The sequence below is a fragment of the Phyllostomus hastatus genome, unplaced genomic scaffold (assembly GCF_019186645.2).
Source record: "Phyllostomus hastatus isolate PE091 unplaced genomic scaffold, TTU_PhHast_1.1 phas_scaffold_1224, whole genome shotgun sequence".
In the NCBI taxonomy this organism is placed as follows: domain Eukaryota; kingdom Metazoa; phylum Chordata; class Mammalia; order Chiroptera; family Phyllostomidae; genus Phyllostomus; species Phyllostomus hastatus.
This window is the reverse complement of record NW_025334008.1, coordinates 1,267,143-1,369,742: the sequence shown is the minus strand read 5'-3', so window position 1 is coordinate 1,369,742 and position 102,600 is coordinate 1,267,143. Positions and strand designations below refer to the sequence as shown.

At 49.4% G+C, this 102,600-nt stretch overlaps 5 protein-coding genes across 12 annotated transcripts; 3 read left to right on the top strand and 2 right to left on the bottom strand.

Moving 5' to 3' along the window:
* The first annotated feature begins 4,296 nt into the window (after window positions 1–4,296).
* Window positions 4,297–11,692, top strand: IZUMO2 (IZUMO family member 2). The gene is made up of 7 exons (XM_045856222.1): window positions 4,297–4,528; window positions 4,730–4,788; window positions 5,747–5,849; window positions 6,042–6,062; window positions 6,974–7,054; window positions 9,346–9,472; window positions 11,650–11,692. Exons 1-7 carry the CDS (start codon window positions 4,297–4,299, stop codon window positions 11,690–11,692), a joined length of 666 nt encoding a protein of 221 aa, XP_045712178.1.
* On the bottom strand, window positions 6,585–44,613 carry ZNF473 (zinc finger protein 473). 5 transcript variants are annotated; one of them, XR_006787737.1, is made up of 6 exons: window positions 44,138–44,613; window positions 40,310–40,515; window positions 37,904–38,030; window positions 35,535–35,621; window positions 31,856–34,329; window positions 6,585–6,663 (listed from the first exon to the last, which is right to left on the bottom strand). XR_006787737.1 is itself a non-coding variant. In XM_045856277.1 (6 exons), exons 3-6 carry the CDS (start codon window positions 38,001–38,003, stop codon window positions 23,279–23,281), a joined length of 327 nt encoding a protein of 108 aa, XP_045712233.1. In that variant the 5' UTR covers window positions 38,004–38,030; window positions 40,310–40,515; window positions 44,138–44,613; the 3' UTR covers window positions 22,929–23,278. The 5 variants fall into 5 exon arrangements, 4 of the variants coding, with proteins under 4 accessions (XP_045712233.1, XP_045712230.1, XP_045712231.1 ...); XM_045856277.1 differs by lacking the exon at window positions 6,585–6,663 and adding an exon at window positions 22,929–23,295 and having other exon boundaries at window positions 34,207–34,329; XM_045856274.1 differs by lacking the exon at window positions 6,585–6,663 and having other exon boundaries at window positions 31,413–34,329.
* Window positions 15,774–25,248, top strand: LOC123830248 (zinc finger protein 501-like). The gene is made up of 7 exons (XM_045856278.1): window positions 15,774–15,850; window positions 16,105–16,183; window positions 18,342–18,443; window positions 19,417–19,543; window positions 21,679–21,774; window positions 23,472–23,657; window positions 23,817–25,248. The coding sequence occupies exons 3-7, from the start codon at window positions 18,390–18,392 to the stop codon at window positions 24,818–24,820; spliced, it is 1,467 nt and encodes a 488-aa protein (XP_045712234.1). The 5' UTR covers window positions 15,774–15,850; window positions 16,105–16,183; window positions 18,342–18,389; the 3' UTR covers window positions 24,821–25,248.
* Window positions 44,614–44,775: 162 nt separating the features above from the next.
* On the top strand, window positions 44,776–85,049 carry VRK3 (VRK serine/threonine kinase 3). 4 transcript variants are annotated; one of them, XM_045856280.1, is made up of 15 exons: window positions 44,804–44,924; window positions 45,951–46,013; window positions 49,885–50,024; window positions 53,346–53,510; window positions 54,841–55,035; window positions 57,026–57,096; window positions 58,804–58,870; window positions 59,832–59,916; window positions 60,177–60,282; window positions 62,667–62,759; window positions 69,867–69,999; window positions 71,358–71,478; window positions 77,768–77,826; window positions 82,306–82,466; window positions 84,719–85,049. In XM_045856280.1, the coding sequence occupies exons 3-14, from the start codon at window positions 49,886–49,888 to the stop codon at window positions 82,464–82,466; spliced, it is 1,395 nt and encodes a 464-aa protein (XP_045712236.1). In that variant the 5' UTR covers window positions 44,804–44,924; window positions 45,951–46,013; window position 49,885; the 3' UTR covers window positions 84,719–85,049. The 4 variants fall into 4 exon arrangements, with proteins under 4 accessions (XP_045712238.1, XP_045712235.1, XP_045712237.1 ...); XM_045856282.1 differs by lacking the exon at window positions 45,951–46,013 and having other exon boundaries at window positions 44,776–44,924; window positions 53,457–53,510; XM_045856279.1 differs by lacking the exon at window positions 45,951–46,013 and having other exon boundaries at window positions 44,776–44,924.
* A 3,022-nt stretch (window positions 85,050–88,071) lies between these two features.
* Window positions 88,072–97,007, bottom strand: SIGLEC11 (sialic acid binding Ig like lectin 11). Its single transcript, XM_045856221.1, has 10 exons — window positions 97,002–97,007; window positions 96,524–96,716; window positions 96,057–96,434; window positions 95,656–95,931; window positions 95,455–95,502; window positions 92,438–92,695; window positions 92,058–92,348; window positions 91,741–91,837; window positions 91,362–91,443; window positions 88,072–89,857 (listed from the first exon to the last, which is right to left on the bottom strand). Exons 1-10 carry the CDS (start codon window positions 97,005–97,007, stop codon window positions 89,666–89,668), a joined length of 1,821 nt encoding a protein of 606 aa, XP_045712177.1. The 3' UTR covers window positions 88,072–89,665.
* Window positions 97,008–102,600: the final 5,593 nt, after the last annotated feature.

Here is a 102,600-nt window from a genome sequence, read left to right as displayed (position 1 = left end):
GCGCTGCAGGAGGCCTGCAGGCCACAGGTTGGACACCCCGGAATGGAACCCTCCAGTAGGTGACCTTTCGCGTCTGGCTTCTGTCACTGAACACGCCTTCAAGGCTCGTCCACACTGTAGCCCGGGTCGGGGCTTCATTCCCTTTCACGGCAGAGTAATCTCCCATTGCACGAACAGACCATGTGTTGTGCATTCATTCCTCAGTTTTCCCACCTTTTGGCGTTCGTGAATACTGCTGCTCCGAACGTCCCTGTACACGTTTTTCCGTGGGCATGTACTTTCGATTCTTTTGGAGTGGAATTCCCAGATGTGGAATCTCTGGGACACAGGTAACTCTACATTTAAATGTTGAGGAGTGTCCATGCTTTCCAGAGCAGCTGTGCCATTTTACATTCCCAGTTTTGATTAAACCATCCTCGTGGGGGTGAGGTGGCATCTCGTTGTGGTTTATCTTTGTGTTTCCCTGTGGCTAACGGCAGTGAACATCTATGTGGCCATTGGCCATTTGCTTGTCTTTGGGGAAACATATATTCCAGTTCTTCACACATTTCTTACTTTTTTCAAGTATTTTATTTATTTATTTTTAAACAGAGGGGAAAGGAGGGAGAAAGGGAGAGAAACATCAGTGTGTAGTTGCCTCTCACTTGCCCCCTACTGGGGACCTGGCCCGCAACCCAGGCATGTGCCCTGACTGGGAATCAAACTGGTGACCCTCTGGTTCGCAGGCTGGAGCTCAGTCCACTGAGCCACACCAGCCAGGGCTAATTTACTTAAATTTTAATTGTTGAATTGAAAACCAGGAAAAGGAGAGGCACGGATATATGGAGACCTCCAGAGAGGGGGATAAAGACCCAGAGAGAGAAGGAAAGACAGAAAGAGGGGGAAAGCAGAGTGAGGGACTGAGTTTGAGGATCGGGAAGGACACCAGGACAGAAGGAGGGCGGATAGCTCTCTGCTGGGAAAGAAGGTGGAGGGACAGCTGTTTGCAGCAGCACCCTGTCTCTGGGGGCAACCTGGAGCTGAGATCTGAGCTGAGGTGGTAGACTGCCCCTAGGGCAGGTGACAGAGTCCAGAGGAAGCTGACGGGTGGGTGTGATAGCACGAGGAGCCCCACCCTGCAGGTGTGAGTCACTAAACTAGAGGAAAAGCACCCCAGGAGACAGGTCGTGGGCCCTACTCTGCCTCAGAAAGACACCCAGGTCCTGGCCAGGTGTGTGTGTGTGTGCCTGTGTGCACTTGTGCTGTGCTTACTTAGCAATGGCACATTATTCATTTTTAAAGGTTTTGTACAGTGAACTGTAACACACACCCTGAAATGGATAAAACACGTTATGTGCAAGCAAGCAAAGTATCCATCGGAGGATAAACAGATAAACACGGTGTGATCCGTCCATCCAATGGAATAACATTACTCAGACTTAGGAAGGCAGGAGATGCTGGCTCAAGCTACCACACAGAAGGACATTATGCTGCAGGAAAGCAGATAGTCACAGAAACACAAACACTGCACTACTTCACTAGGGGAGGTTACTCGGCACAGGTAGAGTCAAAGGGACAGAAGGTAGAATGTTGAATGCTAGGGGCTGAGGGGAGGGGGAAGGGGGAGTTGGTGCTTGATGATGGGGACAGAGTCTCAGTTTTGCAAGAAGAAAAACGTTCTGGAGACGAACTCCACTGATAGATGCACAACAACGTGAATGTACTCAGAGCACTGCACTGTACTGTACACTTAAAAACGGTTAAAATGGCTCTGGCTGGTGTGGCTCAGTGGATTGGGCACTGGACTGCAAACAAAAGGGTTTGCACATGCCTGGGTTGTGGGCCAGGTCCCCAGTAGGGGGCGCGCGAGAGGCAACCAAACATTGATGTTTCTCTCCCTCTCTTTCTCCCTCCCTTCCCCTGTCTAAAAATAAATTAAAAAAAATATTTTTTAAAGATAAAATAAAATAACTGTTTAGTTTTTCAATTATAGTTGACATACAATATTACATCAGTTCCAGGTGCACGGCATAGTAATTAGACATTAACATGATTTACGAAGTGATTTCCCCAATATGCCCAGTACCCACCTGACACTGTACATAGTTATTACACTGTTACTGACTATGTTCCCTGTGCTGCACTTTACATCCCCGTGGCTATTGTGCAACCACCAAGTTACACTTTTTAATCCCTTCCTCTGTTTCACCCATTCCCCCAACCCTCCTCCCACCTGGCAACCATCAAAATGTTCCGTGTATCTACGAGTCTGTTTCTGTTTTATCTGCTTGTTTGTTTTGTTAGATTCCACAGCTAAGTGAGATCACATGGTATTTGTCTTTCTCTGTCTGGCATATTTCACTGAGCATAATGCCCTCCAGGTGCATTCACGTCATTGCAGATGACAAGACTTAATTCTTTCTTATGGCTGAGTAAATTCCATTTCTTCCTTATCCATTCATCAGATCCATTCTTCTTGTTTTGTGCACAGTTTAGCCTGTTGTTTCCAGGGCTGCAGAATGCCCGCCCTGCACACCACGGGCGCCTTCTCCCCTCCCCCAGTGATCATTGGCAGGCTTCCGTGGACACCACCGCCGCCATAAACAACAGCATGAAGAACATCCATGTCCCCGGGGGGGAGGGGTGACAACTTCTTCAGCCTCTTCATCAAAAACAGGGGGATTGCCAGGCCATGAAATCTGCAGATACTTCATTTAACTAAGTTTTACGAAATTGCACTTTAACGCAGCTGCTCATCAAAGACATAAAACCGGTTCTGCTTCATGATTCTCCCTGCCTCACACCTGGACCTGAGGCTTTGGAGCTTAGAAGTTGAGGAATTTACAGTCTTTGTTTTCCCTCCCATTCTGACAGCTCCCCCTTAGGTCGCTGCATTAGCTATTGTGAAGGGCTAATTCTGAGAAAGGTAGGCAGGAGAGCAGAAAGCTAAGGATGAAACTTCCGCAGGTGGGAGAGAGGGGAGAATTTCAGTCGGGTGCGCGCGCCCCTTTGTGGTCTAATCATCCATTACACTCCCCCACAACCATTAACTGCCTGCTAATTTACATCTAAATTCAAATGATATTTCTTGGACACCATCTGTGTGCTAAACCAGCGATGTCCAGTTGAAATACACACGTAATTTTAAACTGCTAGCCATGTTAAAAGCGTTTTTTAAAAAAGCCCTGGCCCGGTAGCTCAGTTAGTTAGAACATCATCCTGATACGCCTAGGTTCAGGATTTTATCCCTGCTCAGGGTGCATGTAAGAATCACTCAATGAATGCATCAATAAGTGGAATAACAAATCAATGTTTCACTCACATCGATGTTTCTCTTGTTTTTCTAAAAATAAATAAATAAAATCTTTTTTAAAATAAGAATTAAAAATTGTGATGAGTGAAAAGGATGAGTTAGAGTTGATGGCAAACTACAGCCCTCAAGCTAAACATGGCTTTTTATGCTTCTAAATGGTTGAAAAAAGTCCAAAGGATATTTTGGGACGTGTTAAAATTGTTTGAGCCTTGGCTGGCGTGGCTCAGTGGATTGAGCGCGGGCTGCGAACCAAAGCATCGCAGGTTCAATTCCCAGTCAGGACACATGCCTGGGTTGCAGGCCATGGCCCCCAGCAACCGCACATTGATGTTTCTCTCTCTCTCTCTCTCTCTCTCTCTCTCTTTCTCCCTCCCTTCCCTCTCTAAAAATAAATAAATAAAATCTTTTTAAAAACTTTAAAAAATTGTTTGAGATTCAAATGTCAGTACCATTCCCGCATTGCGTGTGGCTGCTTTCCCGTTCCTATCGTAGAGAAGTTGATATGGAAGCAAAAAAGAGCTAGGAGGTATTTGGGGAAATCAGAGCACTGTTCAATAGATTAAAGCAATTTTAAATATCCTGAGTGTAAACTTGACTCTTCTAGGTAGTCTAAATACTTCATGTGAGTGGAATCATACGGATTAGTCTTTTCTTGGCTGGCTTACTTCACTCAGCGTAATGGCCTTGAGGTCCATCCATTTAGTAGCACGTGTCAGAATTTCCTCCCTTTTGAAGACAGAACGATATCCCATTGCATAGATACACCACATATTGTTTGACCACTGGACTCCCTCAGTGCCTGGAACATAGTGGGTGCTCCATTGACATTTATTGTAAATACTGGGAGCAGAGGCTGTGTGCCTCACAATACATTGCAGTGGCTGAAACAGGGCCTGGCACAGAGTAGGCGCTCAGCAGAGACCCGCCTGCCCTCTACTCTCCGGCCTCCCTGACCCGGCCCGGGGCCGGCTGGGTCCTCTCTGTGACGTCACAAAGGCCCTGCCATGCCTCTGGTCTTGACCCTTGCGCTGCTCGTGGGCCTGAGCGCCCACGGGGGCTGGGGCTGCCTGCAGTGTGACACCTCCGTGAGTTTGGCCCTGAGGCAGCCGCGCTTGGCCATCATCCCCAGCCGCTTCCGTTGGGGGCAGCAGGGGGCCCGCGCTCAGGCCCTGCTGCTGGGCATAGAGGGGTCTTTCTTCCAGAACTACGCGGTGAAGGCGTTTGTGGGGCAAGTGGGTGCGTGCTGGGGAGGGGTGGATGCCTAGCACTGTGGAGAAAGGGACAGGGGGTCCAAGCCAGAGAAAGGTGGGGGTGAGAGACCCTTTGGAGACCACGCCCCCTAGAGGGGAGGGCGGGGCCTATGCTGGATAAAGGTCCGGGAGGAGTCGCTTGGCTCTCTGAGGGACCCAATGGCATTTCTTCCCCTCTTGTCCCCAGAGACACGTCACCTGAAACTGCTGGCATCCTTTATCAAGACTCAAGCAAAAAGCTTAAAGGTTAAGTCTCTGAGAGGTAGGAACTAAGAGGGAAAACCTTTTCCCAGCCCCCTCCTCCCTCCTTTTCCACCTGTCCACCATCCTTCCCCTTGATTTAAACCTTAAAGCAAACACGCGTGCATAGCCTTTTCTGTGAGTCTGGTACAGTTCTAAGTGCTTTATTTACAAATCTACCAGAGTTTAGGTGGGCACGGCCCTTTCCCGAGGGGGAGACTGAGGTTCAGACACCCCCAAAGCTAGGAAGAGAGATGAGGATTTGAATCTGGGACATCCCGCCCAAAAGGTCTGGTGACCTTTTGGTTCTCAGGCTGGGATTCAATCCACTGAGACACACCAAACAGGGTGAGTAGCCCCCTTTTTTAAAAAAGGTAGACAAAAGCAGGTGAAGTTAATTTTAATATATATTATTTAACCCCATACTTAAAATATGGGGTTGTCATTTCAACATGCATGCCACATGAAAACGATTTATTGTGATATTTTACAATTACTATTTTTCATACCATGGCTTTGAAATCCAGCATGTATTTCACACGAACTGCTTATCTCGATTCAGACTAGCCCCTCTTGAGGGCTCAGTAGCCATATGTGGCTAGTGGCTGACATACTGGACAGTGCAGGTCCAGGTAATTAACATATGAACCACAAGGCTGGATGAAATCATGGAGTGAGCGTAGACCCAAAAAGAGGACAGGAGAGCAAATCAGAGGAAAGGAAAGGGGAAGTGATGGAGCCCACCCCTCTGTCATTACCAAATGAAGAAACAGAGGCCAAGGGAAGGTGGTTTTTAACCTGGGGCCGCACTGTGAACCGGAAGCTGGGTGCAGTGCTTCCCAGGCCCATAGATCAGCCCAGTGGACCCTGAGTCATACCTGATCTTGGTTACTCCTGATGAGTGAAAAGGAGTTTCCTCATCCCTCCTCTCTGAAGCTGCTGACGGGTGCCGAGTGCCTCACAGGGCTCTTCCTTCTCGGATGAGCCTCTGCTGGAAGAGCTGGTGACTCTCAGGGAGAAGGTGACTATGAAACTCAAAAGAGCTTTAAGTGTGTATGAATTAAAAGGTGCGGCAATTCCCCACTGAGCCCCTCCTCTCACTTTTTCTCCCAAACTCACCTCCCCTTTTCTCTGCCCCTCCCCAATAGGCCTTTCATGTCTTTCCCAGACTCACTCCTCCCTCCCTCTCCGGGTCCCTTCCCAGTAAATTCTCAACTTGCTCTCCTGACTTAACTCACCTCAGCTCTCTTCTCTTGCAGCCTGCAACCACAGAATTTGCCGTGAGTCCTGGACTTACCATCTGTCCCTTCCTTCTCTACCCTTCCATTCCTCTTTACCCTGTCTCCCACAAATAAGGCCCACTATCACCCCTACTCCATCTAGTGGAACCCCCCATTCCAAAGCTCTGGTACCTAGGGATATCTGATTATTGGGGGGCTTATGAAAAGTGCAAGCTGCAAAAAAAGTACTTTAGGGAGAATGTTAGGCGGGATAGGAAAGCCTACATCCTAGTTAAACAAAACAACACAAAACAAAACAAAACATCACATGTCAGTGGTTTAACAAAAGAAAGGTTTATTTCTTTCACCCCAAATCCATTGAGAGTTGAGCTATTCTTCCATCTGATGAATCAAGGATCCAGGCTATGCCCATATTGTAGCTTCTAAACAAGCCTTGGAAGGGAGAAAGGATATGGAATTCTGCATGAAGTTTTATCGCCAAGCCTGAGAAGTAGCTTTGCATCCCTCTGTCCCCTTTGGACAGAACTAAGTCACATGCTTGCAACCTACTGCAAAGGAACCTGGGAAACATAGTCTTCCTGAGTAGCAGGTGGTGAAGGAGATGATCAGCGAGCATCCAGCTAGTCTATGCCACAGGTGGCTGCAAATAGGAATGGAGACGTGAAAGCATTCTTTTGTAGATATTTAATTAAACATGTGTTTGACTTTAATTAATTGTCTACAAACAATGTTGGGTTAACTGGACAGCTGCAACTTAATTCAACTCTTTAGTCAACTTATGTATTTTATTAATATATAAAATTATTTCTGATGTGAATCATCAGTGCATTTTGCTCAGCTTGCCCTGCTGCACGTGGGGCCTCCAAATTTGTCAGGGTGGAGGGACTCCAGATCCTCTTTCCCCTTCCTCCTCCCTACCTTCAGCCCACTTCTTCCCTTCCCTTGTCCAGACTCACCAAAAGAAGAGGTCTTAGACTGTTTACAATGCCTGAATGTCAGCCCCAAGTGCGTGAAAAGGGAGCACTGTTTTGGTAAGCTCTTGTTGAGGGGGGAGGACACAGGACAGGTGCACAAGAGATGCAGTCCGCCACGTCCCAACGGATGTGGGTCTGGAGGTCTCCCACGTGCAGCCCTGCAGCCTGCCCTGCACCCTTCCCCACCGTGTGGCCCAGCAGGTGCTGCCACTTTCTGAAACTCATTTTTCCCTGCCGCCGAATGGGAAGCCTCCTCTGTAACTTTACGATGCATTTAGTGCCAGAGTGGCAGGTGCTGCGAAAATGCTTTCTCTGTAGCCGTACCTGGGGAGTCAGGAAGGATGGGCTGAATTTGTTCATTCATTCAGAATTTTTTTAAAAATACATATCCTTTGAGCAGAGAAAATGGTACAGTGAAGCCCCGTATATACATCAAGATTGGATAGTCACGTTGGACCCTTTCATATGCTGTCCTCTCCCTCTGTCACGCTGCTCCTCCGACCCCGTCACTTCAACAAAGTCTCAGAGTTTCCCTCCTCAGAGAAGACTCTTCGATCACCTCTGTAAAGTAGTGCTTTCCATCAAATTATCTTGACAATGAATGTTCCTCCCATTTGATTCACTTATTTTATTTATTTATTTTTTGCCACAGTGTTTTTTAAAAAATCAGGCATCATGAGATTTCACCCATTCATAGTGTCTGCCTCTAAAAATGAGGACATTTTCTACATGACCACACTCAACAAACCTAACAACAATTCTTCAGTATCAATAATTGCAAGTCCTTTTTTCAACTTCCCTAACTGCCCCCAGAATACTTTCCTCTGTTCATTCATTGAAACAGAAGTCCAATGAAAGCTCATTTCATTCAATGGTTACATCTTTTCTCTCTCTCTCTCTCTCTCTCTCTCTCTCTCTCTCTCTCTCTCTCTCTCTTTTATGATCTCCACCCTGCCATGACATTGAGCAATTGAAAAGAAAGAATGTGTCTATTTGCTCTGTTAGGGTGGTGTTTACCTACAAAAAAAAAATTGGAGCACCCTCTAATGCCCCAAACTGAGGATCAGCAGAATGGGAGAGAAATGTCTCACTGAGCCCACATTTTGATGGAGTGAAGGGTCAGACCAGGCTTTCTCAGCCTTGTTGCTGCTAACACGTGGGGCTGGGTAATTCTTTACTCTAAGGCTGTCCTACTTATTGCGGCTCCACCAGCCTCCACTCACTACACCCCAGTAGTACCCGCCCACATACTCACACAAAAGGCATCACACTCATTTCCAGCCTCCAGACATTCCCAAATATCCCCTGGAGGACAAAAGAGTCCCCAGCTGAGAGCCACTCTTAGATGATAATTATACCTAAACAAATATAGGGACTAATTCCAGATGGCAGTAGGGCTCTTAATGAAAACAAAACAGAGAGAAAGTCCCTGGGTGTGGCGGGGGCCGGTGCTACTTTAGAGAGTGCAGGTGGGGAGGCCTCTCTAACGAAGGGGTGTCTGAGATCTAAAGGGATTGGGGGACCAGGTGAAAGATAGAGGGAACAGCAGGTGCAAAGATCCAACATAGTTGAGCAACGAGAAGGAAGCTAGTGTGGCCATTGCCAAATGAATCAAGAGGAGGGCAGTAGGGGAGCTAGCCACGTGGGGACCAGGCCGTGCCGGGTGATGGACCACCGTGAAGACTTGGGCTTTCATTCTGAATGAGAGAAGAGCCGTGGGAGGGGTCTGGGAGCCGAGGAGGGACAGGAGTGGACTTAGGTGTTAACCGGCGCCCCTGGCGGCCACGTGGGGAACTGTAGTGCGGAGAAGCCCGGAGAAGGAGGATGGGGCTGGACCAGGTCAGGAGCCGAGGAGGTGGTTCAAATTCTGGATACGTTTATGAAGGTGGAGCCAAGAGGCTTTGCGGACAGAAGGAAAGAGTTGGAGCGAGAGGGAGAGTGGAAGGTGCAGAATGGGACTCCCAAGGCCACTTTCAGAGCCAGCAAAGACGCAGGCGGACTTTCTTCTTACCATGAAATTGCCAGCATTTTGCATCCCCCCTCTCGTGTTCTTGGGTAGAGGGACGAACCAAGTTCTCCTCCCACCCTCACCCCCACCCAATGAGATGCATTTCGCACTGTGACGTGCTGAGGGTGGACAGAGGTGGGTTCACAGTGGTATCCCAAGCACCTAGAATGGTGCCTGGGACGCAGAATTTGAGGAATGGATGAAGGGAGAGTGAGAGCCGGGAGAAGGGAGAGGACCACGTAGAGTGCAGAGGGCCCAGGTAAATGAACGAGCGGTGGGTGTGGTCAAGGCCAGGGAAGGGTGGTAACAGAGGCCGCGCTGTGTCCGCCCACCCGCCCAGTGGACAGGCAGCCCCGCGTGGCCCTGCAGTACGACAAAGAGAGTATCCACCCGCAGAAGCAGGCCCTGCTTGGCATCATCCTTTCCTTGTTTCTGGCTGTCTTCGCCTTTGTGGTCATCGTGGCTTCGTGAGTCATCCCTGCTGCCTCCTGAGGCCCCCAAAGGTGGCCTCTAAGCCCCTCAAAAATGGCACTGCCCTGAATAGGTCACGTGTCTTTTGGGAGTCTCCTAGCCAGTCACTTTTTGTCTCTGTCTCTGTCTCCGTCTCTTTTTCTCTCCCTCTTTCTTCTCTGTCTCTCCTTCCCTCTCTCCATCTCTTCTCTCTTGCTTGTCTCTGTGTCTCTGTCTCTCATCATCTTCCCTCCTCCCCCCACCACTACATTATGTCTTTCCTCTGTCCTCAGCACTTTTGCCTTTGTGGGTCTCTTCTTCCATTAAAAACAAAACAAAACAAAACAAAAAAACTAAACTAAAAATTATATTTTGTGGATGTGCTGGTTTGAAGATAGATATAGTCCAAACTGGATTTATTATATTATTCTTATTATTATTCTTATAATTCATTGTTACATTATTTCCTTCTGCTTTGAAAAGCATTTAAAATGAAAACATTTCCATAGGCCCCAAGCATGGACCCCACAGTGCCAAGAGCAGAAGATGCCCTCACTGCACTTTCTCCCCCTCGTAGCATCTCCCTGCCTATCTGCTTACCCTCTCCAGCCTCTCTCCGCCTCTTCCACCTGCCTCTCGCCCTCCTTTCCCTGACACCTCAGCATCTTCATATTCAATTTTAGACAATCCCAGTGCTGCTCTCTCAGGGGCGGTGGCGAGCATTAAGTCAGTACTTAGCGCAAGGAACGTCAGCTCTAATGTGAGCTCGTTCTGGTGTCCCCTTCTTTCTCCCTCTCTGAAACTCTTCATCTCTCTGCCTCTTCCACTGGGCTTTCTCCTCCCCTCCTCTGTCCCAGTCCCAAATCTGCCACTCCCCCCGCTCTCCCCGCTGCCCCCAGGTTGAATCTGTGGCTCTCAGTTTCTCTCTGCTTCTCTGAATGCCCCTCCCGGTCTCTGGGTCTCTGCTCCTGACTCCCACCCCACATGGCCCACACACTGTCTGTCTGTCAGCCCCTCTGTGCTGCTTTATCTGTCTCACTGTTGTCACCTCCTTTGTCTCCCATCTTCCCTCTCTTTTTCCAGCGCCTTTCCCCTCTCCCCATGTTTGAACCTCTCTCCCTGTCTTCAACTGGTCTTCGTCTCTGCCCTCCCCTCTGCCATCTCCGGGACTCCCTTTCTGTCTTGAATTCTGTTTCTCTCTCTCTCTCAGCCTCTTGCCCAAGTTCTGCCTCACCTCTCAGTTTCTCTTTTACAGAACTCTCTCCTTGCTTTCTGCCATTGTCTCCCTGTGTATTAATTTCTTGTCACAAGTGGCTTAAGGCAACACATTTACTCTCATACAATTCTGGAGGCCAGAAGTCCCAAATCAAAAGGTTGGCAGGGTTGGTTCCTTCTGGGGGTTCTGAGAGAGAATCCATTCCATACCTGCCTCTACCTTCTGATGGCTGCTGGCATTCTTGGCATTCCTGGGTGTGTGGCTTCCCTCTAATCTCTGCCTGCCTCAGTCTTCATGTGGCTCCTCCCTCTCTCCCTTGGGCCCAGCCCAAATCCAGAATAATCCTTTTTTTTTAAGATTTTATTTATTTTTAGAGAGAGGAGGAAGGAAGGAGAAAGAGAGAAACATCAATGTGTGGTTGCCTCTCACACATCCAGGCACGTCCCCTGACTGGCAATCAAACCAGTGGCCCTTTGGTTCACAGGCCTGTGCTCAATCCACTGAGCTACACCAGCCAGGGCTAAATCAAGAATTATCTTATTTGATCTTAATTACATCTGCAAAGACCTTATTTCCAAGTAAGGCCATCTGCACAGGTACTGGCAGTTAGGGCTTGGATATATCTTTTGGAAAACACAGTTCCACCTACGACACCTGCTTCTCTCTTTTCCTTACTTATCTCTCTTTTTGCCTTTCCCTTCTGTCTGAGTCTCTTGCTGTGACCGTGTCTCTCAGTGACTTCTCCCACTCTATTTCCACACTTTACCCCTACTCCCCGTCCCAACTTTTAACTCCTCCCTCCTCGTGAGCCAACACTGATTGGCTGAGAACCCTGGAAATCTGCCCAGAGACCCATGATGTCACTAACTAAGCCAAATAAGACTGATGATTGGAGGGAAGTTTGGGGTGGCGGGTTGGTTGACCTAGAGGGGCCTGAAGATCTCTTTTCTAACCTCCAGGCTTTTTCTCTCTGACCAGGGCTATCACTTACAGGCAAAACCGGAAACTCCTGCTGCAGTAGGGTGGTGGTTTGGGGGTTGTGAGAGGGAATTGAAAAGACATTTAATAAAGTCTGTGACAAATTTCTCAATGTCTCCATCAGTTACTGGAGGACCCTCCCAGCAATGGTCCAGATCTAGACACCCGACTTCCAAGAGGGCTAAACCACTAGTGAGGGCTTGAAAGGGCATCCATTCCTATTTGGGGGGGAATGCATCCAAAATAAGATGACACCACAGTGGGACCATAAGGGACGGTCAGGCAGAGGAACAGCAGTGGTCAGTGTGGGAGGACAGGTGTCCCTCCCTATCTGAACTCTTAAATGGTCACCCTCTGTGGTCCTGAAAAGACTCAGATACATTTTCATGGACATCTTTTACTGTCTGGACTCTTACTACTCGCCAACCCAAAGCAGAAAGCAAATAGATTTGGGTCGCATGGTGTCCCGTTTCGGGTCCTGCCAGCAGAACTGTTGCTGTCTCGCTGTTATGTTTGGTGGGAGGGACGGGTTGATAAGAAAGGCAGAGTTTAGCTGGAGATTCGGTGCTTAGCATAATGCTTGGTGGAAAGCAGGCACTCAAATATTTGTTGAATAAATGAAGATTAATGAGGATAGTAGTGTTGGGGCGAGGGACGGGGGGTGGGGTACGCAGGAAGCCTACGAAGACGACATTGGCCCATACACCAAAATGCAATTAATGCCAGGGAAAGGAGCTTGGCAGTTTTTCCCAGGACCTGAAATTGAAACCTCAAATATCTTTTTGTTGTTGTTGTTTTGGTTTTGAAGATTTTATTTATTTTCAGAGAAAGGGGAAGGGAGGGAGAGAGGGAGAGAAACATCGATGCGTGGTTGCCTCTCGCACGCCCCCTACTGGGGACCTGGCCTGCAACCCAGACGTGCGCCCTGAGTGGGTACCGAACCTACAACCCTTTGGCTTGCAGGCCAGCACTCAGTCCACTGAGCCACACCAGCCAGGCAAAACCTCAAATATCTTAAGGGTGCAGGTAGGTGAAGAAATATCTTAAGGAGGATGGAAAATACTCAGCTCCATCCCACAGTGAGCAAATAAGATGAAGTAAGAGCCCCAGTGTTTTCAGCTCTTCATATTTTTCAATAGACCCAGAAATTCAGATTTTTGTAAAATGTGAAATCTCTCCATTAAAATAGTGTGGACAACTAACTTTTTCAAATACTGAAGACCAACTCAAGACATTTTTGCTACCATTCTAAGGTGACGGGGAAATATCTAAGGCTGGGCATTACTTATATAATTTAGGTATTAGCAAAGGACGTTCTAAGTGTTGATGGATCCCACTGAAGCCCCTAATTAACTACATTTCCCAGAAACCTCTGCCTTCCACCATGAGTCCTTTAAATACTATATCCTAGACTAGTTAAAGGTAGAAGGTGTGCACAGTAGAGTTGGACTTCTGATTGGTCAAACCCTTGACTTCCTTGTTCTAGCCACACAGTGCCGAGATAAGTTTCGTTACCTGCACGGTAAAGCGCTTTGAGTGGAGAGGTTTTCTTTTTCTTGTATTTTTATTTTTCAATTACAGTTTACATTCAATATGATCTCGTATTAGTTTCAGGTGTGCAGCACAGCATTTAGACACTCATGCACTTTACAAAGTGTTCCTCCCCCTCCCCCCAACATTTCTAGTACCTACCGGCCACCATACATAGTTATTACCATAGGAACTTAGAGGTTTGAAGAGGTAGTGAAGAGGCTCAAAGGTCTTAGTTACACTGGGCTCCAAACGAGAGGATTCTGGGAATGGTAGTTTCCGGCCTCTGGCCTCTCCACTGCTTCCCCCTCACCTCCCCGTCACCGCACACCCAACTTTCTTCCCCAAGCTAGACGGCCCATTTAGCGGGAGCTGATAGACGCTAGTCACCTTGGCAACGTCGCTCTGGGCGTGCATGACGTCACCATTACCAGCGACTGGCAAAGGGTGGAGCTACTGCAGACGAATCAGGGTTGCTTGGCTTCCAGTCACTTAAATTGGTGGCCACACCGAAGCTCACTCCCGCTTGGGTAGTAGTGTTGTTTGAATATTAAAATGTCTTCACACTACTGGTCCAGTCATTACCTTAACTGCTTGGGAATTTCCTAGGAACAATGCATAATGCAGTAAACGGATAATTAAATTGTGCATTAATTATAGTGTGATGAGAACTCCCAGAGTGCGCAGAGTATCAAGCGGGAGAGACAGACTGTCACCAAATAATTACAATACAACAATTATTATAATATCAGTGCTTGGATTCTGGGATGTTCCTGTGGGAACCCAGGGAGGGAGTAGCCAACTCTGGCTTGGCAGGGTGGGAAGAGGAGAAAGTTTAGTATAGGAATGGCTGTAAGAACGTGTTCTTGCTATACTAGGGGGACCACTTGGTAAAGTATATAATTGTCTAACCACTAGCCTGGACACCTGAAATGAATACAAAATATTGAATATGAACTGTAGTTGAAAAATATAATTTAAGGAAAAAGAGCTTGTTCCTGGCAGAAAAAAATAGTTTCCAAAAGTAGAGGAGAGCCCTGGCTGGTGTAGCTCAGTGGATTGAGTGCGGGCTGCGAACCAAACGGTTGGTGGTTCGATTCCCAGTCAGGGCACATGTATGGGTTGCGGGCCGATTCCCTGGTGGGGGTCACATGAGAGGCAACCACACATTGGTGTTTCCCTCCCTCTCTTTCTCCCTCCCTCTCCCTCTCTCTAAAAATAAATAGTCTTAAAAAAATAAAATATTTTTAAAAAGAAGTACAGGAGAAAGGACATCCCAGACAGAGGGAACCACAAATACGAATGTCAAGAGGTGAAACTTCATGGCTTGTTTTAATAATATTGATAGCAACCACGTAGATGGCGTTTTCTGCCACATGTTGTTCTAATGGCTTTATCTATATGGACCTATTCAAATCTCATAATCCAATGAAGAGGGTATTTATTTTCTCCCCATGTACAATGAGGAAGTGGGGGAACGGAGAGGTTAATGACTTGGCCCTCTGGGGCTACATGGGGAACAGACTGGAAGGGAGACCTGGAGGCCAGAAGGTTCGGAATGAGACTGGAGTAAGGTTCTGAGTGAGAGGACAAGGCCTGAACCAGGGCCAGGTTCATGGGCATGGAGAAGGCAGCAGGCACCAGGAGCCTGGCATTGACAGAAAGGGCTTCCCTCGACCTGCCGGCCCTGGCTGTGTCTTCAAGCCACCGAGATGCATAGATCTCCTTGGGGATGCCTGACGCACTTCTATAGGGTGCTCATACAAGTTAAATAAGCCAATAAGGCCCGCTGCGTGTTGTGACAGCTGTTATTTCATTCTGGCAATGAATGGCCCATCTAGGCTTTACTCAAGTACATATGTATATTTTACATCTTTATAAACATGAAAGCTATATAACTGCAATTCTTGTTCTTTTAACCTTCGTTCTCAAGCACTTCACCATGTCATCGTCTGGTTGCCATAAGTACTTCAGGATTCCATAACGTCTTAGAGGCGGAATGTACCGCTATTTATTTATTTAACTGAACCCCTGAGTCCATACAATTAAAAATAGCTTTTTGTTATTTTGTTTCTGATTGGAATTTGACTTCTTCCAAGTTGCACTTCAGGGACCTAGACTCCTTTCATCTGCAACATGTGACTCTCAAAGTCACACTCTTCATCTGAATAAACAGAAGGGAAAAGACTGTGCAAGTGACAAGTGGGAGGTTTTAACGGCTGGATCTGGGCGAGGCATGCATTACTTCTGCTCACATTTTATTGGCCAGAACTCAGTCTCACGGTGACCCCAAATTGCAAGTGAAAAGATTTAACTAAAAGGGAATATTCGCGATGCTAGTGCAGCCAAACACTTCCAAAATACTATATTTATTTGGGAAATGCAAAACCCTGTGTATTTAGAGCTTTTTTCCCTTCCTGACCCACATCCTATTTCCACACTGTTTCCTAGCATTCCCCTCAGAGACCTTAGGCCGTGGAGGAGCCGCAGAGGCTTCTGGGAAATGTAGTCCTGGTGAGAAACCCCGTTTAAAGCACCAGGACTTGTTTCGAGACAGAGACTGCGCAGGCGCATTCCGCGGCCAGCCAGTGGATGGGAAGGCCTGGTCACCCTTTGAAAACTGCGAAGGCGCACAGGTGAGTCTCGACCTGGAGGACCAGAGCTGAAGCAGGTAGGTGCGTGGCAGGCCCAGACGAGAAGCGGGCACTCAGGGGGCGGGGCCGGAGTGGGAGTGGGAGGGGCATTGTGGGCGGTGCCCCGCCACCTCCTGTCATTCGCGAGGCAGCCCCAGAACCCCCTGCCCTCTGCGCAACTAGGACGATCTCAGCGCTCTGCATTTGGGCGCCCGCTATTTGCCAGGAGACTGGTCAAGCGCGAATTGCTTCGATCCCTAAGAGGGAGGATTTACATTTCCTCAATTTGCAGGTGAAGAGATCAGCGCGGCTTCTCCCAAGTCACAATGCTAATAAGGGATAGACCTAGGATCCCATTGACCTGAGCGCCAGTGAGTATCCGCACAGTCACGCCCTTGATCTCTGACCTTATTGTGAGCATCTCTGGGTCTCTTGTGTCCTCTTTCTGATCCCACCCACCACCCCGATGCCGTTCTGTCTCCCTGTTCTTTCTCAGGTTTCCTGCTCTTCTGTCTCCATGTCTCTGTCGCCTGCTCTCTGGGTCTCTGCCACCTCCCTGAATCTCTGGCCCCCTTTCTCTGGGTCTCTGTGCAGCGCCCCCGCCCCACAAGAGTCTCTGTGTTTTTTTTTTCTAAAAACAAGGTTATTTTTCTTCCAAAACCACGGCACCATAATGACACCAGGAAATTAATCTGAATATATCACCATTAGCTAACCTAGAGGCCTTCTTCAAATTTTGCTAAATGTCTCAATATTATTTTTTAAAAATTGTTTACCTCTGCTCTTCTTTTTTTAATTTTAAATATTTTATTTATTTTTAGACAGAGGGGAGAGGGAGAGGAACATCACTGTGGGGCTGCCTCTCAAGCGCCCCCTACTGGGGACCTGGACCACAACCCAGGCATATGCCCTGACTGGGACTCGAACCAGCGACCCTTTGGTTCACAGGCCAGCACTCAATCCACTGAGCCACGCCTACCAGGGCCCCAATAATATTCTTTTTTAAGATTTTATTTATTTATTTTTAGAGAGGGGAAGGGAAGGAGAAAGGGAAAGAAAGATCAATGTGTGGTTGCCTCTTGCGTGCCCCCTACCGGGGACTTGGCCTGCACCCAGGCACATTCCCTGACTGGAATTGAACTGGTGACCATCTGGTTCTCAGGCCAGCATTCAATCCACTGAGCCACACCAGCCAGGGCCCCAATAATATTCCTAATGGCAGAAGAAAACCCCATATCACCCACTGCATTGGTTGTCAGCAGAGATACCTTAGGAGTGACGCTGTGTCCTTCTCATTAGATCAAGAGCCCTTGATGTCAGCTTGCCCATCATGGGTCACATCAGCCTTGACCACTTTTCCACTCCAAAGTTACCCTCTACTTTTTGTAAGTAATAAACGACTTGCAAGGAGACAGTTAAGTGACCTAGTGGTTTCAGCCTTCTGGTGCCTGAAGCCTGTGAAGCCAAGTGTGCCTGTAGCTGTTTGCCTTGGAGACACATGGGAGGCTCTACATCTTTTTATGTTTTATTTTAATTTTTTACATTTTATTCATATTTAGACAGAGAGGAAGAGAAAGAGAAAGAGAGGGAGAGAAATATCAGTGTGTGGTTGCCTCTTGAGCGCCCCCTGCTAGGGACGTGGCCTGCAACCCAGGCATGTGCCCTGACTGGGAATCAAACTGGTGACCCTTTGGTTTGCAGCTCATGCTCAATCCACTGAGCTACACCAATTAGGTCCTGAATCTTTCTATTTTATTTATTTTTATCAGTTTCCCCTTTGCAACTGTAACAAATGACCACAAACCTGGTGGCTTCAGACAACAAAATGTATTCTCTTACACTCCTAGAGGTCAGAAGTCTGACACAGGGATCACTGGGCTGAAACCAAGGTGTCAGTGGAGCCATGCTCTTTCTGGAGGTTCTAGGGAAGAATTCATTTCCTTGCCTTTTTGAGCTTCTGGAAGCCGCCGTGGGTGTGGCCCCTTCCTCCAGCTTCAAAGCCAGGGGCATAGGCCCATCCAGATCATCCAGGGCAGTCTTCCCATCCGAAGGTGTTGAACTTCACAACAACATTCACCCCAGAGATATCTTTTGGAGCCGCTCTTCAGCCCACCACCTGATCGATGTCCAGCACTGTCTCCCCCACCAGGCAGGGAGCCCCTTGAAGCCATAGCTGCATCTCACTCATTTCTGGGTCCTCGAATCGGAAGGGTTGACTTTGTGGGCTAGACTTCTGGGCTCTAATCCAACAATGATACTTGATACCTCTATGACCTTGAGCTAGGCCTGCACGGTGGTTTCCTTTTCCTCATCTGGGGCTAACCACTCCGAGAGCTGTGGTGTGAGTGCAGTGAGCCAAACCCACTGATGGCTTGTGGTTGTTTCAGAACAGGGACCTCAGGCCTCCTATCCTGAGCTTTTGCTCTGGCTCTTAGGACACCAGTGCCGACTCTGCCATGAGGCTCCTTTAGGAAAGCGTCTGTCTGTCAGTCTGTTTACGCCAGAACTGACTCCATTTCTGTTCTCCAGTCTCCTCTTCCAGCTCTGCAGACTCAGGCCTGGCCCTTTGTCCTGGATATGCGTCCCCAGGAGCCAGCAGTGACCACCAGGACCCTGACAGCTGAGGACCAGGTGAGTCTGGGTCCCCTCTTCCCCGAGATGATTTTGTGGACCCCAGAGGGCCATCCTCATCTCTGTCTGTGGCTTGGAGATCTTCTGCCCCTCCCATGCCGGGAGAAAGGCTGTGTTGGGAGGAGCTCTGGGGGTGTGAGGAGAGGGGAGGGTGGGGCGGGCTGCTCTGAGCTGGCACATTATGACATGGTCTGACAGTCAATAATGTTAACGCTCATCAGCCTTTTGGTTCCCAGGTGAAATGGGCAGTGGTTTAATGGTTTCCCCCCTGAGCCTTATCTGTGGAGTTGGGAGTGGGGGCTGGGTTCAGAGTTGGTGTCTGGGATGGAGTGTGACTTGGGAATGTGCGGCTCTCGTACACAGTGGCTTCATATCTTTTTAAATAACCTTCACCTAAGGATATATTTTAGATCCTTAGAGAGAGGGCCTTGATCTGAGAGAGGAAGAGGAAGGGAAAGATAGAGGGAAGGAAAGAGAGAGGAAGGGAGAGGGAGAGAGATACATTGATGTGAGAAACATCGATTGATTCCCTCCTGTACATGCCCCAGCAGGGATTGAACCTGCAACCTAGGTATGTGCTCTAACTGGGGATCCAACGCTCAACCTTTTGGTTTATGGGACAACACTCCAACCAAGTGAGTTACTTGGCCAGAACTCATTGACATATTTATTATGACAGTTTTCACCCATATGGCAAACTCTCATATACTAAAATAATTGCATATTACAATGATTTTCCAACAGATGGCAGTAAAGAGTCATGAGAAAGGTGGAGCTTGGTCTACTTTCTACCCAAGTGCCTGTGGGCTAACAGCTGCCTAGGCTTTTTATTTTAATACATTACTTCAACTGGTTTTATTCAGTTCTCTGAAACCTGTTCAAGCACAGGGAGCAAGTGGTAGGCTACTGACCTTTGACCTCTCCTGACCCAGAGTTCCAGAAGTCTGTGTCCCTCCACTTTTGACCCTGTTAGGTATCAGTGACTTTCAAGGATGTGGCTGTGGATTTCACTCTGGAGGAATGGGACCAGCTAGGGCCTGGCCAGAGGGAGCTGTACCGGGACGTGATGCTGGAGAACTACCAGAACCTTCTTTCATTAGGTGAGGCCCTACTCTCTGCCTTCCCAGAAGGAGGCACGATGCCTCCTCCTGCCCCCCTCTCCTAAGCAGTCACCCACTGCTTAACTGTGAGTGGTCCCTGGGGTCATGTGGTACCCTCTCTGCTCTGTCCCTGCTGGCTGGCCTCTGTCTGTCTCCGTCTCTCCCAGAGTCCCGCCTCTCTGAGGGCCTGAGTCCTCTGCCTGCCCCATCATATCTTCTCTGTGCCCCCACCCTCTTCTCTGGCTTCCCTCTCCACGTGTGTGTGCCTCAGGCTCCTGCTGGAAAGCCTGCTCCAGAGTCTCAGACTCCAAGTTCTCCCCAGATATCCTCCAGGCCACAGGCTCCATGTCGAATCCTCGCCCCAAAGCACATAAGTGCTGTTTCCCAAAGTGTCTCCTGAGTCCCACATTTGTCCACGCACCCCCTCCTGTCCCCCACCCCGGTGCAAGTCACTGCCACCTTCACCACACTCACCCTGAGCTCAGAGTCTCCATACTGACCTGCTCCTCCCTCCCCCTCCAGGTCCCCATCTGTGGTTGGCCCCACGTCCTCCAGATCCCTAGTTCCATCCTCCCTAGTTCCATCCTCACCTTCCTCTTCCTCTTTCTCTTTCTCAGAACATCAGGCCCCACCCACCCACCCACTGCCAACTCTTTGCATGTCCCCTCCTCTCTGTCCACACAGCCTGGCCCTGCTCTGGCCTTGTCCTCTCCCCACACCAGCCTCCTCTCTGCTGTCTTTCCTTCTCAATTCCTTCTTCTGGCTCCTCTGTCTCTCCTTTTCCCTGTAAGCTACCATGGTAGGAAGGCTCCGACCTCAGCCCTCCTCCCTCACACACTTCCTCTGAACAAACTCATTAAAAGCTCAGCTGAAGTGCCTGTGTGAGGTCCCCAGGACCGCTCCCAGGCTCAGTGACACACGAGGAGGACTCACAGGCCTCAGCATGGCTGTGTACCAGAAGCTCATCAGACTCCTGGTGCGGTTTTTCCTGGGTGCTGGTCCTACCAACCTCACCCCAGCCTCCACCTGCACCTTCACACACGGCCTTCTTCCCTCCATATGCATCTGTGTGTCTCTCCTCTTCTCACAAGGACACCAGTCGTCGGATTTCAGTCTCACCCTAATCCAGTACGACCTTGTGTTAACTAATTACATCCGCAAATCCTCTGTTTCCAAACAAGGCCACATTAGGAGGTTCCTATGGACATAATTTTGGGAGAGTGCTGCTCAGCCCACTAGAGGAAGAGAGAAGTTGGTGATCACAAAAGCAGCAGGCATAAAAAGAAACATGAAATGAATTTTACTAACATAGTTTGTTTCACCCCCTTTATCCAAAAATATGGTTGCCCTGACTAGTGTAACTCAGTTGTTTGGGCATTGTCCTGAAAACCGACAGGTCACTGGTTCAATTCCCAGTCAGGGCACATGCCTAGGCTGCAGGTTTGGTCCCCAGTCGGGGCGTGTACAAGAGGCAACCAATCAATGTTTCTCCCTCACATCCGTGTTTCTCTCCCTCCCTTCCTCCCTCCCTTCCCTGTTCTCTAAAAATACATAAATAAAATTTAAAAATAAACAAAAATAAGACCATTTCAGCACATGTCAAAATCATAGTCAATATGTAAACTGTTAATGAGATATTTTGTATTCTTCTCCACACGAAGTTCTATGGAACAAGGGTGCATCTCACTCTCAGCTTCAATAGCACAAAGCTAGGGCATTCAACGGTGACGCCAGGGCTAGGGCTTCCTCTGCGGCAGACAATCAGCCAGTGAATCTTTTTGGTTTTTTTTTTTAAGATTTTATTTATTTTTAGAGAGAGGGGAAGGGATGGAAAAAAAGAGAAACATCCATGTGTGGTTGTGTCTTGTGCTCCCCAAACTGGGGACCTGGCCCACAAATCAGGCATGTGCCCCAACTGGGAATTGTCCTTTTGGTTCACAGGCCCATGCTCAATCCACTGAGCTACACCAGCCAGAGCCAGCCAGTGAGTCTTGCGCTGACCATTAGAGTGTCTGACCACAAGGCATCAATGTGTGCATCTCCTCTGCAGACCCAGAGTCTGAGGCCCAGCCCTGAGGCCTGCCTGTGACCCCAGTGGCACCCATGGCCAGGTCTCATGTCTCTTCCAGGGTCAGGGCTTCTGGGGTCCAAACCTGACATGATCTCCTGTCTGGAGCGAGGGGAAGAGCCCAGGATGAAGAAGAGAGAAGCCCAGCAAGTTACCTGTCCAGGTATGTGAGGATGTCTAGCAGATGTGAGTCATCTTCCTGTCTCATCTGTCATGATCAGAGATGGTCATTCAAGAATGAGGCAGCATTGCCCTGGCCGGTGTGGCTCAGTGGATTGAGTGCCAGCCTACAAACCAAAGGGTGGCTGGTTTGATTCCCAGTCAGGGTATGTGCCTGGGTTGCAGGCCAGGTACCCAGTGGAGGGCATGCAAGAGGCAACCACAGATTAATGTTTCTCTCCCTCTCTTTCTCCCTCTCTTCCCCTCTCTCTAAAAATAAAAATAAAATAAAATAAAGTGTTTTAAAAAAAGAAAGAAAAAAATTTTAAAAAGAAACAGTGTAGGAACAAAGGAAGTAGGAATATTTATTTTTCATTGTGATCACCTCTTAAAGTTTACTTTTTAATAATTAAACTACATGATTTTAAATATGTCATGTGGAAAGTGAAATTCCCTTATAATCTCATGTCATGACATTTTGAGATGTAATTCAGTTATGCCATTCACCTGCCAAGATTGGGTATTTTTAATATTTTACAATCTAAACAGTTTCAAATGACATCAAGCAATTATATTTTTTAGAATGTTACTGATATCAAACATCTTTTTACAGCCTTATCGACCACTTGTTTTTCTTCTGCAAAATGTCCATTCATATTCTTGCTCCACTATTGGATTAGACTGTTTTTCTTATTTTTTTAAAGATTTTATTGATTTATTTTTAGAGAGAGTGGAAGGGAGGGAAAAAGAAGGGAGAGAAACATCAATGTACAAGGGATACATCGATCTGTTGCCTCTCACATACCCCTAAATGGGGACCCAGGCACGTGCCCTGACTGGGAGCAGAACAGGTGACTTTTTGGTTCACAGGCCAGCATTCAATCCACTGGGCCACACCAGCCAGAGTTGTATTTTTTTAATTTGTAAAAATGTATTATCTTATGGCTAATAAACAACTGCACACAGACATACACTGTCTTCCAACTCAGTTCTTTTCATTTTAGAACATACTGAGGCCATCCTTCCATGTCAGAACATGAATCTATCTACCTTATGCTTTTTGAAATAGCAACATAAACTTCGAAACTTTCCTTTTTATGTTTACAATACCAGTTCTACATAATCAGCTTCCCATGTCCTGGAACAGACCATTTTCATACTTCCCACTTCTTTCAGACCTGGAGACAAGCTTGGCCATGACTCAGGAGAAACTTCCAGAAAAGAGTATTTCCGAAGAGGCAGCTTCCCCAATGGGAAAGATGGAGGGGATTTTAAAGGCAGTGCTTGGAGATGCCAAGTTGGGGGAATCCTGGACATACACTTGCCACTTGGAGAACCAGGGAAAGCAGGAGAGGCATTTGAAGTGTTTGTTTGCTTCTTCCAAGGAAAACGCCTGTGGGGAGAGAGGCCTGGGCTGTAAGGAGCTTGGGAGAAGCTTCAGGAAGACCTCAGCTTTCATCAGGAAGCACAGAGTGCCTGGGGTAGAGAGGCCTCAGAAATGGGATGCGTCAAAATGCCAAAGGGCCTGTGTAGAGAAGAAACTGTTTCACTGCACAGAATGTGGGAGAGCCTTTGTCTACCATTCAGACTATGCCCTGCACCAGAGAACTCACACGGGAGAGAAACCCTGCAAGTGCAATGACTGCGGGAAGGCATTCAGCAACAGCTCATATTTCATTCAGCATCACATTATTCACACAGGAGAGAAACCCTACATGTGCAACGATTGTGGCAAGACCTTTACTCAGAGCTCATCACTGACCGAGCATCAGAGGATCCACACTGGGGAGAAACCATACCAATGCCGGGAATGCGGGAAGGCCTTCACCCAGAGCTCCTCCCTCATTAAGCACCAGCGGTGCCACACTGGGGAGAAGCCCTATAAATGTGGCCAGTGTGGGAAGTTCTACTCTCAGGTGTCCCACCTCACCCGCCACCAGAAAATCCACATGGGCGTGAAGCCCTACAAATGTGGTGAGTGTGGCAAGACGTTCTGTCACACCTCCTCCCTGAGCCAGCACCAGACAATCCACACGGGGGAGAAAGCCTACAGATGTAACGAGTGTGGGAAAAGCTTCAGCCACAGCTCGTCCCTGACCCAGCATCAGCGGGTTCACACAGGAGAAAAACCCTACGAGTGTTCCAAGTGTGGCAAAGCCTTCAGCCACAGTTCGTCCCTGACTCAGCACCAGAGGATTCACACTGGTGAGAAGCCCTATGAGTGTCACGAGTGCGGGAAGGCTTACACACAGATTTCCCACCTCATGAGGCACCAGAGCATTCACATGGGGGAAAAACCATATACCTGTAATGAGTGTGGCAAGGCTTTCAGTCACAACTCCTCCTTTACTCAACACCAGACGACTCACACTGGTGAGAAGCCCTACAAATGTAATGAGTGTGGGAAAACCTTCAGCCAGAACTCTTCCCTGACGCGCCACCAGAGGATTCACACCGGGGAGAAGCCCTACAAGTGTAACATTTGCGGGAAAGCCTATACCCAGATTTCCCACCTCATTCAACACCAGAGGGTTCACACTGGGGAGAAACCTTACGAGTGCAGTGACTGTGGGAAAGCTTTCAGTCGGAGCACCCACCTTATGGAGCATCAGAAAATCCACACAGGAGAGAAACCGTATAAGTGTAAGGAGTGTGGGAAGACATTCAGTCACAACTCATCCCTTACACAGCATCAGAGGATTCACACCGGTGAGAAACCCTACGCCTGTAAGGAATGTGGGAAAGCCTTCAACCAGAGCATTCACCTTATTCAGCATCAGAGGATTCATACTGGAGAGAAGCCCTACAAATGTAGCAACTGTGGGAAAACCTATACCCAGATCTCACACCTTATTCAACACCAGAAAGTTCACACAGGTGACAGGCACTATGCGTGTAAAGAATATGGAGAGGATTTCAGCTGGAGCTCACACCTGGCCCAACATCAGAGACTTCACACTATGCACAGCACCTATGTCTGTGATGATTTTGAGAAAACCTTTGTTTGGAGGACACAGCTTGCTGATAATCAGAGAACTCATGCTGATTAGAAAACCTGAGAATGAAACAAACTGGCATTTCCACTGCCAGATTCAGTTCAGCCCTCATCAGCATTGGTAATTTCTTCCCAAAGAGGAACTCAAACACTACACATTGTGACAATTGGTCTCTTTTTTTCCTAAAGGAGGAAAGAGTTTATCTCCAGCTCGGACAGCTTCTCATCATTTTAGCTCTCAAATCTCAATATCCTCCCTATTTCTCAGTCCTGCCATGTCACTAGGGGGTGATCTAACTGGGTTGCAGATACACCTGGGATCTTCAATAAGGTCTCTCTGAGCTTTTAAATGTTTTGATTGTTCATTAAATTGGAACTGAAAATTCAAGAAAAAAAGACAGCTGGAAAGAATAACCCTATAGAATAAAACTCTCAACTATGTCACTGAATTTAAATACTAGACCATTTTAGTTTCCTTTAAAACTTTACGATACAAATTTCACTGCAAAATCTGCAGCTTGCTCAAACACTGAATGTGTGTCACATGTTTACAGCCATTTTTTATGTTCTGTTGTTTTTGTCTTTTCCATTTTCAGAATTTGTACTTTACAAAGCAGTTACCCTATTAACATAATTTTCTGATTTTATTCATGCCAAAAGGGATGTATTTCTTTCCTTTTAAAAAAATATTTTATTTATTTATTTTAGACATAAGAGAAAGGAGGGAGAAAAAGGGAGAGAAACACCAATGTTTGGTTGCCTCTGGCCTGCCCCCTCCTGGGGACCTGGCCTGGCCGGCAACCCAGGCATGTTCTCTGACTGGGAATCGAAACAGTGACGGTTTGGTTCACAGGCTGGCACTCAACCCACTGAGCCACACCAGCCAAGGCTCAATCAATAAATGTTTTAAAAACTTTAAATTTTAGCTAGATAGGTACAATAGTATTTTTTTTTCTTCCTTTTTCTCTTCTGGACTGAAGTAGGAACTCTTCTCTCCTGTGAGAAACCTTCCTTACATCAATTCCTCCAGTCCTGCCAAACTCCATTTTCCTCCCTTCCTTGTGCTCTAACATATTCCATTAAGTTTTATGAGCAAAGCACGCTCTTTTGTTGCGCATCCGTTCGACTCAAATGAACGGACTCTCGCCTAGAGCCAGCGCTTAGACAGTTGGCATGGAGACAGACTCGCCTTTTCCACAGTTGACGGTTGCCATGGAGACGGACGCTGGCGACACTTAGTTTTGGGAACGTAGCCTGGAGAAACGAACTGTGTAGACTTCTTTCTCCATTCCGCCTCCGAAAGCCAGAAAAAGTGTCTGACATTCGTGTACCCCAAGCGGAAGCCACCCGAGACTTCAGGGTACCTTCCGCCTTTGCCATCGACTGAAGACCCGTAGGCCTCTGGGAAATGTAGAGCATCTGCGAATCTGCGCGTGCGCAGAGGCATACAAGGGAAAGGGGCTGCACACGCAGCCGCTCCGCAGTAGTGGGGAGATAACTCTGGGAGGCCCACCGGAGGTTCAAGACCGGAGGTTTACCCACCGGAGGTTTACCAGGTACTAGAGGACCTCATCTTTGGCCGGAAGAGCGGCCTCAGGCGTTCTGGGGGGTCTTAGGCCATTTACGAGGATAGAGAGGCTAGAGAAGAGGGCGCTGGCTGGGTGACGCCGGGGCGGGCAGGGGCAAGATTAGAAACTGCCTCGAGGTCTAGGGGCGTGGCTATGAGCAGGGCTAGCCCGGGGATTGGCTGATACGGGAGCGGACTTTGGATAGGATTGAGCCAATGAAGCCGGAGTGAGCTGAACGCGCTGATGATTGTTCTGAGAATCCTTATACTCAGGATGGATTGATTGCGAATTCGTCCAGAGTTGTTCACGGATCTCCTCTTGGTCTGGGGACTCATTGACTGAATTGAATGCTGTGGCACCATTTTTTTGCTCAGTTTGTTTCTAAGCTCAATTTTTAAGAAAGTAAATGTTTAGTATAAGTATTATTGTTTTATTTTCCAATCACTTATTGCTAGGTGTTGCTCTAAGTTTGAGGTTAAGTGCTAGGATTCCAAGTTTATAAATGATACTCTTACGAAATACGTAATTAAAATTTATAGTATTAAAATGTATTGAGTGCTTATTATGAACCAAGGGTAGTGTTGGAAAATAGGGGGTTGTTTTTAATGCCAGTAATCACTAAAAAGTATTATCCTGAAACAACTAATATGTACGCATACTGGGTGCCAGGCACAGCTCTAAACATTTATCCTCACCACCTCCCAGTGGAGTCCCTGCTATTGTTATTGTTGTGTTATGTATGAGGAAACAGGAGCAGAGGTGATGGCGCAGGGTCACCAGCTGGTAAAGGACAGAAACGCGAGTCTTTGTTTTAAGCATAATGGCTAGGGATTCAGGGTTGGAACCTGACTGCATAGGTTCAAATCCTGGCTCTAGCACTTTCACACTGAACAGCAGGTCAACAGAGGTAAGTTTCCTTAACCTTTGGTCAGAGTGTGTCCACTTTGTTTTTATACAGTGAGTTCTTAGGTACGATTTCTTCAAACAGTATCTTCTCAGTGTTAGGCATGTACATGATACCTTGGTTTTTGTATCCTCCTGAGATGCCAGCTGCTTCCACCAAGATTCTATTTATTTCAGTCAATGCCCTTGAACACTTGTGATCATAACTCTGAATAGAAAACTAGTGTCGCTTGCCATGAATGGAAATTGGTGGTAAGTGTAAAGGTGATAAAAGCTGCAGGTTTCATATTTTCAGTGGATAGCACTGTCCACCCAAAGTGCTGAGTTTGAGTCCTCCTCTGCCCATCCGAAGACATGAGATGTCAGGTGTTAAAGCCATTGAGGTAACTCAGAAGCATCAAGACTTGAAAAGAGCCCTGACTGGTGTGGCTCAGTGGAGTGAGTGCTGACCTGTGAACCAAAGGGTCACCGATTTGATTCCCAGTCAGGGCACATGCCTGGGTTGCAGGCCTGATCTCCAGTAGGGGGCACGTGAGAAGCAACCATGCATTGATGTTTCTCTCCCTCTTTCTCCCTGCCTTTGTCTCTGTCTACAAATAAATAAAATCTTAAAAAATTTGGGGGGGGGAGACTTGAAAAGGGACTTTCTCAGTGTCATCTTCCAAAATATTGGTGTTTCCTACCCTTCAGAAAACACTAGTAAAAGAAAGAGTTCTGTGAGCAGGAAACTTGAAAACCATTATTGTAGGTCACAGTAATCTCAAATTATGAGGGGAAAAACAGGCTGGGACTGGCATTTTTGAAAGGCTTTAGAAAGGCATTTAAAGAAACCTCTTCTATAGCATCCCAATACTTAAAATCTTCCAGAATCTGCACACGAGAGGACAGGAAGCTAATACATACTAGATGCAAGGGGTTACCTTCAAAGTGGTGCTGCAGATGGGGAAAAGGGACTTTTGTTTTGCTCTGAACATTTTTATATTGTTGGAATTTTTTTAAAGATTTTATTTATTTATTTTTAGAGAGGGAAGGGAAGGAGATAGAGAAACATCAATGTGCGGTTGCTGGGGGTCATGGCCTGCAACCCAGGCATGTACCCTGACTGGGAATCGAACCTGCGACACTTTGGTTCGCAGCCCACGCTCGATCCACTGAGCTACATCAGCCAGGGCTGGAATTTTTTTTAAAGAATGTAATTGTGCATTATATCTGTAATTAAATAGTACTGGCCATTGTGAAAAACCTGGGAAATACCACAAAGTATAAGGAAGAAACTTATTTAACTCAGAAACAAATACTTAAGATTTTCTTCACCTTTTTTTTTCTGTAATCACCATTTCTTGGGAATATCCTAAAGGCTGGACTCCTGCTTATATCCTATCACGAGCCCTTCCCAATATTATCAGGAAGTCTTCAAGAAAGTGCTGATGGGGCTAGACATTACTGAGACCATCTGGTTCTCTTCTTTTTTCAGGAAATCTTTATTTTTAGAGAGAGGAGGGGAGAGAGGGAGAGAAACATTGATGTGTGAGAAATACATTGATTGGTTGCCTCTTGCATGCCCCCAGCTGGGGACCTGGCCTGAAACCCAGGCATGTGCCCTGACTGGGAATCCAACTGGCCACTTTTTGGTTCACAGACTGGCACTCAATCCACCGAGCCACACCAGCCAGGGCTCGGTTCTCATCTGTTGGGGACAGAGGAGATGGCACTACCCAGCCCTTTTGTAGTGGAGCCAAAGTGACTAGTTCTGACTAAGGGAACATGAATGAAAGTGACCAGTAGCACTTTCAGGCTGAGGCAGTGATAAACTCCTGCAGAAGCTTCCAGATCCCTCCTTTTCCTGCCGTGGTAACCAAGGTCACATGTTCCAGCTGGTCGGGCTATACCCTGGTCTCTCAGGTGGATAGACCAGACCTAGCCACCCACTGTCCCCAACCCCTGCCAACCCACAGAGGACATGTAGTGTGAGTGACCAGAATAAACCATTGTTCTGTTCAGCCACTGAGATCTGACACTTAACTGTGTTGCCACAGCATAACCTAGTTCTTCCTGACATAGCAGTCTATTGACAGGGGTGCATGCTAGGCTTTAGTTAACTCAGTGTTCCCCAACCCTCTTTCAGCTATACACCATCGTCAGTTTTTGCTGTGTGTATACCATGTATTTTTCCCTTTAAATCAATTTACTTTTTTCCCCTTAAATCAATTTATTTTTAAAGAGGACTTTCTACCACTACCATGAGCAGGAAACCAGTGTCTTTTGTTAGTAAAGGAAAAAGGGGGGAAATGAAAATAAATGGCAACAGAGCCAAATATTAAATTCTAGCTAAAACTATTGCCAGAGCCTAAGGCCTGCTGTGTCTTTGTAGAGATATGTAAATACCATGCTGTCCGTGCTTTCTCCTTGACTAATTAGGATTGCACCAGAATGGAAAAGTGTGGTTTGATGATGCATCTGAGGATGGGCTGAAATTGTGTAGTTTCCCTCCCAGTCTTTGGGCAAACATATTTAACTGCCCTCTTAATATGGGATGGTTTTCACCACTGCACGCCCTCCCCCACTGGGACAGGAAAACTGGCAGGCAGGGACTCTATACACCCAGTAACCTGGCCAGGCATGTGGCATCAGGCTGAGAGAAGGAACCAGCACCTTTAGATTCAAAACTTTAATCAAAGAACCAACATACACACAAGGGCATTTCTACCCTGTCCCTCAATACCGGTCATTAGTTACAGAAACTGCTTCCCCTGCCCCTCCCATGGCTGCTGATTTTCCAAAGGGTCTCTGACTTGTGTGTGTGCTGTCAAAACTTAAGTGAACACACTTCTTGATTTGAGTTCCCACCTCTGGCCTACCTGTACACTTTGTAGTCCCCTTTGGCATGTAGCAGGCCTGTTGCCCAGACCAGACCATGCACGGGGAGTTGTACATTTTGGCCAACAGAAAACCAGTGTGCTCCTCCCTGTGCAGTGGGCCGAATGATCCACCATTAAATTCCCAGTTTCAACAACAGAACCAATCAGCAGAACTCAAGGCACAAGGTTTTAAAAGCTCAGGAGCACAAGGCACCTACTCCTAAACTTTTTTAGCACCAAGAATATGAAAGATATTAAGAGTCCAATGTCTTAATAAGATTCTGTTTGTGCTTCAGCAAACGCATGACTTGTTCACTTAGTGGGTAGGGCACAAAAGCCCAGAAATGAGGCACCATCAAGAGGGAGAAGGCTGTGTAGTTCCATGAGGTGAGTCTCTGCTGTAGAACAGGACTGGCCAAGGTGATCTGTTGACTTGACAGCTCCAAGAGGAAGGTTCATTTCCTTAATGGGCTCTCCAGCAATCCTCAGTGGCCCCAGAACTTACTGTGGCATGAGGGAATGTGGCATTTTAAGATGTCACTTGTCAATAACAGCACTCCCTATGAAAATGGTACCATCCATTTCCCTTGGATTCCAGAAGCTTCAAGGCAAGGGCAGGGTTTGCCATATTGACATTCCCTACCCTGGTGCCTAGCAAAGCGCCTGGTGAGTGGTCAGCTTAGAAAAATGGTGTATGAAGAACATTCTGGCAATCCATCACAGTTTTCACAAGCCTATCCTTTGTATAGTGTTAACTGTGACAACATCTAGTGCAGCTTTCCTGACTGAATCCAGCTGTTTCCAGTATCATTAACTCCCATGACAAATTGGGTATTGTTTTAAATTTAACCAACAACTTGAAATGCAGGAAGATTATGGGAAAAGGTGGCATGTGAATGTAGAAAGGGTCCTTTTGAATGAGGGGTATGGAAGGTTAAGAGTGGAATGTTTTGGCCATTTGATGTTAGTTTAAATGTTCTTACTGGCTTTCTGTGGACTAGTTAATACTAGGACAGAGCAGAGATGGAGGGGAAGGCAAGGTTAGACTTAAAAAAGATTCATGTGCTGAGTTTGGGGAACCAAATTAAGTCAAAGGCATTTTGGAGAAAAACTTAAAAAAAAAAAAAGACATTAGCTGTGGCTGGTGTGGCTCAGTGGATTGAGTGCCAGCCTGCAAACCAAAGAGTCACTGGTTCGATTCCCAGTCAGGGCACATGCCTGAGGTGCGGGCCAAGTCCCCAGTAGGGGACGCATGAGAGGCAACCAGACATTGATGTTTCTCTCCCTCTCTTTCTCCTTCTCTTCCCTTCTCTCTCAAAATAAATAAATAAAATCTTAAAAAAATATTATGACATTAACTGCAGTAAAGAGAAGGTTGCTAAGTCTTCTCTTCCTTTTAACATAAAAGAGTATATTTATATGTGATGCACACATATAGCTCTTGCTTGGTGAGTACTATGTGCAGGGCATTCAGTTCTAAGTGCTTTGCACCTATTTGTCCTCACAACAGCCCTCTGAGGTAGGTCACTATTATATACTGAGGTCCTGAGAGATAATAAGAGTCTGCAGGTCACTTAGGTGGCAGAGGTGAGATTTAATCCAGCAGACTGTCCCCAGAGTCTATCTCTGAATTTGGATGCTACACAGCTTCTTTTGTGTTTTCATTGTTTTAATGAAACTTGTGTGCAAATTTTCCTAGTCAATCTTTATTAATAAAGAGACTTATCTATTTTGCAGGGGGTGGAGGGAGGATGGACTTACCATGCGATGGTTTCAACTTTAGGTCTCAGATGTTGGGCCCTGCTGCAGCCTGGCAGCCACAAGAAGTATTGCTACTTGTTACTTTTGAGTGTGGACTTTCTGATGTCGGTGGAGACCTACATAGAAGCGAAAGGCTTTCTGACAGTGTTGACACTGATATGGTTTCTCTTGGGTGTGAATTCTCTGGTGCTCACTGAGATGCGCTCTGAAGCCAAAGGCTTTCCCACACACATCACAGATGTAAGGCTTCTCCCCAGTGTGAATTCTCTCATGCTGCCTCAGATTTGTTTTCTGGGAAAAGGATTTCCCACATGCGACACACAGGAAGGGCTTTTCCCCAGTGTGAACTCTGAGGTGAACAGAAAGGCATGAGCTCTGACTGAAGGCTTTCCCACATTCCTGACAAAAGTAAGGCTTTTCCCCAGTGTGAACTCTCTGGTGTCGAATAAGTAGAGCATTCAGGCTGAAGGTTTTCTCACAATCGCCACATTTATAGGGTTTCTCACGTGTGTGAACCCTCTGATGCTTAGAAAGGCGCCAGCGGTGTATGAATGTCTTTCCACATTTATTACACTCAAAAGATGTCTTTCTAGTATGACTTCTCTGATGCTGAATAAGGTACTTACTGTGCACAAAGACTCTGGCACACTGGTTACATTTAAAGGGTTTCTCCACAGTGTGAATTAACTGATGTTCTGAGAGATGTGCACTGTGGTTGAAAGTCTTTCCACATTCTTTACACTTAAAGGGGCACTTGCTCTCATGTAGGCACTGATGTTTGGTGAGGGGGGTGCTGTGGATGAAGGCCTTCCCACAGTCCCCACATTTATATGGCCTCACCCCAGAGTGGCTCATCTGGTGGCGAATGAGTTGTGTACTTTGGCCAAAGGCTTTCTCACACTGGTTACACTCAAAGGGCTTCTCCCTGGTGTGAAGCCTCTCATGCTGAGTCAGGTATTTGCTGCAGTCGAAGGTTTTCTCGCATTTGTTACACTTAAAGGGCTTCTCACCAGTCCCTAGATGCTCTTTTTGTTGTAGGTTCTGATTCAAGATCTTTCCACTCTCGCCAAGTCCTTGTTCTTGGGTGTGAACACTTTGGTGGCTCATTAGGGTCGACCTGCAAACGAAGTGCTCACCACACTCCTGACATTCATGGCGGACTTCCACAGCATGGATTTTCTGGTGTTGAACAAGGTGTTCATTATGGCTAAAGGTCTGCTTGCATTCGGCACAGCTGTAGGGCCTTTCTGTGGCATGAACAGACTGGTGTCGCATCAGGTGGGAAGGCCGGCTGAAACCCTTGGTGCATTTGTCACATTTGTGGGGCCTGTACCCCGTGTGAATCCTCTGATGTTCACTCAGGTGAGTGTTTTGGTAGAAGGCTTTCCCACATTCATTGCATTTGTAAGGCTTTTCTTTACTGTGAACCCTTTGGTGGCTCCTTAGGGTCAAGATATAGCTGAAAGCTTTCCCACACTCATCACACTTATAAGGCTTTTCTCCAGTGTGAACAGACTGATGCTTGATAAGGGCTGACCTCTGCCTGAAGGCCTTCCCGCATTCCTGACACTCAGAGGTAGTTTTCACAGAATGAACTTTCTGATGTTGCAGGAGGTGTTTGTTAAAGTTGAAGGCGGCCTTGCATTTGGCACATTCATAGCGTTTCCGCATGTGGGTCTTCTGATGCCTAGTAAGATGAATGATTTGGCCGAAACTCTTGCCACACTCATTGCACTTATAGGATTTACCACCTTTGTGGGTTTTATGCTGCTCAACAGGCTGTGAGCCAGGACCTGATGGGTGGTCACTGTCCTGACTCTTACATGTTTCTTCTTCAGTGTGAATTTTCTGATGTAACAGAAGGTGTGTGTTGTGACTGAAAGTTTCCCCGCACTTTTCGCACACATAGGATGCGTAGCCTGTTTGAGTCGTTGGATACTCAAAAAGGCAAGGACTCTGGTCGGAACCATTCTCGTCCTCTTCGTTCCCAGGTGGTTTCTCCCTCATATGAATAATCCAGTGCTGGAGGAGACTGCAACTCCGGCTGAAGTTCTTCCCACATTCACTACACTTATATGGTTGCACTACTTCCTGGACAGTAGTATATTGCTGACTCTGGCCTGAGTGGGAATCGAAGTCATTCCTACACTCCTGAGACCTAGCTGGCATCAGGCTCTTCTCGGAAACATCAGAGATCAGGGAATCCTCTCTGGTGAAAAGGAGGGACTCACGACTGAGGCTGCTCTTGAGTTTATGACCCGTGTACTCTGTGGAACTATCCTTGTTGGTGACAGTGTCAGAGCTCAGAAGACTTTCTGGATCTCCTAGCAAACTATCCAACCAGCTCTCACCCATGCAGGCTTCTCCCAAGTTAGGGTTCCAGAGGCCGTCCTTGGAAAATGTCTCCGTAATCTCCTGAGAGAGTCCTTCTTCTGAGAATTCTTGCAGCAGGGAGATCTTGGCCTCAGCTGTGTCTGAAAGAGAGAAAGTGCAAATGCCTTAGTTCTCCTGGGTGGAAAGACAGGAGCTGCAGGGTGAGGACACTGACAAGAGAGAGAACAGGGGATGGGTCCTGAGTCAGGCCTGTCCATCAGGGGCTGAAGAAGAGGTCAAAATGGTGATCCAGTTGGAACTGGCATCACAGGAAACAGGGAAACCATGTCCAAGGGGATTTAAGATAGGAGCTGGGCAACTGCAGGGCCTCCACGGGGTTGGGGGTGTCCTCTCAGCAGACACTCTCCACCATCATCCTCATCAGCTGAGACCTACTTCCTAGAGAACATTGATCAAGGGACAAGAAATGATAACAATGCCATACAACTGTTAACACAAAGGCTATATCTGCTCATTGATAAAGTCGTGGCTCCACGTGCTTGGAAACGGCCTTATGTTAAAGTGGCAGAAAGAGAAATCCGAGAGAGCAGGAATCTGTGCCTGGGTTAGTCACCTACGTGAAAACACTGCAGGAGGCTGCAGAGGACTCGTGCTCACGAGCTCCTGGGTGAGCCAAGAATGGAGCTGCACATTGACCAAGCTGTGCAGCCACCACTCCATGGTTTCTGGTTCAGGGACTGTTCTCTTATTAACAATCAAACCATGAGAAAAGTCTGTCATGCTCTAGATAAGGCCTCTGCCTCTTCTTTATCCCAGTGGGGACATCTTGACCAGCGTCACACCAGGGAATCTTTACTATTTAAACTGATCCCCCTGGGGGAACTGTGGCCTGGGAGAGAGCAGAGCAAATGCCCAGGCTTGAGTTGTAGCCATCTGCTGTGTTCCATGGGCCAGGAAGGAGGGCTGGGCCTGCATGAAGGGGTCAAAACATTTAGACCAGGGTGTCCACAGTATCAGGGGGCATGAAGCAGGAAGATGGAGACCAACTTAGGGAATGGAAGGCTGCCCCCTGCTGAGTCTGGAAGGACCAAGGAGAGGACAGGAAAGGTACCTGGACAGCCATGTGCTGAACGCTGAGGTAGACAGAGAGACAGCAGGCATGCAGAATGAGGGTCCCATCTCTGTCAGGACAAAGGGACAGAAGCCAGCATGTGGAAGACTAAAATCCCAGAAGCTGGGGGTCCTGATAGTTGGGTAGACATACTCCATGAGAGTACAGAGGGCCATGCCCCAGGATCCCACCACCCTCCCACCAGGGGCTGGTGGCCCCTCCTCTCCCACTTACCAGGGCCTGTCACTTCTGGACTTCCTCTCACCAGGGTCTTTAGCTCTTCCCCACCATCTGGATTGGTCAGGCTGGGTCTCAGGGGGTCTGCAGGGAGAGAACAGCATTGTTGTCAACCAGGATGTGGAGGACATTCACCTGCTCAATAGGAACCTTCTGGATCTCAACTATGCAATGCTTTATCCAGCATGCTTTATCTAGCTGCAGCGTTAGCCGATTTTGGGGACACCCACCCTGCAGGGTTCCTGGTCCAGTGGAAGAGGGCCTGAAACAGTCATAATCCAGGATGTTCAGAGATATGACAGCTGGGGCTGTGGGCACAAAACTTGCAACACCTCAAGGGATTAGCAGAGCTTGCAAGATGAAGAGGCCCATACTTAATCATTCATGGTTCACTCATTTGCCTATGGACCACACATCGCCCGAGGCCTCTGGGGGTTGGGCCCTGTGATAGAGGATGTCGGGGTTCTAGAACTCAAGCAGTCCTGTACTGCCCTCCCCCAACTTCCTCAAGGAAGGGAGCCGAGTCACAATCCAGGGGAAAGGCCACTGCTGGCTTCGAAGATGAAGGAAGGCGCCATGACGCAAGCAGAGCAGGAAGCTTCTGGAAGCTGAAAAGGGGCAAGGAAACAGATCTCCCCTGGAGCCAGCCCTGCCAACACCTTGGTTTTAGCCCAGTCAGGTCCATTTTAAGCTTCTGACCCACAGAACTGTAAGAATGTGTTATTTTAAGCCACTACACTTGTGGCATTTGTAGGAGCAGCCATAGGAAACCCATACATATACACAGATGAGCAAGGGCATCAAAGGGAATGCATTTCTCCTGCAGGCTGGAGTTGAAAAACTGAAAAGAAGCTGAGACTGGATCTCCCAAAAGCTGCTTCGATAGCAGATATTGGGTACAGTTTGGAGAAAACCTGTCCCAATGTGATAAAATTACATATAGTTTCCAGTATAGAATCTTTTCTTTTTCTCATCTTTTGGAATAAATTCCTGTTTTGGGAAAAGAAAGAACTGAGACACTGGGAAAAAGGAATGAGCTGATCCAACTGAGGTGAGTGAGTATTATGGACCTGGGACGCTGGGACCCTGGAGCTGCACAGGTAGGTCCCAAGCGGAGTCTCAGTCAAGCCACTTGCTTACTGTGCGATGCTGGTGGTCACAGCCTGTGAAAAGGGCTAACAGAGCAGGCTGGCTGCTCTCCACAGAAAAGCCTGCTCTCAAGGCTGCCCTGGGCTGGTGTCTGGGAACCTGGATTTCAGGAGGGTTCCAGCATTCTCTGACCAAACAGAGGGGCTCTGCATGCCCAAACTGTTCTGCTGAACACCTGCTTTCCTTCTGAGTGTCTGGAACGTTGGTGTGTTCCAGGCAGAGAGTGCCTCCGTGACCAGCCCTGGGTGTGGAATCTCTAAGGAGCATCCCTGGTCAACATTTCACACATGCTGTCACACTCGTAGCTGGGGGAATTAAACGTGTCCTGTATGACTCCACGGGGAGAGGGCTCTGGAAGTTGTCTCTAGTCTCCCGTGCACTTGACCACACGTGCCTTTCCCCTTACTAACTGTGCTGTCTGTCCTTTCACTGTCACGGATCATGGCATAAGGACAACTATACGGTAAGTCCTGCACATCCTAGTAAATCACCAAACCTGGGGGTAGTCCTGGGAACCTAAATGCGGCTACAAAAATGACTCCCCCTCTTTCAATAGGTTTAAAAAGCTCAGCAAAATACGGACAGTCAAACTTCCTCATGGGGTGACTGGAAGATTGAAGGAGTTCTGAGGATTGACTCAGCGCAGGACCTGGCTCCTGACACAGCACCTCTCACTATTCATTCATTTACTAAGGAGCCATTTACTGAGTCCCCATGGCAGGTACTGCTTGCTGCAAGTGCCAGCATCCACCAGTGAGCAACACAGGTGCCCTCAGGAAGCTCCCATCTGGCAGGAGGAGACAGACCATAAAAGCAGCAGCCAGAAAATGAAGGAGGGGGGCAAGCTAAGCAGGAGAGAGAGGAGGGAGTGTTAATGGGGTTGCAATTCTAGGCAGAGGAGAGAGCAAATGTGAAGACCCCAAAGTGTCAGGATGAGGAATAAAGAGCAAAGTGCTGCTGAAGCTGTGGTAGCAGATGGGCTAGAGCCGGGCTTGTCAACCTTGCCACCACTGACACTGGGGTCAGGTAACCCTTAGTCGTGGGGGTTTTCCTTGCCTGCTAGGCATTGCCAATATCCCCTGGGGGGCAGGCTCAGCCAACTGAGCACTGCTGAGCTAGATCATGCTGGTTCTGATGTGTTTAGGAGCTAGGAGTTCATCCTGGGGGTGACAGGGAACCACAGGGGATCACCAAGCAGGGCTGGGGTGCACACTCACTCAGCAAGAAGAGATTCTGGTAGTTGTCCAGTGCCTTGTCCCAGAACAGGTCCTCCTGATCCAGCCCCAGCTGCTCCCAGTCCTCCAAAGTGAAGTCCATGGCCCCGTCCTTGAGGGTCACAAATTACTGAAACACAACACACTATCAGTGACTCCAGGGCTGGGGAAGGGCCCAGTGGCTCACTCAATGTACCCCACCCCCACCCTCCGTGTGCCAGGCCTTTGGAAAAATGGTCTTGTGAGGACCTTCCAACCTAAGAGACTGGGCATTCCCATATATTGTAGGCAAGGACACAAAGTCTTGGTGAAGGGACACAGGCAGGACTTAAACTCAGGTCTGCTCGATCCTAAAATCTATTGATTTCTGGCTTTCGCTTTTTCAGTGTTTGTTCAAGATTTGAAGCTTTTATTATGGAAATTTTCAAATGTATACCCAAATAGAGACATGCACGCAATAAACGGCCACATATCTGTCACCCAGCTTCAATCCCCATCCTATTAACATGTTTGTTTTGTTCATTAAGCCTCTTTCCCCACTTTTATTTTATTTTTTGGTCGAGGAAAAAAGACTTCAAAGTTAATCCCAGGTGGCATCAGATCTCACCTGTGAAAACTTCAGTATTCACAGGAGAACCCCTTACTACTGCACACATATGTACGCCACATCCAGAGTCAGTATTCGGATTTGTCCTGCATGGCAATGGTGGTTTTTTCCTCCCATTTTTTTTCTTGTGGTAAAAGCCATACAAAATCTCCCATCTCAACCAATTTTTAGTGTACAGTCCAGTGGCATTAAGCACATCCACACTGTTGCACAACTATCCCCACCATCCATCTCCAGAAATCTCTTCATCTTGCAAAACTAAAACTGTGTCCCCATTAAACACTGACTTTCCATTTCCCTACCCCCAGTCTGTCACCTGCCATTCTGCCTTCTGTCTCTGATTTTGACTGGGTTCAATGCTATGTTTTTATAGTTGGCTTGTTTGAATCAGAAACCAAGGAGGCCTATGCTCTGTACTGAATGGGCTGATATGCTTCGGAAGGGTTTTTATCTACACCTGCACCTTTCCGCCTTTTGAATCCCATGTTCCAGATTCAGCAAGTCCCAGTCTGGATACAGTGCTTCTCGGTATCATTTAGCTACTCCTCTGCCTGATGCACTTCCTGGAAACTAGTCAGTGGAGCAGCAGCCTGATTAGATTCAGTACAACACGGAGCGGGCAAGAGCCCTCATACATGATGCTCGATCCACTTCTGGCTGCATGACAGCTGGAAGCACCTTTCTGCCAATTTTAGTGATGCCATTTCATTTAACTTTAAAAGTTCCCAGGGAACAGAATAGAAATTCAAAGCTAGAGAAGTACTGACAACAAAAAGTGGCAGCCTTCCCCAGCACCCTATTTCCAGGTGAACCTGTGGCTATCTGGTGTGTTCCTTCCAGACCTCCACCATCACACACACACATACACATTTCAAATAAGAATGAAACCTGTCTATAGTTTGGGTCTCATGTATGGCCCCACTACTTTCCTCTGTGGGTAACTGTTGGCAATTAAGTCACATGCCCCCTCAGAGCCCTGCTTTCTACCCCATCTCAAGGGCTTTTCTGGGAAGTGACTGATGCTGCTGGGAAGCTCCGGCATTGTTCCTAGCAGACAGGAAGGACTCAACCAAAAGGCAGTTGTGTCTAACCTGACGGGGCTGATGGACATAGACAGGGACAGTCACATCCGGGGCGATTCATTCCACAGTGGGGGCAGCAGGCTCCTCTGTGGGAGGAGACCAGAGCTGGGTCTCAAAGGCTGTGCAAGACTTACCAGCCACGGATGGGAGGTAGGGTATTCTAGCCTGAGGGAAGAGCCTGAGAAAAGGCTGGGGGGCTGGAAAGTATAGTGGAACATTTTACTACAAGTCCAACAAGGGAGTATGGCTTATGTGAGTACAAGGGAAGGTAAGATGCCATGGAGGAGCGCAGGACCCAGATCATGCAGGAAAAAGCTGAGAAACCTGGATTTTATCCTGTAAGCAATGAGGTGCCTGGAAGGGTAGTGAGCAGGAGAGTAAGAACGTGAGAGTTTTACTTAAATATTGCTCAAGACTTCCAGGATGGATGGTTCAGTTAGTTGGAGTGTCATCCCATACTTCAAAAGGTTGCAGGTTCGGTCCCTACAGGAGGCAACTGATCAATGTTTGTCTCTCACATTTCCCTCACATTTCTCTCTCTTTCTCTGTTCTTCTGTCTCCCTCCCCCTTCCTCTCTCTAAAATCAATAAACATATCCTCAGGTAAGGATTAAAAAGAAAAAGATCACGACCACGAGAAGACAGTGAGCCCAGAACAAAGGCAGGCCAACTGTGCAGCTTTTGGGGATGATCTGTTAGGGTGGAGGGACCCTCAACTCACCTCAGTAGTAGCCAACTAGGCCCAGCAGTCTGGTTTAAGCTCCCCCTCCTTCCCCTCCTTCCCCTCCACATTCCCAGCTGGCAGCACTGCAGGAAGGACAAGGAAACTGGGAGAAAGTCTTCCTTCCTTCTAGGACTGATTTCTTGGCCATGTTGAATGAGTCCCCAAAATGTCCAGAAGTAGGATCAGTCAGAACATCAGTTTCCCTGCAGGAATCACAATTGTTATTTATTGAAACTACCCCAGCCCCAAGTTTCCACTGTGTTTCAGAGCTGACACAGCAACTTCACAACCATTCTCAGCACTTAATCACAATAAGTACATATTTGGGACCTGTCTCACGCACTTCTCTGTTGTAGCACAGCACAGAATATCTGCTAACAGAACACGTATTTCTCATTGAACCCTTGGGACAATGCTTCTGAGAGCCTGGATTATCTGTCGTCTCTAGAATTTGTGTCCAAGTCAGTTGGCCTCCAAACTGTTGCTATTTCAACAGCAGCAGAATTCTTCAACTTTCTTTTTTTTTAACCTTGACCCATAGTAACATGGACAATCTATATCATGACTGCTCATTCACATGCATAACTAAACAAAAGTTTCATGAGATAACACTTAATCTCACAAAGCAGAATGTCTGGCATGGTTTTTATTCTAGTCACTTTTTTCCATGGAAAAAAAAATTATAGTCACTGCTCAACTGAGTTCTTTTCATGACCCATAATATGCAAAACACTGATGGCTTTTTACACATTTATAGCTCCTGTGAATTTCCTAAGGAGCAGGTGTCAACAGAGCACTGAAAACACTCCATATCATGAAGCAGCAGGATGACTTAATGACCAAGGCCCACAAACTCTCAGATTTTATAAAGGTGACACACATTTATACAATATATTTCATTAGAATCCCAGTGCAATGTAGGACTGTAACAGGGTGCAGCCAAGAGGGGGGCCCCAAACAGGGATATGTAATAGGGTCCAGAACTCAAGGTGTCCAGGAAATATTAGAAAAATATATATAGGATGACCCCACCATCCCCCAAGTCTGAGCCGGAGGAATGGGGCACATGGAGCAGGGCCATTCAGAGCTGTGTTGTTTTGCATTTTTTTTTAACAAATTTTTAAAAAGACTTATTTATTTATTTTTAGAGAGGGAAGGGAGGGAGAAAGAGAGAGAGAGAAACATCAATGTGTTGTTGCTGGGGGCCATGGCCTGCAACCCAGGCATGTGCCCTAGCTGGGAATCGAACCTGTGATGCTTTGGTTCGCAGCCCACGCTCAATCCTGAGCTATGCCAGGCAGGGCCGTTTTGCTTTTTTTTTTTTTTTTTAAGAGCTTATTTATCTAGTTTTAGAGAGAGGAGAAGGGAAGGGAAGGAGAGAGAGGGAGAGAAACATCAGTGTGTGGTTGCCTTTCACATGCCCCCTTCTGGGGACCTGGCCTGCAACCCAGGTATGTGCCCTGACTGGGAATCGAACCACTACCCTTTGGTTCGCAGGCCCGCACTCAATCCACTGAGCCACACCAGCCAGGGCCAGAGCTGTGTTGTACAGCAACAGCTTTGCAGCTAACCTCTGGCATGGGCATTTAACATACATATAACTTTTAACTGGTTTCATGGATATGTTAAATAGCTGTGGCTGTGCTTTGAGCCAGGGGGATAGAAGTGACTTCCACCCAAGATGTAACTGGGAGCAACTCCCCCTGGTTACAGCGCCTGCGTGAAAGATTAGCTCCATGCCATGGAGCCATATCTGCCCAGGCTCACTATGGCAGTCCAGGAAAGCTGGAAGAATACAGGAATGCTGGCAGGTGTAACTGATTGTAGGAGGAATCGGAAATGGGGCTGCAGAGGAAGACTGGTGCAGGGATTTAAACCCAGATATGGCAGCCATACAAGGGAGAACCTCACGGCTTTGGGGTGCTCCCTTTTGCCACGTGGCTTAGGAAATAGGACAGACTTTGCCTGGAAGAAAAGGGGTGAAAGGACTCTTGCTGGTGGGCCATGAGAAGGTGCCACATGGCTTTGTATTCACTGGAGATCGTGGCAGCAACACAGCTGATGGTGCCAGGAACTCGAATCATGGACTGCTACTTCTTTTCCTGAGATACGGTACCCCAGACTAGGGCAGAGGGAGAAGGAAGGACTGTGTGCATCTGTGGGTATTCTAAAGGACTTTAGTATTTTAATGAAGACATTAAGTCACTACTCTAAGTCTGTATAACTTTTAAATAATTCCTTTTGTTTTCACAAATCTCTGGCATTGAGAAACGTCTTTCCTCTGGCAGTAGGCATAGCGAACCTCGTTGGGGGGGATCCCCAGAGAAAAAAGGGGAGGTCCTTTTTGGTAATAGTATATCATTCACCCCCACCCCCGGACTGTTCTGTAACAGGACAGGCAGTATTTTGCTATTGAACATTTCAATATTTCTAGAGCGAAGGGTATAAATACTCACACTAGGTAGGATAATTAAAGTTTAATTAAAGGTTATAAATTACAGCAGTTCTGGTCAGGTTTGGGCACCAAATTTATGAAAAACAAAAAACATCTTCCAGGCTTTCCAGATATTGTGATAACAGATAAGGCAATGCAGTATGGCAGTAAGTGCTAACATTCACTCTCAATGATTTTCTTCACATGACAGATGTAAGCCTCAACTTGTGAGTATACTTCAGTCCATAGATACTATATTTGGCCCACACGGTGCTGGCAAATGGGAGGTCTTGAAAGAAAATTACCTAAAGAAGCCCCAAACTGGGATATTCCACCTATAAATTCGCTCTCCAGCTTCTGAAAAATCTTAGGACTTGGCCATGCTGGGTCTGCATTCCCACGAAGCTAGCTAGATGGGGCTCATTTAAATCTACCTCCACCCCACCCCTAGGAGGTAAATACTCCCTAATGTCCCACAGTCCTCACCAGCAGATTCTCTCCTTTAGCTGAGCTTGCAATATCTGCCTAGTTTCCAAATTACGATCTGTCCACATCTCATGCACCCTCAACCCTGGGAGAAAAGAAACGGGAACCCTCAAGGTCACCACCCAGGCTGTCAGAGTTACTTAAACTAAACCATAGGCCCTGAGGTCTTCCTGCTTCTTAGTGTGGGACGACGGCCAGATCATTCACCTTCTCTTGTGCCTCAGTTGCCACATGTACAAAATGGGGCAAGCACAACAGATCCGCAGGCACTCATCCGTAATTCTAAAAACCAAAAAAGCTCTGAAAACCAGAACTTTATTCATAAATTAGCAGCAAAACTTAATCCGAATTGCCATAGGCAACGTACAGTCCTTTCAGCGTGTATTCAAGCCTTTCCTGGCAGAAATACTCGATTTCCCGGGTCTGATTCCCAAGATGATCCTGGCGCCAAGGACATCCGAGAAAACCGGGGAGCTACACTAATCTCTCAGCGTTGATGAGGAGGTTAGAGGAGAAAATGCGAGGGCAGCACGCAGAAAGCGCTCAATTAAATGTTCAGTCCTTTGACCTCCCGAAAGAACTCCCATTCATGCATCCCTCAAGATCCTGCTCAACTCTACCAACAACTTCAAGCAAACCACCCTCTCGTGCCTGGGTCTCCTCACCCCAAAATAAAGTGAAATGGAACGCTGCCGACGAGGACTGGAAACGACTTAAGCGACAGCCTGGCCCGTAACATGCTCTGAACCAGGGTTCAAGAGTCCACCTAGAGCTACCGCCCAAGGCAACGCGCCCTTTGCCGCGGACGCCGAGAGAAGTTTTCATTAACACTCAGGGAAAACCGGAGCGCCCCGCCGCCCAAACCTTCAGAGTTCTCAGTAATCCCAATCCCGGCGTCTCCTCACCTCGATATTGCAGTGCGCAGTTAACAGCCGCGACCCCAGCCCAGGGAGAGCCAGAGACCGGATTCCTCTCACAGGTTCCGCGTCACAGGTGCTGCGTCACAGCCACTATCAGTGCCTCCTGAACTTACTCGGAATTTCTCCACGCGGGATAGTCTGCGCCAGCGCAAAGACTACGTTTCCCAGAGTGCTGTGCGGACGCTTTCATTGTCTCCCTAATTTCCTCCACATCCCGGTCTTTAGAGGTCCCGCCGAGCACTTCGGTGAGGAGAAACAGAATACGCGTCAGGTGGCAACTGGTATTGAAGTCCAGCTTTTATTCTGCTGAAGAACAACCTAATTAGCGTTCAGTCTTTTCTAGAAGAAGAGGAGGCTTTTGATTTCTCAAGGGAACAGCGGGAGGGTTGCCATAGAAACACGTTCAGACAATTGGATTCCCAAGAAAACGCGCGGAAGGGGCGAAGTAGAGGCGGGAGAAATAATGTGACCTCTGTTGATTGGCGGAGAGACGCCCCGCAGTTTATTCCTCCTTACCATTGACACCACCTTGGCACATGCGCAGTGGAACCAGGCAGCGTTCCAAAAGGGAAAAGAGTTGAGCCGTCGGGGACTGACCCCACTACCAGCCGCGAAGGCGTCTGGGAAAGGGAGTTCCGTGGTAGGCAGGCACGGGACAGCCGGGGGCAGGAGGGTCAGCGGTGCCTGCGCGGGCGCAGTCCTGCATCCGGGCTGAGAATGCGTGCGCAGATCCTTCCTCTCAAGCGGAAGTTTGCAGGGGGTCACTGAGAAGGTGAGTCCAGTCCCCCAGGTGTCCGAGGATCTACCCCATAGGTATTTGGTCTCCACTCCGCTCAAGTCCAGAAGTGAGGTGACGTCGAGGTGTAGCAGGGGGAAGTCTCTTGGTACCCTACGCACAATTCGGTCGAGTTGCCGTGACGTCAGCACGACCCTTTGTGAGAGGCGAAGCCCCTGGGAGATTTTGGGATGTAAGAAGTTTCTGGTCGCTGGGGTAATTGGCCTGTCTTAACTAACGATCCCCAGCCTCTTTCGGCTCTTCGTGGTGGGCGTGGCTACGACTGAGACTGGCGGAGCGAATCGAGAGTTTGACAGATGCCCCCGTTGGGCAAGTCATTTCTTGTTTCTGCTTAGGGCCGGCCTGAGGCGAGTCACGGTTTCCTTAACAACGATCCCTCCTACGCTACAGTGGAGTCTAGATTCTAGTTCTTTTACTGTGCTGGGTCTCATAACCTTTAAGAAGGGGCACAATGTTTAACACGTATATGTTCAGTAAATACTTGTTGAATAAATAAAATAAATGGGTGAATGAGTGATAAAGACTAGCCTGAATGTTGGAGTCGGGTTTTAGTCCCGAACTAGCTGTGTGACCATGGACAGGCGACTTCTGTACTCTTGAAGTAATCTAGCAAAGTGTCAGTGTATTAGTCAGACAAGGCTAGAGTGTGCTGTAGTAACAACCCCAAATCTCACTCCTTTCTTCCATCCGTATTTATTGAGCTGTTGCCATAACACTATCTCTCTCTGACCTAATAAATAGATACTTGCTCACAGTTTATCTTGGTTCCCCCCCGACCCCCAGAATGTGAGCTTTGTTAGGTGAAGAGCCATGTTTGTTTCCTTTGCTGCTATACACCCAGTGATTGACAAATATTAGGAGTTCAGTGAATAATTATTGAGTGAATGAATGAAATTAGCACAGGCTGGCTACAGTAGCCAATGCTCACTAAATATTAACCATTATCTTTCTCTTACATGTGAAGTGACCTGAGTCAGCCTCTCCACCTTTATTCACTTACAGGACTCGGTTTAGATGCAGATTGCAGCCCAGTGAATCTGAGGGCCAGACCTCGACCCAGTAAAGGTACCATGCCTGCAGGCACATGCCCCTTAAGCCCTGTTCACCACCAATAGCCTGCTACTGCTCCATCTCTTCTGTGTCACTGCTCTGATACTCTAGTCCCAAGAGGACCATTGTCATGGACATGACATGGTCCCTGGGCAGGTGTTTGCCCCATCCTAGAGGCCATCTTTATGCAAGGACACTCAGCAAATTCTGCTTAAAGCCACTTAAAACCCCCACAGATTTTCAAATGTTTGTTTCCATGAGTAATCTAGCAAAGTGTCAGTGTATTAGTCAGACAAGGCTAGAGTGTGCTGTAGTAACAACCCCAAACCTCAGTGGCTTAGTCCAAACACATTTCTCACTAATACAAAGTCTGGAACAACTCCCCAGGGCCACCATCCTCCAGGCAGTTTGACCTAGAGCAGGGGTGTCAAACTCATTTCCATCCGGGACCACATCAGCCTTGAGGGTGCCTTCAAAGCTCGGAATGTAATGTTAGGACTGTATAAATGTAACTACTCCTTAACCAGGGGCAAGGAGCTCTACACTCTGCCCTTTGAAGGCACCCACGAGGCTGATGTGGCCCCCAGTGAAAATGAGTTTGACAGTTGTGATCTAGAGGATATCCATTTCAGCGCTGTTGCCAGGACAACAAATTATGAAGTTACACAACCAGTCAGAATTACAGACTTCCTAGAAGCTGCAGGATGCCTGGCAGCAGTCTTTGCAGGCAGCTGTCTGACGCCCTCCTGTGTGGCAAATAACAAGAGGGCAGTTCTATTCCACAGCGGGGTTTCTGCTCTTCTGCAGACCTAGGGGAGGAGGAACCCTTTTCTCCAGCTGAGATGCCTTTCATTAGCTGTTTGGGCTGCCTGTGTTTTTTCAAGGGTGGGCCCCTGAATTCCACGAGGCAGCACCAGTGGGAACTGAGAGGCCTGAGAAGCTCAGAACTTACAGTATGGAAAGAGAAAAGGGGAAAATAGAAATAGTAACAAGTAGAATCTATTAAATGAGATACAGGGCATGACATGGTAATAGCAGCCACTACCATAAAAGGCTTTCCATGAGCCAGGCCCTGTTCTCAGCACTTGCTGTACCATATTTTTTGGACTATTTTGGGAGGAATAATGGTTGTTAATGCCGCTGTTCTGTTTACATTTACATTGGTGAAATATTGTTATTTATGTTATTAAATATTTTACCACATTTTTTGCTTCAAATTTTTTTTTCCTATTTTCTTCTTCTAAAACCTAGATGCATCTTATGATCCCAAAAATATGGGTAAATGTATTCAGTTAGGCCTCAACACCCACTCTATCACACAGAAGCCCCATCTCATGGCTGGGCAGCATGAAGCACAGATGGGTTAGGTTAGGTGCCTAGCACATAACAGATCTTGAACTCAAATCCAGGTAGCCTGGGACAAGAGCCTGTGATTTTAAAGAACTCTTCTGTTCTGCAGTTCCAACAGAGCCCAACCTTTGCTGTGAAGAAAGGACAAGGGTTTAGTTAGACTGAGCTAGACACAGAAATACTCTATGATCTCACTTATATGTGGAATCTAAAAAAAGTTTGATTCCTAGTGCTAGAGAGTAGAATAGTGGGTACCAGTGGCTGTGGGGGGAAGGGGGAGATATGGGTCAAAGGGTACATACTTTCAGTTATGAAATGAGTAAGTTCTGGTGCCCTCTAATGTATAGCATAGTGACTATAGTAAATAATAGTGTACTATACACTTGAAATTTGCTAAGAGTATCTCAAATGTTCTTACCACACACCCAAAAATAATAACCATGGAAGGTGATGGATATGTTAATTAGTTTGATTGTGGTAATCATTTCACTATGCATACATATATCAAAACATCACAGGTACCTTAAATATACGAAAATTTTATTTGCCAAGCGTAAAAAGGAAAGAACTTTCTCTTGCAAGATGAAATGAAGCTACAAGCCCAAGTTTATTTTGACTTCTATTTCGATAGTCCAGCTTATAATTCGTACTGTACACTAAGTCTGACAGGGGTGTCAAACCCATAGCCCGAGGGCCACATGCAGCCCAGGATAGCTATGGATGTGGCCCAACACAAAATCATAAATTTACTTAAAACCTTTTTTTTGCTCATCAGTTTTTGTTAGTGTTTGTGTATTTAACATGTGGCTCAAGATAACTCTTCTTCTTCCAGTATGGCCCAGAGACACCAAAAGTTTGGATACCCCGTCTTACAATAAAGAAAAAATAAGATAATTTTTTCCTTTTGCTATTTAAAACATATTCGTTTAAAGTATCTATTGCACTGTCATCCTTCCTGATGTTCTCTTCACTTATTAACTAGTCTAATCCTGCTTTTATGGACTGAACAGTATCCTGTAAAAATTTGTATGTGGAATCCCTAAATCCGAGTACCTCAGAGTGAGACCATATTTGGAGACAGGGCCTTTAAGGGAGTACTAACATTTAAATAAGTTTGTTAGAGTGCACCTGCTGTGGTCTGAATGTTTGGGTTCCTCTGAAGTTTCTAGATGGAAATCCTTATGCTCATTGTGTTTATAGTAGGAGGTGGGGCCTTGGGCAGGGGGCATTAAATCATGAAGGTAGAACCTCTTGTAATTGAGATTCCAGAGAATGCCCTGCCCTCTTCGACTGTGTGAGGACACAGGACTGGTCAGTCTGCAGCTCAGAACAGGGCCTTCACCAGAACCCAGCCATGGATTGTGAGGTACAAGTTTCTGTTGTTTATGAGCCTCCCAGTCTGTGACATATTACTGTAGCAGCCCAAACAGATGATGACAGGGCCCTAGTCCAATGTGACTGGTGTCCTTATAAGAAGAGGAGATTAGGGCACAGAGGGATGACCACACGAGGACACAGTGAGAAGGTAGCCATCTGCCAGCCCAAGGAGGGAGGCCTCAGAAGAAACCAGGCTTGTCAATGCCTTGACCTGAGAATTCTGGCCTCCAAAACTATGAGAAAATAAATTCATGTTATTTGAGCCATTTTATCTGTGGCTTTTAGTTATGGCAGCCTTAGTAAATGAATACACCTGCCCTATCTTCATTTGTGTGATTTTGGTTTTGGTTTTCAAAGTACTGGGAAATATTCCAGATATACACAAGGCTTAGAGGGTAATGCAGCGAATACCCATTGTCTCACTAAGTCAGGATAGGATAGGCTGTGCTGCAGTAACAAAGAAACCCTGAAATCTTGGCGGCTCAATACAACATAAGTTTATTTGCTGATCATGAGATTCCAGCATGGGCCAGGCAGCCTTCTTTCATCTCATAGCTGTGGTGTTTGGAGTATGTAGCCTCCAGGGCCACCCCTGCAGGGGAGGGGAAGACAGAGGAGGTACTCTGGCTCTTAATGGCTTCAGCGGGAAAGTAACTTCCACTCACACCCCATTGTCCAAAACTAGTCATGTGGCCCCAATCTAACTGCAAGGAACCCTGGGAAGTGTAGGGGAGTATGTGGGTAATTCGTGAGCATTAGCTCTCTGCCTCTCCCATCCCCATCCTGTGCTTCAAGAAATGAACATCACAAATGCAGTTGAAGACCCTCAGTGCTTCTGTGATTGGAGCAGCGCTCCTGCAGAATTTTCATTGACCTTGAGGTATTCCCGGATCTTTTGTGAGATCTGCGGTTCTGCTTTGTACCTTTGCTCTGCTTTATAACTGCCTTGGGCCATTAGAGAGAGACTGGTAGCTACAGGCTGGACACAGCAGGCAGAACTCACTTTAGGAGTGGCCACATCCTGTGTGGATCCTGTGGGCGTACACTTTTCATTCCTTTGTAGTCTTGTTACCATGAGGAACTTGGCTGACTGTTCTTTGGCAGCGGATTAAGTTTCTCTTTCAGTTTCTTATTCCCTCTGACAACTTTTGTCTTCTAGCATGAACACCTCCTGTTCAGACTGTGGCAACAGTATCAAAACAGTATTCAAATTCTGCCCGTACTGTGGAAAGCCTTTGTCTAAAGAGGAGCCGGAGGGTTCCCAGACCTCTGTCAAACCGCTCGTGTCATCCTTCAGAGGTAAGGACCATGACTCTGACCTTTTCCCTGGAAGCGGGTGAGGTGTGCAGGTGTTCAGGGAGGGAACACAGCCACCCAGGCCTCCTCCCTCTTCCTCCACGCTCCGGCATACCTGGGCCTCTAAGCCATTGCATTTGCTGTTCCCTCTGTCGAGGTGGTTCGTCCCACATCTGGTTCGTGACCCCCTCTCTCACTCACTTCCTTCGGGTCTTTACTCGGTTGTTGCCTTCTCAGGAAGGCCTTCCCTGACATCACTAATTAAAATCCCATCTTTCCTACCTATGACACTCCTTATCCCCTGCCCCTGCTTTGTATTGCCTTTGGTTCTTGGAAGTGTCAACTCTATTTAAATCACTCTCATCTCTAGGCCCCATAAGGGCAGGGGTTTGTTATGGTTTGCAGGCTGTTGGTTGTGGTTTGTAACTCAGCTCTGAGTCCTGGCCAATGGAAGGCCCAGACACGGGTCCTGCGTTGGTAAACAGAAGTGGGTTTACTCTACGTGGCAGAAAGTTCAGCAGCATTCATTTTATCATTCGGGTTTGTGTCTGGCTGCCAGCAACAGAAAATGCTGCCTGAAGAGTGGAAACCAAAAAAAAGAGAGAGAGAGAGAGAGAGTGGAAACCAATGACTGGGTTTATTTTTTCTTACTAAAAAAGTCTGACGGGGCCGGTTCAGTGTGGGGTGTGCCCCCGTGATGCAGTGAGGGCCGAGGCTCCGGCTGTCTTTCCGTTCAGCCTTCCTCAGCATGCGGAGTTTCTTTCCATGCATACGGCCTCGATTTTCAAGGCAACTCCTTCATCTCCCGCACTGTTTACATTCCAGGCACATGCTACCAGAATTTGCCTTGGTCTGACCTCAGAGCCTGAGTTCTTAGCCCCAGCCTTCTCTTACACCAACCTAAAGCCAGCTCACCATTCATTCGCCCAGTCATCACACGGCAGATACACACAGACCACCTACTGTGTGCTTAGGTGCAGTGTTTGTCCCCAAGGCCGAGGTAACAGACAGGATGGACCTGGCTTCTGGTCTCTCGGACCTTTTGGAGGCCAGGAGACCAAATAGACATTAACTACACCATTACCAGTAGAGTGCGTGGTAACTGAAGGGAAATGGATGGGCCACAGAACAGGAGGATCAGGGAAGACTTCTCTAGGTGGGTAACATTTGAGCCGAGACCTAGGGATGAGAAGAATTTGCTAATGAAGCTCTGGCTGGTGTGGCTCAGTGGATTGAACACCGGCCTGTGAACCAAAGGGTTGCTGGTTCAATTCCCAGTCAGGGTGCATGCCTGGGTTGCTGGCCAAGTCCTGAGTAGGGGACATGTGCAAGGCAACCACACATGGATGTTTCTCTCCCTCTCTTTCTCCTTCCCTTCCCCTCTCTAAAAATAAATAAAATCTTAAAAAAATTTTTTTTAAGATTTTGCTAATGAAGAGTAGGGACAAGGTGAGGAGTTTGGAACCAGAGTTCTAGGCATTGGGGTGTGTGGCAGGAAGAGCCATGCAAAGCAGAGGAATAAAGGAGGACAGCCTACCTGGGGGCAGACACGCAGGGCCTTGCAGACCTTGGGTAAGGAATTTAGTAATCACTGAGATAGCGGGGAGCTGTGGGAGGGTCTCAGCCATGTGGGGGGCCCAATATGATTTGTATTTTGGAATGACTTCTCTGGCTGCTCTGTAAAGAAATGGACTGGTGGCATGGAAGCCACTTAAGGGGCCATTTGAGTAGTCCAGGGACCAAATGTGCCGGCTGAGGTGGTGTCAATTGAAAGATGACCTCTGTTTTCAGCAATCGGGCAGACCAGATGGCAAGCTGCAGCCCCTGTGGTTTAGCATGCCACAAAATTCTGCATGAAATGGAAAGAATACCTTTTTTTTTAAGATTTAATTTATTTATTTTTAGATAAATAATACCTAAATAAAATTTAGACATAATTTTAATAAAAATAAAATTTTAAACTCAGAGCCCCAGCAGCATGGAAAGTGAGATTGGAAACCTCTAAAATCTGGGACTCCTCAACAGGTAAACTAAAACAAAAAACTTTTCACAGAGAAGATTGTTGGAGGCATGTATCTGTCTCAGCCTGGGTTGTGGGTGAAGAAAAGGAAGAATGTTCTAAGAATTCCAAACCAAAATTATACATCCTTACCAGTTTGGGGCAAGAATTTATACTGCACTGTGCAGCCCCCCAAAACCTCAAGCGGAAAAGTTAGTGTAAAAGGATGAAATGTTGGTGCTTCTCCCCAACTGAGGCAAATCTTTTGTGGAAACACCCTTTATTTATTTTGTAAAGGTTTTATTTATTTTTAAAAAGATTTTATTCATTTTTAGAGAGAGGGGAAGGGAAAGAAAAAGAGAAGAGAAATATCAGTGTGGGGTTGCCTCTCCAGCACCCCATACTGGGGACCTGGCCCACCACCCAGCTATGTGTCCTGACTGGGAATCGAACCAGTGACCCTTTGGTTCGCAGCCTGAGCTCAATCCACTGAGCCACACCAGTCAGGGTGGAACACTCTTTAAAAACTGGTGTCAGAATTCCCGTGGGCACTTGTGGATTCTCAGTGGATCAACAAAGACACCGGGAAACAAGCCACTGTCAGGAGAAACAACAGGCTGCACACTCACCAGACGCCTGAGGATTAACATTTGAGACTGTGTGCAAAACACCTTTCATGTGTTTGAGGAAATCAAGGAAGAAATTTATAATGAAGGATTGGAGCCTCATCCCTCACACCAAAGGGTTGTGGGCTGGATCCCCGGTGAGGGTATGTCTGGGAGGCAACCAGCCAATGTTTCTTTCTCTTTCTCTCCCTTTCTCTCTAAAATTAGACAATATATCCAAAATCTAAAAATCCCTTTTAAAATCTAAAAAAAATATCCTCTGGTGAGGGTTTTTTATATATTCATATATAAAATATGTATCTATGTTATACATTTTATATTTATATCTACATATATGTAAAAAATTAAGGAACAAAAGTTAGTAAGAATTGACCTTTCAGGCTTGAAAAAGAACCAAATAACTCCTATGATGATAAAAACAAATATCATGGCAATCAGAAACTCATTGGATTGTTGAAACTGCAGGCTAGACAAAGCTGAAAAGAGAATAGTGAACTAGAAAATAGATCTGAAAAATTAACTGGAAGGTAGAACAGAGTGACAAAGTGACAGAAGATACAATACAGAGGCTAAGACTCCCGGAGGAGAAGCAGCAAGACTTGGGCGAAAAGGCCGGAGAGAAGAGGGTGGGCGGGTGCGAACCGGGGGTTTCTGGGTTTGCGGTTCCGGAAAGGGCCTTTGTAACCCATCTGCATTCAGTGTTCCCTTCACTAGGCTCAAGGAGAGGGGGGAACAGCAGTTCCGAACTCTCTGCCAAGAAAGTGAAATGGTCCGGCTGTGTCTCTTCTTCTCCATCGTCCCTCTCCTCAGACCGTGACAGTTCTGGGTCTGAACATACCTTGAGTCCCCCTGAGAAACCCAAAGGTAAGAACCAGGGTCAGTCTGATCTGACTGTAGATGGTTAAAAGGCGGGTCACCTGACAGTGTGTGGGGGCATCATCCCCTGCACAGCGTCTCTCACACCTACCTGGCCCCTTGTCCCCGGCCCCATCCTCCCCCTGCAGTCCGGCTCTGACCCCACCCTCCCTGCTCACAGTCACCCACTGCTCCCCTCGCCCCACAGCCTGGCGTCTGCAACTCTGTGGGGTCTGCTTCCCGTTGGAGCTCTCACCAGACCCTCCACACAGGACACTTGCTTTCTGGAAATTCTTGTTAGGGTCTGTGGCTTCCCTTCTTTGCTAGGCCTGACCCCTCGGCCCAGGGCACTCTCGCCTCCCTCCCAGGCCCGGCTTGCTGCCGCCTTTCCAGCGCTGAGAGGCCTAGATCTCTCAGAAGCCCCTTCTGAGTACCCTAGGCTAGGTCAAGGCCGTCTCGTCTCCCCGCAGAGCCTCTCTCCTTCGTCCTTTGTCTGGGCGCCCCCAGTGCCAGTGCCGCTCACTTGCGCACATGTCCCCTCCAGGCTCCTTGTCCCTTCCTGCCTCACTTGCTGGACTGAGAGCTCTTTGTGGACAGGGACCAGGTAGAGTCATCTGTGTGTGGCCCACGCCAGCCAGAGAACAAGGGAGGCTTGAGGACCATATGCTGGTCCCCTTCCTGCCAGGCCCTCAGATCGGAAGCCGCAGCCCTCGGTGTCTCCTCTTTGTCCCTTGTTCTCCTCCAGGCCCCACTGCCTCTTGCCATCCTGTGCCTTGGTGGATGGTAGGTGGGGGAGTGACGTAGTTAATATTTCCTATGTCCATGGCCAGTTGCCAATATCTGTCCTCTTCTCCACACCACCCCATTCTCTTGCGCATCTGGGAGCCACTCTAACAGATTTCTTTATACTTAGCACAAGGTCAGGTGCTGTCTCAGGGTGTTTTCAGTCGAATATCTGGAATGTTTGGTTTTTTGCCCTGGCACATTCTATCCATTCAACAAGACTGAACTCAGATGTCCCCTCCTCCTGGAAGCCTTCCCTGACTTCTCCAGGCACAATTAGTCTCTTTCTCATATCTCCCTGAAGTGCCTTGTTTGACCAGCTGTGCCCATGTCAGACTCCCCCACCTAGTTAGGGGTTCCTGAGGGATGGGCTCAGGTCTGACTCGTGTCTGGGTCCCCAGCTTTGTCCCACAAAGAGCTGACCCGTGAAAGGTGGCAGGAAGCATTTGCTCATTAAACAAATGAATAAATGAACAGTACTATGAGTATTGTCTCCTTACCTGTTCAACTTTTCTCTCCTGGATGCCCGTTCTTTATTCTGGCCATCCTGCTGCAGGGTCCCCGAAAACACCTCCCACCCGCAAAAGGAACCTGCAGACAACAAAAAGAAGCCCTCAGACAGTGAAGCGGAGCTGGGTGACCACCTTGCTTAAGGCTTTGCCCACAGGGACAGTGCTGACAGACAAGTGTGGACGACACTGGAAGCTGGGAGCCATTCAGAGCAGAGACGACCAGGGCATTCTCTATGAAGGTACACTCTATTTACAGGCGGGGGTGGGGAGGTAAGGTGCTGGGCTGGGTCAGGCCATCTTGCAACCAGGGCATGGGGAGGGAAACCCCTTTCTGAGAATGAAAATGGAAGTCATATCCCAGCTGCAGACCTGCCTCTAGGCAGCATCTTCTTAAACTTGGGATTGCAGACTACCCACCTACAGCGGCTAGGTAGTTAGAGTAAATGAGTGCAGGAGGCTGGGAGTAAGGCAATTGGGAGCAGTGGCTACTGTGGCCAACTGGAAAGCACTCTTCTTCAGCTCCACCTACTGTTGTCATGTGGGAATGCAAGCCCAGTGTGACTGAATGATAAGGATGACAACTCTGCCCTGCAGAAATAGGATGGCCCCCTACCCTGCACACATTTGGTTTCAATGTTGAGCCTGATGATGTCACACACCAAGAGGACATGAAAGGTTTATTTCCTTCAGAGTTATCTCTTGGGGGGGGGGACAGGTCTGTAATGTCCTGAGATGACAAGGAAAGGCACCTGGGACAGGTTTTTATTGTGGTTAGGAAGTGGGGCCAGGGTGAGCGTCCCACACAGGGCCAGGGCCTCATGTGGTTTGACTCTCCCACCAGCACCCGAGGAGAGAACCCCAGGCTTTCCCACCAGCTCATGCAGCTGTGGGATGGAAAGGGAAGGGGCAGGGCCAGACCTAAAATCTGTCAGCAGTCAAACATCAAAAACTGGACACTTTATTACAGTGAAGAAAATAAGCGTGCTAGAAGTGTTAGTAATAATCAGCCTAACATTCACTGAGTTCTTACTCAAGGCCAGGCCCTGTTCTTAGCCCTTTAGGTGGTTTTGGGGACTTTTAGGTCGTCTTTTAAGATAAAGCTTATGCAACATAAAATTCACCATGTTCAAGTCCACAGTTCACTGGGGTTTAGTATAGTCAGACAGCGTACCAACTGGACATCGGGTATGGGCCACCCCGGATCTGCAGCTGAGGGACCCCTGAGGGGCTAACAGCTGCCTGAGGCAGTCGGGGTGGGGCTGGACTAAGGCAGCAAGTCCTCCCTGGAGGGGGTCTGCATCCATCATGTGGCACTCACCCATATATATGGACAAAGGCCGACAGGGTGGGTCAGGGTCCCCCAGGCCACCCCAACGTCAGGGATGCACTAGGGGACCACGGGCCTCTCATGCCAAGATCCATCACAGCAAAAGGACATGGCAGAGTTGGCAAAGAAGAGAGGCACACGGGGTGAAGTGTCAGGGGAGACCAGCCAGCGCAGCTTCCAGAGACTTCTCCCTGTGTAGTCACACAGGACACACTGCGAGATGGGACAGCACGTGTGCATTGTTAGAGACTCCACACCCGGGGTTTTTATTGGGGGCTGGTCATGTGGGCACCCTCTGCTTGGAACATAGCAGCATGCCCGCCTCCAGAAGGAAAGTAGACGTTTAGCAGAACAGTTTGGACACAGGGAGCCCCTCTGATTGGTCACAGCAGCGGTCCCCAGCCTTCTCAGCACCCGGGGCTGGGTATACAGAAGACAGTTTTCCCACAGACTGGGGTGGGGAAGGGTGGTTCCGGAATGACTCAAGCACATTACATTCAAGCTCACCCCCTGCCGTGTGGCCCAGTGCCTAACAGGCCCTTACCGTACCAGTCTGCAGCCTAGAGGTTGGGGGCCCCTGGGTTAGAAAAGCTGGAACCCTCCGGAAATCCAGGTTCCCAGATACAGCCAAGGGCAGCCTTGAGAGCAGGCTGTTCCATGGACAGTGGTCTCTGGCCAGCTGTGTTAACCCTTTTGCATAGCCGGCTATTAACAAAGAGTGAAAGAGGGAGAAAAAAAGGAACCTGTTTGAAAATGAGGAGGAACAGGTCTTACAAGCCAAGAACACCCCGGACCCTGTGGGAACCAGGCAACTGAAACCCCTGCTCATTCCTGGGAAGTGTGGGGGCCATGCGCTCACTTTCCCTGTAGGTTATGACCTCCCTGCTGTTGTCCGTCCACAGCTGAGTCTTTCTCCACCTGTGAGTCCACCGGTGAGTCAAGTGCCCAGAAACAAAGATTCTCCCTGAAACTGGTGAGTGGCCCTGTGGGGGTGCCTGGGGTGGGGGAGGGCTGCGCTGAGGGGCGGGCCTGGGGCTTTGGCCAGTGCACCAGATCTCCACTCCTCTCTGCGGGCTGGGGCAGGCAGGAGAGCAAGGAGCAGTGGTACCCTGGGCAGGGCCCGTCTGCCTCGAGGCCTCAGGTTCTTCCTCTCACAGGGCCCCTCCGAAGCTGCAGCCAGGTCTACGCCCAAGCCTGCCTCTGATGCCTCCCGCTGTTCCATCGGGCAGGCGCCTCCCCTCTCCGAGCTGGCTTGCCTCATCTGTGAGATGGAGCCAAGAATACCCTCGTTGGGTGGCCCATTCACCCACAGCCCACCTTGCAGGCGGGGTGTACCAAGCCCTGCTCTAATGTTTAACTGTGCCAGGTGTTCAGGTTCAACAGAGAACCAATCAGATGGCCTCCCTGGGCTGAGGAGTCAGTGAATCATGCTTGACCTTAGAATACAGGAAACATGCACTCAGGCGGGGCCCAGAGGGAAAATAAACCGAGAAAGTGAGAGCAACCCGGCGGGCAAGTCCCGTCCTTCAGTGCAGAGGAAGTGCCTACCAGGGGGCATGGGCATGGTCAACGGTCTCACCATCATCCCTGGGTGCAGGAATTATGGGTGACCTTTATTTATTCAGATTTTCTTACTCACCCCTGGAAAACCGGGGCAGCTGGATTGGGCCCCTCCCTTGGCCCAAGACAGGCCATGTGAGTGGCGTGAACGGTTTGAGTGAAGGCTCCAGGGCCAGGCTCCACCTGCTGTGGGGAGCTCTTTCCAGCCCCACTCTGGGCCCAGAGCCTCACAAGCAAGCCTGTAGGGAGGTTACTGCGTTTCCCCTTTTTCCAGACGAGGAAATGGGGACTGGGTGCCTTGCCCAGGGACACTCAGCATGCAAGTTTCTTTGTTCACAGCTTTAGCTCCAATGCCAGAAATAATACTCAGCACATAGTAGGTGCTTTGTAGAAAGAATGACAAATCTGGGATTGGAACCTGCTTCTCTTTGACCCTATGCTTTTAAGAACTCAGCTGTGCTAGTTGTATTTAATTAAAATATTTGGCTTTACTGCTAGAAAAAGATGACCCAATGTTAACGGATGGTCCTAGGAAAGATAATATTCTATTGCCCTTTCACTTAAAAGTTGGGGACAGTGGTCCGGGGCTGACATGATGGTTCCATAACCAAGGGGCCCAGTTTCCTTCTCTCATTGCTTCGACATCCTGAACCCATAACCTTCATCTTGTGGGTGGAAATGGCTGCTCCAGCTCCCACCGTCACACGTGCATTCCAGCCAACAGGAGCAGGAGAAGAGGAAGGAGAAGGCTGTCCCCAGCCCAGTAAGGGCATGGCCGAGGAACTTGCCCACATCACACCCCCATTGTCCAGAACCTACCATGTGGTCATTCCTCACTTCAGAGGTAGCTCAGAAATCTAGCTTTTAGCTGAAGGCCACACATGTAGGGAAAATACGTCAGTCTCATCATAAGAAAATGAAAAAGAGCCCGGGCAGTGGGAGATAACATGAGCCTCCGACACGTGTTCATGGGTAGCATGCACCCTGAGGAATTCGGTTCTGTTGTGCAGGATGTGGTGGGGAACCTGGCTTGTGGCTGGCATTGCCCTGGGGTGATGAGCTGGGGTCCCTTGGCCCAGAGACTCCAGTGGGACAGCTTTCTCCCCCCATCCCACGCTAGGATGCCAAGGACGGGCGCTTGTTCAACGAGCAGCACTTCTTCCTGCGGGCTGCCAAGCCTTTGCAAGGTACTCCTTGGGGAGGCGGGCGAGGGCGAGGGACTCAGGGGTGCCAGCTTAGTCCAGGCAACTAGCTTCTCCCTGAAGGTGTGGGAAGCGTGGGGGTCAGAGAAGACCCAGCTTTGCTCCTGTCACCCCTCGGGCCTCAGGCCCCACAGGACAGACAACGTGCGCTGAGGCCAGCTCACACCAGCTCTTGAGAGCCAAGGATTAAGTTCAAAATTAGCTCAAGCCAGTTGTTAAACATAGCCATTATTTAAATTAATACATCAATGAACCATCAAATAAATTAGATTCAGAGCAAGGGTGATAAATACTCAAAACTTGTCACTTCCCAATTATTCGTCTATGTTTTTGTTATCCGTACCCTGTTGGCGTCTGCTGTGCCCGGGTGATAGACACACCATGTGACTGAGCACTGCGGGGCATCTCTCCCATCTCCACATTCTGCAGTGTCATAGCAGTAGCTTGAAAGCAGCCACAGTGGGAGTATTTACACCACGGAGACTGGCCAGCACTACAAACCAGGGCTGTTCCCCCTGGACAGCTGTTTATTCAGCTTCTGTCCGCACAGCTCTGGGTCCGTGCCATCCCACTGAGGCCCCGGACCACAGGCTGACGTCTGGTGACACCGTGACCGGTTCAGACGTTTCCCGATCTCATCCACTCTGTGTGTGTATCTAGAAGTTCTGCCGTTCTTATCCCTGGCGCTCATTCCAGATCTGTATATTCTTTCTCCCATGTTCACCCCTCTTCACCCGCACACAGAGATGACTGACACTCGGGTCAACCAGGCTGACCCTGTCAGCACACCCATTGTCAACTCGCCCACAGAGGTGGTCTCTCCAACCAGGAGACCAGGGTCTGGCCTGGGCTTGGGCGCACTCTGCTTCTGGTCTGGGAACGGGCTGTTGTCCCCATGGGCCTGGGGCCAGGGGGCTCTAACCTCTCGGGTCCCTGCCTCCCACAGTGGACAAGTGGAAGAAGCTACAATCGACCCCCCTACTAGCCATCCCCACCTGTGTCGGTTTTGGCATTCATGAGGACGGGTACAGGTGAGTCACCACCTTACTGGGCCCTTTTTTTCTCTCCCTGTCATGTGTTCAGGGTCCAAGACCCTGGGGCCTTTGGCCAGATAGCTGCTTCCTTCCTTTCTGCCGCTTTGAGCCAGGCTGACCCCCCTCAGTCAGAACCCTTCATCTTGCTCAGGACCAGGGCCTCATAGCCACCCAGCCACAGTCCATCCTTGGTGGCCTTCATTCTGCCCCCTCCCCTGGTTATCTCTCCCACCTCATGGGACACGCATGTCTTCCAGGTTCTTGGTGTTCCCCATGCTGGGGAGGAGCCTGCAGTCGGCCCTGGATGGCAGCCTGCAGCACACAATACCCGTGCTGTCTGTGTTCCAGCTGGCCTACCGGCTGGTAGGTACCCAAGCAGACTAGCTCCCGGCGGGGGGATGGCTGCCGGGCTCCGGCTTACCGGACTGCCCACTGACACATGCAGTCCACACTTGCCCCTGCCAGACCCTGAGGACCTGCACACTAACTGACTGACGCAGGAGAATGCCAGGCTGTCAGAACCAGGGGATAAGCAGGAGGGGCGTTCCAGGGCCATGGGAGGTGAGGATGGGGCCCCAGCCTCAAATTTAGGGCTGCAACTGGGCTTCCTGGCAGAGACCCTTTCTGAGGCAGGAGTGGGACGGAACAAGGCCCTGGGGGTGGGGATACGTGAGGAGAATGTTCAGGCCAAGGACACAGCTTGAGCAAAGGCTTATAAGGGGCAGAGAGCATAAGGCATTGGTTCATTCACTCATTCCTTTATCCATCCTTTCTTTTATTTTTTTATTTTTTAGATTTTATTTATTTTTAGAGAGAGGGGAATAGAGGGAAAAAAGAGAGAGATGTCATTTTATGGTTGCAGCTCATGTGCTCCCAACTGGAGACCTGGCCCACAACCCAGGTGTGTGCCCTGACTGGGAATCAAACCGGCGACCCTTTGGTTCACAGGCTGACACTCAGTCCACTGAGCCACACCAGCCAGGGCCATCCTTTCATTAAATATTTGCCAGGTCCCTGCTGGGTGTCAGGCACTGTCCCAGGGGCTGGGAGCGTGGTAGGGAATAGCACAGATGTGGGTTTTATGTCTAGTCAAAGAGGATGAAGTTAAACAGTTGCACAAATTAAGAAAAGTTCTTAACTAGAAGTGTCCCCCTGCTATGATGGTGAATAAGAGGACCAAATTTAAATTGGGGAAGGCATGAATGCGGCAAGAGGGTGACACATTAGGTGAGTCCCAAAGGTTTTTATGCTCAGAGTGTCTGCACTGTGGCATGTGGACGGACGAAGGGTAAGAGATTATGTGGAGAGATCAGCAGGCACCGGCTCACGTAGGGCCTTGAGTACCAGGCTGAGGAGCTGTAACTCTGCCCTGAGGCACTGGGGAGCCATGGGAGGATTGGGAGCAGCAGAGGAGCACTATCAGCTCTGCATGCAGAAGAGGTCCCTCCCCTGTGGGCCTTGAGGGGAGGACCAGGAGAGAGTGAGGCCTGAGGAGAGGCGTCAAGCTGTGAGGATGGAGAGTTTGTAGGACAAGCAGAACTTGGTACACAGTTAACCCTAGGGGTCAAGGGGGCCTCGGGGATGTTGTCACAATGTAGCTAACACTGAAGCAGTTCAGTGTATGAGTCTGGAGCTCAGTGGAGAAGTCGGGAGTGAGACATAAAAATATAAATTGCTTAACTAAACTTATTTCTATTCTCTAGGAGAAAAGAGAAGAACTCTTTGATATATGCAGACTTTGGGGGGGCGGGGTTGGCAGGAGGCAATAAGTAACCAACTTCTCCCCTTCCTGGGTTTGCAGTCAACTAAGAATAGATCTAAGAGATGGAAAACCAAATGTTGGCTTCACTGCTGAATTTTTTTTAAAGATTTTATTTATTTATTTTTAGAGATATGGGAAGAGAAGGAGAAAGAAAGGGAGAGAAACATCTATGTGTGGTTGCCTCTGATACATTCCCAATTGGGGATCTGGCCCACAACCCAGGCATATGCTCTGACTGGGAATTGAACTGGCAACACTTTGGTTCTCAGGCCTGCGCTCAATCCACTGAGCTATACCAGCCAGGTCTACTACTGAAATTTTTTTTAATACTACATTTTTTTAAAAGAGTTTGTTTGTTAAGTCCTGGCTTGCATAGCTCAGTGGATTGAGCGCGGGCTGCGAACCAAAGTGTTGCAGGTTTGATTCCCAGTCAGGGCACATGCCTGGGTTGCAGGCCAGATCCCCAGCAACCACACATTGATGTTTCTCTCCCTTTCTCTGTTTCTCCTTCTCTTCCCCTCTCTTTAAAAAATCAATAAATAAACTCTTTTTTTTTAAAGACTTTATTTATTTATTTTTAGAGAGGGAAGGGAGGGAGAAACAGAGAAAGGGAGAGAAACATCAATATGTAGTTGCCTTTTGCACACCCCCTACTGGGGACCCGGCCTGCAACCCAGGTATGTGTCCTGACTGGGAATTGAACTGGCAACCCTTTGGTTTATAGGCCCGCATCCAATCCACTGAGCCACACCAGCCAGGGCTTGACTTTTTTAAAGCCTTATTAGAAGACCTGCTTTGGTGTGCTGTCAGAGTGGACTTCCTAATGCTCCCCTCAGAATGAGCCAGGCCTAACCCCCACCACCACCCTAGTCATAAGCAGGCCATATGACCACAGGCCCAACAGCAGGGACTCAGTCACCAGGCTTTGAATCAGAGCCGCTTAGTGTGAGTCATGCTGCTCACGGAGATCCTTTTTCCTCCCCAGCTGGATGCCCTGGAGTTCCTCCACGAGAACGAGTATGTTCACGGAAATGTGACAGCTGACAATATCTTTGTGAACCCAGAGGACCTGAGCCAGGTAATAATCAGGCCCTCCCCACCTTGGGGCTCCCTGGGCTCAGGATCTCACCTATCTTAAGACTTCCATTTATTACAGCTTTTTTAATTGATTTTGGAGAGACAGGAATGGAGAGAGAGAGACATCGATTTGTTGTTCCACTTATGGATGCATTCACTGCTTGATTCTTATATGTGCCCTGACTGGGGATTGAACCTGCAACCTTGGTGTGTCAGGAAGACACTCTGATGAACTGAGCTACATGGCTGGGGCAAAACTAGAGATGAGTAGCAACTTAATTGAAAAATGGGTAAAGGATAGGAAAAACAGTTTATTGACAAAGAAATCCACAGGCTAGTTAAATATATGAAAAGGTGCTCAACCTCCCTAATAATCATTGAAATCAAAATTAAAACATACCATTTTTTTAACACTTTGAGCAAAGTTATTTAAAAATGGTAACATCTATGATGATAAAGAAATAAAAGTTCAGATCTGAACTTCTGATCCAGATGTAGGTAGACACACTTCACCTCCTGGCACAGCTGTGTGAAGGGCCACACTAACCTCAGAACAGAAACCACCCAGAACTGCCAGAAAATCGAACTGTATGGAAGTTCAGCAGCCAAGGATCTAATGAAGCATCCAGATGGCCAGGAGGGGCAGAGATAGAGAGCCAGGGTGCAGGGCACGCAGTGTGATGGCAGTCGTGGCAGCCATCGGAACAGGTGGTCCCACATTCACGTGCAGTTGGTAGAAATTGGCAGGGGGGATACCTGGGGATCAAGCGATCACAGCCTTGGGGCAGACTACGCAGCCCAGGGTTCCAGTGCTGGGAAAATAAAGCCTCATAACTTCTGGCTGTAAAAACCAGTGGGGGGTTAGGATGGTGGAAGAAATGGCCAGTCTCTCAGGAGAGTCCATTTCAAGGGCCCACACGGTCCTAAAACATATGCACCCCACCCGCTCTGGAACCACTACCAGGCCAACAGCTAGAGGGCACCAGTTGCATACGGGAAGTGGTCCAGGTGACTGGAAATGGGGCAAGTGCCGAGCGAGCCTCCAGCAACCAGACAGCAGCACTGTCCCCTATCCGACCCCTCCCCACATACAGCGCTACAAAACAATGAAGCAGGTTGCTCTGCCCTGGAAATTACCTAAAGCTCTGCCCCACACAACATAACAGGTGCACCAAGTCAGGGAGTCACACCAGCTCTAATAGAAACAAACACAGGGAGGCTGCCAAACTGAGGAGACAAATATGGCTCAAATAAAAGAACAAAACCCCAGAAAAAGAACTAAACAAAATGGAGATACCCAACCTGTTAGATGCAGAGTTCAAAACACTGGTGATTAGGATTCTCAAAGAACTCTAAAAGTATGGCAAAAGCATAAGGAAGAAATGAAGACCCAACTAAATTAAATAAAGAAAAATCCACAGGGAACCAACAGTGAAGGGAGGGAAGCCAGGGTTCAAAGCATCGATTTGGAACGTAAGGAATAAACCATCAACCAGAACAAAATGAAGAAACAAGAATTTTTTTTTTAATGAGAGATTAAGAAGACTCTGGGACATCTCCAAAAGTGCCAACATCTAAATCATAGGGATGCCAGAAGGAGAAAAGGAAGAGGAAGAAATTGAAAACTTACTTGAAAAAATAATGAAAGATAACTTCCCTAATTTGGTGAAGGAAATACACATGCAAGTCCAGGATATACAGAGAATCCCAAGCAAGTTGGACCCAAAGAGGACCACACCAAGACACATCATAATTGAAATGTCAAAGCTTAAAGATAAAGAGGGAAAGCAAGAGAAAAGCGGAGTTACAAAGGAGTTCCTATAAGACTATCAGATGATTTCTCAAAAGAAACTTTGCAGGCAAGAAGGGACTGGCAAAAAGTGTTCAACATGATGAAAAGCAAGGACCTACAACCTAGATTACTCTGTCCAGCAAAGCTATCATTTAGAATGGAAGGGCAGAGAAAGCTCTTCCCAGACAAGGTCAAGCTAAAGAGTTCATCATTACCAAGCCCTCGTTATATGAAAATGTTAAGGGGACTTATTTTTTTTTTTTAGATTTTATTCATTTATTTTTAGAGAGAAGGAAGGGAGGGAGAAAGAGGGAGAGAAACGTCAATGTGTGGTTGCCTCTCACATGTCCCAACACTGGGGACCTGGCCAGCAACCCAGCCATGTGCCCTGACTGGGAAATGAACCAGTGACCCTTTGCTTTGCAGGTCGGCTCTCAATCCACTGAGCCACATCAGCCAGGGCTAAGGGGACTTATTTAAAGAAGATCAAAACTATGAGCATTAAAATGACAACAAATACAACTGTCAACAACTGAGTCTAAAAAACTAAAGCAAACAGGAACAGAATCCTAAATATGGAGATCATTTGGAGGGTTAAAAGCAGGGAGGGGAAAGGGGGAGAGTGAGGGGAAAAGTACAGGGATTAAGAAGCATAAATGGGCCCTGGTTGGTGTGGCTCAGTGTACTGAGCCCCAGCCTGCAAACCAAAGGGCTGCTGGTTTGATTCTCAGTCAGGGCACATGCCTGGGTTTCGGGCTAGGTTCCCAGTAGGGGGCTCACAAGAGGCAACCATACACTGATGTTTCTCCTTCCCTCCCTTTCCCTTTCTAAAAATAAATAAATAAAATCTTTTTTTCTTTTTTTTATATATTTTATTGATTATGCTATTACAGTTGTCCCATTTTCCCCCCTTCACTCCCCTCTACCCTGTGCACCCTCTCCCACCCATATCCCCCCCCTTTAGTCATGTCCATGTGTCATACTTATAAGTTCTTTAGCTTCTACATTTCCCATACTATTCTTACCCTCCCCCTATCTATTTTCAACCTACACTCTATGCTACTTATTCTCTGTACCTTTTTCCCCTCTCTCCTCCTCCCACTCCCCTGTTGCTAACCCTCCATGTGATCTCCATTTCTGTGGTTTTGTTCCTGTTCTAGTTGTTTGCTTAGTTTCTTTTGGTTTTGCTTTAGGTGTGGTTGTTAATAATTGTGAGTTTGCTGTCCTTTTACTATACATGTTTTTTTCTTTATCTTCTTTTCTTAGATAAGTCCCTTTAACATTTCATAAAATAAGGGCTTGGTGATGATGAACTCCTTTAACTTGACCTTATCTGAGAAGCACTTTATCTGCCCTTCCATTCTAAATGAAAGCTTTGCTGGATAGAGTAATCTAGGATATAGGTCCTTGTCTTTCATGACTTGGAATACTTCTTTCCAGCCCCTTCTTGCCTGTAAGGTCTCTTTTGAGAAATTAGCTGACAGTCTGATGGGAACTCCTTTGTAAGTTACTGTCCCCTTATCTCTTGCTGCTTCTAGGATTCTCTCCTTGATTTTTACCTTGGCTAATGTAATTATGATGTGCCTTGGTGTGTTTCTTCTTGGGTCCAACTTCTTTGGGGCTCTCTGAGCTTCCTGGATTTCCTGGAAGTCTATTTCCTTTACCAGAATGGGGAAGTTCTCCTTTATTATTCAAATACATGTTCAATCTGTTGCTTTTCCTCTTCCCCTTCTGGTACCCCTATAATTCGGATGTTGGAACATTTAAAGATGTCCTGGAGGTTCCTAAGCTTCTCCTCGTTTTTTTGAATTCTTATTTCTCCATTCTTTCCTGTTTGGTTGTTGTTTTCTTCCTTCTGGTCCACTCTATTGTTTTGAGTCACAGTTTCCTTCCCATCACTATTGGTTCTCCATGCATCTTCCTTCATCTCTTTTATGGTAACCTGCATTTTTTCATTTAATTTGCCCCCAAAATCAACCAGTTCTGTGAGCTTCCTGATCACCAGTGTTTTGAACTGTGCATCTGATAGATTGGCTATCTCTTGGTCGCTCAAAAGGATAAATCCTGGGGCATTGATCTGTCCTTCTGTTTGAGACATGTCTCTCTCTCTCTTTCTCTCTCTTTTTTTGGTCTGGTCACTCCTGTTACAGTGAGGGGTGGAGCCTTAGGTGTTCACCAGGGCTGGGCACCCCAGTCACTAGATTGCGACGTTGTATGTGGGGGCGGGGGTGGGGGCGGGAGGGAACAATGGCGGTAACTCTGTCCTCCTGGGACCCCAGTCCCTTCCCTGGGATCCTGGGCTGCGCACTCTGCCCTGGTCCACAATCGCCACCTCACTGGGTCCACCTCCTGCCACTTGCGTACTCAGGGTCCAACCGCTTCGGTCTTGTGCGCCCCAGATGCCTTACACGCTCCCGGTTGCCCTATGCACCCACTGCTCTCTGCTCTCTGCACTGCAACCCGCGCCCGACTGCTCCTCTCTGCCCCTCCTACTGGTCTGGATGAATGGGTCTACTTCAACTTCTTGGCTGTCCGACTTCCATTCAGATAAATTCTCTGTCAGTTGTGGGTGTTATTCTGCCTCTAAATTGTTGTTGTTCTAATCTTGGTTGTGTGTGGAGGTACGGTGTGTCCACCTATGCCTCCATCTTGCCAGAAGTCAAATAAATAAAATCTTTAAAAAAGAAAAATATCTTTAGAAAAAGAAGCATAAGTGGTAGGTACAAAATAGACAGGGGGAGGTTAAGAATAGTATAGGAAATGGAGAAGCCAAGGAACTTACATGCACTACCAATGGACCTGAACTAAGGGGGGATTGCTGGAGGGAAGGCAGGTACCAGGCAGAGGGGGACAAAGGAAAAATTGGGATGACTTAATAGCATAATCAATAACGTAATAGCATAGTCAATAAAATATACTTTAAAAAAAGAAAAGTGCTTTATATTCTGTTAGAAGTATGAATTGGGCAACCTCTTTGGAAGGTAATTTGCATATAGCAGTCAAAATTTTAAATACATATGTTGTTTGACCCACCAGCTCCTCTCAGGAATATATCCTGCCCACATACTCAGGGGGCTGTTCAGAGATGTATGTTTAAATATGCAGCATTCCTCACAACACTGATTGTAACAGTAAAGTGGGAAAACCTTCAATACATGCTCCCAGTAGGGTGCTGATTAAATGGTGGGGGTTTTTTTTTCACATTTTTTATTGTTATTCAAGTACAATTGTCTCCATTTTCCCCCCACCCCAGCCATCCCCACTTTCCGCCCTTGATCCTTCCCCTCTTTGGTTTCGTCCATGTGTCCTTTATACATGTTCCAAGTAGATTCCAATTATTTTTTCAAATGACATGACTTAAGCAAAGGTTTAAAAAGGGAGGAGTGCAATATATTGATTGGTCCAGGGAATGGAAAAATGGAGGACTTCACTGGTTTGGGGCATGGCTGAATCTAGGACCAATTGGTCATTGCCAGGCAAGACTCTCTTCCCTCAGCTGACAAAATCACCACTGGCAAATCAGGCCTAAATCCCTGAGCTTAGCAGCCCTGTAGAAATAGATCAGGTGAGCCTCACCTCAGTCACGTGGGCTGAGTTGGAGAGAGGAGATCCCAGGGAAAACCCTCAGGCTGTGTTAGTCAGAGCTCTCCAGAGAAGCAGAACCAACAGAATGCACACAGAGAGACTGAGTATAAGGCATTGGCTCACACAATGATGTACAGCAGCAATTTTCCACCAGTGTGCCGCAAGAATTTTTAAAGCATGCAATATCTGACTAGTCAGGGGCACTGACCTCTTTTCCCTTAGATTATCAAATTTTTTTGAAAATGACAACACACCAGTAGCTGTCCAGGGAGAATGAATCAAAATTATACCTATTTTTTTTGTGTCAGAACAACAAAAAATACATTTTTGGTGTGCTGTAGAATTTTAGTAATTTGTTTATGTGTGCCATGAGATGAAAAAGGCTGAAACTCACCAGTGTACAGAATTGTACAGAAGAAGACCTGTTATAGGGAATTGGCTCACAATTATGGGGACTGAGAACCTCGAGATATGCCGCTGGCAAGCTGAAGGCCAGGAAGAGATGATGGTGTGTTTCTGGTCAGTCCAGAGGCCTGCAAAACCAGGTAAACTGACTGTGTGAGGCTGGCAGCCTCAAGGCCTGAGAAGGGTCAATGTTTCAGTTCAAGTCCAAGGCCGGAAAAGGCCAATGTCCCAGATCTTGCAGTCAGCCAGGAGTTGTCCCCACTCACGCAGCCTTTTGCGTTCTATTCAGGCCCTCAACTGCTGGCTGAGGCCCACCCACATTAGACAGAGTGATCTACTTTACTTAGACTATGATTTAAATGTTCATCTGATCCAGCCCTGGCTGGTGTGGCTCAGTTGGGTAGGCATCATCCTGCAAACTGAAAGGTCACAGGTTCAATTCCCACTCGGGGCACATTCCTGGGTTGTGGGTTCAGTCCCCAGTCAGGGTGAATGCAAGAGGCAACCAATGAATGTTTCTCCCTTTCTCCCTCCCTTTCCCTCTCTCTAGAACCAATAAAAGGGAGAAAATGTTTCATGTTAATCTTCCTGAGAGACACCCTCATAGACACAGCTAGAATGTTTGGTCAAATATTTGAGCACCCAGGGAGGTTATATTTAAAATTAAATACCACAAACTTTGACCAGAAGAAAAGGCTATAGATCTGTCTTGGACAAAACCAATAGTTGTCCTTTGTCCAACTGGCAGAATGCAGTGAGCCATTAAAATGCAGGTGGGGCCGACTGTGTGCCTGGCCGAAAAACACTTTACTTTTGGTTTTCAACTCAGTTAAGCCTCATAGCCAGCCTGCAAGGTGGGGACTATCGTCTTCATTTTACAATCGGAGAAATCAAAGCACAGAAAAGTTAACATAACTTGCCCAAGGTTGCACAGCCCCTAAGGGCCATGCCTACACTTGAATCTGATCTCTCTGGCTCGGAATTAATGCCCTGAACCGCACTTGAAGCGCAAAATCTGGACGCCCAACAGGAGGTGCGGTGAGATCCCTTTGTGGGAAACTAGATCCCCTGCCCCATCCACACGTGTTTGCCAGTTATTTAAAGGAAACTGTTTGAAGCAATAAGGTGCTATTATCAGTGGTTACTTCTGGGTGATAGGTTTAGGGGGCTGGGTTGCAGTAGGGATGAGCAGTTTAGGTTCTTTTCACTTTCCACTCTTTGGTGCTGTTGGGCATTTATTTGTTTCTGGTTATACCCCCAATTGAACTATCTGATTTCAGGGGTCCTAACTTCCAAACTGCATGGCTTCTCCCCACGCCCACACAGGTGACCCTGGCAGGCTACGGCTTCGCCTTCCGCTACTCCCCAGGTGGCAGACACGTGGCCTGTGTGGAAGGCAGCAGGAGCCCCCACGAGGGGGACCTGGAGCTCATGAGCATGGACGTGCACAAGGGATGCGGTAAGAGGCCAGAGAAAGGGGGTCAGGACCCTGGAGACACGCTTCTCATACAAGGGCAGCTCTAGGTTTTCACAGCCACGGACAGCAGAGGACCATACACTGGAGTCACCTCAAGGAGCCGTGACAGGGATTTAAAATTAAGAATAGAGCCCTGGCTGGTGTGGCTCAGTGGACTGAGCGCCAGTCTGTGAACCAAGGGGTCAGCTGTTTGATTCCCAGTCAGGACACATGCCTGGCTTGCAGGCCAGGTCCCCAGGAGGGGTACGTGAGAGGCAACCACACATTGATGTTTCTCTCCCCCTCTCTCTCCACCCATTCCCCTCTCTCTAAAAGAATAAATAAATAAAATCTTTAGAATGAAGAATAGTGTCCCCAAGCATTGGGGAGTTGTGGGTAGTGGTTCAGCACCAAGGACAGAGGTCAGCTGGGCACAAGGAAACCCTGCAGATCCAGAGGCCCAGATTCAGGATCTGTTGGAGACTTGGAACATGACAGTTGCCCACCAGTCTCCCAGGAGAGGCCGCTGAGGAAGCAGTTGGCTCCCTGTGTCTGCAGCTCAGGAGTAAACTGCAGATGGAGACTCAGAGGTCGACAGGATCTCAAGAGTTGTCAGCCGAAACCCAGGGAGAGGGTGAGACTATCCAAGCAAAGTGTGCAGTGAGCAGAGAGCCCAGGGCAGGTTCCCCGAGGAGGTCACAGGCCCTCTTTCCCAAATCCCTTGAGACCTTGGCCATCCGTGTGCCTTCATCCTCCCCACAGACTGAGCTCTGAGCCCACCTGGGGGAGAGGCAGTGCCTGTGACTCTGGCATCAGGTGGCAGAAGGCCAGGTGCAGTGGGCTCTCGGTGTCGGGCGAATGCTTACTCGAGTTGTCGTCCAAATCATGACATCTGGCCAGCGTAACAAAAATAAAACCCAGTGGTCGTCTTCGCTCCCCTGCTGAGGCTGTGTGTGTCCTGTTCTGTGTCCTCTGCGGCTCTGGTAACCCCACAATACAGCCATCTCCCCACTAGACTGAAAGACTGGGACCCAGCCACACTCTTGTCGACAATTTGAGAAATTGGATGGGCTGGTGCACAGGGCTCTGAGGGCTCATCGAATGGATGAAAGACAAGGAGATGAGGGAGTGAGCTAGTGCGAGCAGAGATGGAGGGAGGGCTGAGACAGTGAATGAGTAACTGAGAGACGCGTGAGAGTGGGGAGAGTGGGCAAAGAGTGAATGAGCAGCCAAGAGCCCGTGTGTTTGGGTGGTGGAATGTGTGAGTGTTTGGTTGAGTCAATGAGATAGAGAGGGAGGGGCTGGGCGTGGCAGTGAGTGGAGCATCCAGACCAAACCGCCACCTCTTTCCCCCTCCCCAGGGCCCTTCCGCCGCAGTGACCTCCAGTCCCTGGGCTACTGTTTGCTGAAGTGGATCTACGGGACCCTGCCATGGACGAAATGCCTGCCCGACATCGAGGCCATCATGAAGCTGAAACAGAAGTGAGTCTGGGGGTCATCGGAGCCCAGCACTGGCCCGGCACCCCTGCAGCAGGGGCAGAAGCTCAGAACCCCACGGGGGGCAGAAAGGACGGGGAGGCAGCGTCCAGCAGAGCCAGGGCCTCTGCAGTGCTCAGGCGTTTGCTCTACATCCTTTTCCAGCAGACCAGAGTGTGGGCTCTGGAGCCCCACTGCCTGGGGTCCAACTCCGGCCACACAGCTGCGGGGGCAGCGGGGACACCTTAACCTCCGAAAGCCTCAGTGTCCTCAGTGAGATGGGATCCTATTAACACCCACTGTGGGGGCGATGGAAGGGTTCGGGGGAGGCAGGGACACAACACTCCATTGAGAGCCCAGCCTGCAAAAAACGCTCACCACGCACTGGACCGCGTGACTCATTCATTCTTTCACGAGCATGTGGGCAACTGAGCAGTAGGTCTGGGCCCTCCTCCGCACAGCAGCAGCAGCCACTGGTGCTCACACTCCCCCCCCTCACCTCTGCGTGTAAAACCTCCAGAGCCGGCTAGTTCTGTTTACACATTCAGCACCAAGGACAGCGCCCCGTCCGGCCCCTGGAGGCTGGGAAGGGAAGTGCTGAGGTGTAAGGTTCAGCACCAAGGACAAAGGTGCCTGTTTGCAAAGAAAAGTGCTGCCGCTGCGGTTCAGCACCACAGGCAGAGGGACATAAGCGTGGGGCCTTGGTCCTGGGCACCAAGGGCAGTCAGTGGACAGCTGGAGGGACACAGGGAAGCACTGTGGGCCCAGAGGACGGGATTCAAAATTTGGTGCAGACTTGAGGCTGAGAGTTGCCCAGGAGTCCCCCCGGGAGGGCCATCTGGAGGGTAGTTGGCTGTCAGTGTCTGAAGTGCAGAAACGAAGTCTGCACAGAGATTCAGACCTCAGCGGTATCTCGGGAGTTGTCAGCAGCGGCGCTGGGAGGGGTGAGCGTTTCCAGGGAGGCCATGAAGAGTGGGAAGCAGGAAAACTCTCCAGTGAACAGCATTGTGTCTGCAGCTTCTAAGTTCTTAGCGTGCTGTGTTCCTTCTAAGCCTCGCTTGCTTTATCCTTCCCCTTCAATGTGCCCCATCTGCCCCCTCTCACCCATGGATACCCACCCACGCCAATATGCCACACCCATGTTCTACTGACACGTTGGCTTTAACATATTTGTACCCTTAATCTTTCATGATGGTGGTGGCACTGTGTGGTCTGACTTGCACAAATGGTGTTCGCTAAATCAAACCTGTTCCTGTCCTTTTTCCTGCGCCACTGTGTTCGCCAGCTCTCACCCCAGTGTTCCACATGCCTCAGGTTTCCTGCTTCTGACCACTGCTTTTAAAGAAGTTTGTACGGACGTGTCTGCGTCCTTGAACACTGTACAATGAGTGTACTTACTCTGCATAAATAGTGCTCTGCTCGAAATTCCATTGTTTCTGGCCTTCTTTCAGTGCTGTGTTTCTGAACCATCATCTACGTCGCTGGTTCACCACCTCTGAATACTTCTCCTGACTTTGCTTGTTTAAATGCACCTCTGTCCTCGAAACACTTTGAAGCCCGTGTGTCCCCAGGGCGGGAGGCTGGACACAGCCTCCCTCCACTGAGCCCTCAGCTGTGCGGTACCTGCTGTGCTCATGAGTCGTTCTAGGCCCTGGGGCACAGGATCCAGTAAGACACGCACCCCTGCCCTCGGGAAACTCCCACACCTGCTGGGGGAGAGGGGAGATACCAAGAGTGGAGCACAGTGCAGGTCAGGGGTCAGACCGGTGGGGCAGTCAGAGCCCTGGGGAGATCCAGCAGGGTGCTGGGGACAGGCAGGGTGAGAGCACCTGCCACTCTTGTAGACTTAATGGTCAGTGTGGGTGTCACAGCAAGGGTGACAGGCCAGTCACCTCCAGAGGGGCGGTGAGGCAAGGAGGAGGCCTCACTTTGGTTGATGTGCCCCTAACATCCCTGCAGAAGGAAGGACAGACAGACAGACAGAGACAGACAGAGGCCTTCAGCTCCCAGGCTTCCGCAGGCTGCCTCTGCCACAGAGCCTGGCAGACATGCCTACTGTCTTGTTTCCTTGGGACTCACTGCTGCTGGAACTTACTCTCCAGCTCTCCCATAGCTTTCCACCTGTGAAGTGCAGCCGGGTGAGAACACGAGTCATAGGACGGGGGCACAGGTGGCAGGAGTGTGCCGCCCGTCCACTGACGCATTGAGTGGGCCTGAAGCGTGTGGCCCACTCCTTTACATGTTCTGTTGGCTTAGTTAGGGCCAAGGCGGAGTTGCCCTTGCGAGCAGACCCCACAACAACGCTGTGGCCCAGATGAGGCAGCCGTTTGCTTCCCTCTGTGGACACCCCCAGGGTGGGAGGTGGAGGGTGGCGGGTGCCTCCGCCTCCTTCCACGGGCACATGTCCTTCTCCGGGTGCCAGCCCTGCTGCCACCATCGACCTTCACTTTGAAAGGGCAGGACCGGAAACGATGTGTGTCTCCTGGTCATGTGGCCACCCTGAGCTGCGGTGGGCTTGGGAAACGTCTGCAGCCTTTGGCTGCCGACCCTGGGGATCCTGCCATCCAAGGGGAGAGGTGACACTGGGGGGGGAGGGGTTGGCAGGGAGCAGGTCCTCCACAGTGCCACCTGGCGTCATGTTTCTGAGGGCAAGGGCCACACTGGCTCTCTTCGTCACCGTCACCGTCACTGTGTCATTCACAGCACAGTGCTGGGTGTTGGTGAGTGCCCACGAGATCGCTGTGAAATGAACACGTGAGCCTTTGCTCTCAGGCCTGGGCTTCCGTGTAGACACGCAGGTCAGCCAGACAGGCCCCAGCCTTGGGGATTCCCAGGCTGGAGGCAGACATTTGGACAGGAAGCAGACACTGCATGTGGTGGTGGAAGCCCCCAGGGGCCGCTGTGGGAGCAGAGGGGAGGCACGTGACCTGGCCTCAGCCCACTGGGAGCCTTGACCCCAGGGGATGCCTGGCTCAGTCTATAGAGAGCAGAGTTATTTCCCAGGCAGGCAAGGGGGAAGCAAGATTTCCAGGCCAGTAGGATGGCACTTACGTGAACTCTTCATTCATTCATTCACTCATTCATCCACTCATTCATTCACTCATTCATTCATCTAGGACCTGTCTTCCCAGGGCATCATTGTGCCAGCCCTGTGCTAGCAAATGCTGGAGGTCAGCTGAGGGCCCCTCTTGCCATCAGTGGAACCACCTGCTGAGGCTCCAATGGGCTGGATCCTCTCTCTACCTCCCTAACTCCTAAGAAGTCATGTTTCCTTTTTCACATCTCTCCCACCTTCCCCTTCATGATGACCTCAGGTGCCTCGCTCAGAGGCTCCGCAATCGCCAAGGTGGTGCAGAGTAAAGAAAATGGGTCCCAGTAAGCGTTTTAATATTGATGATTTCAGTACAAATAGCACTTCATTCCAAGTCCCTGATCCCAACCGCAACTACAGAGGGAGGGTGGGACAGGTGAACAGGCTCCACCTGGAGACCTGGGCAGTAATATTGCTATCATTCTGGACCCCACCGCCCAGAGTCGAGGCAGTAACGAAGAGAACCACGAGGGGGCGATGTTGGAGCTTGCAACTTTTCTGGAACCCTAACTTGTCTTCCTCTGGGACATCTTAGAGGTTGGTGTATGTGACCTTTTTCCACTCACTCAACAAATATTTGTTCATTTTCTTGTACATCCTAGTTCATGCCAGAATGAATGACTAAAAGAAACAAAAGCCCTGTGGATTGAGCGCTGGCCTGCAAACCAAAAGGTCACTGGTTTGATTCCCAGGCAGGGCGTGTGCCTGGGTTGTGGGCCTGGTGAGAGGCAACCAATTGATGTATCTCTCACACACTGATGTTTCCCTCTCTTCCTCTCTTCCTCCTCCTCTCTAAAAAAGTAAATAAATGAAATCTTAGGAAAAAAAAAAGAACGAAACAGAAGAGACACTGGGATGCCCCATGGCTTTCTGGTGTGCGAAGCACCCAGCTGGGAAAGGACAGACGTGACCCCGATTTGGTCCCTGCTGTTAAGGCTGCCAGCTGGGCGGGAAAATCCCACCACCACTGACAGCAACAGCCAGTGGGGGAAGGACTGCTCACTTGCTCTGTCACTCATTCATTCATTCACCACACACATCCTGAGGCTATACATGCATCTTGCCGGGTGCTGTAGTGCATCTGTGGCCTTCTGTACAGGGTGTGAGCAAACTCAGGAGGGATGGACTTCCTCTGCCTAGAGGGGCCAGGGGAAGCTTCCAGGACACCAGCCCTTGAGCTGGGTCCTGAAGCCGGAGCAGCCACCTAGTGGGGTCAAGGCAGGGAAAGGCCGTCCAGGGCAGAGAGGGCATTATGAGGCCAGAGATGTTTGGGGAGCTGGAAGAACTTTGGTGTGGCCAGAGTGTGAGATGAAGGGGAGGAAGTCAGGGAGACAGGGTCAGAAGGGCCGGCCTGCTCCCGGGGACTTTCCTGGGGAGCCACAGGAGGGCTGCGAGCTGGGAGGGGCAGAGGCAGCTCTGGGCATAGAAAAACTCTGGGACCGTGCATGGGAGATGGAAGACCAGGGAGGAAGCTGGGGTCCAGGGAGAGGGTGAGGCCTGAGCTGGGCCCAGAGTCATGCACAGAGTGGGGGGTGGGGCAGAAAGGGCTAGGGAGCAGGCAGGTGGGGCTTGGGGACTTCCGGGAGGGTGGGGGAAGGGAAGGACAGTGCCCAGGGTCTGGGTGGACATTGGAGATGAGCCAAGGACGTAGATGAATTTCTGTTTTTCCTGAGTGGTCCAAGAAGGGTGTGTATGTGTTTATGTATATTGTATACAACTATCTGTGTGTGGATAGTCATTCTTCATTATTCACGGATTTCATGTGTGTGAATTTGCCTGTTCACTCAAATGTATCTGTAACCCCCACATCAACACTCAACAGTGCTCTTGAGATCATTCTCAGACACACGCAGAGTGGGCAGAACTTAGGGTGGCCTGCTGCCCACGGTCCCAGCGGAGGTCAGACAGGCCGTGCCCCACCTCTTTGGGTCAGCTCTCTCACTGTAAGCCAGCATGTGGCCTACTTTATGGCCCACTTTCCGCCTTTTTGTACTTTTTGTTGGTGATTTTGCTGTTTCAAGTGGCCCCAAGGTGCGCTCTCCCTCTCAGGCGCCTGCCCACACCTTTCTTCCCTCTCAGGTAGGCATCTCCTGAAGTCTAAGGGACCCACGAGACTTGCAGCCAGGGGAGCCGTGGGCAGCGGCAGCTCGTCCCGGGCTCACCCCCTGCACCTGTCCCCAAGGCTCCTTTCCTCTGACTCCAGTGAGCTCAGGCAGCCCGGCCCAGGCGCTCCTGCTGCTGCTGCTGTGCTAAGCCCTTCCCTGCTTCACTGTGCCCCACTTTAAGGAATGTACTCTCACAATCAATCAATCAATCAATCAATCAATAATACAGCGGCCCCAAGCGTAGGCTGCAGTGCTGTCTCGTGTTCCTCAGCATCAGAGGCAGTGACGTGCTCCCAGAGAAAGGCCGTGTGTTAGACGAGCTTCCCTCAGTGCTGCTGGCCACGAGTTCCATGTGGATAAATCCACATTATGTTAAATAAGATGCCTTTGAACATAACCACATAAAACAAGGTTCTTATGTATTGATAAGTCGATGAAAATGTCGGGAGCAGCCCTGGCTGGTGTGGGTCAGTGGATTGAGCGCCAGCCTGAACACCCAAGGGTCGCTGGTTCAATTCCCAGTCAGGGCACATGCTGGGGTTGCAGGCCAGATCCCCATTAGGGGGCACATGAGAGATAGCCAATCCATGTTTCTCTCTCCCTCTCCCCCTCTCTCTTCCCCTCTCCCTAAAAGTAAATAAATAAAATCTTTTTTTAAGCTTTCCCCCGCAAAAAAATGCCCTGGCTGGTATGGTTCAATGGATTGAGCACTGGCCTGGGGACTGAAAGTTTGCTAGTTTGCTTCCCAGTCAGAGCGCATGCATGGCTTGCAGTCAGGTTCCCAGTTGGGGGTGTGTACAAGAGGCAACCAATCAATGTTTCTCTCTGTGTCTTTCTCCTCCTCTTTCCCCTCACTCTAAAAATAAATGAAATATTTTTTTAAAAAAGAAAAGAGAATGTTGTGACCGGAGGCTCACAGGAACCTAATACATTTCCCCTACAAGCAGATTCAGAAGTTGCTAATTCAGTGTTCAGGGTGACTCCACAGGGCGTAACTACCATGAATAATAAACATCTACTGTGCAGCGATGAGACGTTTTGTCTAAATGGTTGCTGTCCCTTCCCCGAAAGACCTTTGCATGTACCTCTGTCCTCTCAGGTTCCTTGACAATCCGGAGGCCCTGGTGAGACAGTACAGTCGCCGGATGAGTCCCTCAGGTATGTCCTGAAGGGGAGGGACAGGCAGGGGGACCATGGCAGGACAGGGTTGGGGGGGGGCTTGGATCCATGCGAGGTCGCCTGTCTTTAACACACCTCTGTTGTCCTTCTTTGAATATTTCAATTTGCATATGTGTATGTGCTCATCGTAGAAAAACAAAAATCTTGCCCTGGCTGGTATAGCTCAGCGGATTGAGCACAGGCTGCAAACCAAAGGGTCACCAGTTCGATTCCCAGTCAGGGCAGGTGCCTGGGTTGCCGACCAGGTTCCCAGTGAGGGCCATGTGAGAGGCAACCACACATTGATGTTTCTCTCCCTCTTTCTCCCTCCCTTCCCCTCTCTCTAAAAACAAATTAAAAAAAAAATCTTCTACCCAAAATTCATAAGTGTCTCTGAACAAAAACAATACACATGCACACAAAACCTATGTACATGCCCTGACTGGAATTGAACCTGTAACCCTTTGGTGTATGGGATGACGCTCCAACCAACTGAACCACCTGGCCAGGACATAATGATTTTTTTTAAGATTTTTAAAAATATTTTATTTATTTTTAGAGAGGGAAGGGAGAGAGAAAGAGAGAGAGAGAGAGAGAGAGACATCAATGTGCGATTGCTGGGGGCCGTGGCCTGCAACCCAGGCGTGTGCCCTGACTGGGAATCGAACCTGCAATGCTTTGGTTTGCAGCCTGAGCTCAATCCACTGAGCTATGCCAGCCAGGGGATTTTTTTTAATGAAATCATATTTTGTATATTGGTCTCCACGTTGCTTTTTTTTTATGTAAGAAGAGTCTACCTTGGAGATTTTCTGTATCAGTTTTTGTAGAGTTTCATCAGTATTTTTTAATCTGTGGTAAAATACACCTAATGTCAGTAATTTAAAGCTGCAGTTGTGACTCATTAGTCACGAAAACCAATTTAATGGGTTGAAAATAAGATTTTTAAAAATTTATTTTTAAATATATTTTTAATATATTTATTTTAGACAGAGGGGAAGGGAGGGAGAAAGGAAGGAGAGAAACATCAATGTGTGGTTGCCTCTTGCACACCCCCCTACTGGGAACCTGGCCTGCAACTCAGGCATGTGCCCTGACTTGGAATCGAACTGGTGACCCTTTGGTTCTCAGGCCAGTGCTCAATCCACTGAGCCACACCAGCCAGGATGGATCTTTAAAAATTTAAAAGAACAGAAAATATATTAGTGCTTCTCAAGAATTAAGGAAATATGAGCTGTAAGTTTCAGAGATACGTGTTTATACACGTATGTACATATGTGGGTGACAGATTATAATGTAAACTATATTTCTAGTTATGTTTCAGTTTTTAAATACTTGAAAACCAGTACTGCATCTGGGTGCATCAGCCCACCATACAATACATGATATAATGCACCATATAAATGAATGTATCAAAATATTTTGCTAACTCTTCATTGATAAACCTTTAGAGCCTTTAGATTGTCTCCAACTTTCTGATATTATAAACTCTTTACTCCTTTTTTTTCTTTACTGGGTTTTGGTGTAAATACCAATCTAATCTTTGCTTATAAAATTATTTAAACCAAACAGAAACATGTTACATAAAAAATGAAAGTTCCTGACCCTTCCTTGCCCCCTCCCCAGTCATACTTTTAGAGAAATCCAGTGAGCACATATCACTTACCTACTGTTTTGTAACAAACCACATCAAAACAGAATGACCTAAAACCACAGCCATTTCTTTTCTTTACGACTCAAATAACTGTCAGACCGGGTTCAGCCCAGTGGTTGATCGGCTGGTCTTCATGCCCGGGATGGCTCCATGGGGCCGGGGCTGGTGGGTTCAGGTGGCTCCTCTCCCTCCTTCCCATCTGGCGATAGGTGTCCAGTTGTCACAGGCAGGCCTAGGAGTCCTCAGGTGGGATGGCTCATCTCTGCTCCCCGGGTCCCACACCCTCCAGCAGGCTGGAGGGGGCTTCCTCATGAGGTGCCCTTGGGGAAGCCTTCCAGGAGGGCAAGAGTGGACACTGCCAAGCATGGGGGTCCCGGAACGGCAGGTCCTCCACATTCACTCCCAGCGTCAGCAAGGCCAGCCCACTCTCCAGAGGCGGGAAGCAGCAGTCACATGGTGAGGGGACAGGCAAGCAGGGACTGCAGGAGTGGAGACTCCGCCAGCTGCAGCCAGTACTCCATCTGCATATGTGGCCAGCAATGGATAAATGCTTGCACGTGTGGTTTTGTTTTACAAAGCCATTGGTTTTTACAAAACTCTGAAACAAAAACAGTCTCATCCTGCACACGTTTTGGTCGACATCTTGCTTTTTACGTTCCTGACCATCGGGCTCTTGGTGTTGTTACTCACACATGCATCGTAGCGGTTTTTCACAGCTACACCATATTCGTAGTTTGGCTAAACCATCCTTTTTAAGGCCAGTCCCTGTTATTGGAGATTTAGGCTGTTTTTGGTTTCTGTATGTGTGTGGTTTTTTTCTCCCAGTGTTCTTTCTGGAGAACTCCTACAGCGCCCTCTAAGCAGGAGGCAGGATGAAACAGACACGGATAGTTCCTCTGATGCCTCCAGCTCTGTAAGGGCTCACTTTAAAAAAAAATTTTTTTATTTGCTCTTAGAGAGAGGAGAAGGGAAAGAGGAAGAGAGGTAGAGAAACATCAATGTGTGAGAGATGCAGTGATGGGTTGCCTCTCACCTGCCCGCAACTGGGGGCCTGGCCCACAACCCAGGCATGTGCTCTAGCCTGGGAATGGAACCAGCGACCCTTTGGTTCGCAGTCCGGCGCTCAGTCCACTGAGCCACACCAGTCAGGGCAGGGCTCACTTTTTAATTTCCTGAAACCCCTGAATTCAAGTCCTGGCTGTGCTGCCCAAGTTACTCACGCCTCCAGCCGTGCGTTCTCGATCCTTAAGGAGTGAGTTCCGAGCTCGTCGTAGGCCGGGGCGGGGCTTGCGTGATTGACGTGGGGGTGAGGGCGGGGCTGGCCCGCCTGTAGGAGGAGGAGGTCGCAGCCTCTAGTTAGGTACCTACCAGGCCGGGGAACTTCCGTGGATAAATGTACCTCTCAGAGCTTCAGCTTGAGTAGAAAGGGGCCAGGAACAGATCCCGCCCCCGGGGTTGCCCAGGGAATTCAATGCAGAGCGGCCTGCGCAGAGCTCCGCCCAGGAGCGCTGCCTCAGCTTCGCTGCAGCCCTGATCCAACGAGTTTCTTAGTTTAGTGGCGCACATCCCCGAGGTGGGGATTATTATGCCTGCTATCGGTGTGATAACGGACGCTTTTTGAGAGAGTGATGATGGTATTGTACTTATTCAGGAGGGAAAGAAACAACAATAGCAAAAAGTCTTTATCATTTAAGCTGTGTCCCTGGGGCCTGCGTCTGTGAAGCCAGAACTATTTTGCATTTTGAAATGGGGGGGGGGCGTGGAATGAAAACATTACTGTGAAACTTACCTGAAATTCAGGCTGCAGCATCCATAAGTCTGGGCACAGCTACGCCCATTCGCTCACTCACTTGCTGGCTGCTTTTGTGCGAGAACGGCTGAGTTGAGTTCTTTCCGACACAGACCAACCAAAAATGTCGACTCACTGGACTTTCCAGTAAAAGTTTGCAGGTCCCCGTTTTAGGGGTCCACTAAAGATTTACAGGTAAAATGACAATTAGCTGGGATCTGCTTTCAAACAACACAGGAGGGGCAGTGGTAGGGTTCAGAAGAAAGATTAGCTTTGATTGACAGTTGCAGAGACTGGTGATGGGTTTGCAATACTGTTTCTCTGTTGCGTATGTCTGATGTTTTCCAAAAAAAATGTTTTAAAGTCCTGGCTGGTGTGGTTCAGTGGATTGAGTGCCAGCCTTTGGCCTGCAAACCAGAGGGTCACCAGTTCGATTCCCCGTCAGGGCAGGTGCCTGGGTTGCAGCCCAGGTCCCCAGTAGGGGGCACATGAGAGACAACCTCACATTGATGTTTCTCTTCCTCTTTCTCCCTTCCTCTCTCTCTAAAAATAAATAAAATCTTTTTATTTATTTGAGAGGTATTTATTTGAAATAAATCTTTTTATTTATCTGAGAGGTACATTAAAAATAAATAAAATCTTTTTTAATGTTTTTATTTATTTGTTTATTTATTTATTTTTAGAGAGAGTGGGAGGAAGGAAGAAAGAGGGAGAGTAACATCAATGTGTGGTTGCCTTTCACGTGCCCCCTACTGGGGACCTGGCTCGCAACCCAGGCACTTGCCCTGACCCGGAATCGAACCGGGAACTCTTTGTTTCACAGCCTGCACTCAATACCCCTGAGCTATACCAGCCAGGGCTAAGTAAAATGTTTAAAAAAAAATTTTTTTTTAATCTCAGTGCCTGTGGCCACGCCAGGCACAGGGGCTACACAGACTAGATGGGCACCGTGAGTGAAACTCTCAGGGCGCAGCCACCTGTGCTCAGGGCTGGGGGCCCCTCTGAAACCTGTCCCGTGGTGGGGGTGTCTCGGCCACAGAGGCCCCGCAGGAGTACCTGCAGGAGTACCTGAAGATGGTGATGGCCCTCCAGTACGACCAGAAGCCGCCCTACGTCGTGCTGAGGACCAAACTGGATGCCCTGCTGCAGAAGCTGCGGGTGTCGGCCTACGGGCCCATAGACCTCCACATAGCGCCGTAGGTGGGTTCCGCGGGGACCAGCCTGTGAGTCTGAACCCCCAGCCCTGCTTCCTGGACCTCACTGGATGTTTATTCCAGGCGCCAACCTCCTAGTTAGACGCTGGATTTTTCCACAGGGTTCTTGAACTTTCCAACCCCTGCCCCGCACCTCTCCCCCACCCCACCCCCCAAGCAATCACAAGTAGCAGAAACCTGACTCAAACTGGCTTTTCCAAAGAGGCGGGTTGATGGTCTCTTGCAGCTAGAAAATTCCAAATGGGGAAGCTTCAGGCATGACGGGATTCCCAGCCCAGAAAATAGCATAGAGGTACTATCTGCCTCTGTCTTTCTGTGTCCTTCTTTCTTCCCTCTGCCCCTCCAGCCATCCCCCTAGAGTCTCTGCTCTCCTTTTGGTTGGCTCCCGTGTCCGCCCTCTCCCCCGAAAAACCTCACTGGCTCAGTGCCCCTGCTATTTGCACGTCGTGCTTCATCTCGCGGCCCTTCCTGTCAGCGCAGAACGTCCTTGTTTACGCAGCACCAGTGCCGCGTTCTGTTCTGTGCAGAGGGAGGGGTGCTCCCGGTAACCTGCGGCTAGCCTGTGCTCGCTTTGTGTGAGAGTGCACAGGAATTTGGGGGAGGTCAAAACTAAATGCACTTCACTAAACAGCTTTGGCAAGGCCGCATGGGCGTTGTGAAGAGGAGCTTCCCCTCGGTCCTCCTCCATCCATGGAGCTGAAATTTCCTCCCGGCCGGCTGGGATCAGAGCTCAGGGTTGGTCTAACTCAGGCCTTCCCCGATGGGGGCAAGAACAGCTGGGGGCTTCGGTCACTGTCTGCAGACACTCTTGGTTGTCACCACTGGGGAGAGGGTGCTACAGGCATCTAGTGGGTGGAGCCTGCGGCTGCTCAGCCTCCCACAGCGCACAGGCCGGCCCACCACAGAGATTCGCCAACCTTATTAACGTAGTTCGTGCCGAGGGTGAGGGAGCAGCCATGTCTTCAGGCGCGCTCCTGGTGGCAGCCGCAGCCCTCTTCCTGGTGGCACTTTGGTTACACTGCTTCCTCACTCCTGCACCCTTCCTTCACTCACGTCCCAGGGCGGACAATGTGAGATCACCCATAGGTAACGCTGTTCACCCAGGCCTGGTCCTGGAGCTCACCGAAAATGCCAAGGTGTGGGTTCAGTTTGTTCCACGGGATCATGAGGTCTCGCCTGAATGACAAACACTTTCCAAAAGTGAAGGCGTGTGACTTCTCCACCAGTGTGCCCCAGACCCAGTCTTTCCAGCCTGGCAAGTGGCTGCTCTGTCCCGGAGCTGTCCGAAAGGCCTCGGGGCCTCGGGGTCCTCCCCAGGCCCCTCCCTCCTCCTGCTGTCCCTCCTTGTCCATTTCCTCCAGGTCTCGGCCCTGCCCTATCCCAGGGACCCCGCCCTCCCCCAGATGGTGGACTGTGCGGTCACTTGTCGTAATCACCTGCTGGCATGAGCTCCGTGAGGGCACATCATGCCTTGCTCCAGCATCCCTGTCTCTCCGGCACGTTGCTGCCTGGCGCGCCCATGTTTATCGAGGGGCTTCGCCAGCCTTCCACGGGGTGCAGGCCTGTCCTCCCTGCCTGCCTGTCTGCACAGCACAACAGCCGCATTTCAGGGCCATTATGGTTTCCGATCTGCTTGCTCTCCAGGGACCTCTAATTCAGCAGCAGGTTTGCCCCTCGGTTGGGAACGTAATGAGATGCTGTTTAAGGAGCCCAGTGACCTCGGGGTAACTTAAAGGTCACTCCACCTCTGCTCTGTGGCCACTCCTCGTCTTGCCCGTGGGCCCGCCTTCCCCTCCTCCAGTCCATTATACGCCAGCCACCGTCCTCCGCTCACCTGCCAGACTCTGCCAAGCCCGGTCTGCCTCAGGACATTTGCACTTGCCATGCCCGTGGTCTGGAATGCTTTTTCCCTTCCGGCTTTGTGCGGCTGACTCCTTCCCGTTTCTGGCTCTCAGATCCCGAGGCCCCCTGACCACCCCCGCCCTTGGGGGACCTCCTCACCTCCTCTCTTACCTGTCACCTCTTCTCTGCACAGCCGTGCCCGCCTCGAAGGGAAGCATGTGTTTAATTTGTAGAGTCTCCACCTCCCTCCTCAAAACTGTCAGCCCAGCAAAGGTGTCTTGTTGCCCTCGTTTGCAGTGGGTCCCAGTTCCCAAGAAGAGCTTGTCCCACAGCAGAGCCTTAAAGGGGGCTCCTTGGATGCATAAGATGCTCACAGCGATTTTTATTGTCTTCCAGAACTTTCAAGTCCCAGTTGAAGTAGAAAAAAAAGAGAAGAACTGTGACTCCAGGCCTGCTGTAGACATGCTTCTAGAAAGATCCCTCAAATGTGCATTCCTGCCGCTGCTTTCAGAGACGCTGCCTGTCAGTTTCGGTTAGCGTCAGGGCACCTGGCAGCTGGGCCCCAGGCGATGTGAGCAGCCTCCCGCCCAACTGTCCCACCTTTCAGCCGGTGTCTCCCAGCAGCCGCTGGGTCGTGAACAGAGAAGACCCCCAACTCACGGCCCCTCAGGGAGACCCTTCCTGCCACTGGCACCACTATGCTTTGGTAATAAATTGTTTCACTGGAGCTTGGAGAGTTGCATGTCTGCAAAAGAAATCCCTCTTGAAAAAGTCGAACTCCCTTTTTCCCCCACCCACCCATCCCTTCAACCTTTCCAGACCTCATGGGGCCACTCATCGATGCATTTGCCCGTCCTTCTGCCCGTCCTTCCATTCATACACAGATGCTCTTCAACTTACAATGCGGTTACATCCCATTATAAGTTGAAAATATTTTAAGTTGAAAATGCACTTAGCCCTGGCTGTTTTGACTCTGTTGGTTGGAGTATTGGCCTGTAAACCAAAAGGTCGCAGGTTCAATTCCAGGTCAGGACACATGCCTGGGTCGTGGGTTTGGTCCCCCATTGGGGTGCATGCAAAAGGCAACTGATCAATGTTTCTCTCTCACGTCAATGTTTTTCCCTCTCTCCCTCCCATCCACCTTTCTAAAATCAATAAGCACATCCTTGGGTGAGGATTAAAAAAAGGAAGAAAGAAAAGACAAAGAAAATGCACATAATGAACCCAGATACAGAACTATACCTTCCATAAAAATTAAACTCAAATGCAAAACTATGAAACTTCTAGAAGAAAACATAGGAGAAAAACCTATATGACTTTGGTAAAAAAAAATTAATAAAAGAAGGAAAGGAAGAAAGAAAAAACAGGAAACTGCATTTAACACTACGCCATGGAGTACCTGCTGTTTACCTGGTGACCACTAGGCTGAGGAAGCTGTACTCACAGCCGCTGTCTGGTGTCATAAGACAGTATGGCACCCCATCTCGCTGGCCCGGGAAAAGATCAAACCTCAGAATCCAAATTCCACTATCGTTTCCACACCCTGGTAAATTCAAAGTATTGTATGTAAGTCAACCCACCAGAAGTCTGGGACCGTCTGCATCTGCCCATCTGCCCAACCCTCCATCCAACCATTCATTTAGGACTTGTTCCCCCAGCAGCTCACCCTCCCTGCCTGCCATTCATTCATCCTTCCTTTCATTCAACAAATACTCACCAGGCACAGGCATCGTGCCACGCAGAGGATCCTGGTGAACCAGACCCACATCCAGGTGACAGAAGCCCGTTCTCTGTCCCCCACACCTCGACTCTACCCCAAAATGAAACTTTGGCTTAATCAGACATTTGTGGTGCTGGTGCCAGCTGTGGGGTGGTGAACCATTTTTACCGCAGGACACCGCTGAGCCTTCAGTGAAGGCAGGTGTGGTGCATCTGCAGGAGGGCCCCCGGTCGCACGCAGCTGGGAGCAACGAGTCATTTCCCTCTGCTTACGAGAAAGGCTTGCTCCTAAGGCAATTATGAGTGGGATCCCTGCCAGACGAGGCCTCAGAAACAATAGCAAACATTTGCAGAGACTCTTCCTGGTGTTAAAAAGCAAAATTCACGCTCTCACTGATGTAGTTCAGTGGATTGAGCGTGGGCTGTGAACTAAAGGGTGGCTAGTTCAATTCCCAGTCAGGGCACGTGGCTGGGTTGCAGGCCAGGTCCCCAGGAGGAGATGCTCAAAAGGCAGCCGTACAGTGATGTTTCTCTCCCCCTCTTTCTCCTCCTTCCCCTCTCTAAAAATAAAATAACTAAAAAGTTAAAAAAAAACCCATACTCAATGGCTAATTTTAACAAGTCAGCAAAATCTGTTTATTTAAAGCACTGAAATTGTTCTTTAGTTCTAAAGAAAAGGACCCCCAAATTCTTGACTTTAAAATATACCCCAGAGGGAAGTCTATTTCATTTCTTATAATTTCCAATATCTGTTCATCAGTAGGATTATGCAGATTGAAAGAAAATAGTGTTAAGTGCTCTGCAGTTTACCAGAACTTCTTGGAAGTGCTGAAGAATTGATGGAAAATGTGCCCTTACCAGTGGGGCTTGCTTGGTTGGGTGTCATCCCTCAAACCCAAAGCTCACCAGTTCAATTCCTGGTCACTGTTTCTCTCTGACATCAGTGTTTCTGTCCCTCTCTCCCTCCCTCCCCCTCTCTCTGAAATCAAAAATTAAAAGTATAAAACACTCTTTTAAAGAATTGATGAAAAATGTACCCCTCCAAGTGTCAAAGCCATTCTTTACAAAGACATTACTTGGACCAGGACGAGAAATTCTGAGTTGAAGTGGGTTATTATCGCAGCATTTCCATGATGGTCTTTTCAAAAAGATTTTATCCCTGGAAGAATGTGATTCTTTCCCATAGATGTCCCAAAATACTCTCTACCAACCCGGGGACAAGTGGAACCATCTTAAGGAAATAAGAAATGACAACAAGCCTCTCATTTTGTGGGTGGGCACCATACTTTTTTTTACTATATTATTCCTTTTTTTAAATTTATTGCATTTTTTTCCATTGCCATTGGGTCCCCTTACACCCTCCTCCCCCAGCAATCACCACACTGTTGTCCACGTCTGTGAGTCCTTTTCCCTTTTGGCATCATTTTCAGGAGTCACTAAGCAATGCAACACAGTCCTGCAGCAGGGCACAGCCAGTTGTGCCACAAAGGATGGAATCCCAACCCATCGAATTTGAGGAGCAATTATAGTACAAAGGTGTTAACTTTTAAAAAAATATTTTCTTTATTTTCAGAGAGAGAGACAGAAACATCAATATGTGAGTTGTCTCTCATGGGCCACCAACTGGGGACCTCACCCACAATCCAGGCATGTGCCCTGACTGGGAATCAAACTGGCGACCCTTTGGTTGGTAGGCCAGCGCTCAGTCCACTAAGCCACACCATCCTGTTGACGGGAGAGACCTGGTTCTTCTTGCTGACGCATGTAAAGAATTACATAGCAAATCTAGTAGTATGTAATCAGTTTATCAGTGGCCCATTCCCATGGAAGAGAACAGGACTGGGTAGGGTAAGGGGGTGAAAGGCAAAGTTTCAGGGCAAAGCAGGCTGAGAAAAGCAAGAGTGGCTGGAGACCAGGGTGACAAGCCCCAAGGCAGCCTGAGGCTGGGTGGCCAGAGGCCCTGTGGCCCGAGAGCCAAGAGCACCCTGAGCCCGAGAGAGAGAGAGAGAGAGAGAGAGAGAGAGAGAGAGAGAGTCCTTTGTACTGAGGACTTATATAGTTGGTGGGATAGGATGGAAAAAAAGTTACATATTGATTAATGGGTAAATGTGGTGCCAGCTTTGCTGAGGGGATGTGACTACCCAAACTCAGGTATGTGCAGGGGTCTGTTACCCCAAATCCTTATCTTGCTCCAGGCCCCATTTGTTCACCTTGTTTTAAAACAAATACATGACAGAAGGCAGTTAATTAAAATTGGGGCACTTTCCAAAGTTGTTTATGGGCTCTTTCTGTAAGCATCAGAGACTCCCTGGTAAAACAGATAGTGACCAGAGATAGGCAATTAACCAAAGTTATTTTATGGGTTCTTTCTATGGGCACCGGGGACCCTCTCCCACATTCAGGCATTGGGATGAAAGCACAGTTTCAAAGCTTTCTTTCCCAGACTGTGGAAATGTTACATAGACTTTCAAGGACTTCCCTCCTTTCTTGCTAATATAGTGTCTCTTGTGATGTTAGAACACCTGGCAATATTATCAGACCAGGCTCAGGCCTGCCCGAGTTAGCTTGTGAGACTTGTCTCCTTCCTCCTCCCTGCCTCGGTTTATTATTTATTCCACCTAACTGGTAAAAGGCATTTCCTGGCAACCAGGGTGCTAGATGCTGGCCAGTGACAGTATTGCAGTCTCAGAGTTCTTTCTGTGCTGGCTCCTGCCTCAATCCAGGGCACAAAGGTGTTCACTTTATGCCAAAGCCTGTTTACTGTGTTGGCTCAGCACGCTCATGTTTTCCTATTAATGCAAACTGCGGGGGAAACTCAATGGGCAATCAATGCAAAAGCAAACAAAATAAGTTGGATGTGACCACTGTGAAAACAAATTCCAAAGTAAATGGGACATAGGCTGTAACGGCAAGGAATTTTATAAGCAACCTCTGCAAAAAGAAATGGTTAAGGAGAACCAAAGTGTCAGGGGCATAGAATGAAAGAAAGAGGTGTGTGATTAGATAAGCTATCACTTAGTTCAGGTCATCAGTGAATGATTTTTTGTGTGTGTGGTACAAAAAACAAATGGGGCTTCTAGGAAGCTCGCTCTGAGAGACCAGTGCGCAGCGGCCATGCCCCGGAGGCGGTCCCTATGGAGGGGAGGGGTCACAGGCAGGTGGGGCGGAGCTGCATTGCCGCCCAGCGACAGCCTTGCCCAGGCCTTCAGGGAGCCCTGGAGCTGAAACAGCTCTGCAGAGTGGTCCCCATCAGGATGCCGGGACCCTAATTCCAGGCGGGCTGCCCTGAGAAAACGCGTGACCTGAGGCGCGGGGACCTCTGCGCACGCGCACCTGTCCAGCGCTTTACTGTTCATTGTTGCGTCGACGCCCCACCACAGCCCTACGGGTTAGGTTTCTCGTGTCCACGTTACAGAGGGGACACTGAGAAGTAACAGTGACGTGCTCGAATTCGTGCTCCTGATTGGTGATGGGGCTGAAATTCGAGCCCAGTTCCGCCCATCACCACACCACTGGGACACCCGCACAGTTGTCGTTAGCTCGTTCTCAGTAATTGCCCCTGATGTCTCCCTTCCCGGAGAAGCCCTGGGTCTTCCAGCCACAGGTCGCCGGAGCTGGGGGTCCTTATTCGCAGATCTTGATCTCGGCATACTCGGTGCTGCTGGTGGCCTCCTCGTCCGGACGCTCCCAGGGCCTCAGCCCTTGGAAGCTGAGCGAGGCGTAATGGAGCTCGTGCTCCTCCCCCGAGGTGGGCGTGGCCGCTGCCGGGGCCGAGTGGTCCCTGCGGATGCCTGGTGGGCACTTATGCTGGTAACCCTGAGTGGAGAGGAGGAAAGGGAGTCAGATTAGGAGAATGGGGGCTGGGAGACAGCAAGGGACCTGGAAACTGAGCAAATTAGTCTTTTATCTAATCACAAACATTGGTGGAACCCCCATTCATTCATGCGGTCAACAGATATTTGAGAGTAATAATGTCTAGACCTTAGTAATCAATTGCCAGTCACCTAGATTCCTTTCAACAATCTACTTGGGTGACGCTATCCCTATTCTCAAGTATCAGGTGGAGAATCTGAGACTAAGTAAGTACCCCCAAAAGCACACATTTAGTTGTTGAGACCGCCAAGGTGCATGCCTGGTCTCTCTGGCTTCAGTGTCCGCTACCTTATGGGACAGCTTCCCTGTACCAGGCCCTGCCTATTCATTGGGGAACAAAGCAGACACCCTGACCTTCCTTCCGCTTGCAGGAGGGGAAGCAGCCATTAAGGTAGTAGTCAATTATATTACTCTCTAACTGCAAATTGCACAGGCAGTATGAGAAGGGCAGGAATTTGCTCAGACCTGGACTGCCCTCAGGGACCACTGAGCATTTCAGAGGTTCAAGCAAATGAATTCATGAAATTATCTTATGAACCCTGCAAAGGATATCACAGCAAAGGGTTAACCTCACCCAAGGAAAAGCTTGGGCTTTGTCCCCAGCACCAGAGAGAGAACCTCTAAGCCCTTGGAATGTCCTGCCTGACAGGAGTGTCTTGTTCACCTGGGACCTTGGGCCTCACCAGGCAGCCCGTGTGAGGGATGGCGAGGGCCTTGGGGCGTGCGGTATCGGCTGGACCTCGGCAGGGGGCAGAGACTGAGTCCAGCTACCAAGGTAGTCAGCCGTGCCTCCCTGACTGACCCCCAGTGAAAACTGGACACTGAGGCTCAGGTGAGCTTTCCCAGTGGGGACATCCACGTGCGTCTCACTCATCGCTGCTGGGAAAAGTAAGCGCTGTCCCGCTGGGCCCCCTGGGAGACACTGCGGTGGGAGCTGGTGCCTGCATCTCCTGGACCCTCCCCAGGCGCCCCTCCCCTTGGCTGACTTTAATCCACAGCCTTTGGCTGTAATGACCTGTAACTGTGAATGAAACAACTTTTCTGAGTCCTGTGAATTCCTTCTGGTGAGGTATGGAACATGAGAGTGTCTTGGGGACCCCTACACTTGTAGTAGACAATTATTTGGGGCCCCCTCTGACATCTGTGCTGGGGAGGAGAGAGAGGAAGGAGGGGGAGGTGGAGCTGTGGGGGCAGGGAGGGACCCACTGGACCAGAACACGTGCAGTGAGATGGACAGGTCCTAGGCTCTGGGAGAGGAGACGGGGAACAGAGGGCAGGGGGGCGCCCAGGTCACTGGCCCGGGCGACTGAGTAAAGGGGGACACAAGAGGAAATGCCTGTTTGGGGTACGAGATGATCGCCTTAAGGCATCAAGACAGAGGAGGCCATGGCCACCCTGGGGAGGTGACTGGAGGAGGGATTCTGGTGGATGGAGGGCCACAACTCACCGGGGAGGTGGGACCCCGCAGGGAGGGGGCATCCGTCCCACCAGCTGCAGCCTCAGGCATGTCCTTCCTGCGGGTCTTCACTCTGAAGGGGGGACGGGGACCTTTCAACAGCCTGCCTGGCTGAGAGCTTGGAGTGTGACCTCTGCCCCCCTGCCGAAGAGGCTGGAAGGGCTGCCCAAAGCCGGGACTGGGGGACACACTTAGGCAGATGACTTTCATAATGAGAGCAAGTGCCCTTCACGGGTGGCTGGGGTCGGGATAGAAACTGATCCTGCCCTGTTCTCGCAGCCTGGGCCACTGCTGGGGCCGTCTGAGATTTCAGGACCCAGACCCCTTCCCCCCACAGCCTCCCCCTCCCTCCCCCCAGGGTCACACTCACTTGAAGAAGATGAAACAGAGGCAGAGACTGAGCAGGCCAGCGACGCCGGCTCCCCCGGCAGCCCCCAGGAGGAATGGTTTCCCCAGCTCGGGCTTCCCTGCAGACCAGTGGGGTTTGGGGTGACTCCCCATCCAAGCCCCAGGCCCCGTGCCCCTTCCTCCCGCGGAGCCTGAGCTCTCCGGCCCTTACGGGGCTCTGCTCCTCACCACTTCCTCCCTCTCATCCCTTCCTGTCTGGCCGCAGCCCCACTCCCCAGCTCAGTCCTCCCTTTGATCCCTTCCTTTCTCCCTCAGCCTCGGCCCCCGCAGGCCCCTGACCTGGCAGCAGCAGCAGCAGGACGCTGGCGCTCTGGGCCCCGTGGACATTCTCAGCCTCGCAGCTGAGCCTGAGGCCGGCGCTGAGCCCCGCGCGGAGGCTCAGGGAGCTGTTGGCCCAGGGCCCCGCGGAGCTGGAAGTGATGGTGTAGGAGGCGGTGCTGGGGTTCCCCTCCAACAGCCCCTCCCCCAGCCGCCAGCGCAGCGAGGGGGCCGGCTCGGCTCGGGAGGAGCAGCTGCAGCGCAGACCTTCGTCTTCCCAGGCGCAGGAGTGTCCGAGCAGCCGTGGGGGGTCTGTGGGGAGCGAGGAGAAGGGTCAGCTGTGCCTCTACGCTCCCAGGACCCGGGCGCCCTGCCCCCAGGTGTCCCATTCCCCCACTCACAGTGCACCGAGAGATGCAGGGAGACTTGGAGGGAGCCCAGCGGGTGCTGAGCTCGGCAGGAGAATTCGCCTTCGTGCCCCGACTCCACCCGGGACAGCTGCAGGACCCCCGGGTTCCAGGGCTGGGAGGGGCTCAGGGTCCGGCTGCCCCGGGCCCAGCTCAGTGTGGCGGGAGGGTTGCTGTCCGCGACGCAGAGCAGGCGCAGCGAGTCTCCCTCCCGGACCGGAAGAGATGAGCCGTTCCCCACGTGTTCCAGTTCTGGGGGCACGGAGAGGGAGGGGGCGCTGAGCCCAGGCCTGCGCTCCCGAGTCTTCTACCCACTTCTCTCTCCTTTACTTACTTTTTTTTTTTTTAAGTTGGGAAGGGATCGCCAAGTTAAGTTTTCCAAGCAGCTTCGTTGAGCTATGTAATTCTCGTGCCACACAACTCCTTGTACATAGCATAGCCACAATCGATTTAGAACGTTTTCGTCAGCCCCCGCGAAAGAAACGGTGCACACCTCCAGCGCCTCCCCGCGTCCTCCCATCCCCCCTCCCCAGGCCACCACTACCCTACTCTCTGTCTCTGCCAGTCTGGACAGCGCACGGAAATAGAGGCAGACTCTGTGGCACCTACCTCCGGCTTCTTTCACTCAGCGTGGCGCTTCCCGGGCTTGATCCCTGTCCATGGCCAAATCATGTGCCCCACCTGGATGGACCACGTTTTGTTTCTCCCTGCATCCATCCGCTGCCGGACACAGGAGCTGTGCTCCTTGACTTCTTCGAGGAGCCCCCCTGGTCCACATTTCTCTCCTTCCTGACCTACGCAGTGCCCCTCCTCAAAGGACCCAGCAACACGGAAGCATCCTTCCAGGCGTCTCGGGACCTCCCGTCTACCTCCTCCTCTCCTTCCTTCCCCCAGTTACCTCGGGACAAGCAGCGTGTGGACAGGTTGCACTCTAAAGTTTGCAGAGGAGCCCTGGCTGGGGTGGCTCAGTGGATTGAGTGCCAGCCTGTGAACCAACCTGTTCGATTCCCAGTCAGAGCACATACCTGGATTGCAGACCAGGTCCCCAGTAGGGGGCGCATGAGAGGCAACCACACATTGATGTTTCCGTATCTCTTTCCCACCCTCTCCCTCTCTTTAAAAATAAATAAGTAAAATCTTTAAAATTCACAGAGGAGGAAGGGGTGTTGGGAATGAAGCCTGTGGCCCTGGACCATTAGCTACCCCCTGGCTCTGGTTAGAAATGCAGAAGCTGCATTGTCACAAGATCCTGGAGAAAGTCGCAGGCTATGTAAAGCTTGAGGAGCAGAGCCCTGGAGAAATGCCATCCCGTTCGCCAGGGGAGCGTTCAAAGTGGCAATGCCATGGAAAGCAAACTCAGTCGACAGCTCAAGTGCCCAACAGAGGTGAAATGGAAAACTGGAGTGTGTCTCCTACACAGTAGAGCGATCCAGAGATGAGGAGACACATGGATGAATGTCAAGGACACGGGGTGGAGCCACATCCAAAAGAGGTAACTGTGACCCCACGCTAGTCACATTAGCCACGAGGTGGGAGCAACTCCAGTGTTCCATCAGCGGATGCAGGGAGAAATCAGAGGTGATCCATTCACACCATGGAATAGTATTCGGCCATGAAAAGGAACTTTTTGAAGACATCACCCTAAGTGAAAGAAGCCAGGTGGGAAAGAGATGCAAAAGACAACATACTGGGTGATTCCATTTGTATAAAATATTCAGAACAGGCAGATTCTTGGAGACAGAAAGCAGATTAGTAGTCTCCTGGGGCTAGAGAAACGGGGCGGGGGGAAAGGAAGGAGCTGCTAATAGGCACAGGGCTTCCTTTGGGAGGGGTGAAAATGTTTTGGAACCAGAGAGAGGCAGTGGTTGTCCAACATTGTGAATGCCCTAAATGCCACTGGAGTTCCCTTTATAATGGCTAACTTTATGTTATGTGAATTTCATTTCAACTGAAAGTAAAAAATTAAAAGATCAGACAGGAACATGTGTTTCAGTCCTATTCACATAAAGCCTTCAAAACCATGGTGAATTAAACATTGTGTAGAGATTCAAACATATCTGGGTTTTTTTCTAAGATTTGATTTATTTATTTTTAGAGAGAGGGGAAGGGGGGAGAAAGAGAGGGAGAAAACATTGATGCGAGAGAGATACATTGATGAGTTGCCTCTCGCACACCCCCTACTTGGGACCTGGCTCACAACCCAGTCATGTGCCCTGACTGGGAATCGAACCAGTGACCTTTCAGTTCACAGACTGGCACTCAATGCACTAAGCCACACCAGCCAGGGAAGATTCAAACATATTTGGTAAAATTATAAGAAAAGTGTAGTATGTCCTGGGTAGTGTGGCTCAGTTGTTTGGGTGCCATCCTGCAAAGCGAAAGGTTACAGGTTCAATTCCTGGTCAGGACACATGCCTAGGTTTCAAGTTTGGTCCCAGTCGGGGGCAGGGGGTGGGGTGTGGGAGGTGGGGGGCATGTACGAAAGAAAGGCAACCAATCAATGTTAGGCTCCTTCTCTTTCTCTCTCCATTCCCCTGTCTCTAAAAACCCTCTCTCCCTCCCTCTCCCCCTCTCTCTCTAAAAGCAACGAAAAAATATCCTGTGGTGAGGATAAAAAAAATAATAGTGGGAATGTTGCCGTGTTCATTCCCTTGATTGTGGTGATCTTTTTGCAGTGTGTATGGATATTACATTATCACGCTGTACACTTTAAATGTATATAACTTATCCCTCAGTTATACCTGAAGCGGAACTAAAGTAAAATAAAGGAAAAAGAATAGTAACTAGGGCGTGAATGGGAAAGGGGCATTTAGGAGGTTCCAAAGGGAGTGAGAGGCTGTCCTGTTTCCTACCCTGGGTGGTACACGTATTTGCAAATCGTGTTAGCACATAATGAATAGTAGGTTAAAACAAAGTGTCAGCGAGAGCTGGGCGCCTCCCACCTCTGTGCCCCTCCAGGGTTTGGCCTTGGGCTTCGATCCCATCCTGGGGGAGGGGACATCCCTGCTTACCTCTGGGGCTTCCTCGGAAGACGCTGATGGTCAGGTTCCGTGGAGCGTCTGGACAGGGAGACGCAGCGAGGAACGGAGTCAGAGCCGGCCGTTCCACAGCCACCCACCCCAGGGGACGCAGAAATGAGAAGTGGGAGACAGCAAAGCCTGTGCCCTTCCTGCAGGCCCCTCCCCCACCCGGCATCCCGGCTCCGCACTCACAGGACACGTTGAGTGTGAGGGTCCTCTCCCTGCTCACACTAGTCCTGGGAAAGGTGACCCGACAGGTGAGGTTGGTGCCGTGGTCCTGCGGGTGAGGGGTGAGCAGGATCTCCGAGGAGTTATAGGCCGCCTGGTCCCGCCCCAGGGGTCTGAGGACAGCCCCAGTCCAGGTGATGGTGAGGGGCTCGCAGGCCCCGGGCATGGAGCACGTCAGGTAGGCAGGGCAGCCCGACTCCAGGGGCTCCTTGACGCGGATGTCGGGGATCTGTGTCAGCTCTGGAGAGGAGAGACCCGGAGGCTAGACCTCATCGGGGACCCCCGCTGTGTGCCTCTAAGAGACGCAGTCCAGCCCTGAGCTGCAGCGCCTCCCTGTGGTCTATTCCTGGTATTCCACTACATACCTGTCACGTCCACCGTGACGAGGTTACTTGGGTAACTGCGGTTCACAAGACCTCTCTCCAGTTGGAAGTAATACTTTCCTCGGTGGCTCCTCTGGGCGTTTGTGATACTCAGGGAGCAGTTGTTGTCCCCGGGGCCCCCAGAGAAGTAGAATGAAAATCTGGCCTTCTTTTTCACTTTCTTGATTTTCTTGTTTGTGGCCAGGAGTTCTGTGAGATTATTCTTTTTCAGGAACCAGTAGCCATAAAGAGGGGTCGAGTCGTTCCCGCCGACCCGGGGGTAGGTCACGGTGCAGGGCACGTGGACACACAGGTTCTCCTGCACCGTCACCGATTCTGGCACTTGAAGTTTGTACCCTCCTGGATCCTTCCCAAGGGACCCTGGGGGGACACAGAGGCTCAGCTGCAACATCAGCCCCCACCCTCGCACTGGCCCCTGGCCCAGGACCCCTGGCCCTTGGTTCACTCACCTGCCCACAGCAAGGGCAGAAGCAGCCGCAGCATCTCCGGGGTCCCCGGCGCTGGGCCTGTTCCTGGACTATCTGGCTTCTGGGCCTGCCTGTCTAGCCTGGAAGGAAGCTCCAACAGGAAGCTTCTGGAGGAGATGGGGGTGGGGACCATCCACAGAAGAGGAACCTTGGGAGCCTCTTCTTGGGACTTCTCCTTTCATAGAGGAAAGTAACAAGGCAGAGAGAGAATGCAGGGTCACCCGGTACCATTCTCAGGGGTAGGGTGGTCCCAGGAATGGGCTCTTGGTGGCTGTTGGAGTGAGGACTCCAGGTGAGGTGCTGGAAGCATTCATTCATTCATTCATTCATTCATTCCCAGGCACACATCTACTCAAAGCAGGAGCTGGAGCAACCAGGAGACTATGACCACCCAGCTGCTGCCACCAGGGGCTCACCTTAGAGTGACCCCAAAGCCAGGGCCCGCCCCCAGGCTCCCCACGGGCATTCTGCCTCCTGCCCCCTGCCTGTCTTGGGGCTGGGTCTCTAGTCCCCACAGGGCTTCTAGCCCCACAGTGAGAAATGGGAGCCAGTCTCACAGGGCTGCGCACTCCTAAGGGCCTCGCACCAGGGGTTCAATGCTCTGAAATTGCTGCCTTGAAATTCTTAATAATTTTATCTCTGAATATGTGTTTTGTAAACGAAGTCTACAGGGATAAGGAGCATGCACCCAGGGTACTGGAACCTTGGGTCATGCTTCTGCCACCTCCACTCCTGCACAATCCCCAAGATGGGTCCTAGGCCCTGCTCCTACCCAGGCACAGAGTGGGCTGGGTCATGCTCAGGTGAGAGGGAGGAGCCCTGGGCACCTGTGAGGGTCTGCACTGCCCACCCCGCAGTCAAGCCTGAAAAACACTGAACAAGCTCTGGCCAGGTAGTTCATTGATGAGAGCATCATCCCCATATGCCAAGGTTGCAGGTTTCATCTCTAGTCAGGGCACATATGGAAGCAACCAATGAATGCATAAGTGAAACAACAAATCAGTCTCTCTCTCTCCCTCTCCCACCCTCCACCAAATCAATTTTTAAAAAAAACACTGAACAGCCCTGGCTGGTGTGGCTCAGTGGGTTGAGCACCAGCCTGCGAACCAGAAGGTTGCTGATTCGATTCCCAGTCAAGGCACATGCCAGGGTTTCGGGCCAGGTCCCCAGTAGGGGAGCGCACAAGAGCCAGCTGATCAATCTTTCTCTTGCACAATGATGTTTCTTTCCCCTATCTCTAAAAAACAAACAAACAAAAAAAAAAGCACAACACTGAACAAAAGGTGATCCATCCATACAACACAGTGTTATTGAGCCATAAAAAGGAACAAAGTTCTGATCCACGCTACAACATGAGTGATGCTCAAATGCTATGCTAAGTGGAAGAAGCCAGACACAGAAGGCCACACACTGTACAACTCCACTTATACATGAAGTATCCAGAATAGGCAAATGCATGGAGACAGGAAGTAGATCAGCGCTGCCTGGGGCTGGAAGAGGGGGAACAAAGAGGGACTGTTAATGGGTATAGGGTCTCCTTTTGGGGTAATGGAAAAGTTCTGGAACCAGATAGTAGTGATGTTTGCAGAATACTATGAATGTACTTAATGCCACTGAATTGTGTACTGTAAAATGGTTAAAATGGTAAGTTTTATGTTATATATATCTTACCACAATATTGTTAAACAGTTTATTTATTTATTTTTAGACAGAGGGGAAGAGAGGGAGAGAAACATCACTGGGTGTTTGCCTCTTGCACACCCCTTACTGGGGACCTGGCCCCCAACCCCGGCATGTGCCCTGACTGGGAATTGAACCAGCAACCCTTTGGTTCACAGGCCAGCACTCAATCCACTGAGCCACACCAGCCAGGATTCCAGTGTCTCTTATGAGGACGCTAATCCTATGCATGAGAGCCCCACCCGTATGACCTCATGTAATCTTAATTACCTCTAAAGACCCTAGCTCCAAACACAGTCACACTGGGGGTTAAGGCTTCCATAGGTGCATTTGGAGGAGAGGGGACAATTCAACCCATAGCACTAGGAGAACTCAGCATTGCCCACGTGACTCCTCTAGGAGAGAGGACGGGAAGCTTGCACCTGGTCTGTCCTGAATGTGCCCCATACACCTTTCCCCTTTGCAGATTTTAATCTGTATCCTTTTGATCTGATAACACGTAACAGTTTCTCTTAGTTCACAAAGTTCTTCCAGTAAATCATCAAACCTCAGGGAGCTCTTGGGGGCTTCCAGAGCAATCTGTTCCCCTCCTCAGGCTGTGGTGTAGGAAGCCATTGTTTCCCTAAGTGGAGGCCCCATGGCCAGCTGCCTGTGTCTGTAGACTCTGCAGACCAGGGCTCCCTGTCCTCGGTGCACCCCCTGTTGGACTCGGTACTCCCTCCTAAGGGCTCAGCGCTTGTTTGAGCTGGAAAGTTGTTGACCAGAGAAATTGCTGAGTATCACAAATACACAGAAGGAAACAGGGTGACCACTTCCCCATTTCTCAGTCATGTGTCTCTCAAACATAAGGTGACTTTTACTTTTTTTAACTGAATGGTCCCAGGTGGCTCCACAGGGACACCACGCCGCATCAGCACAGCACATCTACAACCCGTGGCCTGTCCACCCAAGGTCTTTGCATCCCCTGCCTGTCCTCCTCTTGCCTTTGCTACTGTATGGTCCACTGCCCAGCCTGGACTCCTGGGGAAGGGCCTAGTGGGGACAGGCGCTGTGGAGAGGGGACCCCAGGACCTGCTTTTGACCTGGACATTTGGCTTTGTCTTGGTTTGAGTCAATTTTCCTATTTCTGCAGAATTGCAAAACAGGCCCCTGAAACTGCCCTTCTTTCCAAGCAAGTAAGCTATTTGTTGTTTTTCCAACAGAGGGCCAGAAAGGATGTGGGTGGGGAGGTCAGCCATTGGCAGGATTCCAGGGACCTCTGAGAATGTCGCATTGACATATAGGGGTGTGGACACGGAGTCACCCAAAGTTAGGAAGAGTCCAGCGGAAGAGAAGAACCCTGTTGTTTTTCTTATGCAGGAGACACCACTGCCTCTGGGTCTCCTTGGCCTGAAAAGCAGATCTGTGTGTGTGTGTGAGTCTTTGCACCTGTGCATCTGCCTGTGGGTGCACATGTCTGTGTCCCTGAGTGTGTATTCAGTGCTTGGGTGCCCACGTGGTGGGCATTGGAAACCAGCCTTATAGGCTAACAGTGGGAGGGGCCCTGTATCTTGGGTGCTACACTGAGGATTCAGGTCATTATTCTGGAGCGGCAGGAGCCATTACTGTGTTTAAGCAGGAGAATTGCTCTTATAGGAATGAAAACATTTGGTCCTGCAGCACCCGCTGTGCAAGACCCCTGGAGTGGGGGCCCCAGCTTCTGGCCCGTTCTGCACAAGGAGACTAACTTCTTCCAGGCTTGGAAGTGCTATCTCTGTACCTGATCTGGACCGCCCAGCAGGCTGACCTGAAAGCAGGACAGCTGAATCCTCGGCTCCTCACAGCCCACCAACCCTGGCACTCTAGAGCTTCCCCAGGTGTTGTTGGGGCGTGAGGGTGCATTCACCTGTTGAGCTCAGGCACGTGAGCAGGGTGAGCAGGGGCGAACCTGGCCTAAATTGCGGAGTGAGTTGTCAGGTGACTTCCCCAGACTCCTCCCAGGGTTTGGCTGTGCTCCAGGGCGGGGAGGGACTGGGAGGGGCTCTGACCAATTGCAGGGACTGGATCTGTAGGGCTGCAGTACCTAGCCCCGAGAGAGACGGAGGGAGTGGCGAGGGGGCGGGGCTGAGAGTGTTTCTTTCTCTTCCCTCCCAAGGACAGAATCAAAGAAAACGCCAGATTACAGGTGGAGGATTCAAGAAGACAGCGTTTGTGATAGGTTATCCATACCAGGCCCTTCCAGGTATTTTATGAAAATTAACTCATTTAGTGCTCGCGACAACCCTATGGAGTAGGTGCTGTTATTCCCATTTTATAGCAGAGGAAACAGGCACAGAGAGGCTGAGCAGGCTGCCCAAGGTCACACAGCCGGCTGGGGGTCGGGGGGGGTCTCCACCACGGTCTGTCCCGCCCCCACACCAGGCGGGGAGGCCTCCCAGCACTGACGAGATCGTGGATTTGGGGTCTTGTCGGTCCTCCCCACCGGACGTGAGCTCTGGGAGCGGTGACTTCGGCGCACGGAGGCGTTTAAGAACAGGTGGAGTGAGGAAGGGATGAATGGGTCTCAGCATGACCACATCCCTGTGTCCAGAGCCCTTCTCCCTGCCCTTTGCTCCGGAATTATATTCGTGGTCAGGTCTTCTAGTCCCAGTAAACAGGATCCTCGGGGCGACGCGAGAGCAGAAGGACATCAACGCCTGGGACCACCTGAGTAGAGGACGCAGCCAAGCCCGCTTACGGCCGGACACGGGCGCCACCTGGCGGCGGAGTGCTGGAAGACAGCGCGGCCGGGAAACCCGAAATGTTTGCTTTAGGTCTAGGACAAAGGCAGTTGGATCTGGGGTTCATGGTCAGTTATGTGGAAAATCAGAGTTCGAAGCTGGGGGCTGGCGACCAGTGGCTTCCAGATTTTTTTGGTGCACAGTAAGAACTCACTTCACGTCAACAGAGTTTGACGAAATACCACTCTGCACGTTTTTTATTCTATTCTATTCTATTCCTTTTTAAATTTTTATTGATTTTAGAGGAAAACAGAGATTTGTTGTTCTAATTTATGCATTCATTGGTTGCTTCTTGTATGTGCCCTGACTGGAGATCGAACCTGCAGCCTTAGCGTATAGGGGTGCCACTCTACCCAACTGAGCTACCCAAGGCTCTCTATTCCTATTGTTTTTTAAGATTGATTGATTGATTTTCTAGAGACAGGGGAAGGGAAGCAGAGAAAGAGGAAGAGAATACCGCATGCCCCCAGCTAGGGTTCTGGCCTGCAGCCCAGGCATGGACCCTGACTGGGAATCAAACTGGTGACCTTTCAGTTTGCAGGCGGAGGCTCAATTCACTGAGCCACAGTAGCCGGGGCTCTATTACTATTTTTAAATGCTGATCAAAACCCTTTAAATTGGCCCTGGCTGGTGTGGTGTGAACTTAGATCTAGAAATTTCCACTTGCTCCTGCTAGGTAGCAACACCAGCCAGGGAGGCGTGTTTGAAACTAAGTTCACACTGAGGGCCCCTGTCCCCGCAGCTCTGTGCATCCAGGGTGGACATCCACAGGAAGGCTGAGCTGTGGACAAAAATCTGAAGCCTGTTTTTGAAGACTCTTGTCCTGCTCAGCACCAAGAGGTGAAGGATAATGAAAACCCTGGGGTCACCAAATGGGACATCTGAAAGATGACCCTCACCACGATAAACTGGTACTGTTCCCTGTGACCACTGCCACTCACTACCGCCAAGTTATTCTCTGGGTTCTGGAGGCCAGAAACCCCCAGTCAGGGTGTCGGCAGGGTCCTTCCCGGCCTCTTCATTTCTGGCAGCTCCTGGCGTGCCTGGGCTTGTGGCTGCTTCACTCCAATCTCTGCCTCCACCCTCACAGGGCCTCTCCTTCTGTTAACTGACTCTGTATCTTCTAAGGACCCTTGTCCTTGGACTTCAGAGCCCATGTTGGCATTTTTCCAAGGTCATATTCATTGATTCTGGGGGTTAGGATATGGACATATCTTTTGAGGGACCTCCAACACACTAGAGGCCCCAAAGGCTAAACTACCAAGGGTGAGCAAGGGTTAAACTCATTCCCCCGGTTCACAGAATAGCAGGTGTCAAACAAAAAGAAAATTGGGGAGGGGCAATGGGAAGTACCTGCTTAATGGGCAGGGGGCTTAGTTGGGGGTGATGGAAATGTTCCGGAACCAGACAGGCAAGACGGCAGCACAGCACTGTGTCCTCAAAGCCACTGCATCACTCACTTTCAAGACAGTTCTTCATTCAAAACCTAACAACGGTCTCTTCCTTTGCATGAACCGAGATAATGCGTGTAAAGTGCTTAACATAACGCTGGGTGCATGGTAGAGCCTCAACAAATAGATGCAGGGCAACGTCCCCGCCACGGCCACCAGCCCATCTCCC

Excerpts from the sequence above, each read along its gene's own strand:
- LOC123830248 (XM_045856278.1), top strand. The coding sequence starts at position 18,390 with ATGCGTCCCCAGGAGCCAGCAGTGACCACCAGGACCCTGACAGCTGAG. Across the intron at positions 21,775-23,471 it reads CCAGCAAGTTACCTGTCCAG|GAGAGAAACCCTACATGTGC; the intron begins GTATGTGAGGAT and ends TTATTCACACAG. Across the intron at positions 23,658-23,816 it reads TGGGGAGAAGCCCTATAAAT|CCTACAGATGTAACGAGTGT; the intron begins GTGGCCAGTGTG and ends CGGGGGAGAAAG.
- SIGLEC11 (XM_045856221.1), bottom strand. Across the intron at positions 92,349-92,437 it reads CCTGCATCTCTCGGTGCACT|ACCCCCCACGGCTGCTCGGA; the intron begins GTGAGTGGGGGA and ends CGCTCCCCACAG. Across the intron at positions 91,838-92,057 it reads CCTGCTGCTGCTGCTGCCAG|GGAAGCCCGAGCTGGGGAAA; the intron begins GTCAGGGGCCTG and ends ACTGGTCTGCAG.
- VRK3 (XM_045856279.1), top strand. The coding sequence starts at position 49,886 with ATGAACACCTCCTGTTCAGACTGTGGCAACAGTATCAAAACAGTATTC. Across the intron at positions 58,871-59,831 it reads GGCTGCCAAGCCTTTGCAAG|TGGACAAGTGGAAGAAGCTA; the intron begins GTACTCCTTGGG and ends TGCCTCCCACAG. Across the intron at positions 59,917-60,176 it reads ATTCATGAGGACGGGTACAG|GTTCTTGGTGTTCCCCATGC; the intron begins GTGAGTCACCAC and ends CATGTCTTCCAG.
- ZNF473 (XM_045856274.1), bottom strand. The coding sequence starts at position 38,003 with ATGGACTTCACTTTGGAGGACTGGGAGCAGCTGGGGCTGGATCAGGAG. Across the intron at positions 35,622-37,903 it reads CCAGAATCTCTTCTTGCTGA|ACCCCCTGAGACCCAGCCTG; the intron begins GTGAGTGTGCAC and ends CTCTCCCTGCAG. Across the intron at positions 34,330-35,534 it reads TCCAGAAGTGACAGGCCCTG|ACACAGCTGAGGCCAAGATC; the intron begins GTAAGTGGGAGA and ends TCTCTCTTTCAG.
- IZUMO2 (XM_045856222.1), top strand. The coding sequence starts at position 4,297 with ATGCCTCTGGTCTTGACCCTTGCGCTGCTCGTGGGCCTGAGCGCCCAC. Across the intron at positions 4,789-5,746 it reads CTCAAGCAAAAAGCTTAAAG|GGCTCTTCCTTCTCGGATGA; the intron begins GTTAAGTCTCTG and ends AGTGCCTCACAG. Across the intron at positions 7,055-9,345 it reads GAAAAGGGAGCACTGTTTTG|TGGACAGGCAGCCCCGCGTG; the intron begins GTAAGCTCTTGT and ends CCACCCGCCCAG.